Source organism: Gorilla gorilla, chromosome 12 (genome assembly GCF_029281585.2).
Source record: "Gorilla gorilla gorilla isolate KB3781 chromosome 12, NHGRI_mGorGor1-v2.1_pri, whole genome shotgun sequence".
Taxonomy (NCBI): Eukaryota; Metazoa; Chordata; class Mammalia; order Primates; family Hominidae; genus Gorilla; species Gorilla gorilla.
Window position 1 is genome coordinate 47,998,989 of NC_073236.2, and position 144,179 is coordinate 48,143,167.

Consider the following 144,179-nt stretch of genomic DNA (forward strand, 5'->3'; position numbering starts at 1 on the left):
CAGCTCTCAGTCCCCAGCCTCCCCTGGGAGGAGCAGCCCTCCCTTCCAGCTCATGCCCCTGGGACTTGGTGTTTCCTTCTTTTTCTGGATCCCTTTCCATGGTCCTCCACTCCTCTTTTCCTCATGGGGCAGATGAAGGCCCCCCAGTCTCTGGGAGAGGACCACACCAGCAGGCACCAGAGAAGGGCTGGGCTGGCTGGCTGCTGCCTCTAGTGGACAACCTCCTTCCTTCCCTGGCCTTCCTTCCAGCCAGTGCCTTGCCCCTAACTGGGCTTGAGGCCAAGAAGTTTCTTCCTGACTCCTAGGCAAGTAGGGGAGCTGAATGCAGGGCTGTGACCCAGAGGCAAGCAACTCCTTTCACACCAAATACAAGTCCCAAAGGCTGAACCATTTTCCCCTCCACCTTTGAATTGGCGAACCTTCATTTTCCCGACCCGCCCTGGAAGAGTCTGCTCAGGATGCTCCGGGTTAGGGTCCGTTCTTCCTGCCCCCTGCTGCTCCCTGGTGTGGAGAGCATGTGGGGAAGATTGTGTGAGGGCTGGAGTAATTAGAAGAGGCCATGTCTTGATCACATGAGCAGAAACGGTGAATGCCAGGTCCTGCCCTCAGGGCCACAGGTGGGGAGAGCAGCCAGCTTGGCCTTTGCCTGGTCTGGGGAGAGCCAAGGGAGAGAGGAGTTTGGACAAATGAAGCTAAGAGCAAAGGCATTGCAAAGAAAGGCAATGAACCCCTCAGTGGATCTCAAACCAGACTGATCATCCCTTTTTCCCAGGCTATGGAAACTAGGAAGTAAGGGAGACCCTAATCCCACCTGCCAACCCCAGTCTCACCTACACCACCTTGTTTACAGGATTAATCCAAGCAAAGGAGGGATTTCTCCATGAATCCCACATCTTGCCACCTCTCTTAAAGGTTGCAAATAAGCACTGTGCCACTCTTACAGGCTGTAGGATACCACTGACTTGCCCATGGACAACATGGCATAGTAGGAAAAGTTTAAGAAGAAAAACAACCTTCTTAGGCTCATATCTATGAAATGGAGAAAATAATACAACCCATAACCCCTTAGTCTCTTAAGTTGAGAGGCCCTGAGCCACTTCCACCTTCTGAAGCAATTAGTATATTAAGAAATGAAGATATGCCTTGGTCTTCTGGCTAAAGACCAGGGTTTTCATTTTCCTTCTCTGCTGTGCATTTCTTGTGACTGGGTCTATCTTCAGGACCAAAGCAGTGTGTGTGTGTGTGTGTGTGTGTGTGTGTGTGTGAGAGAGAGAGAGAGAGAGGGACAGAGAGAGAAACACAAATGTGAAAATTATTCCCCCCATGCTTTTAGGATCATGGTTCCTCTGGTCAGAGACAAAGGTTCCCCTTTCTCAGAGTTCCAGGTACCTGCCTGGCTGCTACTTCCATTGCCACCACCACTGTCACGAGATTGCACAGGGGCTAAGGAAGGAAAGAATAAACAAACAAACAAACAAAAAACAGAGATTTTCTACACTCTCTCTGACTGTTTGGGGCTCTCTTTCCCATTCCTCAGACCAGAAACATGGATTCTTTTGGAGATGGCTTTGTCTGCATCCTGTGTACGGTTCTGGGTTTCAGGTGGTCTCTGACACTGGCTGACAGGTACCAGAGGAAAGAAAATGGGAAACTCACCAACAGCTTAGTAGTGTTTTGAATTCTGGTTTCCTTCCCAAATATTCCTGCTCCTTTTTTTTTCTAGAATCCTCAGTTAGCTTCTCCATGCATTCTGTCCAGGGCTGTTAATTGCATTTCATGAAAGGAAGAGGAGGAGTATCCTTCTCTACTTGACCAGAGCCCAAATAGCAACATCCTGCTTAACTCTCCAAGCACTTTTCACTACCCAAGATTTCCCTGATTGATTAATTTGCCTATTGTTTGTCTCCCTGCCCCTGTCCCTCTCTAGGATGTGGGCTTAAGGAGAGCCAAAACTTTGTTCATGTGGTGAACCACAGCCATGTCCACCATCTTGAATACTGTCTGATACACAAAAGGTACTCAATAAATGTTTTTAAATGATTGAAACAGTCATGAAAACAGTCATAAAGACTTTGGAGACAACTGCTTATCTCTTTTTTTGACTCCTCTTTATTAAACTCTTTTCCCACTGAGAAATTGCTTTATCTATATTTCAGGAACAATTTACTAGTTGCATGAAAAAGAAGAGACAAGCCAGAAGAAATCCAGAGATACTTGGGGGAAAGAATAGACAGTTGTATCCATTGGGATTCTTTCAATAACAAAAGTTAGAAAAACCCATTCCAACTGGCTTTAGTGATGAAAGGAACATATTACCTTAGGAAGTGAGAAGCTGAGAGGTAATAATGGCTTCGGGTGAGACTTCATCCAGTGACTTGAACAATGCCACTCAAGGTGGAGGTGACGTTACCAAGAGAGAAGTATATGGAGGCTGAGCAGCAGAAACACCAGATGTCCACTATAGTAGCCTCCCACTGTAGAAATAGCAGCAGAGCTCTCCCCTTTTCTGCTGCAAGAACACACATGTCCCACTGGCTCTCGCCTGCTAGACACAACTAGATTGCAACTATTATTTCTACAAATCAAGGTCTCTTTAACTCTCAAATGGGGTAGATAGAATGCACACACTGATAGACTCAGGAAGATGCTGTGATTAATGTTCATAGCCATGAGGCAGAATTGAGTCTGGCTTCTTGTGTCTCTGGAGTTGGGCAAGTACAGAACAGTTGCCAGGAAAGAGGAAGGACTCAATGGGATAATGTCTGGGTCATCCAGAGATTCCTACCTGGAGAAGAGCTCAGAAAGCATGGAGACCTTTTTATTCCCCAAAATGGCCTCTTCAAAAGGACACAGTTCTGCAAAGTTAATCTTTGCTGGCAAAGTCAGATGCAAATGAGCAGGTTAAGGTCCAGTCTGTCTTACAGAGTATCAGAAAAGGGCTAAATGACAGGCACACTATCAAAGTCCCAAATGTGAGCTGTATTCCATTAATGATTTGTTTTCTATTGCTGCACACAGACCTGCACGCCTCATTCAGTATCAATCATCACTGAGCAGAACATCCTCAACCTCCATTTTCCTGCCTATGAGACAGTATAAGCCTACAGCCTTTCACTTGCCATTCACTTACTATTTTTTTGAGACAAGGTTTCCCTGTTGCCCAGGCTGGAGTGCAGTGGCATGATCACAGCTCACTGCAGGCTTAACCTCCTGGGCTCAAGTAATCCTCCAACTCAGCCTCCTGAGTAGCTGGAACTACAGACCTGCACCACCTACCCGGCTAATTTTTGTATAGATGGGGTCTCATCATGTTGCCAGGGCTCAAGCACCCTGCCTGCCTTGGCCTCGGCCTCCCAAAGGTGTGAGCAACTGTGCCTGGCCCATTCACTTATCTTTATACCCATCCCTCTTTATCCAAATTGACTTGGTTACTGCATTCAAATATCAGAATTCAGAGAGCAAGTTTGAGTTTTGAGGGATACCAAATCCATGTGTCCTTGAGTTTCAGATAGTAAATGTGGGAGTTCAAATAGTGAGGGATTCATTTGAAAATGTATTTGAATCTAACCGGTCCCCAACAACAGACAGTGGGGTTGGGAGAGGGAGAGTGAGGATAGGAAGGAATGCCTGTACACTTACCATTGACTTCATGCCTGCCACGGGGCCACTAACAGCCCCAACCATAGTACTGTTGGAATTAATTTTTGTGTTTGGCTGATTACTGTCCACCTCATGCATTGTAAGGACAGAGATCTTGCCAGGACTGTTCTCACTGTATCTTCAAAGCCCAGTGCTGTGCCTCGAACATGGCAGGTGCTCAACACTTGTTGAGTAAATGATGAATGGATAATTTTAACACTTAGATGCAAAGTGCCCTTAGTAAGGTTCTTTCTCTGCCTCTTTGAGGAAACAGATCACAGCAGCTAGGTGACAGCTGTCTTTGATCACCTCCACACCCCAAGAAAGCCTCCCAACTTAGAATGCTTCACGCAAGAGGAAGCTGAGGCAGTTCACAGCAAAGGATATCCTATAATGCTGTAAATTGACAAAGCCCTCAACTGGCAGAGGATACTGCTGGCTTCCTCTGCTAAACTGATAGTTTCCCAACTGCTACTGGGTTGGCAAGTCAAACTTGCTCCATTTGTACACAGGGTTATGTATGTCAACTGGTTTTATGTGAGTTGCTCTGGCCTCGCATATTAGATCACAAACACTGAAGACAGAGACTATACCTGCTCTTTAATATCTGCCTCTGCCCCTAGACTTTCATTCCAAGCACCCAGGCAATTGAGTTGCAACATTTTTCACCTCTGCAGACCTGATGGATATGACAATCAACCAATTAAGAGGTTGGGAGGGTGGGGAGGAGTGGGCCATATAGTTCACAGTTCAGACTCCCCGCCCTGCCCGCCCTCCCACGGTTCGGGTGTGGTGAGTCCCCCTGTCCTTGGAGGTAGGCACCACATGTGTGGTCACTTCGCAAAGGCCTGCTGTTCACCCTGCTGCTGCCCGCCCCCCACCACCATGACTCTTACAATTAATTCAATGAGTTGCTAAAGTCACACTCCTTGAGACAGACCCACGAGGACTCATTTCCAGGATGTTTTTGGCTCCTTGACAACCTTTTCCGTTTGGAAGCCAGTAAGTGGCATTTAAAGTCACAGAGATTTTGTTGTTTGGGAAAAAAAAAAAAAAAAAAAGATTCCACTGATTGAAGAGAAGGTGGAGTCTCTTAATGGCAGAAATGCCCACACCCCTGGGTCTCTCCCTTCCGTATGTACCTCACTTTCTGGCCTAAGCTTCACTTAAGCTTTTTCTCTGGTGTCCCTATGATTTCCTAATGTGTCAGAAACTATGAAGTTGTCCATATTTGTCAGCTCATGACACATTCTCAAATGAACGTGGAAGACAGTCTTGGAAAATGCATTCTAATAAAAAGCCTTCTCTTCCTTCATGTTGTACATGCACTGAAAGAAATTCACTAGCATTTTCTTTCACTCAAAATGCCCCACCCCTGGCTTAATGCTAAGAATAAGCCAAATGATTAAAAAAAATAAATAAAAAGATGGCCAAGCATGGTGGCTCTGAAACCCCAGCACTTTGGGAGACTGAGGCAGGAGAATTGCTTGAGTCCAAGAGTTCGAGACCACCCTGGGCAACATAGTGAGACCCTGTTTCTACAATAAAAAACACAAAAATTAGCCAAGCATGATGGCACGTGTGTGTGCTCTCAGCTACTCAGGAGGCTGAGGTAGGAGATCACCTGAGCCCGGGGAAGTTGAGGCTGTAGTGAACTGTGATTGCACCACTGCACTACAGCCTAGGTGACAGAAATAAATAAATAAAAATAAGTAAATAATAAAAAATAATAAATAAATGCCTCAAAAATAAATAAATAAAAATAAAAAATAAAAAGGTGGAGCTTAGAAATTATAAATCAATAATAAATAAATAAATGCCTCAAAAAATAAATAAAAATAAAAAATAAAAAGGTGGAGCTTAGAAATTAAAAGTCATTTCTACAGAGAAATGACTTTCACAGTGAGGAGTGATATGGGCTCATGTTCTTTCAAAAACAGGACTGCAGGGGACTAAGAGTAAGAGGAGGCAACTCAGTAACAGAGTAGGAAAAAGTCTCTGTGCACACTTACCACCTCCATTTGAAAGGCAAAGCCCTCTCCCTGGGAGCAGGAGCTGGGGAGGGCCGCGGTGCTAGAGAAGTGGGGGCACCACTTTGTAAGTGTGCCCAGGCAGCTGATGGGCAAAAGGAAAGTGTTTGCCACACTCAGCCTTGTATTGTGTGGTTGAGGGCAGAAGGGCACGCACAGGGAGAGATCTCCTGAAATGAGTTCCTGGAGAATGAAATCTCTTTTCCAAGGCCCAGTTCTCACTTGTCACATTTGTGGCTGGGAACACTTTCTTTTTTTTTTTTTTTTTTTTTGAGATGGAGTTTCACTCTTGTTGCCTAGGCTGGAGTGCAATGGCGCGATCTTGGCTCACTGCAACCTCCACCTCCCAGGTTCAAACAATTCTTCTACCTCAGCCTCCCAAGTAGCTGGGATTACAGGCACGCACTACCACGCCCAGCTAATTTTGTGTTTTTAGTAGAGATAGTGTTCGCCAGGCTGGTCTCAAACTCCTGACCTCAGGTGATCCACCCACCTCGGCCTCCCAAAGTGTTGGGATTACAGGCATGAGCCACCGCGCCTGGCCTGGAAACACTTTCATACCATGTTAATTTCTGAGACTGGGGCTCAAGTTAAATTTAGGTTAAGGGTTTAGGATAAGTTAGTTAAGATAGCCCAGAACTTTCATAATATGACAGATCTCTAAAAATAAATGGCTCTTTTAAGGCAGCATGCCATCAAAAAAAAGTACCTCTAATGGGATTCTAATTATTTAGGTTAAACTTTTCCTCATATTTTATTTTCACATGGAATCCTAAAAGGTTCGCACTGATAAGGCAGAACATCTTAGGTTGTAGAAAATTATACATGGTATCTTTACTTGGAATATTAGCTGTGCCACTTATTAGCTGTGACCTTAGGCAAATTACTTCACTTATGTGGCCTGTTTCTTCGGCAGTAATAAAAAAAAAACAGTACCTATCTCCTACAGTAGGTGTAAGGATTAACTGGGCTAATGAGAAATGCTCAGACACACAGTAGGTGCTCAATTAACGCAGGCTGCTACTATTTATCACTAAAAGGAAAGGCTTGGGACATTTTACCAGCAGTCACAAGTTTATCTGAAATGCAACAAAACCTGAAAGGGTGAATCAACTCCACTCTCCAGTGCCTGAAAGTTTCTTTTTGTTCTTTTGACAGAGCACTTATTTTCTTGATTTGAAAAGGCAAAAGCGACTCTGTTTTTGTACTTAATTAGGGGTAAATCACATTCAAGTATCAGACTGAATTAAGTGATACAACTTTCTCAAATGGATCACTTTAACTTCCTCTTCATTGAACAAGATAAATTTTATTAACACTCATAAATTTAAATATTTTGGATACTAGACCTTTATCAGTTAGATGATTTGCAAATATGTTTTCCCATTCTGTAGGTTGTTTTTTTCACTTTCTTGAATAATCATAAATTTAGTTTTTGACAAAATCTTGCTTTTATAGAAATCTATACCATTAAGTAGCTGTTTTTGAAAAAATAAATACTGTTTAAATTTAGATATAACAGTATTCCTTATAAAAATTTATTTTATGGTTTTAAAAAATATTTAAATTATTGTATAAACATTTCTTTAAAAATATGGTCTGTAGAAAGAAAAGAGTAAAACCTAAGTTGTAAAGTGACAGTGATTTTTGGTTCCATCATTTTATTCACGTAATCGTGGAGGATCCATCTGATTCCGTGGGAAGCTGAGGGCTAGAGGCTGCCACTGTCACACTGCATTCTTTCTCATTTCACCCAAGAAGTCATAGGTCTGCTCTGAAAGGTCAAAAGGTTCATGAACTCCGTCTGGTGACAGCAGAGCTTGGAGGGCGCCCTGGTTTTCTTGGTTTTGCTTAAGGAAGTCAGTGATAACTTTCCATCGTGCAGTCTCAGTCTCTTCTTCTGCCCACCTGAATGGGGGTAGGCGTGTGGAGTGGAGAAGTGGGAGCACGCAGTCATGGTAAACCAGGAGAAACGTGGACTTCAGGAACTCTTTGTCTCTCTGGGAAAACACCACCCCCACAAATAACACTGTTATTTTTAAAGTGTTAAATTCTGTGAACTCTATTAACTAAAAGCCACCTAAGAGGTAGGATGGAGGGTGCCATTAGTGCCTGGCAGGTATTGGGTCTGAGCCAGCTGCTCAGGCAGGATATGGCACTTCAGAAGTGGAAGTGAGCAGAGTTACACAGAGTACAGTGGAGCAGTTCTCCCTGAGAGCCTCTACGTGGCTCCGTGAGACCAGGGTGTCTCCTAAGCTCCATGGAGGGTGTCTCACACATTCTGTCAAGGTATTGCAGTCTAATTTTGGTGACACCAGTGTGGTTAGGGGTAAATATAACTAAAACAATGCCAAGTCAGCTGAACCTACTTACTGACAGCATATCAGAGGTAACTGTCATGTTATCTAAGATAATTGTAGCAGGTGTTCTGCATAGGATCCAGAGTTGTTGGCTTATTTCCAGCAATGCCTGGGATGGAGGTCGAGGGGTCCTTTGGTGATGAGGATGTCAGACCCTTCCCAGATAAGAATGGTGCAGTATCAGCTGTACCCATGTCAAGCCCCGATGCCCACAGGCCATGGTGGGAATCTCAGAGAGCACAGCAAGTTGAGGGCAGAGCTGTCCATAGGCAGCAGAGTCTACACAGAGATATCACCCATCCCACCACACATGTCCACACAAGGGCAATGTCTACAGGCCCAAGGCTGCTGTACTAGAATAGCACTAAGCCTGACAGTTTTGGCAAAGTCACATGTATGTAGATGGTACTGATCAAATGGAGGCTGAAATAAGGATACAATGTATAAATTGTTTCCTAATTTTTAGGGTTTTCAGCTCATTTGTTACTTCATTTTCCTTGTAGATAATGAATACTTTAGATCAGGACTGGTAAAGTATGGACTGTGGGCCAAATGTGGACTGCCACCTCTTTTCATAAATAAAGTTTTATAGGAAAACAGTCACATTTGGTCATTTACATATTGTCTGTGGCTGCTTTTGTGTTACAACACCAGAGTTGAGTAGTGTGACAGAGACCATAAGACCTGAAAAGCCAAGAAGATTTTCCATCTAGCCCTTCCCATTTGCCAAATCCTGGATGAGAGCAGTCAAACCACTACTCACTGATTAAAGCAAGTTCGGATTGGTAATTACCATGATTTTATAGCAATGTAAGCAGGAGCAATGCATTGTTTTCAATATATGGTACAACTCAGGCCATTTTTTTTTCCTTCTCTTTATGATACAGGCTTTGAGAGCTAGAGAAGTTTTTTAAAAATCAAAGAAATTTGATACACAACTGAGAGACTTTGGCTTAGAAACTTCCCCTTTATTTAAATAAAACTCAGTAATCTGAAATGGCTGTCTTGAACAAGTGTTCCTTCTCACATTAGCTAACGATCATGCGTAACCCTCTTGGAATGTGTTTTTGCAGCCATAATGAAACAGTTTCCCTGGTTAAGAGGGATTATGACTATGGCTACTTTTGCTAAAAAAGAGACATTATTAGAATAGGCAAGCAAACACCAGGTACTGCAAATATGAAGTTCAGTGTGGAAAATCATATTACCTTCTCTGATCTTTTTAATGTACTTTCTTTTTCAGCCCACGAACTCTAAAGAGCAAACAGAAATATTATGTTAGTCCAAGTAATAACAAGTCCTTGCAACACTTATGCAAATTTACTCTGTAAACAAACTTATGGACAGGGTTAAAAATGCTGTACAGATTCTATACAAGCAAGAAGTGAACCTGTAATTAGGAATCTATTGCAAATGACCCAGCACCAGAATGACCAGGCAGATGTATCTGTGAAAAATGCCGTAGAAGCCCATGATAATTATAAATCAAAACTAACTTAAGAATAGAATCAGTGAAACACTAACACATCCATGCAAACTATACAAACACAGCACCTGAATAATAAAATAGTATTAAGCTTTCCAAGTAAGACAGTAATGAAAATAGAAAACACTGCCAAATACCAAACTTTTCTACAATTCTCTCTGTCATGATGATGACAATGGTCAGAACGAGACAGACTGAAGTACAATTTTGTAAGTAAATATTTCTAATCTGTCCACAAGGCTTCACAGAAATTTCCTCAAATAAATAAAAACCCCAGAGTTCAATTAGTCCCACAGAAGTATGAATTTAAGACTTTCACTGTGCCATTTCCTGGCAAACTGAATGTGTGGGTGGAATATGACCAGTCTCACGGCTGCCTGTTCCAGGGTCTGGGTTCTGTGCATGTCAGTAGATATCCTCCTGTTGGCACCTGATATCATGAGTAACCTGAAAGCATCAGACCTTTCTCAGCAGGGAGGCCCTGGGATGAATATAACATATGGCACCAATAAAGAGATTCTCCATAAAATAAATGATGCATTGATAGAGCGTTTCTCAGCAGGAGATAACAGACTATGCCACTCATGAGAACATTTTGGAATGTTCATACCTATTACCACGTGAGGGGACTATGGTCCTACACCCTATTAACTGCTGTGCTATGGGTCCTTAGGAGTTTGAAGAGGACCCTTACAGAACCAGAGTGTTTTACTAAACAGGCCAAGTGCCATTCTTATTATTAAAATTTCATCCACAAACTGAACTGTGCTAGGTAAGTAAACACTAGGAGGCTCACATGCTGTACATTTAAAATTTTATTCAGTTGGTGCAAAAGTAATTGTGGTTTTTGCTACCACTTTTATGGCAAAAACCACAGTTCTCTTGTACCAACCTAATAATATGGTTTAACGTGAGTATCACTTAGCAAATGTAGACTTAGTGTCTGGTAAAATTTGTCTATTTTTGTTAGTTACATGTCAATGTCCCACCTTATTTTTCATTCAGCCACCAGCAAATAGTAGGATGTTTCACTTAGAGTAACTCATTTGGGAATAGCAAACGTGTTAAAGGTCACTATTACCTCACCAAGATCCACTTCCTTTCTTCTGGAACAAAAAGAAGACTATACCTCCTCTGAAGTTAAATGGACCGTGTGACTGGTTTTGGCCAATGCAATGTGAGCAGAAGTGGCCCAGGCCCCTTTGAAGCAAAGGCAGTGAAAGCCCAAGAACAATTCTCCATTCTCCCTCTTCTGCAGGGAAACTGGCAACAGAGGCAGCTACTTGTTCCAGATGGTGCTGTGAGACAGTGGAGGCTCCACCAGCCTGTACCCTTGGGTGACTGTGGAGCAGCGTCTTCCACTGATCCATGCTGGATACATACCATGGGTAAGAAATAAACCTGTGCTAACCACCACAGCACAGCCAAGCTTCTCCTAAGTAATACACTATGCCACGGAGAGAAGAAGGCTCATGAGTGTAGAAACAACCACCACTTTCTTTTTTAAAATTATCATTACACAAATAATTCAATGTGAAAAAATTAAGAAAATGTAGATAAAATAATCCAAGATCCAGAGATATTCACCAATACCTCTCTGGAATATATTCTTCCAGATCTTTTCACAGGCAGGTATATAAATGTATATATATTTATACTTATTATGGCTCAAATGGAGTCTTTTTGCTAAATAACATATGTGCACAACTTTACCCTCATGCTTTCAAGCAGCCCGTGGCACATTCTGGGTGCACCCAGAGCTGACCCGCAGGGACAGCCCCGGCTGGGCCATGGCTGAGCTCCATGGCCGGCCAGGTCACTGCACATCTCCAAGCTGTCTGCTCATCAGGGAAATGCAGATTTTAGACTAGATTAGGGATCCTAAGTTTCCTCCTAAGAACAAGGTGCAGATTCCTGTTACACACCTAGGGAAATATTCCTGTGGCCAGCACAGTGCCTTATATTAATACATAGTAGGCTCTTGTGAAATCTTTGTTGAAGAATCAGTGTATATATGTTCTGTGTAATGAATAATTATTATGATACTAGTGACTTTATAGGAGAAGAAAGAGAAATTCTGCATTATCTAGCTATAGTGCCAGATGAACTTATCTAAAATTACAGGAGATCATATGCACCATGAACATTTTCTTAAACATCTCTGTTGAAAATGTCATTATTACTGTTGACACCCCCCAACCCAGCCAAGCTAGCATATGAATTGGTTTCAAAGTCTAATAAGAATCTTTGTAGATAACTGAGTCCTCCTTCTGTTTCTGCTGTCAGGTGCATATGGCCTAGTTTTTATCAGCAGGAGTCGCCCCCTAATATGCTCACCTCCCTCCTGCACATGTTCTGCCTCTTTGCACTTGGCAGAGTTTGCCTAAAGAAGAAACCTTCCTGGGTTACTGACCACCTACCACCGCCCTCAGCCCCACACCGAGACTCAGGCTTACCTTGCCCATCTACCAACCACTCCCTTACTTGGATCTGACATGCCAAGCTGGACTGTCAGCTCTATTCCTTCCTGCCTCAAATGTCTGCTCATGCTAACCCTTCTACCTGCAACGTCTTCACCCCCATCTCAGCAGGTCAAAATCCTCTTGGCCCTGGCCTTTATTAGGCTCTCTCATGCAGGACCTCTCTAATGAAACAGAATTTGGATCCCTCTTTGCTGCCTTCTTTAAATCTTCAAGGTCCTGGGTTATACCTCCCCCATGGCACTTGTGATGTTACCTGTGTATCTGCCTTGCATGCATGCAGCTCTTCTACTTATTAACCCTGATGTATTAGGCTAAACCATATGAAACTGCCACTTAGAGAGGCCAAAAATGGCTGAAAATTGGAGATTTCATACAATTTAACGTAATACTCAACAGTTATTTCAGACAGCAAACAGCACACATGGAATTAAAGATGATGTGCATACCCTGATTCTCCCCTGGAAATTCAATTGGTTTATCTTACAGACCATTTTGCATTTTTGCTCTTAGGACACAATCAGTGGCCATCCTAAGTCAAGGAAAAAATGGGCAAAGATTGCAATAGTGTACATAGCAGGCACTCCACCTTCTCCCTGGGTCAGGGAAGGCAGCCCTTGGGAATTCATGCTAAGATGGGAAAGATGAGGACTGAGTTACCTAGACAATGGATAGGGATTGGGAGACATCATCCTAGTAACAAAAAAAAGGGCCTAGACCAGATGACAGAACTCATTAATACAGAGTGTGTAACTGCTTCCATAAGCCAGCAGGTTTCCATTGCAATGCATGCTACCCACCCTGAGGGCATCCATCACATCAGGCTGCTCCAAGAGCATGGGGAAGGTGGCCAGCATGGGATGGCTAATTAAATCTGAAATGCAAAACAACAGAAAGAATTTTATGCAAACTTCACTCAATGGATTTTATTGCAATAGACACAAAAATATTCAGATGAAAATTATTGTGCCAAATGATTTGTTGATAACACATTCTACACACTTTGACTTCTAGGAGAGCTCAAAGCTGTCCCTTCAACCTTCATTTGCCCCTATACCCATATCTTGGTGAGTTCCTGTACCAAATTAATGGAGCTTTTAGAGTAAGGGCAAGGAGGCTCTGAACAGAATAAGACTAGAAAATTTTGTTCTGTGTTTTTCTTCAACTTCTCTTTCTTCCTTATGGCTGTGGCATGGTAAAAGGAATCTTCCCCTTAGAGGTAGCCCTGCTCTTGGGAGACTGAGCAGAAACTAGGAAGCATTGGGGGAAAGGAGGCAGAGGGCCTGCTGCTCAGGTCTGATTCCAGGCCACCAGTGCTCAGGGAAGGACCCAAACTTGTGTCTGGAGCCAGCAGACAGTGGTAGGTGAAACTGGAAGAATTAGGAATTGAGGATTCTGGCCATATGACCAAACACAGTGGGGGAGAATATTGACATTTCACAATAGATAACAGCACATGAAAAATCTGTGAAAAGAAGCACACCAGGAAAGACATGTCTTAGTCTGTTTGTGCTGCTGTAGTGGAATACCTGAGACTGGGTAACATAAACAAAATAAAATTATTTCTCCAAGTTCTGGAGGCTGGGAAATCCAAGATCAAGGTAATGGCATTTAGTGTCTGGTAAGGGCCTTCTTACAACATCCTCCAGAGGGGAGGAACACTGTGCCATCATGTGGCTGAAGGCAAAAGGGTAAGTGAGACAAATTCCCTTGTCAAGCCCTTCTGTAAGAGTCTCTAATCCCATTCATAAGGCAACAGCCCTCATGGCCTAATCACCACTCAAAGGCCCCACTTTTCAATACCATTACGTTGGTAACATATGAATTTTAGATGGGACACACTGAAACCATAGTAGACACTTTTGAAATGGCAAGGGCAAGGTATTCTATAATCTGGTGTCCTCAGTAGAGAAAAATTCATTCTTTAGATATTATTAGGATATTTTATTCTAATGATTAAATTCAAATGAAGTCAACAATTCTGAGTAAACTTCTTACCTACTGGGAAAACTAACAAGCCTTATCCTCTTTAAGAGGTCACATCATTCATGAAGTTTCTCAAGAGTCATGAAAATGAATTCAAAGGCAATGGTGATTAAAAGGCTTACCTGTCCTCCCCCTTAGAGTTATGATTCCTTGAGAACTTTCTGCGCTTCTCTGCCTTTGAGTTCCACTTCTACCTATCTATCCAGGTGATAAGTCCCTGGAAGAGGACTCCTGCCTATGAATGTTATTTGTCCACAAGTGCTAAGCCTCTCACTCACTCTGCTCCATCCATACTGGCCTACCTCAATTTCAAGCCCTCCAACACATGCATGTCTTCTTTCCTTGGGTCTTCAGACATGCTGGCCCCTCTACCCAGAAAGAATCCTTCCCCACACACTTCCCTCATAGGTCTAATTCCTCTCTCACATCTTTTGTTAAATATTACTCACTCAAAGAAGCCTTTCCTTGCCCTACACATTAATCAAGTCTTCCCAGTGCATGTTCTCGTTGTGTATTTTCCTTCACAGCACTTATTTCAAAAGGGTGGAAAGGATTATTCATGAAATTATGTGTTTGAGGCCTGGGACGCCTATGCCTGTCTCATTCATCACTGGGCCTAGCATAATATCTGGCACATACCAGGTACTCAGTACATATCTGGTTACTGATTTATTGAACTGAAAGAAGAGCCAATAAAATTAAACTGCTTTTCTTTTTGAAGGCAATTACTATAACACATGCATTTATCTTTGTAGGTTCAATCATGTATGGTGACTCATTGATTTTTAAACTTATTTTTTAACATTTTACTTGGTAAAAATTTCAAACGTACAAAAAAGTTGCAAGAATAAAGACAGTACATAGGACACCCAAATACTCCATATCTGGATTCACCAATTTAAACTAATCCATTTGATACTTATACTTCATGCACTAAGAACCAGCTATTTTGGTTGATTTTGGTTTCTCTTCAAAATGATTATGTGCATACCAAACAGATGGGAAAAAACAGATTACTCAGAGACATTAAGGGAAAATATGACTATATCTGACTCTTGGGATCTCAAAACTCTAGAATTTGAAATGTGAAAATACATATGTTTGAAAGAACTGAATATGTGTTGAATTCACAAAGCTCAATGCTTTGGATCTGAAGATGTCCCATAAGTAATGTATTAACATCAATGCTGTTCTAACTATTTTATTCCAAAAGTCACAACCAGAAACAGAAGATACAAGATGGTATAGGTTACCTTTACTCAGAGTATGAAGCATTACTGCACATAAGGAAGTGGCAAAGCCCACTTACCAGTACTTTGCAAGCTCATCCTGTCTTTCAGGAGCACATCTCCAAGAATTTGTCGATAAAATATCAATAAGTGAATAGAACACATATTTCCAATTAATGTTTCTGGCAGTAGACTATTAAAGAAGAAAAAAATGTATTCATTAGACAATCCCCTACAATCCAACTTATAATGTTTTGATGTATATTACTTTAATAAACAGTCCCAAATTTTGCTTCATTACTGGAACACATTTTTAACCATTTAAAGAAAAATTTCTACTACAAGTAGGCCACATTAAATTTCAGATAACTTTTTTTATTTGTTTACACTTTCGAATCTCAACCCTGTGTTGCCATTTTTGTGCTTCCATGTTAGCATATATGCCGATGTTAAATGTCAAATAAAAAAGGGAAGCCACTAATTATGTTTTGGAAAGAAGGGGACTAGTCAGCTACAAGCTTTAACAAAGGCATGTGGCTGCCATGCCTGATTTGGTGAATGCAGAAGAAATAATTCAGGCTGTTCACAGTACTGGGTGGAACATGGGAGGGTGTGACAGACCTGGAATAAGTCCTGACTTTGTCACTTCTTAGCTATGTGACTTTAATTAATTCATCTCCTTGTGCTTTGGTTTCCTCATTTATTGGATACCAATAGTAATACTTGCATTTCAGAAGGTTACTAAACGGATTAAAATGAAGTAAGTGTGGGCTGGGCATGGTGGCTCACACCTGTAATCCTAACACTTTGGGAGGCCGAGACAGGTGAATCACTTGAGGTCAGGAGTTTGAGACCAGCCTGGCCAACATGGTGAAACCATATCTCTGCTGAAAATACAAAAATTAGCCAGGTGTGGTGGCGGACACCTGTAATCCCAGCTACTCAGAGGCCAAGGCAGAAGAATCCCTTGAGCCTGGGCGGTGGATGTTGCCATGAGCCGAGATTGTGCCACTGCACTCCAACCTGGGTGACACAGCAAGACTCTGTCTCAAAACAAAACAACAACAACAAATGAAATAAGTATGGAGTGCTTAATGTAGTGTCTGGTATACAGTAAGGGCTAAACAATAGAAAATAATTCAACATCGAAGTTAAATTGGTATCAGTTTAAGATAGACTGCTATAACCTTAGGATGTTGTATGCAATACCAAGTTAAGTTGGTATTAGTTTAAAATAGATTGTTATAACTTTAGGATGTTATATGTAATACCATGGTAACCACAAAGAAAATAACTATAGAATATTTTCGAATGGAAAGTAAAAGGGAATCAAAATTTGTCACTATGAAAAATCAAACACAAAATCAGTGAGGGAGGAAATTAAGAACAAAAAAGCTATAAGATAAGCAGCAAATGAGTAATAAAATGGCAAAAGTAAGTCCTTCTCTATTAGTAATCACTTTAAATGTAAATAAATTAGGCTCCTCAATCAAAAGATACAGATTGGCAGGATGCACTAAAAAAACACGATTTAATTATATGTTACCTATAAGAGGCTCATGGTAGACTTAGGACACTCATGGGTAGAAAGTGAAAGAACAGAAAAAAAATTTCATGCAAATAGCAACTAAAAGAGAACATGTTTAGCCATACTAATATCAGACAAAATAGACTTCAAGCCCCCCAAAAGTTACAAGAGACAAAGGATATTGTACAATCATAAAACAGTCAATTCAGAATATATAACAATTATAAACATATATGCACCAAACATCAGTGCTCCTAAATATATGAAGCAAACACTGACAGAATTGAAGGGAGCAATACATAGATCTATAATAATAGAGAAGATTTCAATATCCTACTTTCGATAAGGTATAGAACAATGAGAACAGAAGATCAATAACACTGTAGACTAATTGGATCTAGCCGACATTTACAAAACACTCTACCCAGCAACAGCAGAATACACATTTTTCTCAAGTGCACATGAGATATTCTCCAGGAAAGACCATATGTTGAGTCACAAAGTAAGTCTTAATAAATTTAAAAAGATTGAAATCATACCAAATATCTTTTTTCAATCATAATGAAATGAAACTAGAAATCAAAAGCAGAAGGAAAACTGGAAAACACATAAATATGTGGAAATTAAACAACACACTCAAACAACCAATGGCTTAAAGAAGAAATCTCAAGAGAAACTAGAAAATATCTTGAGAAATGAAATGAAAACACAACATACCAAAATTTACAAGATACAGTGAAAACAGTCCTAAGAGGGAAATTTATAGCTATAAATACTTAACATTAAAAAAGAAGGAAGAGCTCAAGTCAACAACCTAACTTTACGCCCTAAGGAACTAGAAGAACAAAACTAGCAGAAGGAAGAAATAATAAAGATTAGGTCAGATATAGACAAAATAAAGAATAGAAAAACAATAGAGAAAATCAATGAAAGCAAGACTCTGTTCTTTGAAAAGATGAAAAAAATTGACAAACCTTTAGTGAGAATGACTAAGGAAGACTCAACTAAAATCAGAAATGAAAGAGGGGATATTACTGTTGATTTTACAGAAATAAAAAATGTGTAAGAGAGTACTATAAATAGTTGTATGCCAACAAGTTGGATGACCTAAATGAAACAGGCACATTTCTAGAAATACACAACCTACTAAGGCTGAATCACAAAGAAATAGAAAATCTCAATAACAAGTAAGGAGATTGAATCAGTAATTAAAAAAATCTCCTGATAAAGAAAAGCCCAGCATCAGATGGCTGCACTGGAGAATTCTACCAAACCTTTAAAGAAGAATTAACACCAATTTTCCTCAAACTTTTCCAAAAAATGAAGAGGAAAAAACACTATCAAACTCATTATGAGGTCAGAATTACCCTAGTAAAAAAAGCCAACAATACTACAAGGAAAAAAAAAAAAACAAACTACAGGCCAATATTCCTGAATATTGATGCAAAATCCTCAACAAAATACTAGCAAAGTGAATTCAACAGCACATTAAAAAGCTTGTACACCATGACCAACTCAAATTTATTAATGAAATGCAAGGATGGCTCAACATCCAAAAATCAATCAACATAATGTGCTACATTAACAGAATTAAGGGGAAAAACCCACATTATTTTCTCAATTGATGTTGAAAAAGCATAAAATTTGACACCCTTTCATGATAAAAACACTCAACAAACTAGGAATAGAAAGAAACTACTGCAACATAATAAAGGCCATATATGAAAAGCCCACAGCTAACATCATACTCAATGGTGAAACACTGAAAGCTTTTCCTCTAAGATAAGGAACAAGACAAGGATCCTGCTCCTGCCACTTTTACTCAACACAGTAATGGAAATATTTTTCTAAAAAAAGAAAAGTATCTTTGTTTGCAGACAAAATGATTTAGAAATATGTAGAAAACCCTAAATATTCCATGAAAAATACCTTCAGAATAAATGACTAGCAAAGTTGCAGAATACAAAATCAACACGTAAAAATCGTACTTCTATACACTAACAATGCACAATTTGAGAAGGAAACCAACAAAACAATTTACAATAGCATCAAAAAATAGTCAGAAATTTAAAAATATAAAAAATTTCAATATTTAGATTTCAAAATAATAATCTGTAAACATGAAAAGTGAGTTATTTAAGACCCTCACACATGACATATAGTAAATACTGGGAATGTATCATGCACAAGATTTAACCTTTGAAAGTACTCAAGAAAATATCTTAGATCATTCTAATATATATTTCTAATACTATTTTTAGAAATATATAAACTCTGTCATTAAGCATGAGGAAGGACCATATAGAAAATCTCAAAAACCTTACAAATGATATGCTGTCTTCTATCAAAAGGAAGATGTCTTTGGGCTGAGAAAAATCACCAAAGATTTAAAAAGAGATCTTACTTTTTGTAAATTAATCCTTTATCTTAATTCCTAAGATTAGATTTTTAGAAGGGAAAATTATCACAGAGGTAATATTCAGGCTTCCAACCTGTTGGAAGAGAACAGAATGAATGTGACCACTGTGATGAGGTGACAGCAATGGATTCCACGAGTAATTAAGCTTCATGGAATGCATCAAAAAGCTTATCCACCATGATCAAGTGGGCTTCATCCCTGGGATGCAAGGCTGGTTCAACATATGCAAATCAATAAATGTAATCCAGCATATAAACAGAACCAATGACAAAAACCACATGATTATCTCAATAGATGCAGAAAAGGCCTTTGACAAAATTCAAAATCCCTTCATGCTAAAAACTCTCAATAAATTAGGTATTGATGGGACGTATCTCAAAATAATAAGAGCTATCTATGACAAACCCACAGCCAATATCATAATGAATGGACAAAAACTGGAAGCATTCCCTTTGAAAACTGGCACAAGACAGGGATGTCCTCTCTCACCACTCCTATTCAACATAGTGTTGGAAGTTCTGGCCAGGGCAATCAGGCAGGAGAAGGAAATAAAGGGTATTCAATTAGGAAAAGAGGAAGTCAAATTGTCCCTGTTTGCAGATGACATGATTGTATATCTAGAAAACCCCATTGTCTCAGCCCAAAATCTCCTTAAGCTGATAGGCAACTTCAGCAAAGTCTTAGGGTACAAAATCAACGTGCAAAAAATCACAAGCATTCTTATACACCAATAACAGACAAACAGAGAGCCAAATCATGAGTGAACTCCCGTTCACAATTGCTTCAAAGAGAATAAAATACCTAGGAATCCAACTTACAAGGGATGTGAAGGACCTCTTCAAGGAGAACTACAAACCACTGCTCAATGAAATAAAAGAGGATACAAACAAATGGAAGAACATTCCATACTCATGGGTAGGAAGAATCAATATCGTGAAAATGGCTATACTGCCCAAGGTAATTTATAGATTCAATGCCATCCCCATCAAGCTACCAATGACTTTCTTCACAGAATTGGAAAAAACTACTTTAAAGTTCATATGGAACCAAAAAAGAGCCCGCATTTCCAAGTCAATCCTAAGCCAAAAGAACAAAGCTGGAGGCATCACGCTACCTGACTTCAAACTATACTACAAGGCTACAGTAACCAAAACAGCATGGTACTGGTACCAAAACAGAGATATAGATCAATGGAACAGAACAGAGCCCTCAGAAATAATGCCGCATATCTACAACCATCTGATCTTTGACAAACCTGACAAAAACAAGAAATGGGGAAAGGATTCCCTATTTAATAAATGGTGCTGGGAAAACTGGCTAGCCATATGTAGAAAGCTGAAACTGGATCCCTTCCTTATGCCTTATACAAAAATTAATTCAAGATGGATTAAAGACTTAAATGTTAGACCTGAAACCATAAAAACCGTAGAAGAAAACCTAGGCAATCTCATTCAGGACATAGGCATAGGCAAGGACTTCATGTCTAAAACACCAAAAGCAATGGCAACAAAAGCCAAAATTAACAAATGGGATCTAATTAAACTACAGAGCTCCTGCACAGCAAAAGAAACTACCATCAGAGTGAACAGGCAACCTACAGAATGGGAGAAAATTGTTGCAATCTACTCTGACAAAGGGCTAATATACAGAATCTACAGTGAACTCAAACAAATTTACAAGAAAAAAACAAACAACCCCATCAAAAAGTGGGCGAAGGACATGAACAGACACTTCTCAAAAGAAGACATTTATGCAGCCAAAAGACACATGAAAAAATGCTCATCATCACTGGCCATCAGGGAAATGCAAATCAAAACCACAATGAGATACCATCTCACACCAGTTAGAATGGCGATCATTAAAAAGTCAGGAAACAACAGGTGCTGGAGAGGATGTGGAGAAATAGGAACACTTTTACACTGTTGGTGGGACTGTAAACTAGTTCAACCATTGTGGAAGACAGTGTGGCGATTCCTCAGGGATCTAGAACTAGAAATACCATTTGACCCAGCCATCCCATTACTGGGTATATACCCAAAGGATTATAAATCATGCTACTATAAAGACACATGCACATGTATGTTTATTGAGGCACTATTCACAATAGCAAAGACTTGGAACCAATCCAAATGTCCAACAATGATAGACTGGATTAAGAAAATGTGGCACATATACACCATGGAATACTATGCAGCCATAAAAAATGATGAGTTCATGTCCTTTGTAGGGACATGGATGAAGCTGGAAACCATCATTCTCAGCAAACTATCGCAAGACAAAAAACCAAACACCGCATGTTCTCACTCATAGGTGGGAATTGAACAGTGAGAACACATGGACACAGGAAGGGGAACATCATACACCGGGGCCTGTTGTGGGGTGGGGGGAGGGGGGAGGGATAGCATTAGGAGATATACCTAATGTTAAATGATGAGTTAATGGGTGCAGCACACCAACAAGGCACATGTATACATATGTAACTAACCTGCACGTTCTGCACATGTACCCTAAAACTTATAATAAAAAAAAAAAGAAAAAAAAGTTTCATGGAATTAAAGAAGTATCCTTGACCACTCTTTAAATCCTGAATTTCTAGAAACATCTAAAAATATAATACAGGTTCTCTTAGCACAGTCATCTTGATATACAGCATGTGATACATAAGGTCAGAAACTGTCTTTTTTAAACTGTCTTTTTTCAACCTGGCTAAATTCTGATCTTGTATACATTTGACCTACATTTTAAAGACGGGATGCAGGGGACCATTTCAGCTGCCTCAGCGTCACCACATGCTTTCTCAGGGATCAGGCTCTGATTCTGGGTTGTTCTGGGACCATGGACATGTTCATGAGCAAGGGGCAGAACGACCTGAGTTCGTGAACAACATGCTCATGTTCTGCCCTTTGGTCCACGGTCCCATTGCACAGTGTTTCAGCTGCATGCCCAAACTCAGGGCTCATGATGAAGAACAGCCAAGGTTTTGCCAGGGAAAGGGGTGGGAACTTCCTTCCTTCTGCTTGGCCCTCTCCTTTTCTCGTAGACCTGACTGCTTTGCCTGGCAGGCATTGGTCCACCCAGTGTGGGCACTCCTTTCCTTCTGGCACTTTCTCACAACATGAAGCAATGCTGCTTGCCCTTTATTAGATCTTCTTTAGAGAAAGCATCTGATTTTCCCAAACTTAAGACGAATAGAAAGTTCTGGGCTGCTAAAGGTTAGCTGAATTAAGTAAGTAAAAATATACTTCCTCCTGAATTCACATGTAGACCAGCAAACTCTGGCAATGAACACAATGAATGGGTCTCAAGCATTCAAGCAACTAACATTATTACCTTATTTATTTTTAGCAACGATATAATGAAAGTAAAGGAGAAAAAAGATGGAATGCATCAAAAAAAAGGATAATGAATTTATAGCAAATTTACATACACACAACCTACTTCTCCAGATCAGGGTTTCTTGATATTTAGAACTCATGCACTGAAAATCTGAAGTCAAATTCAGGGCTTTCCCTCCTCAGGGGTTTATACACATGCTTTTGGTCAAATCACATCAAGTTAAACCCTTTTGAAAAACAGCTCCAAAAGACAAATCTTGGTGAAACTGAAGCATCTATTTGCTCTCTTTTTCTTATGTTGACAAGGTCGCCATGATCACAACCTACTCCACAAAAGAAGACTGCCAAGCCCCGTGAGCAGGACTCTGGTGCCAGTGGTCTACACCGAATAATTCACATTTTCACAGGATTCCTGATATCCAAAAGATATACATGTGTAGGACTGCCGGCTGAGTCAGAGAGGGCAGTGTAAAGCCAAACAGCAAGGGCACTGGGTAAAAATGGGCACTAATGCAAACTCTAACTAGGCTTTCTGCCCTTGGCCTTGTCTCCACTGTCTCATGTCCTTTGGCATAATGGAAAGAGCCCCTGTCCTTTCTCCTTTGAGAAGTTTGCATAAACAAAGGTGAAGTTTGTAAAGAAGGGAGGGTGAGGATAGAGGCGGGGCGTGCCTTTGAAGGAGAGGAGGAGAAGGACTATTGGTGTCATTGTCCGACTTGTTCTCCCACCTACCGAAGGTTTCGGGTCAGGGGAGGAGAGAGGATGTTGAAATGGATCAGTCCTGCTTCAGTCTCCACCTCCAGGATGCACAGGCTCAGTGATGTCCCAAAGGGCCCAGGCTGGTGCCTGGTCTCTTACCTTGAAACCACAGCACAGCTCCACCCCGCCCCCTGACTATGGCCCCCAGCCCTGCTGCAAGGCCCAGGGCCTCTGGTCTCACTGCCCATAAGCTGGCTTCTGTGCGAGCCAGCCTGGAGTTGCACCAGCAGTGTGTCCCAACTCACGTTTGAAATTCCCAGGAATGTATATTTTGGGGTCATGCAAAGTGGAGAGGCAATTTCAAGCCAGCACTCAAGTCTCTCTGTGGAAGAGCACACACCAAGACAAGGCAGAGGGAGGCCAGGGACAGGTGGAAGCTGTGCAGAAGTCCTGAGGAGTATACCTTCACACTAGCAGGGAGAGCTCTGCTTTGAAATTATTTCACAAACATTTTTCGGGTGCCTATTCCGTACTGTAATGAAACAAATGACGCAGTCCTGAGGTATGGAGCACAAGGACACAGGACCTTTAAGAACCCAGCATACAGTAGAGCATTCACTGCTTAAGAAGAAGGGGCTGCCTTGCTAACTTCTGCACCACACAGTCCAATTTGATCTTGAGGTCATACAAAGTGTCTGAAAACCAGTATTTGGGGGCCAAAGAAACACTATTAAGAGCTGTACTTGAAATATATACATGGGAGTGCTTCCGGACTCTTAGAAGCTTATCAACAAGATGAGGAGTGGGGAGGCCAAAGATGTAGGAAGAATGAGGCCAAACAAGATTTGGGTTTTCTTTCACAAAGACTACTACTGTGCTGCTTTCTTTCTAATCTTGAAAAATAACAATTTTCCAAGGAAAGGCCGGCCAAAAAAGAGGATTTACAGGCTCTATGGACATCCAAGGGGGAAAAAAGCTAAGAGAGTAAATAATACCCATGAACACATTATTAATGGCTATTGAAAGATTGAACTGTTAACACTATAATTATAAAATAAATTTCAGTAGTAGTGGTAAGAACAAGGGATATTTAAGCTAAGACTATGATCTGGAATGAGAAAAACCATTCACAGGAGCATGCCAAGTCTTCACTGACTTCCCTACTTCTTAATAATCTGTGAGCAATGAGCAGGTCATGGTGGGACAGTTCAGCTGCAACAGTCTCTGTCCCATGCCATGCTCTTCCTTCCCCCTCTTGGCCTCGTGCCTCCTCTGTGGAGCTCCTTTCCTCTGCATCTTCCCAATCCTTCAAAGGTGATTTCAAATGCCCCCTGATTTTACCAGCTACACATCTTCATTTGAACAAATTTTATGATATAGCACCATCTACCTGGCTTTATATTTACATTTATCTATATATAAGATAATTATAGTAGTAAATAATTATAGCTAACACTATTATGTTAGTTACTATGTGCCACACACTGTAAATACTGGCTGTTTTATGTATTTTCTTTCCATTAAACCTCATTACACCTTTATGGGGTTGATTATTATTTTTATGTCCATTTTAAAGATGTAGACATTAAGACCCTGACAGAGATGTTAAATGACTAGTCTAGGAGGGTACTGAGTGAGAAACTGATAGATCTAAGATTTTATTAGTTTACAAACTCCCTGAGGAAAATGTATATTTAAAACACCATGAGAAACCACTATTCTCATTTATTAGAATGGCCAAAACAGAAAAACTGATCATATCAAGTGCTGTCAAGAATATAGAGTAACTGGAACTCTCATACATTGCTAATGAGAGTTCAAAGTGGTACAGTCATTTTGAAAACAGTTTGGTAGGGCCGGGTGCGGTGGCTCAAGCCTGTAATCCTAGCACTTTGGGAGGCCGAGGTGGGCGGATCACGAGGTCAGGAGTTCAAGACCATCCTGGCCAACATGGTGAAACCCTGTCTCTACTAAAAATACAAAAAAATTAGCAGGGCGTGGTGGCAGGCGCCTGTAGTCCCAGCTACTCGGGAGGCTGAGGCAGGAAAATGGCGTGAACCCAGGAGGCGGAACTTGCAGTGAGCCGAGATGGTGCCACTGCACTCCAGCCTGGGGGACAGAGCCAGACTCTGTCTCAAAAAAAAAAAAAAAAGAAAAAGAAAAATGAAAACAGTTTGGTAGTTTCTTATAAAGTTAAACTCCATATGTCCCAGTAATCTCACTCCTAGGTATTTATACCCATGAGAGATGAAGACATATATCCACATGCAGAAAATTTGTACACAAATGTTTAAAGCAGCTTTATTTATAATTGCCCAAACCTAGAAACAACCCAAATGCCCATCAATTTGTGAATGAATAAACACATTGTAGTATATCTGTCAAAGGAAATTCAGATGCTCCTCAACTTATGGTGGGTTATAGCCCCAGAAACCCATCATAAATTGAAAATATCATAAGTTGAAGATAATATCATAAGTTGAAAATGCATTTAATACACCTAGACTTTTTTTTTTTTTTAATCAGGGTCTCACTCTGCTGCCCAGGCTGCGGTGCAGTGGCACCATCACAGCTCACTGCAGCCTCAACCTCTTGGGCTCAAGCAATCCTCAAGCAATCCTCCCACCTAAGCCTCCCAAGTAGCTGGGACTACAGGTGTGTGTCACCATACCCAGCTAATTTTTTTTTTTTGGTAGAGATGGGGTCTTGCCATGTTGCCCAGGCTGGTCTTGAACTCCTGGCCTCAAGCGATTCTACCACCTCCGCCTCCCAAAGTGCTGCAATTATAGGTGTGAGCCACCATGCCCAGCCTACAACTAGTCTACTGAACATCAGAGCTTAGACAGGCCTACCTTAAACATGCTCTTAACACATTAACCTACAGTTGGGCAAAATCATCTAATACAAAGCCTATTTTGTAATAAAGTATAAATATCTCATGTAATTCATTGAATCTGTACTGAAGTATAGTGTCTACTGAATGGGTTTTGCTTTTGCACCATGGTAAAGTTGAAAAACCTTGAGTAAGTCAGGGACAGTCTGTACTATTTAGAACAAAAAGCAACAAATTACCGGCACATGCAATGGCATGGGTAAGTCTCAAATGCACTAGGCTAAGTGAAAGAAGCCAGACTCAAAAGGCTCCCGAGTGTTATGATTCCATTTGTATGACATTTTGGACAAAGCAAAACTGCTGAGAAAGAAAATAGGTGTGACTGCCTGAGGCTGGGGCTACAGAGCTGACTACAAAGGGGCATGAGATAACTTTTTAGAGTGAGGGAAAGTTCTCTATCTTGACTGTAGTGGTAATTACATGACAGTATACATTTGTCAAAACACAAAGAATTATAAACTAAAAAGAGTAAATTTTACTGCATGTAAATTATATCTCAATAAACTTGACATTTAAAAAAGTTCCCTGAGGGTAGAATCATGCATTGGTAAGCCCCATTTGGTCAAGTCTTCTATTTACTAGTTAGCTCAAATAACAGATTTGGTTAGAAGAGCTAACTAGTAAACAGAAGAGTAAGCTAATTTCAGCTTTGTTACCCATTTCCCTACTGACCTTTGGGGGAAGAATTAAAGAGGACAAAAATATTATAACAAAAGATGACTAAATATGAGGAAAAGCCAAAAGCAGAGATGGTCTCCAAGTGCTGAATGATCCCAAATTCACTGGACAGGTAAAAGCAGGTACCAACCTTAGTACATTTCTTGATCTTCTGTTCAAGGATCTCAGTTTCACTAGAAGTTGAGGCTGCCTTCTCATTGTCATCATCTGGTAGAAAACACTGCCGTGTGCTTTTAAGAAAAATCAAAAGTAACTCACGAAACTTTAAGTACTTGAGACAGTGAGTATAATAAAACAAGTATTTCATGAAAATATACCACCCAGTAGTGCTGAATTGAATGAAAGGCAAGAGTCATCCATATACCCTAAATGAGCTGAGAGACCTCCCTAAGGGCACAGGATTGTTTGCTAAATCAGATGAGTTACAGCATTATTGCTGCCAGATTACAAAGGAAAACAGCACGTCTGACTCCAGGTAGAACCAACTGCATCCCAGACCCCAAATGCCTTTCTGTTCCAAGAAGGCAGGACTGGCATTGTGGGGTCAGCAGAGGTGGCATGTCTTGAATCACCAAACAAATAGAGGGGTGGCTGAGGAGTGGAAATGGAATTCCAAATCTGTCAGGCTCTGAGCCCCATGAGGCAATGACCATATCTGTCTTGCTCTTCATTCTCCCATTATCTAGCATAGTGCCTGGTTAATGAACATAGTAAAAGATGCTCAATATTTCTAGAGGGCAATTTGGCATGCATATTACTGTTTCAAATGTCTGCATCCTTTGACCCAGCAATAGGCAGTATCTGTATTAGTCACAAGTATCAGTTCAGTGGTCAATGAAAAGGAACTAATGCATTAGTTCTCATTCTTCATGATTTCATTCTTCATGATTTCTTAGAGTCTCATATGTGTTACCAAGAAAATAAGTACTTAAAAATGATTAAAATTTTTATATCAAATGACATATTTTTAAAAGTGTGAATCCAAGTAAAAAACGCTATGCTTATTAGAATGTAGCTACCTCTCAGATGCTTCTATTTGTTTAATCTTTAAGGAAAGGAAGACAACACATGAGAGCCATACCTCTTCTGGATATCGAAGGGTCCACTTCAATACCTTTTTCATAAGGAGTACCACCATTCAAGAAAAGCTCATAAGTTCTATAAAATAATAACATACAATGACAGATATAAGCTGTGGGCATGTAGAAAACACTGGAGTCAGTAGTTAAATATTTTTTAGCACTAATATACTCAGACATTTCATTTATGCCTTGTTGGTAAATGAAAAGAATAACTGTTGATCCCTCCATGAGGTACTATCTGGGCAAATAAACAGTCTTTCTTTCCTAATTATAAGCTGCAGAAAATTATCTTTCCTAACTATACACTGTAGAAAATACATTTTTCCTTGAAAATGAGAAAAATTAATTCAAGTCATTAACGTGTTCAGACCTTAATGACTTACATTAATGACAAGTGATTGTTTTTTAATGTATTTTTCAAATGTGTTGAATCATTATTTGAAATGAGGCCATTATGAACTTATATTATTTTTAAAACATAAAAGTAACGTGTAGATTATTATAAAAAGTTTGAATGGCAGAAGAATGATAAGTAAAAAGTGAAAAATCCCTCCCCATGCCGCCTTCTCTAGTTTGGTTAATCTCCTGCCCTATCTTTTCTATGCAAATGCAAACAAATGTATAAACATGGTGAATTTCAAAACTAACACACGCTTCAAAACTAACACACTACATGCTTCTCTTTTGAAGTCACATACTAAGTGTAGAAAGAAGAAGGTAAAAGAGCCCTTTAATTGTAATGCACCACCTCCTCAATTCTGCTCCTCAGAGGCAACTTCTGGGAACAGTTTTGCTTTGTTTTGTTTTTGCTTTTTGGAGGCAGAATCTTGCTCTGTCACCCAGGCTAGAGCACAGTGGCATGAAAACTGCTCACTGCAGTCTCGACCTCTCAGCCTCAAGCAATCCTCCCAGCTCAGCCTCCTGAGTAGCTGGGATTACAGGCGTGTGCCACCATGCTTGGCTAATTTTTTTATTTTTGTAGAGACAGGGTCTCACCATGTTGCCCAGGCTGGTCTATAACTCCTAGGCCCAGGTGATCCTCCCGCCAAGGCCTCCCAAAGTGCTGAGATTACAGGCATTGTGAGCCACCTCACCTGGCCCACAAATAGTTTTTAATGAACAAAAGTGGAGTCACAGTATTCAAAATATTCTGCAACTTTTTCCATATACTAATACACTGAAAATGTGTCTATATTAATACACAGAGCTCTACCTCATTTAAAAAAATAGCTGTGACTTCACTTTCAGAAAGATGGAATAGATATACAATTCCTTATTTCTTCCACTAAGCACAACTAAAAACCCTGAGCATATTAAAAGACAAAAACAAAAAAGCAAATAACAATCACAAGAAACCTGGCACCCCAGGTAATGCACCCTCTAGGATGATGTCAAAGGACTTGTAGAGTAGAGTCAGGACTTCTACCTCTGCCAATGTGGCAGGAGGCCACATAAGGTGCATTATCTAAATTAATCCTCACAACAAGCCTTTGGAGTAGGAATTATTACAATCTTCCAGATTAAAGATAGGTGAAATTCAGACTTGGAGATGTTAAGAAATCCACCTACAGTTACATAGGTAGAACTGGGACTGGAGCCCAAAATTTTATAATCCAAATTTGGGATCTTAATCACCATCCTACTGCCTGCCCATTTGTGTCCCTTCTTGAATTTCTTGTTTATATCCTAGATTTAGATCTTTCTTTTCCTCCATTTTAAAATTTAGATGATCTTTTTCTTATTAATTTTTGAGAGTTCCTTTTATATTAGGGATAATGATCTTCTAACTCTTCTGTACATATTGCAGTATTTGCTTCCTGTCTGCCTTTTGATCTTAAAGTTTAAATCATTTACCGTGGTTGCCACTGTGATTTCAATGTCCCACCTACAGAGGAAGGGTAGAGACTCACAGAGGACCTCTGGACTCTGGACTTAACTTTCCCACTCTTTGAAGACAACTAGGCTCTGTTTTCAGCATGGTGAAATGTGTTAATACCACAGGAAATTACTGAAAGAATATTCTCAGCAGACGGCTAGTGCAAACATCTTTTAAAATACCTCTTCTCTAGGCGTCATTTCTTCCTCCTTAGGATGAGACTGTGCATGCTGTTTTCATACACTGCCTAAACAACACTAAAGTCAACATAAAAAGCCCTCTCCCCAAAAGTTATTGGCATGCTTATAGAACAAACCTGAGGTATCAAGAGTCTAAAAAATGAATTTTTACAGAAGTATTCATTCGTTAGGAATATATAGCCAACTTACTTTGCTGGAATAGGAACTCCACTGCCATCAAAAAGTTTAAGAAACACCCAGCCACAGCTTAACTCTCCTCTTTCACCAGTTGACTAGGAAATAAGACAAGTATATGAAACTTAAGGTCTGAACTAGTCAAATTTATAAGCACATACCAAGTCCTTTTAAAGGAACAAAATTAGTATTCACCTTTAGAACTAAAAAGTTCTTCACAAGAAAATAAAATGAAACATAGTAGAGTCTCATTTTGCCTGCGGGTCAGATATTAAAGGTAGTATATCAAGTGATAATCATATTTTGTCAAAATTGCTCTCGAAAATCCCTTAAACCAATGATGTGGCAACTGCTGCCATTGTCTCTTGACTGATATAAGCATTTTGTGGAGTGATCTCAAATCATATCAGTACTACATGGGATGATGAACCTTTGTTTCACTGACAGATAGAATGCAGATATTAATCATTCAAGGGCTTTTCTGCTTGGAATTTTACCCCCACTGTCAGTTGCTAGAGGCCCCTAAGGCTTCCTTTGGGGGGCCTGCTCCTTTCCCCAGTCCTACCCCCTCCACAATACATATGGATCAATTTGCCTTAAACAAATGAATGGACAGTGTAATACCATTAATGTAACATCTCTGTAATGCTCTCTGGGTTACCATGAGGTCAACTATATATACTATACCTATCAAGCTATTATTAGTATGTGGAAACATTTAATTACTAGCATAGAGCCCCACCCACTGGTTCAGTAGTTTATATGACATAAGTTAAACTCACTTTATAAAAGTCACTACTCTGCTAAGTCCCTTAATTAGAAACCTCAGTTACAAGGCTAAGTATACTCTGCCCCTGGAAGACAGAGGTGAACCATGGGGCTGGGATGCCAGTGAGCATCTTTTATCACTTTCTGCAAAGTCCCATCCTTTTTGAATTTTTATTCTTTAAAAGCACTGGAGTTCACTCAAGCTATAAATGTGAATAAGTACTATTATTTTAAATGCTACGAAAACAAATCAGCACACATAAAATTAGAATCACTGGCATTCTCATTCCTCAAGGGATTAAAATTCAATTACACATAAAGACTTCAAGGATCTCCTTGTCAATAGACACATTTTTTAACCTTCCCTTTTAACTGATACATTAGAAAGGCTTATCTTTCAACGGACATACATTGCGAATATAAGAAATTCCAAGTTCAAATAATATTCCAAGATCTGGAGATGCAGAATTAGACCTGATAAAGCAATCACCATCAAGCAAACATGGCAAGATGCGAGTAACCTGAAATGATAAAGAAATTAAAGTTACTGATGAAATTAAAGTTACTGATAAAAATAAAAAATGGGAAGGGGGTTTGATATGGTTTGAATAAATGTCCCCACCAAATTTCACGTTGAATTGTAATCCCAATGTTGAAGGTGAGGCCTGGTGGGAGGTGTTTGGGTCATGGGGGCAGATCCCTCATGGTTTGGTACTGTCCTCACCACAGTGAGTTCGTTCTCAGGAGATCAGTTTTTTTAAAAGTGTGTGGCACCTCCTTCCTCCTTCTTGCTCCTGCACTGTCACGTGAGATGCCTGCTCTCCCTTCACCTTCTGCCATGATTGGAAGCTTCCTGAGGCCTCCCTAGAAGCTGAGCAGATGCCTGTGCCATGCTTCCTGTACAGTCTGCAGAACCAGGGGCCAATTAAACCTCTTTTCTTTATAAATTAACCAGCCTCATGCATTTCTTTATAGCAATGCAAGAATAGCCTAACACAGGGTCTCAGCCCTATTTGTTAGTAAATAGTTTACGCCTTTGCATTATAATAAAAGCCTTTTAAGAAAAACAAAAAGCAGATGGACTGAATTCATCAATGCCAATGATTACAAATTTTAAAAATTTAACTTCGTTTTTAAAGGGAAAATACCTTTACCTTCGCTTATTTTTTGCTTAGAGTAGAGGCTAATAGTACTGTGCCTAGGTCTCCAGAGGTGTTACAAATAATAGTTTATAGACATTATAAGATATTTATATTAACCACTGTTCTTCATAAACAGAACAAAAATTAAAGACTGAATACACATATTTGCTCAACTTTCCTGATGTGTGCCTTGTGAATTTTCATTTCTCTTCTCTTTTGCTCATTCAATTCACTCTCCCTCGACAACTGTATCCCTCCCTTCTTGACTGTAAAATCTATCCAATCTTCAAGATCTAGTTTCTCTTCTAGAAAACTTTCCCTGAGCCAAAGGACTAGAATTAACTTTACCCTCCTGTGTGCTTCCAAAGCACTTGGAGCTCCAAAGCCATTACAATCTGCCTGAGTGGTAGTTACCAACAGTACTTGCCCCACACGGCTACTCTGATTAAATAAGGTAATGTACATAAGAGCCTGGCACAGGCTCAGATCTTAATATCTGAGATAGGTTTGCCAGAAAAGTAATTGAAATTTTAGGTAAAAATGGCCTTTTATTTATTTATTTGTTTAGAGAAGGAGTCTCACTCTGTCGCCCAGGCTGGAATGCAGTGGCATGATCTAGGCTCACTGCAACCTCCGCCTCCCAGGTACAAGTGATTCTCCTGCCTCAGCCTCCCAAGTAGCTGAGATTACAGGTCCCTGTCACCACGCCCAGCTAATTTTTGTATTTTTAGTAGAGACAGGGTTTCACCATGTTGGCCAGGCTGGTCTCGAACTCCTGACCTGAGGTGATCTGCCTGCCTCGGCCTCCCAAAGTGCTGGGATTACAGGTGTGAGCCATCGCACCCAGCAAAAAAATGGTCTTTTAAAAGAAAAGATGTGACCCAGTTGAGCACAGTGGCTCATGACTGTAATCCCAGCACTTTGGGAGGTTGAGGCCTAGCACACAGTTAGGGTTCCATAAGTAGACGATATTGTTATTCTTCATGTATGTATTTTCCCCTACTAATTTTGCTGGAATAGGAACTCCACTGGCATGAAAAAGTTTCCACATGCCTAGGAAAAAATGCTTGCATGTAACTGATGTTTAATTTCATTCAACAGAATAACACATACTCCCAACAGTACTTCCTTCTACCCCAGGAAAAACATTAAAAAATTCTACCCTAAACACTTCACATACACAGAGACACAATAACAGAATTGTGAAGTACTGTGCCAAAAGAGAGGCCGTGCTTCTCACCAGAGGAAGGGTGCTAAGAAGATCATGATGGACTTTCAGGAGGTGTGCTCTCGACAAGTGTGGACAGGCACAGCACACAGTTGAGGTGGCTGGCCTCATCCACACCCTGAGCCCTCTCACTGAACCTCCATCTTGCCTTAAGATCTTTTGATGCAATAAGAGGAAAGGTAACTAAGGGTTTTCAGGATGCAGTTATACAAGGCAGTTAGCTGTGGGAAGGAAGTAAATACTAAATTAATGAGACCTTGGAGGTAGACGAAAGTAATGTAAAATAAAACATAGACAATTGATACTATAAAAACAACACGAAGACATCTTTGTCCTCCCTACGTCTATGCAATGCTAACTCAGTGGTTTAAACCCACCTAATGCCATTCCAGTCTTGACAGTATGTGAGTGTAATGTAGCAGTCCCTTAGGCGTCATCCCTGACTTTATCTGAAGAAAGCACAGCTTTTATTAGCACAGTTGGAAGATTTCATCTTTGAAAAACACCCCACTTCCTAAATGTTATCTTTATGTTTTCATTTTTCATCAAATGAGAATTTTCTAAAAATGAACCCTGAAACTGATTGAATGGGATGATTCACAGGAATTACTAACATTGGTGAGTCAGAAACATGAGTAATTTTTATCAATGTCTTCAAAGAACACCAAAGAATCTAAAGATTTATATCTGTTCCCACATACTCTGTGCTATTTATAGAAATATGAATATGTTGTACTTCGAAATTCACTCACTCCACTCATTCAGCAGATTACTTACCTGGGGAGAAAAGGTCCATGTTTTGGGCTTTTTAGGTTGCCATGTGGCTCTGACTGTATGAATGTTGCTCAGAACCTGAAATGAGATTTTCCCTTTTGAAATCATGTAAAAAGCTCTTTGAAACGTCACCATTTCCATGTCCCAAAGAGTTAACAGTGGCTACACTAAGTGAGGAAGATGGCAAGGGGAGAACTTTCACTTTTTACTTCATGCAATTCTGTAATGTTTTTCTTTTTATATCAGGTATGACATAAATGAATTCAGAGTTGGACTCCTATGCTAGTAATAAATTATATTAAGTGAATTCCTTAATATCTGAGATAGGTTTGCCAGAAAAGTAAGTGAAATTTTAGGTAAAAATGGCCTTTTATTTATTTATTTGTTTAGAGAAGGAGTCTCGCTCTGTCGCCCAGGCTGGAATGCAGTGGCATGATCTAGGCTCACTGCAACCTCCGCCTCCCAGGTACAAGTGATTCTCCTGCCTCAGCCTCCCAAGTAGCTGAGATTACAGGTCCCTGTCACCACGCCCAGCTAATTTTTGTATTTTTAGTAGAGACGGGGTTTCACCATGTTGGCCAGGCTGGTCTCGAACTCCTGACCTGAGGTGATCTGCCTGCCTCGGCCTCCCAGAGTGCTGGGATTACAGGTGTGAGCCATCGCACCCAGCAAAAAAATGGTCTTTTAAAAGAAAAGATGTGACCCAGTTGAGCACAGTGGCTCATGACTGTAATCCCAGCACTTTGGGAGGTTGAGGCAGGTGGATTACATGAATTTGGGAGTTTGAGACCAGCCTGGCCAACATGATGAAACCCTGTCTCTACTAAAAACACAAAAATCAGCTGGGTGTGGTGGTGTGTGCCTGTAATTCCAGCTACTCAGGAGGCTGAGGCAGGAGAATCGCTGGAACCTGGGAGACAGAGGTTGCAGTGAGCTGATACCACACCACTGCACTCCAGCCTGAGCAATGGAGCGAGATTCAGTCTCAAGAAAAAAAAAAAAAGAAAAAAAAGATGTGACCCATACAAGCATTTCACATGCAGTTCATTACTCTGTCACTAAGACACACAGTCCTAATAGTTCAGATACAGTTATATTTTTCCTCAAGATCTCTAGGCCCATAAATTATATTTTTCTTGAAATTCAATCTCTTATAAAATGCTCTATGCAAGAAGTTTATCATAAAACTTACATAAAATAATGAAACACAAAGGGATTTATGGAATGAAGAATTCAAATTCTAAAATGTTATGGCCAAAATCGACATCTTCCAAAGGAATGGATAATAGTTAATTTTTATTTTAGATGAAAATATTTTATTATAACACTTCCAAAACAAAGCTTTAAAATAATAATTTAAAATAATCCCAAATGTGTTATATTAGGTCAAATTCAACTCACTGTATTCCACATCTCTAGTAGTAGGAATATAGGAGTATTTTATGGGCAGCTGGATTGTTTTCCATATTAACAAAATCCCACTTCCTTCGATTACTAATATATATATGTTTAAACTTTTCCTGAAATTATGTATATTTACCACCTGGACTCTTGGAATACAAACTCCTTATAATTACTACCTTGTGATTACTGTAAGACTGCATGTTATTCTAAGGTTCTTCTTTGTTTTTCAAGAAATGTTTTCTACTTCTAATGGCCAAGAAGTCCTTTGCTATAATCAAAATTGAAATCCTATACTACCTCTGCTTTTATCTTTTCAATTTGGAGAATCCTAATTTTGAAGTTTGGAATCAAGAGTAACTTCTTCTGTTTGATAATTTTATATCTTTCTTGACATATTGACTCTAAGAACTAAAAAGGACTTAGTCCAACCATCTCACTATGCATTTTAGAAAACTGCAGCCACAGAGGGTGAATGACTGGCTTAGAATCACACTGCTTTCTGTGCAAAACCAGACCCAAAGAATGAAGAACTGAAGAGTCAAAATAATTTAGAGAGATTTCGTTCAGCAAACTGCATTAAAAACGCAAGAGGGGCTGGGTGCAGTGGCTCGTGGCTGTAGTCTAACTACTTGGGAGGCTACGGCAGGGAGATTGCTTGAGCTCAGGAGTTCGGGACCAGCTTGGGCAGCATAGTGAAACCTTGTCTCTATTTTTTTTTTTTTTTAAGAATGTACAAGAACTTCTCAACCAGTTTATGCTTCAACACGACCATTCTGCTCCATATATGAAGCAATGAAGCAGTGATAGTTAAAAAGACAGAGTAATACCCAAAAGTAAGATAAATATGTCAATGGACCACAAATAGAAGATAGAAGAGTAAAGTGAGACAAAAACTAGAGGTTTCCTGGGCTCTGAGTCCAGAAGGAGCATGGGGTAGCAAGGGGCTGGATTTGTATGCTATATATCACCCCATGATAGAGAAATAAATATTGCTTTATTGTTGCTGGAAGCCAGTAGGGTTAAAAAAAAAAAAAAAAAAAAAAAAAAAAAGGTTGCCCCTGCTTCTCATAAAAAGTAGTGAGCCTAAGCAGGTAGGAGGACAAAGACATAGCCATGACACCAGAATCAGAACCATGTCAACAAGTGGGCCTTTTAATGGATCAGTGACATATCTGACATCATCTTAGATCAAGAACTCTAAACTCTACTTCAAGATCTGGTTCTGAACTGGGGTTGGGAGAGGAGGGTGATGTACTGTTAATAAAAACCACAACACTACTAGATAGAGGGAAACGGCACTGGAAGAAATAATTGGAGTTGCAAAGGTATTTGAGAAAATAATGGCTGAAAAAAATCCCCAAATTTGGTAAAAGACATAAACCTATAGATTGAAGAAGCTGAGCAAACCCCAAGCAGGGTAAACAAAAGAAATTCATGCCAGATACACCATAAACTTCTGAAAACTGAAACACAACGAAAATACCTTGAAAACAGTAAGAAACAGCATTTAGGTTAGCCAACAGGAAAAAAACAATTTGAATGACGATGAATTTCTCATTACAAGCCACGGAGAACAGAAGGAAATGACACAATAGTTTTCAAGTGTCAAACAAAAATAACTGTCAACTCAGAATTCTCTATCTAATTAAAATATCCTTTTGGAATGAAGAGGAAACAGGGACAATCTCAGATAAAGTCTAAAAAATCTGTCACCAGCAGACCTACCCTAAAAGAATGGTTAAAGGAGATTCTCTAAATAGGACATGATAAAAAGAAGACTCTTAGAGCATCAGGAAGAAAGAATAAACAATGGAAATAGTAAAAATATAGGTAAATACTATGGATCTTCTTTCAGGTTTTCCAAATTATGTTTGGTGCTGTGTGATAAGATTCTTAATGTATGTAGAGGAAATATTTAAGACAACTATATTACAAGCTAGGGAAAGTAAAGAACTAAAGGAAGGTAAGGTTTTATACATCACTCCAACTGGAATGTTAACACTAGTAGACTGTGGTAAGTTATGCATGTATAAACTTAATACCTAGAAGCAACCACTAAGGAAACTAGCCAAAAAGATACACTCATCAACACTACAGATAACTCAGAATGGAGTTCTAAAAAATGTTCAAGTGGGGTGGGTGCGGTGGCTCACAACTGTAATCTCAGCACTTTGGGAGGCCAAGGCAGGTGGATCACCTGAGGTCAGTAGTTTGAGACTAGCCTGGCCAACATGGTGAAACCCCATCTCTACCAAAAATACAAAAAATTAGCTGGGTGTGGTAGTGAGCACCTGTAATCTCAGCTACTAGAGAGGGTGAGGCAGGAGAAGTGCTTAAACACAGGAGGCAGAGGTTGCAGTGAACTGAGATTGTGCCATTGCACTCCAGCCTGGGTGACAAAAGCAAAACTCCATCTCAAAAAAAAAAAAAAAACGCTCAAGTGACACACAGGAAGTGATAGGTTTCACTGTATCCCCACCCAAATCTCATCTTGAATTGTAACTCCCACAATTCTCACATGTCATGGGAGAACCCAGTGGGGGGTGATTGAATTATGGGGATGGGTCTTTCCTGCGCTGTTCTCATGATAGTGAATGAGTCTCATGAGATCTGATGATTTTAAAAATGGGAGTTTTCCCTGCACAAGCGCTCTTCTCTCGTCTGCCACCATTTGAGAGGTGCCATTCACCTTCTGCCATGATTGTGAGGCCTCCTCAGACACGTGGAACTGTAAGTCCAGTAAACCTCTTTCTTTTGTAAATTGCCCAGTCTCAGGTATGTCTTTATCAGCAGCATGAGAATGAACTAATACAGTAAATTGGGACCAGGAGTAGGGTGTTGCTGAAAAGATATCCAAAAATATGGAAGCAACTTTGGAACTGGGTAACAGGCAAAGGTTGGAACAGTTTGGAGGGCTCAGAAGAAGATAGGAAAATGTGGGAAAGTTTGGAATCTCCTAGAGACTTGTTGAATGGCTTTTTGACAAAAATGCTGATAGTGATATGAACAATAAGGTCCAGGCTGAGGTAGTCTCTGATGGAGATGAGGAACTTGTTGGGCACTGGAGAAAAGGTGACTCTTGTTATGTTTTAGTGAAGAGACTGGTGGCATTTTGCCCCTGCCCTAGAGATTTGTGGAACTCTGAACTTCAGAGAGATGATTTAGGGTATCTGTTGGAAGAAATTTCTAAGCAGCAAAGCACTCAAGACATGACTTGGGTGCTGTTAAAGGCATTGTTTCATAAGGGAAGTGGAGCATAAAGGTTTGGAAAGTTTGCAACCTGACAATGCGATAGAAAAGAAAATCACATTTTCTGAGGAGAAATTCAAGCCGGCTGCAGAAATTCGCATAGGTAACAAGGAGCCAAATGTTACTCCCCAAGACAATGTGAAAAATGTCTCCAGAGGATGTCAGAGGTCTTCACAGCAGCCCCTCCCATCACAGGCCAGGAGGCCTAGGAGGAAAAAATTGTTTCATGGGTCAGGCCGAGGGTCCCCATGCTGTGTGTAGTCTAGGGACTTGGTGCCCTGTGTCCCAGCCACTCCAGCTGTGACTAAAAGGGGCCAAGATAAGCTCAGGCTGTGGCTTCAGAGGGTGCAAGCCCAAACTCTTGGCAGCTTCCATGTGGTGTTGAGCCTGCAGGTGCCCAGAAGTCAAGAATTGAGGTTTGGGAACCTCTGCCTAGATTTCAAGAGGATGTATGATATGTCTGAATGTCCAGGCATAAGTTTGCTGCAGGGGTGGGGCTCTCATGGAGAATCTCTGCTAGGGAAGTGCGAAAGGGAAATGTGGGGTTGGAGCCCCCTCACACAGAGTCCCTCCTGGGGCACCACCTAGTGGAGCTGTGAGAAGAGGGCCACCATCTTCCAGACCCCGGAACAGTAGCTCCACCAACAGCTTGCACCGTGCTGCTGGAAAAGCTGCAGACACTCAGCGCCAGCCCATGAAAGCAGAAAGGAGTGGAGTTATACCCTGCAAAACAACAGGGGCTGAGCTGCCCAAGACCATGTGAACCTACCTCTTACATCAGGGTGACCTGGATGTGAGACATGGAGTCAAAGGAGATCATTTTGGAGCTTTAAAATTTGACTGTCCGGCTGGATTTTGGACTTGCATGGGGCCTGTAGCCCCTTTGTTTTGGCCAGTTTATCCCATTTGGAATGGCTGCATTTACCCAATGCCTGTACCTCCGTTGTATCTGGAAAATAACTAGCTTGCTTTTGATTTTACAGGCTCATAGGCAGAAGAGACTTGCCTTGTCTTAGATGAGATGTTGGGACTGTGAACTTTGAGTTAATGCTGAAATGAGTTAAGACTTTGGGGGACTGTTGAGAAGGCATGATAGGTTTGGAAATGTGAGGGCATGAGATTTGGGAGGGACTAGGGGAGGAATGATATGGTTTGGCTGTGTCCCCACCCAGATCTCATCTTGACTTGTAACTCCCTCAATTCTCACATGTCGTGGGAGGAAACCAGTAGGAAGTGATTGAATTATGGGGGCAGGTCTTTTTTTTTTTTTTTTTTGAGACAGAGTCTCGGTCTGTAGCCCAGGCTGGAGTGTAGTGACGTGATCTCAGCTCACTGCAACCTCCACCTCCCAGGTCCCAGTTCAAGCAATTCTCCTGCCTCAGCCTCCTGAGTAGCTGGGATTACAGGCACATGCCACCATGGGGGCAGGTCTTTCTTGCACTGTTTTCATGATGGTGAATGATTCTCATGAGATCTGATGGTTTTAAAAATGGGAGTTTTCCCTGCACAAGCTCTGTTCTCTTGTCTGCCACCATGTGAGATGTGCCTTTCACCTTCTGCCATGATTGTGAGGCCTCCTCAGCCACGCGGAACTGTAAGTCCAATAAACCTTTCTTTTGTAAATTGCCCTTTCTTGGGTATGTCTTTATCAGCAGCATGAGAACAAACTAATACAGGAAGATAGGAAAAAGAAAAGAGACAAACAAAAAAGAGAGAAAACAAAGAGAAAAAAATACATCAGTGGACTAAAGGCTTGAGGCTCCTCTCCAGTGTCTGCCTGCTTCTGAATGCTCTGCAGTGCCTTCAGGTAGTTGCTTTTTACTTTGCCCAGAGTTTGCAGTTACCCTCTCTGGGTGGGGTGGTCCAAGAGGAGCTGACTCAAACATTACTGGAAGTTGTGTCTCATTAGTTAGTTTTAGCAACAACGCCTTTGGTTTTGTGTGTGTGTATGTGTTTTTGTTTTTGTTTTTTTTTTTTTGAGACAGAGTCTCGCTCTGTCGCCAGGCTGGAGTGCAGTGGCGCAATCTTGGCTCACTGCAACCTCTGCCTCATGGGTTCAAGTGATTCTCCTGCCTCAGCCTCCCAAGTAGCTGGGACTACAGGCACACGCCACCACGTCCAGCTAATTTTTGTATTTTTAGTAGAGACGCGGTTTCATCATGTTGGCCAGGATGGTCTAGATCTCTTGACCATGTGCTCTGCCCGCCTCAGCCTCCCAAAGTGCGAGCATTACAGGCGTGAGCCACTGCGCCCAGCCCAATGCTTTTTATTCATAACTAGGTTTAGATTTATTAAAGAAGCACTCTTACATAAACAGCACGAGTATCTGTGCAGCTATTAAATATGTTCCATAACTCTCAATTTGGAAATCTCACATAAATTTCTTTCATAAAGTAAATTTCATTATTTTGATATATTATTGAAAATAAAATTCCATTCCTTTTTATGTTCTTATATATGAGAACACAGAGAGGTACAGGAAAAAGTATCAAACCAGATGTATGAAACAGAAACCAATTCAGCTCTTGGTCACTGAGGACACCTACTGGCTCATTTGTGGCAGTGATTTTGTGCAGAATGTATTATGGAAGTGAGGGAGGATTACCATCATAACATAAGTTCATTTCTTTACCCCAAGTTCAGATGAAATAAAGGCACTTTCTTCATGCTGGGGGTTAGCAGTATACTCAGCCTGAGCAAAACCAAGCCCATGTCAACTCCTCCAAACGTGGTCCTCTTCCAGTGTTCCCCATCTCATTGAATGTTGCCACCATCCATCCAGATGCGGAAGTCAGAGACTAGGTGTCATGCCTATACCCCATTCCTCCTCTCTCCTCCATATCCAGTCCATCACCAAGCTTCATTGATTTTTACTCCCAGATATCTCTATCCACATCTCTCATCTCCACCTCCACCTCTCTAAGTTATCATCACCACCTCTCATCCAGACACTCTTTGAAAGAACTTACTATGTTCTTTCCATGTATAACATCATTCTGATAACTTCCCTTACATTAACTCATTTAATTTCACATTGACCGTTATCAGCTCAAGCAGCACTGTTTTCTCAGGAAGGAGCTTTGACTGTAGATTTGAGAATTCTTTTCTAACATAAGCATCTAGTGCTATAAATGTCCCTCTAAGCAATGCTTTAGCTAACATTCCACAAATTATGATATGTTGCATTTTCATTTTTTGTTCAGTTCAAAATATTTTCTAATTTCCCATGAAATTTCCTTTTAACCCTTTGATTATTTAGAAGTAGTTTTTAAATTTCCAAGTATTTAAGTATTTTTCCATTTATCTTCCTGTTACTGATTTCAAATTTAATTCCATGTAATCAAGGACCATATATTATGTGATTCCAATTCTTTTCAATTTGTCTAGGTTTGTTTTCTGACCCAGGACTGTCTATATTGGTGACTATTCCATATGTACTTAAGAGAATGTGTATTTTACTATTTTGAGGTGAAGTGTTATGTGAATATCAATCTAATCCAGTTTGTTGATATGTTATACAGTTCTCTTACATCCTTACTAATTTTCTGTCTGCTTGTCCTATATTACTGAGAGAGAAGTGTTAAACTCCCCAACTATAATAGAGGCCCCAACTATAATTGTGACTTTGCCGGTTTCTCTTTTCAGTTCTAACCATTTTTATTTCTTGTATGTTAAATTTCAGATGTTAGGTATGTACCCACTTAGGATTACTATGTCTTCTTGGTGAACGATCTCTTTTATCACTATGTAGTGCCTGAAGTCTACTTTGAATGGTATATCTTTCCCATCCTTTTTTTCTCTTAAGCTACCTATAGCATAATATTTAAGGTGGGCTTCTTATACATAACACATAGGTCGGTCTCTCTCACTGTGGTTTTCATTTGCATTTCCCTGATGACTTCTTACATGTTGACTATCTTTTTATACTTCTAGTGGTTTTTGATACTTCTTTTTTGAAGAGGCTATTCAAGTCTTTTGTCCCTTTAGAAAACTGAGTTATCTTTTTATTTCTTGGATATCTTTGACTTGTTCCTGGTCTTAGGAAAAAAGTGTTCAGTATTTCACTGTTAAGTAAGATAATGCTAGTTTTAGGTTTTTTCTTGTTGCATTTTGCCAATTTGAGGAATCTCCCTTCTATTCCTAGTTTGTAGATAATTTTTTAAAAATCATAAATGGGTGTTGAAATTTATCAAATGTTTTTTCCTTACCTCTTAAGATGATCATATGATTTTTCTTATGGCAAATTATAATGATTGATTTTCAAATGTTAAATGTGATTACCCAGGAATGTACATTTGAATTCCTGAAATAAACCCCAATTGGTTATGACATAATGTCCTTTTTATATATTGCTAGATTCAATTTAATAATATTATGTTTAGAATTTTACGTTCTATATCTATGAAGGATACTCTCTGGTAATTTTCCTTTCTTGTAATGTCTTGTCATATTCTGGGGTCATGTTTTTTCTGGCCTTATGAAATAAGTTGGGAAGCATTTCTCCTTCATCTGTTCCTTGGAAGAATTTGTATAAGATTGGTATTATTTCTTCTTTAAATGTTTGAAGAAATTCACAGGTGAAGCCACCTAGGCCTGAAGTTTTCTTTGTGGCAAGATTTTTTTTAAATTATAGGTTTAATATCTTTACCAGAGGTTATTCACATTTTCTATTTCTTCTTATGCCAGTTTCAGTAAATTATGGTTCTCCAGGAATTTATCTATTTCATCAATGTTGTCAAATTTACTGGTATAAAGCTGTTTATAATATCTCCTTATTGGCCTCTTGATGTCTGAAGGATCTGTGATAATGTCTCTATTTCCATGTCAGATGTTAATAGTTTGTTTTCTTTTACTTTTTAAAAAAGTCTTAATAGTCTCACTATGCATCTTTCAGTTTTATTAATGTTTTCAAAGAATCAACTTTTGTCTTTTTTTAAATTTTCTCTTTGGTTCATCTGTTTTCTATTTCATTAATTTCTACTCTTATCTGTATTATTTCCCACTTTCTACTTTCTTCAGGTTTAACTCACTCTTCTTTTTCTAGCCTCTTGATTTGCTAGCTTAGATCACTGACTTTAAATCTTTTATCTTTTTTTCTAATATACACAATTAAAACTATAAATTTCCATCTAAGTACTGTTTAACCTGTATCTCATTTAAAAAATGAATTTTTCAAAGAGTCATTCAAACTTTTCTTTGGTACTAGGTAAAAAATACTCTCTTGGGAATTGGGGAGGAGTTGAATGGAAAAGAATCTAAGGGAATATTTCTCCACAATCCTAGTATGAATTGATTTACTTCTCAGTAAGCTTACCTTATTACCATCAAATAGACAGAGGCGTACATGTCTGCTGAGAACCTGTATGCTCATTCCTGGAAGAGGAATCATTTTACAGCTCCATAATGTCAGAATCAATGAAATACGACTTGGTCTCGACCTAATCTGAAAGAAAAATTAGTTATAAAAAAGTTTATTTTTATGATTTCTAACACAAATCTGTCTTTTGTGAATTCGGCTTATGAAAATGTATACAGAATTTTTAAAAAAGAAAAAATTTACACATATACAATAAAAGTTTCAATACTCTGTTCATTGAAAATTAAATCAGTCATTTTAGGTAAATTTTTCATAGAGTTACATTTGAAATATTTGCATTTTTCTTAAATACTTAAAAGCTGTGATGAAAGGAACAATAAATATTGGCAGGCAAAATGTATATGATCTATGACTATAGAATCACTGTATTCCAGTCCCAGTTCGCTCCTACAGAATGTGGGTAAGTGCAGAAGGCTAACGCAGCATAAAACCAATGCCACCTGGCATTAAGATTATCCCACTATTTTTTATTCCAAGCAATTATCTACATAGTTCCTTAGTTTCTTAATAGGTGTTTTAACAGAGAGAATGCACTATCTGATATATATATTCAGATCTGCTTCATAGGTATAATTCAGATTGTGAGTAAATAAATTGGCATTCTGATTTTTTATTTTTTAAGAACAGCTTCAATTCATTAAACTTTACATTCTGCTTCATGGTCATAAGCCTTTTCATTTAAATAACTTATATTAGACTGGGACTGGTGGCTCACACTTGTAATCCTAGCACTTTGGGAGGGATAGGAGGGCAGATTGCTTGAGCTCAGGAGTTTGAGACCAGCCTGGCAACGTGGCAAAACCCCATCTTTACAAAAAATACAAAAATTACCTGGGCATGGTGGTGTAGGCCTGTGGCCCCAGCTACTCAGGAAGCTGAAGTGGGAGGGTCGCTTGAGCCCAGGAATTTGAGGTTACAGTGAGCCATGATCACACCACTGCCCTCTAGCCTGGGTGACAGAGGGAGACCCTGTCTCAAAAATACTACTACTACTACAAATGATAATAATGGCTAACATCTATTGAGTTCTTTTCATATGCCAGGCATTATTCAAAACTCTTCACACACGTAATTATCAAAATAACTTTATGTTGGAAGCATTACTATTACTCCATTTTTACAGATGAAGAAATTGAGACAAAGAATGATTAAGATAGAAACCTAGTATTATTTCCTTTCTAACAATGAAAGAAGAGTGCAATGGAGAAGAGAAACAAGATAAAATCAAGGTAGCAAGTCCAAATTCTGCCTTAGTTATAAAAATATCGCTATTATCATAAACAATTTTTTTGTTTTTTATAATTCATTAGTCAATTAACATGTTGTTTGTCTACTTGCAACTATGACAAAATCTGGAAGAGTTACAGTTTTACTGATAGTAACCATACTTACAGTGCCTTCTGTAGCATCCCACATCAGATCTCTGAAGGCCAGTTGTGAAGGCATGAGCTCTGGTTGTAAGAAGTAATTTGCTCGAAATTGATTCCCTGAAAAAATCATTTTTTCTTCATTTTCTTACAAAGAAAGAAACTCCAAATCAAAAATCCATAATGTTATGCTATGAACTAGAGTACAGGCACTTCCAAAATGCCACGCTGCTTACTAAGAACTTGCTTTCCAAAATAGAAGCACCAATATAGATTTATGGATAAAAACAGCAGTACAAAACTTACAGATACAAACACATAAAAGATCATCTTAAAGCACCTTTAAGAAAGACTTTTAGGCCAGTAATATGCCCCATGATGACAAGGATTCATTCAAATATTTTTGTAAAATGCAGAAATCTATGAGCACTTTTTGGAGACTTCAGAAAAAACACAGTTGTTAGTTTTACTTCTTAACACAAAAGCATTTTATGCTCTTCTTCCATGCTTTAGTCATGAATAATAATTTTAATAACATTATTTATCCATTCAAGAAATAATTTTTGAGTTTCTACTCTTGCCAGATACTACACCAGGTTCTAGAAATACAAAGATAAATCAGAGATATGTCCCCTGCCCTCCATAGTTTACAGTTGAATGGGAGGAAAATTTTTTTAGAAAATAAGTAGACAAGCAAATAAATAAAATAATTATTAGGGGACATAGAGCTATAAAGGGTGTTCACATGAATGGGAGTAAGGCAAACCCACATTACGCAAGGAAGGCATCTCTGGGAAGGCAGAATTTACCCTGAGACCTGAAGGATGAAAAGATGGGAATTTAGGGAGTACTGGGAAGAACCTTCCCAGCAAAGGCATCCTCAAAGCAGCCCTTCCATGACAACTCAACACCTCAGGGTATACAGGACACCCCTTGTCCCCCAGCATGATTCCTCTTTAAAATGAGCTTATAGACAAAAGTTGCCAAATACAGGGAAAGCCAAGAATGAGTAAGGAAAATGAAAATTCCAAATGGAGATAATTCTTTGGAAAAGTCTTGCTTGGAAGAAGATCAGAGAAAACGAGGTTTTGGCTAAAATGGGATAGGATTCAAGGGGCTGACCCTTAAAGGTGGGGGGAATTAGGTGTGCTGATAGCACAGATGAGGGAATGAACCAGTGTGGGGAAGGTGGGCCAGCTAAAGACACAAGAAAGGGCTGAAAATTAAAGGAGTCACATTTTTGAAAAAAAGAAAGGGGCTGGAACCCGGAGCACTGGTAAACAGGCTGGCCTCTGATAGGATCAGGGATCTTTCTTCACTGTCATAGGAAGGATAAGGAAAAGATGAGCACCAAAGAGATGTGAGATTCAACATCTTCTTCAATAATGTGTTTTGCCTGTGATAGAAAAATTAGATGTGGATCTTGACTGCTTTGCTGAAAGAGTGCAGTGGCTGATAGGCACGCATTACCTTCCTCCAGAAGCTGTGAGAGCGTGGAAGGCCTGAACCCTGCAGGAATAGCTCCCATCGTAGTTAACACATCAGCAGTGTTTATCTGCTGAAGACAGTAACATCAAAATGGATTTTTCAGTCATGTTTCTGCATCTCTATAATACTTTATCACTAGAGTAACTATAACCCAAAAAAGAAAAATATAAACATACAGACTTTAGTGGAAGAATAATACGATTTGGCCCCAAATTCCTGAGAGGATGCCATCACAGCACCCTGGCCTCTCCTAAGGACCTAAGCCCCATACAGTGCCCAGCATGCAGAGCTGTGTGTTCCGGAGCAGCTACTTCAAGTATACCCTTATCAAAATGTCCCTGCTCCTGTCCTGCTCCACCCTGCACTTCCATTTCACAGGTAAGTTAATGTCTATTGGCAAATCACATGCACTGAAGAATTAATGGATTTTTTTTGTATACACACACTACTCATAGACACACACCCTCACACATACAAGCATGTACTTATAAGTAATAAATAACGAAAAAGGTCAGGAAGGACACTTACTAAATTGTTAATGGTGATTACTTATGAGTTTGAGGAGGAGAATTTTCATTTGGCTATGTAATTATTTTTTTGTTTTTTGAGATGGAGTCTCACTCTGTCGCCTAGGCTGGAGTACAGTGGAGTATTCTCGGCTCACTGCAACCTCCGCCTCCCAGGTTCAAGCAATTCTCCTGCCTCAGCCTCCCCAGGAGCTGGGACTACAGACATGCGCTACCACGCCCAGCTAATTTTTGTATTTTTAGCCGAGGTGAGGTTTCGCTGTGTTGACTAGGCTGGTCTTGAACTCTTGACCCCAGGTGATCCACCAGCCTTGGCCTCCCAAAGTGCTGGGATTACAGGTGTGAGCCACTGTGCCCAGGAGCCACTGTGCCCGGCCTGTAATTTTTTTTTAATGGCAGAATTATGGATCATTTCTCCTTTAAAAAAAATGTAATTAATTACTTTTTTTTTTAAGACAGGGTCTTGCCCTGTCACTCATGCTCTGGAGCGCAGTGGCACAATCACAGCTCACTACAGCCTTGACTTCCCAAGCTCATGCAATCCTCCCACCTCAGCCTCCCGAGTAGCTGGGACTACAGGCATGAGCCACCACACCTGGCTAATTTTTCTTATTTTTTGTAGGATAGGGTCTCACTATGTTGCTCAAGCTGGTCTTGAATTCCTGGCCTCAAGTGATCCTCCTGCTTCAGCTTCCCAAAATGTTGGGATTACCAGTGTGAATCACCATGCCTGGCCAATTTCTTACTTTTTATTAAAGGCTTTCAGGATTTTTCAAATAGTAAATAAAATTTAACATCTGTTTCCACTCAAATGATAGGAAAGCAGGATCAGTGAGAATGTTTCCAAGCCCTCAAGTGACACCATGAATTATCTATTCTTTTTGTACAAAAAAAAAAAAAAAACTAATGAGAAATGTTACTTGGAGCACAGGCTTAGAAACCAGAAATATACGTCCTCTGCTCTGTACATTCCATGCCCTGAACCCTGTTTCAGATCCATTGCTATCTTCCACAGTCTCCATCCTATTTCGCATCAGAACTATTAGGTAACAAAACAAGACATCATTAATAAGACAGAAGATACCCACCTCTGAGATCGCTTTTTGAACAGCACTCCAGTGGGAATCAGTTCTGGGGAGACAAAATAGCAAAGTGAGTCAGGTCAGGTTATGCCTATTCACTCAATTAGGGAACTTCTTTACTCACAGTTTATAATCATCAGTAAGTTTTGAAAATCTAACAGTTTCCAGATGAAAATAAGGTAGAACTAAATGTATTAAAAATAATTACAAAATTAAAATAGTAATGATCTTTAAGCAGACAATAGTATGAAAAGCTCTCCAGGTACAAGTTGTCTCCATTTCAAGAAAGTATTGAATTAGTTATAATAATAAAAATAAACAAATAAAATGTTTCCTAAACCTACTTTGATATCCTTTCCCACTTTTGTACCTTTGCTTAACTTCTGCTCCATCTGCTGTTTCATCCACCGCCTCTACATCTTCTTCACTGCCCTCTTCACTTGATTCTTGGCCTTCTTCTTCTTCACTATAAGGCTAAAAAACCATTGAAATATGAAGTGCTTTTTAACTAATGCAAAAAACAACCAATAAAAATACCAGTACTGCCACCTAACCCTCCAGTAAAAACAAAAACAAACTTTTCTGTTTAAAAACAAAAAACAAAAGCATCAGTACTTTCAGAAAATCTTGAGCATAGATGGGAATTTAGTATATATGATGAGCATATAAAACTCAGTGGGAAATAAATTTTCAACACATGGTTAATAACTTCGCTATTTGAAAAAATAAGAACTGAGATAGACAGCAAGTTTAATCAAAATAAATTCCAGATGGAATTTACTTAAATAAAAAAGAAAAGACGTAAAGATAAAAATAAAAGAAATATAAAAGCATTAGAAGAAAATAATCTAGAGATGGGGAAGCCCTTTCCAATCATGATACAAAATCAAAAATCATAAGTGGAAACACTGACAGATTTAGCTACATAATAAATAAACATGACCTAAAGTCAACAAAGAAAATATCTAACACATAACTTAAGCATATCCTGAGGGGAAAAAAATAAAATAGCTCACACAAATATCTAAGGATTAATATCCTGATTATTAAAACATTATAAAAGCTCTTAGAAATCAATGAAAGAGTTTTTTAAATCCCTTAAAAAAAATATCCAAAAGAACTGAAAAGGTACCAACACATAAAAATGATAAACACTCAAGGTGATGGAAATCTCAAATACCCTGATTTGTTTATTACACAATCCATACAAGTAAAAAGCACTCACACAAATACATAAAATATTATGTATCAATAAAGAAAACCGAAAGTGCCATTCGCAAAGAAGATATACAAATGATCATAAAGCATATGAGATGATGCTTAACCTCATTAGGAGTACAGTAAATGCACATTAAACCACTAATGACACTTTTTTTGCTAGTCATATTGGCAAAAATTTTAAGGATTGCTAACAGCCATCACTGGCAATTGTGTGAGGAAACAGCACTCACTGATTGTTAGAGGTGGGAGTACAAATTGGCATAACTTTTCTAAAAGGCAAATTGGAAAAATAAATCAAAATATAAAGCTATAAACCTATTGAACCAGTGATGAACATCTAGGAATCTATCTAAGGAGATAATCGGGCAAGTGTGCAAAGATGCACGCAGGCTTGATGACAACACAAGTTGCTGGCTGGCTACCACCTATTCCCCACCTCCTTTTTCAAACAAAATCCCTGATTTAACTATGATCCAGTTAAAAGACTACATTTCCCAAGACTTCCTTGCAGCTAAGTGTTGCCAGAGAACTAAATGCTGGTCAAGGAGCAACAATTGAAAGTTTTTTTGTGTAACTTCCAAGAAACCTTTTTAAAAAGGCAGCAGCTTATGCCTTTTGACTTCTTTCCCCTTTTGCTCCTTGGAATCCTTAAAAGATCCAGCAGCTGACTTAAAACTAAAGAGATAACTCTAGGCAGAGCAGCCTCACATCAGAAACAGGATAAAATACTGGATAGGATCTTAACCAATTATTGATTGCTTTTCTCCACACTTTTATGCTTGAGAGAAGTAGGCTTCTACCTTATTTAAGCTACTTTTTGGGGGGATCTTTTTGCAACTGACAGCAGATGCTAATCCCATGTTCTTTGCAACATAATCGATAGTGATTATAGGTTGGAAACAACTTAAATGACCATCTAAATGAGATTAGAAGACTTGCTGCCATTGAAAAAGATGATCTAGACCTGCCCTATGTAATATAATAGCCCTTTGGCCACATGTAGCTAGTGAGCTGTTGAAATTAATCCAAACTGGGAAGTGCTGTAAATGTAAAACACACATTGGATTTTGAACTTAATGTTAAAAAAGCAAAATGACTCAATATTTTAAAATATTGATATGTCAAAATAGTATTTTTGATATACTGGATAATATAAAATATATTATTAAAAATAATTCTACCTGTTTCTTTTTACTTTTTAAAAATGTGTGTAATGAAAAACATGTATTTGTTCTTTGTCACTGATTCCTGGCACAGAGCTCCTGAAACCCTCGGAATTTCCTGAATGATAGGAGTATGTTTTCTTACTCATCAAGAGTCCCCTTCAGTCACTCCTGAGTTTATGCTAATGAGGTAATTCTAGGTGGGCACCTAAACAGCTTCAGGAAGGGGACAGGTTACCAGAAAAACCAACCCAGGTATTAGAGGTTAGAACTTTCAGCCCCACCCTCCAACCTTCAAAGAGGGTAGAGGAGCTGGAGACTGAGTTAATCACCAATTGCTAATGATTTAGTTAAACACGGCTAATGAAACCTTCAGAAAAACCCCTAAATGATGGGGCTCCAGGAACTTCCAGGACGGTGAACACAGCGAAGTGCTGGGAAGGTGGAAGGCCCAGAGAGTGCATGCCAGCCACCCCCAACCAATACCTCACTCTATGGCTGTTCCTGAGTTGTATCCTTTGTAATAAACTGGTAAATGCAAGGAAAGTGTTTTCCTGAGTTCTGCGAATCATTCTAGTAAATTACTGAACCCCTGAGGTGCTGGTATGGGAACTCGTGAATGTATAGCCAGTCAGTCAGAAGTATGGGTGGCTCTTGGGACTTGTGACTGGCAACGGAAGTGAGCAGCAATCTTGTGGAACTGAGCCTTTAACCTGTGGGGGTCTGTGCTAGCTCCAGGCATTAGCATCAGAATCGAATTGAATTGCTGACACTGGTTGGTGTAGAAGAACTGATGTAATAACACATATTTGGTGTCAGAGAAAAACCACATACTTGGTGTCAGAAGTGGCATCAGCAAAAAGATATCTCAATGTGGCTACTGAAAAATTTAAATTACATGTGTGGTTTGCATCATAGTTCTACTGGACAGTGCTGATCCAGACAGAAATCTATATATCTTGGCACAGAAAATGACCATGTTATTTTATGAAATAAGAAAATACAAGCTACAAACACACATGTATAGTATGTTCACATTTTAGTAAGGGGATCACATATTTGTGGAAGTTAACACAAAGTTAACTGCAGTTATGTTTTACAATAAACAATAGACACCTATTATTTCTTATGATCAGCATTAATCCACAAAGCATCCCCTCACTGTGAGATCACGTTCCAGGGCTCACATGCATAAGAGCACTTCACAGGTCCCCAGGACCATTAATACACAATGTTTTTCCCAGGTCCTGTCCCTCCAAAATTAAAGCAAATTCTATATCTCAAGTCATTCACTAGTCAACTGACAAAAGAACACAGCTAAATGTTTTATTAAAAGCGAAAAAAAAAAAGTCTTAGAAAAGGAAGGCATAAACCAAGACTAACCTCTAGGTAGGTTCTGGGAACAAGACCTTCATTTCCTTTGGCATCCTTAGCTATCCACCAACCATCAGGTTTTTTTTCAATTACAAGGAGAATTTCCCCTTTCTTAAAGCAAAACAAAGTAAACCATTTTAAATAAAATTCAATAATCATGAGTATATATCAATACCAATGATTCAAAATATGTGCTGAAAAAAAGACAAAATCTTTTTTTAATCCAATATTTATCCTAAGGTTTATCAAAAGCTTCCCTATCACCCGACCCCTATGTATTCTGCCTAACTCACCTAAAACCATAAATGTGACATAGTTTAATGAATCATTCCTTTTGGTTACCTAACATACACTTGAGCCATTTATGCAAATGGGAACCATTTTTCACAATCATTTTTAAGGACCCATACTTATTCCAAAAATTCAATTACTGCGTAAAATATTTTTAAATGTTTTAATATCTCTGGAAAAGTGTCTTTCAGAAGCAGCATATAAATTCCCAAAGAATATCAATTCCATTAAAGTTAAACCCTATTTTTGAGCAAAAATAGTATTTACTGAATACAATTACCCACTTAATTCACCAGATATGTTTTGAATAACACTCACTTATTTATAAAAATAAAATTCATCTTTGAAGACAAAAGCATTTCCACCACTAAGGACACTACAAAAGCAAACACTTTATTAAAATATACATTATTGTCTAATATTGATACCATTTCCCAGGAGAATTTGAAAAAAAATCTATAAATTAAACCATATAATTATTTGCATAATATTCTTATGTATTTTATTATTAATCAGTTACTAAACTTTGAAGTTTAATATAAGAACTAAAATTCATATATTCACTTAAATTTCTTTGGCTCATTTCTCTAGCAGAAAACACAGGCTCAAAATCACAACTTTAAAAATCACAACTTTATTGTTCTGTCCCACCTGCCACTTATTTATGCCCAGGCCAAGCAAGCATGGATGTAAGCCCCTCTCACATCTAAGCTAACAGGTAAGACTCCTACAAAATGGCAGGAAGTGCTCCCTTCTACCTCCACCTAATGGACATTGCCTAACTCACTTGAATGAATTTATACATGACATTCAATAACAAATTATAAAATTTTACCCCTAAATTAGGAATTCTCAACATTAAAGCTACTTTCAAAAATCTTTAGAAGAGGTAACTTTAGTAACACAATCTCATATTACTACTGCTTGTAAATCGTAATTATTACTTATTTAAATACATTGTTATAAAACTTCATTTTAAGAATCTGTAATACAGGTGTACAGGCAGAGTTTTCTTATTCTGTTAGGTATGGACATCGACCCTTAGGTTAGGTTTCAGTCTTATTCTACCTACCTTAAATGTAAGATCTCCAACTTGCTGAGCAGTAAAATCTCCAACAGCGATGTATTCTTCACTGGTTGACCGTTTGTGAGATTCATTTTCCTCTTTCTCTTCCTCTTCCTCCTCTGCATCTTCTTCCTCCCCACCACTGTCTTCACTATCTTCACTTTCACTTTCTTCCTCTTCTTCAGTAGGTGCCCCATCTCTACAAAAAGTGTTTCTGAGTAGGACTACTTGAAATAATATACAAGAACAGACCAGCTATGAGTGTAACTTCTATATATACATGAATATCCCATATTTGGAGCTGGCAAATAAAAGAAATAAGGGAAAATACAAAAAACAGTTTCTACCATCTAGCTAAGACGGTGTGCCTGGAGAGACTGAGGCGGAGAGGGAGCTGAGTCATGTATGTGAGATGGCAGAGCATCACTGGACTTGAGGCCAGGAGACTCCGAATTCAAGTCTTGGATTCATCCATTCAGAAAATGCTGTTGAAGCATTATTATGAAGTACTTAGAGCATAGGCTCTGCTAAATTTAAATTCTGGCTCTATTCCCTCTTTGCTGGGTGACCTTGAGTAGGCTTCTTTTAAGCTCTTCATTTCTCATTGGTAAAGTGGAGATAATAATAGAACCTGCCTTCTAAGATTGTCATGAGGATTAAGATGAGTTACTACTTGCAAAGTGTTTAGAACAGTGCTTGCCCATAGCAAGCTTTCCATAAAAGTCAGTTATGATGATGACACTGATGCTGTAGGTCAAGTTCCGTGTCAGAGAGATACACAGTGGACACAAAGGTAAACCAGACATGATTCCCCATCCTCAAGGAGCTTGCAATGAGACAATCTAGAAAATGGAGAATTATAAAATAGTGCAATAGGTACTAGAGTAGACGTATACACAGGATGCTAAGAAATCAATCACACAAGAGGGACACCTAACCCAGGTTGCATGAATGGGAATCATAAAAGGCTATAATTAGGTCTTGAGAGATGATATGGAATTAATCAGGTAAAATGGGAGTAGAAAGGAAGGGCAGGGAGAGGAGAAAGGAGATTTGAGATTAGGAAACATCAAGTAGCTCATGAATGGTAGGGCAAGGCTTGAGGAAAATGAGTGAGAGTTGAGGCTGAAAAGAGGTACGCAGAATGTAGCCCAGGTGAGCTTTACCTTTAAAGTCATCCCTAAAAATGAGTAGGGGAAGGACATGATATGATTCCCACTTTAGAAAGGAGACAAAGGTATAATGTGGGGAACAGATTAGAAGAAAGGCTAAAGGTGAGGGTGGCTGTTGAAAGTGAGAAGTGACAACACTATGAACTAAGAAAACAGCATAGGGATGAAGAGAAAGGAGGTGAATCTGAGGGTGAGGAAGAGAGAAATGCCAAAATAATGTTAGCTTGGGCACGTCACTAAATCTTTCTGAATTTTATTTATTCATTCAACATTCAGCAAAGTTTAAATTTTGGGGGGCACCTACTGTGTGACAGACACTATGTGCTTGGGCTATAACAATGAACAAAACCAAGATCTTTGCCCTCCTAAAGCTTACATGAGAGAAGCTTATCTTTAAAATGGGAAAACAATACTTAGACTAATGCAAATGAACATCATTAACTATAAAACTAGTCAAATATAAGATTTTCTCTGGAATAAAAAGGAATATTAGCTGAACTTTGTTTAAAATAATGGTAGGACACTCTTATACCACAATGATCTAAAACATAAACAGGGATGTAACAACCATTTTTATACCACAAGACTAAAAAATCCATAAAATGTCATAATGATTTTCAACGTGTCTCTTTCCTTCTTTAGGAGATATTTTGCACATATTTTATATGGGTCAATTATTCTAAAATGTTGCCGAAAATAATGTGAACTTGATACGGTTTTTCCCCTTCATTAATGTAGTGAATTTCAATGATTGATTTTTTAATGTTAAGCCAACCTCACACTCTGGAACAAATTCCACCTGGTCATGATGTATTACCCTTTCGAAATGCCTCTAGATTTTACTTGCTAATATTTTATACTGAGTTTGTGCATGTGTTCATGAGGGCCTTGCAATTTTCTTCTAGTGTTCTTGTCATGTTTTGATATCAGTGTTATTGAAAGCTTATAAAATGATTTGAAAGTGTTTCTTCTTTGTTCTCTGGAATGATTTTTTTAATATTGGCACTATTTCTTTCTTAAATGTTTACAATAAATTCACCAGTAAAGCCACCTGAGAGTTTAATTTGTGGAAAGGCTTTTAATTACAGATTCAACTTCTTTAGTAAATATTTTAGTAGAACTTTTAAGATTTTCTATTCATCTTGTGTCAATTTTAGTACATTTTCTTTTTAAAGAAACTAATTTTATCTAAATTTCAAACTTATTCACATAAGTTGTTCATAGTCTTTTCATAGTATCTTTTTAATGCTTGTGGAATCTGTATTGATTTTTTTCTCTCTCTCTTTTCTTGATCAGTAATGCCAGCAGCTTATCCATTTAATTAATTTTCCAAAAACCAGTTGGCTTTGTTGATATTGCCTACTGTATGTCTGTTTATTGTTCACTGTTTTCTGCTTTTATTTTTATTATTTCCTTCCTGCTCTCCTTGGGTTTGTTTTCCTTTTTCTGGCCCCTGAAGTTGGATGTTTTAGTAATTGACTTTCAACTTTTTTTTCAAACTATACATTTAAAGATATAAATTTCTGGCCAGGTGTGGCGGCTCACACCTGTAATCCCAGAACTTTAGGAGGCTGAGGTAGGAGGATTGCATGAGCCCGTGAGTTCAAGACCAGCCCGAGCAATATAGTGAGACCCTGCCTCTACAAAAAATTTAAAAAATTTGCCAAGCGTGGTGGCACACGCCTGTAGTCTCAGCTACTCAGGGAGGCGGAGGTGGAGAGGATCACTAGAGCCTGGGAGGTGGACGTTGCAGTGAGCCAAGATTGCACCACTATACTCCAGTCTGGGTAACGGAGACCCTGTCTCCAAAACAAACAAACAAAAGATAGAAATTTTCCCTTTAAGCACTATGCTGGTTGCAACCCAGTCATTTTATTATCATTCCAAATATTTTCTAATTGCCACTGTTATATTTTCTTTGACTCACGGTTTATATAGAAGTGTGTGACAATTTGCAAACATGTAGTAATTTCTTTTCTTTTTCTTTTTCTTTTTTTTTTTAAGACGGTGTCTCATTCTGTCACCAGGCTGGAGTGCAGTGGTATGATCTTGGCTCACTGCAATCTCCACCTCCCGGGTTCAAGCGATTCTCCTGCCTCCGACTCCGGAGTAGCTGGGACTACAGGCGTGCACCACCATGCCCAGCTCATTTTTGTATTTTTAGTAGAGATGGGGTTTCACCATGTTGGCCAGATGGTCTCTATCTCTTGACCTCGTGATTCGCCCGCCTCAGCACAGGGGTGAGCCACCGCACCTGGCCACATGCAGTGATTTCTAATTATTTTTCTGTCATTGGGTTTTAATGTCATTCCAAGTCATCAAAGAAAATATATATATATTCTACATAATTTCAAACTTTTGAAATTTGGTGACAATTACTTTATGGTCCAATATGGTTCATTTTGGTTAATGTTACAGATGCACTGAAAAGAATATGTATTTACATAATACATACTTAGGTGCTGTGTTCTACACATATATAGTCATGTGCTGCACAACAATGTTTCAGTCAACAATGGGCCACATATACAATGATGGTCCCATACATATAATACCATATTTTTACTGTACATTTCCTATTTTTGGATATGTTTAGATACACAAATACACCATTGTGTTACAATTGTGTACAGTATTCAGCACAGTAACATGCTGTACAGGTTTGTAGCCTAACAGCAACACACTATACTATAACTATATAACCCAAGTGTATGGTAATCTACACCTTCTAGGTTTGTGCAAGTACATTCTATGATGTTTGTACAATGATGAAATCACTTAATGACTCATTTCTCAGAACATATCCCTATCACTAAGAAAGGCTTGACTATACATGTAATTAGATCAAGGTGGTTAAGGATTGTGAATTATCTAGCTGTTTTAGTTCTGGCAACTTTTGCTTTATACATTTGAACCCATGTTATTAAATGCATACTCATTTAGGAAGATTTTTTTTCCTACTGAATCGACCCTTTCTTTTATCATTATGAAATGTCCTTTCTTAAATAGTAAATTACTTTTAGCCTTAAATATCTGATATTATTGTAACCGTATCACCTTTGTTTTGGTTATAAAACAAATAATATCTTTGTTGTAGAACATGGAATACCTTTTTCCAGTTCCTTACTTTCACTCTCTCTATAACTGCATACTAAACTCTATCTCTTCTAAATAGTATATATTTGGGTTAAAAAAATTCAATCTGACAATCTTTGTTGTAATTGGAGTGTTACTCCATTTACATTTAATGTAACTATCCAAATGGCTGCATTGAAACCACATTACTATTTGGTTTCTATTTGTCTCATCTGTTTATTTCTCCTTTCTTGCCTTTTTTGGGTTAATCAAATCACGTTTAGTATTCCATTTTATTGTGTTGTTTCACAAGCTACATTTCTTTGTATTATTTTGTTAGTGATTGTTTTAGGTATTACAATATGCATCCCTAACTTATCATAGTCTAATTTAAATATCACATTTCACCAAAGATAAAATAACTTTAAGATAAATAATTCCACTTACCTGCCAGCCTTTGTGCTATGCTGTGCTATTGTCACATTTTCCTTCTACATATAGTCAGTCCTTGTAACATGCAGATTCTGTATTTATGAATTCATTGGCTCACTAAACTTTATTTGTAACCTCCTAATTAATACTCACAGTGCTTTTGTGGTCATTTGTGGACATACACAAAGCAGCAAAAAATTTGAGTTGTCTGGCATACACATTCCCAACTGAAGTTGAACATGGTGACACCTGCCTTTTTTTTTCAGCTCTCATACAGGAAAGTGTCCCTTTTTTGCAGTCTATTTAGTGCCACAGTTTTTGCATTTTTGTGCTTTTTTTTTTTTTTTTTGGTGATTTTGTTGTTTAAAATGGCTCCCAAACATAGCGCTGAAGAGCCATGTGGTATTCCTAAGCACAAGAAGGCTATAATGTACCTCTGGAGAAAATAAGTGTGTTAGATAAGACTTGTTCATGCATGAGTGATAGTGCTGTTGGTGTGAATTCAATGTTAATGAATCAATAAAATTTATGAAATAAGGTGTCTTTAAACAGTAACACAAGGTTGTATGTTACTCAGTTGACAAAAACATTGTGACCAGAGGCTCACAGGAGTCTTAAGTCTGCATTTCCCCAGGAGCAATGGTTTAGCATTTACTAATCGAGTGTTCCTGGCAACTTTATAGAACATAACTACTGTAAATAATGAGAATCAACTGGATATTATAAATCCCCAAATATATCTTTTGCTTTACATAATTGAGTGTCTTTCAAAGGCATATAGAAAAGAAAAAATAGGCTTTTATATGTACCCACGTACCCATCTTCTTCAATCCTTTTTGAAGATCCAAATTTCAATGTGGGATCATTGTCTGCTAGCCTGAAGAACTTCCTTTAACATTTCTTATACTGCAGATCAGTTGACAAATTTTCTCAGCTTTTGTTTGCCTGAAAATGTCTTTATTTCACTTTAATTTTTTATACTTTTGCTGGATACAGAATTCTGAGTTGATGGTTTCTTCTTTCAATGTTTTCAAGATGTTACTGTTACTGCATTGTCTTCTGACCTGTATTTTTTCTCATAAGATGTCAACTGTAATTCTGTCATTTGTCTCTACATGTTTCCTTTTTTCCCTTGGCAGCTTTTAAGATTTCCTATTTATCTTTGGTTTTCGGTAGTTTGAGGTACCTGTGTGTGGGTTTCTTTATATTGATTCTGTTTGGGGTTCCCTGAGATTCTTGGATCAGTGGATTGATATCTCTCTTAGATCATAATTTTTAAATGTTTTCAGTCACTATCTCTTTAAATATTTCTTGTGCTTCATTCTCTCTCTTATTCTGAGACTTCAATTACAAATCTGTTACAACTTTTAACAGTGTCCCACCTCTCTCTCTCTTACATTCTGTTTTGTTCTTTGCATTTTTTTATTTTTATGTATCAATTTGAAAAACTTTTAAGCTGTCTTTGGGTTCACTGATCCCTTCTTCTGTTGTATCCAATCTTCTATTAAACCACTCAGCAATTTTATTTCATATATTGTATTTTTTTAGTTCCAGAATTTTCATTTTGGTCTTTATTAGTTCCCATTTCTCTGCTTAAGATTTCGCTCTATTCATCTTATCAATCTTTTCCTATAAATTATTTAACATATTAAAAATTGTTGTTTTATGGTTATTTGCTAATTCTCACATCTCCGAGCTACTGATTATTTATTCTCTTGATTTTGATATATTTCCCAGATTTTTGAGTCTACACATTGAATCCGATTTTGGAAGTTCTCAGTCATTACTTTATCAAATATTGTATTTTTTAGTTATAGAATGTTCATTTGATTTTTCTATATTTGAATTAAATACACCCATTTCCCATTTCATTCATCTTTTCTTCTATTTTCTTTACTGTATTAATCATTTTATTTAGAAGTCCTTGTCAGCTAACTCTATATCTGGATCATATCTGGGTCTGTTTTTAGTGACCATCTTGTCACTTATTGATCATGTATTTTCCCCTGCTTTTTTGCATTTCTGATTTTTTTTTATACTGCTTGCTGTGATGGACACATTACACGACTCACTTACAGACTTTGGATTATGTTATATTCCTCTAAGAAATTTTAAATTATTTTAATGTTACACAGTTAAATTATCTTGTTCCTGATAAGGTCTGCTTTTAGGCTCTTTTAGAGAACACCTACTTCAGCTTTGTCTTTATTCCTAGATCATGGTTGTTACTCTCAGGGTGTTTTCTTTACTCCTAGGGCCTGGGCCTTCTGTGTCCTCTACTAAATGCCTGAAACATTTCCCAAGTCTCTTTACTAGAACTAGGTACAAACTCCAGTGTTTTTCCAGGACTATATGATTACCAGAATCCATTAAGCTCTTAGTCTCCCAGCAGGTACTTTCTGCCAGGCCTTGCAGGCATCATGCCCTATACAACCCAGGAGACCTTTCAGATTGCTGGAGTTGTTTCTCTGCAGCTCCCTTCTCTCTATGGCACCTTGCTCCACAACTCTCAGTGAACTGAGCAGCTCCAAAGTGTGATCTCTGTCTCCTCAGTGGAGTAAGACTACTATTCCCTGCTTGGAATCTACCTTCCTCCACCACAGCTCATAAATTATTCCCAGGGAAAAGGTCTAGGTGAATATAGGATTTGCTTCATGTGTCTCCCTATATCAAGAATATCAACCCTGCTTGGTAGATGCTCAATGGCTTCAAACAGATGCTTTGTATATTTTGTCCAGAGTTTATAGTCATTTATGGTGGGAAAGTAAGTCCAATACCAACTACTCTGCCATTCTCAGTACTAACAATCGGTGGAAATTCTAGATCCTTGCATCTACCACCTTCAGCATTTTTTCCCAGGATACAGTATAAAGGTTGGAGAACAACACTGAAATAGTCTGAATAACTGATTTTTTTCTTTTGCTTCCCACAAATTGGGTTTGTTCATACACGTTGGGTATCCCTAATCAGAAAATCCAAAATCCGAAATACTCCTATATCTGAAACTTTTGGAGCATCAAAATAACACTCCAAGGAAATGCTCATTGGAGTCTTTCAAAATGTAGATTTCCAGATTAGGGATGCTCAACAAGTACAATGCAAGTATTCCAAAATCCAAAACAATCCAAAACTGAAGATACTTCTGATCCTAAGCATTTCAGATAAGGAATACTCAACTTGTATATGTAAGTCTTCTTTACAACTTTCAGAAGCTATTATTAACATACACTCTGGCAGACAAACAATGCATGTCCCTGCTTCAATTTTTTTTTTTTTTAATAGAGACAGTGTCTCACTCCGTTGCCCAGGCTGTGCACTGAGGTGATTATAGCTCACTGCAGCCTGGAACTTCTGGGCTCAAGCAATCCTCCTTGCCTCAGCCTCCCAAGTAGCTGGGACTATAGGTACGTGCCACCAAGCCTGACTAGTTTGGGTTTTTTTGTAGAGATGGGGTCCACTGTATTGCCCAGGCTGGTCTTGAACTCCTGGCCTCAAGTGATCCTCCTGCCTCAGCCTTCCAAAATGCTGGGATTACAGGTATGAGCCACCACGCTCAGTCTTTGCTTCAAATTTTTAAAGAATGTTTATGAAAGGGAGAACAATGCAAGTAGACATTCTAAATCATTTCCCTTTTACACATCAACATTGACATTAAATATATCATCTTCATTTTCTAACATTTGTTCATTTAGCTTTTCAGATCTCTGTTTTGTTTCAACTAAATTATAAATTGCCTGAGGGCAGAGACTACGACTTGCACTTCTTTCCATCTCTCATGGGATCTAACACCTTCTATTATACACAATAAATAAATGTTGACTGATTCTATTGTTAGTGTCATTTGTTTATACTGCTATATGTCTTTGAGTTAAACATTAAAGCTATTGGTGATATATCTTTAAAAAAGAAAAAAGAAAGGTAGAAAGGAAGCATACTCAGTTATATTTTCTCTGCTTATTGTCACAGCAAGGCCCTGCAGTTGTTGGGTAAGCTTGTCCAAAAGAGTATGCTCCTCTTCTTTTCTCTGATTGTAGTTTGCAACAGGTGCAGATTCATCAGCCTATGAGAGAATATAGGTCTATTTCACTAAAAAATTAATTTCAGTTTCCTAATTTCAAAAGAACAACAAAAAATTCCAATAAGTGCTATATAACAAAGTAAATATCAGTGTGACATTACACCTATCTTAGGGAAATAAATTAGATTTAAAAGAAACAGGCAATTGTGTTGGAATGCAAACCAAATGAAAAAATAAAATTATACCACTTGTTTTAGGTTTCTCTTTTATTTTCTTGCTAAGTATTATAGACCTTCCATAGTCATTAAGAGATATGTCCTGACAGAAGATCGGCTTTAAAGTCAATGAGACAGGCACCAATCCCAAGTTCTGCCACTTATTGACAGAAGAGGCATGGATGCTTCACCACTGAGAGCTTCAATTTCTCACCTGTGAAACAGGAATAATTAGGTTTTCAAACAGTCTAAGTTGAAAAGTTTTGTGTCACTGGAGAAATTTGGATGAGCTCTTCAGTGACCACATATCTCAGATGCAGTAAAGGGGAGTAATATACAGCTGGAGAGCTGACTTTCAGGTGCCTTCCACTTTAAAGACTCCATGAGTCTCTGGACCTGGACATCTAGCTGTAGCCAAGGCTCATGTGAAAAAAAAAAAAATCCTGAAGGGATTGTCAAGGTTAAATTCCTGTTCCTCCTGTTTCTGCGGAGACATTGATATCAGAGCTGCCATTTGATACAAGAAGCTTCTTTACTACTTACCCTCAGGGCCAGATTATGCATTATTTCCCCACAAAGAAATTAAAATAAAAATAATTCTAAACTGTAAAACAACTCACAAAATGCAAAAATAAAAATAGCTCCTTCCAGGATTGTCTGAATCCTTAATAGCAGGTGAGTTCATCAAAGCTGAACATTTTTCGGTAGTTGGAGCCCTGGATTTTGCTTTGCTCCCAAGCACAGACTTAGCAAGCCTGTTCGGCAAGCCAGCACTGGCTGCAGTTAGACTATATCACTAATGTAAACCCAGGAACTTACCAACTTGAATTAACTTCCACTTAATAAAAATACTTGTATAGGAAGAGATGTTTTAATAATGTGATTAACCTCAATACTTACTTTGCTTAATTTTTGAAGAGCATTTTTATTTTCATCTATTGCCTGCTTTAACTGGATACATCTAAATTAAGAAAAAAAAGAAAATATATTGATTTTTCTATTATCAGAACCAGAAAGCTATTTTATAAAATCATTCAGTCGTTGAGCAGGCAAGGCAATTAGCCACTGTATGAACAATACTAAAAAACTGACATATAAATGCTTTTCCACCTATTAGCTCAGATGATCCTCATAGCCAAGCTGTAAAACACATAGACATGATAACCAAGCCTCAGAAACCTTCAGTGTCTCTGGGCATCAGTTTCCTCTCTCTAAAATAAGGAAGAACGCTGGACTTTAAAATGCTTCTCCAGCTCTACAACTCCATAAACCTAGGAACTAGCCTCAGAGACAAAACTGATAATAGTACCTAAAGTTTACTGTGTGCCAACCATGTTAAGCAGTTTACAAACATTACCTCATTTAAGCCTCATAACAACCCTCACTCCACTTAAAGAAAGAGAAGTTCTACATAGCTTCTCAAGCTATGTGTACCAAGTCCACATAGCTGCTCAATGGTACAGCAACAATATGAAGGCAGTTTAGGATTCCACAGTTGGCCTATTCCCACCACAGCACACTCCTGCTTTGAGCTTGGCTTGTCCAGACAGGTCCAGAGTTTTATTTATTCCACAGATGCCTCAATTCAGCATTAAGTCTTAGATACCCAAATGAGAAGTACAAAAAATGACCAAATATGAGCTATAGCTCATGATGAGATTTTTTTAATTCAAATGCTTTACTAAACAATAACCTACAAAAGTCACTTTTTTATGCCGTTTGAGTCTTTTTTTTTTTTTTTTTTTTTTTTTTTTTTGCTTATAGATGTGAGTGAAATGAAATAAGCAGTGAAAAAGGGAATAACAACGTTGATCCAAGATGGCCAATTAGAAGCAGCTGTGGTCTATGGCACTCACTGAGAGGAATGAAGAAGGGCAAGTGAATTCAGCACTTTAAACTGAAATATCCAGGTTCTCACATTGAGACTGACAAAGCAAACACCTTGACCCATGAGAATGTAGAAAAGCCGGGGAACAAGAGCCAACCTGGGAGTGGCATGCAGCCAAAGGAACCCCCATCCCCAACCAAGAGAAGTGGTGAGTGACCATGCAACCCTGCCCAGAAAACCATGTTTCTCCCATGGATCTCTGCAACCCACAGATCAGGAGATCTCCTGAGTTCATGCCACCAGGGCCTTGGGTCCAATACACAGAACTGTGTGGTGTCTCAGCAGAGCAGCTGCTCAGGCACATACAGTGACCCAGGAATTTTATATACTCTGGCCCCAAGATCCCCAGCAAGGGGGAATATACATCTGTATATATCCCTAGAAAGGGAGCTGAATCCAGGGAGCCAAGCAGCATTGTTCCGTGGGCTCCACTTCCATGGCCCCCACTTCCATGGCAACTCACAAGTTAAGACCCACTGGCTTGGAATTCCAGCAAGCCAACCAAAGCAGTCTGGAATCTTTCTGAGGCAGTTCCAAGTTACCGGGGCAGGGGTGGCTGCTATCTCTGGGGTTCAGTAGACTTAGCCATTCTAGCCTGCTGGCTTTGGAGAATACAAATGGTCCAGAAGAAAGAGTCCCCTCCTAATGCATCATATGTGCTCTACCAAAAAGCAGCCAGACTGCTTCTTTAAGTGGGTCTGTAATCCCATTCCACCTGACTGGGTGAGACCTCCCAAAAGGGGTTTCCAGCCACCTCCTACAAAGTGCGTTTGGGCTGGCAACAAATCAGTACTCTCCTGGGACAGAGCTTCCAGAGGAAGGAGCTGGCTGCCATATTTGCTGTTTTGCAGCCTTCACTGGTGATACTTCCAGGTATGGGAAAAACTGAGGCAATTAGGGTCTGGAGTACAGCAAACCACAGCAACACTACAGTAGAGTGTCCTGACTGTTAAAAGAAAAACAAACAGAAAACAACAACAACAACATCAACAATAAAAACCCAACAAAAATCCTATTTAAAGGTCAGCAACCTCAAAGATCAAAGGCAAATAAGCCCACAAAGATGAGAAATAATCGACACAAAACGCTGAAAACTCAAAAAGCCAGAGTGCCTCTTCTGCTCCACAAGGCCACAACACCACTCCAGCAAGGGCACAGAAGTGGGATGATGCTGAGATGGCTGAACTTACAGAAGGAGGCTTCAGAAAGTGGGTAATAAAAAACTTTGTTGAGTTAAAGGAGTATGTTGAAACCCACTGCAAAGAAGCTAAGAATCATGATAAACCAATACAGGAGCTGATAGCCAGAACAGCCAATTAAGAGAGGAACATAACTGACCTGATGGAGCTGAAAAACACAAGAACTTTATAATGCAATCACAAGTATCAACAGCAGAATAGACAAGGCAGAGGAAAGAATCTCAGAGCTTGAAGATTATGTTTCTGAATTAAGACAGGCAGACAAGAATAGGGAAAAAAGAATGAAAATGAATGAACAAAACCTTAGAGAAATATGGGATTATGTATAGAGACCAAACCTATGACTTATTGGGGTACCTAAAAAAGACAGGAAAAATGGAACCATGTTGAAAAACATACTTTAGAATATCATACAGAAGAACTCCCCCAACCTAGCAAGACAAGCCAACATTCAAATTCAGGAAATCCAGAGAACCCCAGTAAGGTACTCCATGAGAAGATCAACCCCAACACACATAATCATGATTCTTCAAGGTCAAAATGAAAAAAAAAAAAGTTAAAGGCAGCCAGAGAGAAAGGCCAGCTCACCTACAAAAGGAAGCTCATCAGACTAACAGCATACCTTTCAGTGGAAACCCAAACCCTATAAGCCAGCAGAGACTGGGGACCAATATTCATCATTCTTAAAGAAAAGAAATTTCCAACCCAGAATTTCATATCCGGCCAAACTAAGCTTCATACATGAAGGAGAAATAAGATCCTTTTCAGACCAAGCAAATGCTTAGGGAATTTGTCACCACCAGGCCTGCCCTGCAAGAGCTCCTAAAGGAAGGACTAAATATGGAAAGGATAAATTTATACCACCCACTATAAAAACACACTGAAGTACACAGACCAGTGACAGTATGAAGCAACCACATAAACAAATCTGCAAAATAACCAGCTAGAATAATGATGATAGGATCAAATTCACACAAAACAATACTAACCTTAAATGTAAGTGGGTTAAATGCCCCAATTAAAAAGACACAGAATGGCAAGCTGGATAAAGAGTCAAGATCCATCGGTATGCTGTCTTCAAGAGATCCACGTCATTTGCAAAGACACACATAGGTTCAAAATAAAGGGATGGAGGAAAATTTACCAAGCAAATGGAAAACAGAAAAAAGCAGGGGTTGCAATTCTAGCTTCTGACAAAACAGACTTTAAGCCAACAAAGATAAAAAAAAGACAAAGAAGGGCATTACACAATGGTAAAAGGTTCAATTCAACAAGAAGAGCTATCCTAAATACATATGCACCCAAAAAAAGAGCACTCATGTTGGGAAGAGACCCCCAAATCTGGCCATAAACTGGCCCCAAAACTGGCCATAAACAAAATCTCTGCAGCACTGTGACATGTTCATGATGGCCATGATGCCCATGGTGAAGGTTGTGGGTTTACCAGAATGAGGGCAAGGAACACCTGGCCCACCCAGGGCGGAAAACTGCTTAAAGGCGTTCCTGAACCACAAACAATAGCATGAGCAATCTGTGCCTTAAGGACATGTTCCTGTTGCAGATAAGTAGCCAGAACCTCCCCTTTATTTCAGCCCATCCCTTTATTTCCCGTAAGGAATACTTTTAGTAAATCTATAATCTATAGAAACAATGCTTATCACTGGCTTGCTGTCAATAAATATGTGGGTAAATCTCTGTTCAACGCTCTCAGCTCTGAAAGCTGTGAGACCCCTGATTTCCCACTCCACACACTATATTTCTGTGTGTGTGTCTTTAATTCCTCTAGCGCCACTGGGTTAGGGTCTCCATGACCGAGCTGGTCTCGGCAACCCAGATTCATACAGCAAGTTCTTATGATTTTCAAAGTGACTTGGACTCCCATACAATAATAGTGGGAGACTTTAATACCCCACTGACAATATTAGGCAGGTCATCCACACAGAAAATTGATAAAGATATTCAGGACCTGAACTCAGCTCTGGATCAAGTGGACCTAATAGATATCTACAGAACTCTCCACCCAAAAACAACAAAATATGCATTCTACTCATCACCACAGGGCACTTACTCTAAAATTGATCAAGTAATCGGAAATAAAATATTCCTCAGCAAATGAAAAAGAACTGAAATTATAACAAACAGACCAAAATGCAATCAAATTAGAACTCAAGATTAAGAAATTCATGAATGGCACTAGCGGCAGACCCAACTGGTAGTTCCTTCCCCAGGAGAGATTCCTCTGCCGTGGAGTCTTACGATGCAATCACCAACCAGCCTGTCATGATCGACAATGGATCTGGTGTGATTAAAGCTGGTTTTGCTGGTGATCAGATCCACAAATACTGCTTTCCAAAGTATGTGGGCCTACCCATGCATATTCGTATCATGGCAGGAGCCCTCGAAGGTGACATCTTCATTGGCTTCAAAGCCAAGGAGCACCAAGGGCTGCTCTCGATCTGCTATCTCATGGAGCATGGCATTGTCAAGGACTGGAACGACATGGAACACATCTGGCAATATGTCTATTCTAAGGACCAGCTGCAGACTTTCTCAGAGGAGCATCTCGTGCTCCTCACTGAGGCACCTTTAAACCCACAAAGACACCAGGAACGAGCTGCCAACGTTTTCTTCAAGAGCTTCAATGTGCCTGCTATTTTCATCTCCATGTAAGCTGTGCTCAGCCTTTATGCCACAGGCAGGACCACGGGGGTGGTGCTGGATTCTGGGGATGGCATCACCCATGCTGTGCCCATCTATCAGGGCTTTGCCATGCCCCACTCCATCATGCGAATTGACATTGCAAGCCGGAACATCTCTCGCTTCCTGCACCTCTACCTGCATAAGGAGGGCTACGATTTCCACTCATCGTTTGAGATTTCCACTCATCCTTTGAGTTTGAGATTGTCAAGGCCATAAAAGAAAGACCCTCCTACCTATCCATAAACCCCCAGAAGGAAAAGACACTAGAGACAGAGAAGGCTCAGTACTACCTGCCTGATGGCAGCACCATTGAGATTGGTCCTTCCCAATTCCGGGCCCCTGAGCTGCTCTTCAGGCCAGACTTGATCAGGGGGGAGAGTGAAGGCATCCACAAGGTCCTGGTGTTCGCCATCCAGAAGTCAGACATGGACCTGCAGTTCACGCTTTTCTCCAACATTGTCCTCTTGGGAGGCTCTACCTTGTTCAAAGGTTTTGGTGACAGGCTACTGAGTGAAGTGAAGATCAGGATATCTGCACCTCAGGAGAGACTGTATTCCACGTGGATTGGGGGCTCTATCCTTGCCTCCATGGACACCTTTAAGAAGACGTGGGTCTCCAAGAAGGAATATGAGGAAGACGGTGCCTGATCTATCCACAGGAAAACCTTCTAATGTTGGGATATCATCTTCACCTCTCTCTGAAGTTAACTCCACTTTAAAACTCACTTTCTTGAGTCAGAGTGTTTGTGAGGAATTGCCTGTGTGTGTGAGTGCATGTGTGTATACAAGTGTGTGAGCACATGCAAGTGCCATCTGGCCCAGGGACCCCAGGCCCAGAAAGGATGAGGAACTACCCACGATGGTGACGGCCTGAGGCCTGGGGGTGACCATTAACTGGCTCCTGACAGGGAAGAACACTGGCAGAGGCTGCACTCCCTCCTCAGGTGGGCCTCTGACTGGCTGCAGGGAACTCCGTTTACTACCACGGGGAGACAGAGGGAGATAAGCCACCCCCTGGGAGACCTTGCTGCTGCCCATCCTAGGCTGGACTGGCCCCACCCTCACTCCCACCCACCAGGGTGCCCTGAGGCCCCAGGCAGCTGCTGCCTCCCCTTGCTTGTCACTCCGCTATCAATGCCCCCTGACTGGGCACTGAGGACTGGGGCTGGGGTTGAGCTCTGACTGGTTTTGTTGCCATTTTGGTTTGGGAGGCTGGAAAAGCATTCCAAGAGCTAATACAGAGACTGGAAAGTCAGGAGAGAGCAGGAAGCCCTCATGTTCACCAGGGAACAGGACCACACCAGCCACTGGAGGAGGGCAGGAGTAGCCCTCCCCCTGAATGGCTGCAGAGATAATGTTCCCAGCCCATTCCCCTTCCAGGGGCCTTGGGAGAGTTTAAGGTGCCTGCTGATTCCAGGTCCTTGCTTTCCATCCGTTCTTGTTGCAATGCCATCTTCAAACAGTTTTATTTATTGAAGTGTTTGTTCAGTAAGGGGATGGAGAGAGGGAGCTCACTGCCTCCTGCCCTGCCACACTAATGTTTATAGCACCTAAGCTTAGCCTAGCCTCCAGGGCCCTGCCTCTCCCTGCTGATGGTAAGCTGACAGTGTCCACAGGTTGCAGGACCATTTGAAATTGGAAGCTATACTCAAAGACACTCCCACCAGCCTCTTTCTCCCTCTTTCTCTTGCTCACTGCCATAGAATCAACAGGCTGGTTGCTGGTTAGATTTTCTGAAACAGGAGGTAGAATTTTTCTTTGGCAGAGGCCCCTAAACAAGGAAGGGGTGTTGGAGAGCCAGTGTCCTTAGGACTGGAGAAAGCCGCAATTAACCATGTTGCCTTTTGCCACTATAGCTGACCAGGCAACTAAGCTGTAGAGGTGGGATGGCCCCCTCTTGGCTGATCTTGGGCCACTCTTGACCTTGGACCTGCTTGGTTAAGGAGGGAGAGGGCCAGACCAGAGTGCCAGGAGCTAATGGAGCCAGGCCTGACTCCTAGGAGTAGTCCAAAGGCCTTTAGCTCAGGTGGTGCAAAGCTGGGGCCAGCCTGTCTTCACCGGCACCCTCACCTGTGACACCATGACCCACCCCAAACACAGACTCCATGCAGTAGTCTCCCCCATGATGTCCTATGACCAAAGGCCCCTGCCAGGTATGGGCCAAAGCAGCAGGTGTGTGTGAAAGCGATGTAGCACCCCACAGACTGCAATGCACTTAACAACTCACCTCCTTTCTCTTAGCCCAAGCCTGTCCCTCGCACAGCCTTGCACAAACCACACTGCCTGATGGGGCTCAGTGTACTGAAATAAAGTCATTCTGATAGACACATTTAAAAAAAAAAAAAAAGAAAGAAAGAAATTCAGTCAAAATCACACAACTACAAGGAAAATAACCACCTGTCCCTGAATGACTCAGGTAAATAATGAAATTAAAGCAGAAATCAAGAAGTTCTTTGAAACTAATGAGAACAAAGAGACAACGTATCAGAATCTCTGAAATGCAGCTAAAGCAGTGTTGAGGAAAATTTATATCACTAAATGCCCACATCAAAAACCTAGAAAGATCTCAAGTTAACAACCTAACATCTCAACTAAAAGAACTAGAGAACCAAGAGCAAACAAACCCTAAAGCTAGCAGAAGACAAGAAATAACCAAGATCAGAGCTGAACTGAAGGAGATAGAGATATGAAAAACCCTACAAAGAACAAATTAGGGAGCTGGTTTTTTGAAAAAAATTAATAAAATAGATACACCACTAGCTAGACTAATAAAGAAAAGAGAGAAGAATCAAACAAACACAATCAGAAATTATAAGGGGGATATCACCACTGACCCCACAGAAATACAAACAATCAGCAGAGAATACTATAAACACCTCTATGCACATGAACTAGAAAATCTAGAAGAAATGGATGAGTTCTTGGACACATACACCCTCCCAAGACTGAACCAGGAAGAAATTGAATCCCTGAACAGATCCATAATGAGTTCTAAAATTGAGGCAGTTTTACCAAATAGCTTACCAACCAAAACACTCCCAGGACCAGATGAATTCACAGCGGAATTCTACCAAAGGTAAAAAGAAGAGTGGGAACCATTTCTACTGAAATTATTCCAAACAACTGAAAAGGAGGGACTCCTCCCTAACTGATTGTATCCAGCATCCTCCCGATACCAAAACCTGGCAGAGATACAGCAAAAACAGAAAACTTAAAGCCAATATCCTTCATGAACATCGATACAAAAATCTGCAACAAAATACTGGCAAACCGAATCCAGCAGCACATCAAAAAGCTTATCTACCATGATCAAGTTGGCTTCATCCCCAGGATGAAAGTTTGGTTCAACATATACAAATCAATAAATGTGATTCATCACATAAACAGAACTTAAGTCAAAGAAAATATGACTATCTCAATAAATGCAGAAAAGGCTTTCAATAAAATTCAACATCTTTTCATGTTAAGAACTTTCAATAAACTAGATATTGAAGGAATATACCTCAAAATAATCAGAGCCATATATGACAAACCGACAGCCAATATCATACTGAATGGGCAAATGCTTGAAGCATTCCCTTTGAAAACAGGCACAAGACAAGGATGCCCTCCCTCATTGCTCCTATTCAATGCAGTGTTGGAAGTTCTGGCCTGGGAAGTCAGGCAAGAGAAAGAAATAAGGAGTATTCAAATAGGAAGAGAGGAACTCAAATTATCCCTGTTTGCAGATGACATGATCCTATATCTAGAAAACCCATTGTCTTGGCCCAAAAACTTCTTAAGCTGATAAGCAACCTCAGCAAAGTCTCAGGATACAAAATCAATGTGCAAAAATTGCTAGCATTCCTATATACCAACAACAGGCAGGCAGAGAGCTAAATCCTGAACTCACATTCACAACTGCTACAAAAAGAATAAAATACCTAGGAATACAGCTAACAAAGAAAGTGAGAGGGACCTTCTCAAGGATAACTACAAACACTGCTCCAGAAATCAGAGATGACACAAAAAAATAGAGAAACATTCCATGCTTGTGGATAGGAAGAATCATATCGTGAAAATGGACATACTGCCCCAAATAATGTATAGATTCAATGTTATTCCCATTAAACTTCCATTGACATTCTTCACAGAATTAGAAAAAACTATTTTAAAATTTATATGGAACAAAAGAAGAGCCCAAATAGCCAATACAACCCTAAGCAAAAAGAACAAAGCTGGAGGCATCACACCACCTAACTTCAAACTATATTACAAGGCTACAGTAACTAAAACAGCATGGTACTGGTACAAGAACAGACACATAGGCCAATGGAACAGAATAGAGAACTCAGAAATAAGACTTGCACACCTACAACCATCCGATCTTTGACAAACCTGACAAAAACAAGCAATGGGGAAAGGGCCCCCTATTTAATAAATGATGCTGGAAGAGCTGGCTAGCTATACGCAGAAAATTGAAACTAGAACCCCTTCCATACACCATATACAAAAATTAATTCAAGATGGATTAAAGACTTAAATGTAAAACCCAAAACTATAAAAACTCTAGAAGAAAATCCAAGCAATAGCATTCAGGACATAGGCATAGGCAAATATTTCATGACAAAAAGCCAAAAGCAATTGCAACAAAAGCAAAACTTGACAAATAGGATCTCATCAAACTAAAGAACTTTTGCACAGCAAAAGAAACTATTGTGTCCAGAATTGGTGGGTTCTTGGTCTCACTGACTTCAGGAATGAAGCCGCGGACCCTCGCAGTGAGTGTTGTAGTTCTTAAAGGCGGCGTGTCCAGAGTTTGTTCCTTCTGACGTTCGGATGTGTTCGGAGTTTCTTCCTTCTGGTGGGTTCGTGGTCTCGCTGGCTCAGGAGTGAAGCTGCAGACCTTCACGGTGAGTGTTACAGCTCTTAAGGTGGCACGTCTGGAGTTGTTCGTTCCTCCCAGTGGGCTCATGGTCTCGCTGACTTCAGGAGTGAAGCTGCAGACCTTCGCGGTCAGTGTTACAGCTCATAAAGGCAGTGTGGACCCAAAGAGTGAGCAGTAGCAAGATTTATTGCAAACAGCGAAAGAACAAAGCTTCCACAGTGTGGAAGGGGACCCAAGCAGGTTGCCACTGCTGGCTCCGGCAGCCTGCTTTTATTCTCTTATCTGGCCCCACCTACATCCTGCTGATTGGTCCATTTTACAGAGAGCCGAGTGGTCTGTTCTGACAGGGTGCTGACTGGTGCGTTTACAATCCCTGAGCTAGACACAAAGGTTCTCCAGGTCCCCACTAGATTAGCTAGATACAGAGTGTCCACACAAAGGTTCTCCAAGTCCCCACCAGAGTAGCTAGATATAGAGTGTCGATTGGTGCATTCACAAACCCTGAGCTAGACACAGGGTGCTGACTGGTGTGTTTACAAACCTTGAGCTAGATACAGAGTGCCGACTGGTGTGTTTACAATCCCTGAGCTAGACATAAAGGTTCTCCAAGGCTCCACCAGGGTAGCTAGATACAGAGTGTCAATTGGTGCATTCACAAACACTGAGCTAGACACAGGGGGCTGATTGGTGTGTTTACAAACCTTGAGCTAGATACAGAGTGCTGATTGGTGTATTTACAATCCCTTAGCTAGACATAAAGGTTCTCCACATTCCCACCAGACTCAGGAGCCCAGCTGGCTTCACCCAGAGGATCCCGCACCAGGGCTGCAGGTGGAGCTGCCTGCCAGTCCCACACCATGCGCCCGCACTCCTCAGCCCTTGGGTGGTCGATGGGACTGGGCACTGTGGAGCAGGGGGCGTCACTTGTCAGGGAGGCTCGGGCCGCACAGGAGCCCACAGAGGGCAGGGAGGCTCAGGCATGGTGGGCTGAAGGTCCCGAGCCCTGCCCCACGGGAAGGCAGCTAAGGCCCGGTGAGAAATTGAGCACAGCAGCTGCTGGCCCAGGTGCTAAGCCCCTCACTGCCCAGGGCTGGTGGGGCCGGCCGGCTGGCCGCTCCAAGTGCAGGGTCCACGGAGCCCACGCCCACCCGGAACTCAAGCTGGCCCGCAAGCACCGTGTGCAGGCCCGGTTCCCACCCGCGCCTCTCCCTCCACACCTCCTCACAAGCTGAGGGAGCTGGCTCCGGCCTTGGCCAGCCCAGAAAGGGGCTCCCACAGGGCAGCGGCAGGCTGAAGGGCTCCTCAAGTGCTGCCAAAGTGGGAGCCCAGGCAGAGGAGGCGCCAAGAGTGAGTGAGGGCTGTGAGGACTGCCAGCATGCTGTCACCTCTCACTATCATCAGAATGAACAGACAACCTACAGAATGGGGGAAAATGTTTACAATCTATCCATCTGATGAATGTCTAATATCCAGAGTCTAAAAATAAGCAAATTTAAAAGAAAAAAACAACCCCATTAAAAAGTGAGCAAAGGACATGAAGTGACACTTCTCAAAAGACACACATTCAGCCAAGAAACATGAAAAAAAGTTCAACATCACTGATCATTAGAGAAATGCAAATCAAAATCACAGTGAAGTACCATCTCATGCCAGTCAGAATGGTGATTATTAAAAAGTCAAAAAAACAGATGTTGGCAAAATTGCAGAGAAAAAGGAACACTTGGGGTGGTTCCAAGATGGCCGAATACGAACAACTCCAGTCTACAGCTCCCAGAGTGTGCAACGCAGAAGACGAATGATTTCTGCATTTCCAACTGAGGTACTGGGTTCATCTCACTAGGGACTGTCAGACAGTGGGTGCAGGAAAGTGGGTGCAGCACACCGAGCGTGAGCTGAAGCAGGGCGAGGCATTGCCTCACCCGGGAAGCACAAGGGACAAGGGAATTCCCTTTCCTAGCCAAGGAAAGGGATGACAGACAGCACCTGGAAAATCGGGTCACCCCCACCCTAATACTGCGCTTTTCCCACAGTCTTAGCAAACGGCACACCAGGAGATTATATCCTGCACATGGCTCAGAGGGTCCTACGCCCAGAGAGCCTAGCTAATTGCTAGCACAGCAGTCTGAGATCAAACTGTAAGGCAGCAGCGAGGCTGGGGGAGGGGCGCCAGCCATTGCCGAGGCTTGAGTAGGTAAACAAAGCAGCCTGGAAGCTCAAACTGGGTGGAGCCCACCGCAGCTCAAGGAGGCCTGCCTGCCTCTTTAGATTCCACCTCTGGGGACAGGGCATAGCCAAACAAAAGGCAGCAGAAACCTCTGCAGACTTAAATGTCCCTGTCTGACAGCTTGGAAGACAGTAGTGGTTCTACCAGCATGCAGCTTGACATCTGAGAACGGACAGACTGCCTCCTCAAGTGGGTCCCTGACCCCCGAGTAGCCTAACTGGGAGGCACCCCCCAGTAGGGGCAGACTGACACCTCATACAGCCGGGTACTCCTCTGAGACAAAACTTCCAGAGGAATGATCAGGCAGCAACATTTGCTGTTCACCAATATTCACTGTTCTGCAGCCTCTGCTGCTGATACCCAGGCAAACAGCATCTGGAGTGGACCTCTGGCAAACTCCAACAGACCTGCAGCTGAGGGTCCTGACTGTTAGAAGGAAAACTAACAAACAGAAAGGACATCCACACCAAAACTCCATCTGTACATCACCATCATCAAAGACCAAAGGTAGATAAAACCACAAAGATGGGGAAAAAACAGAGCAGAAAAACTGAAAATTCTAAAAATCAGAGTGCCTCTCCTCCTTCAAAGGATTGCAGCTCCTCACCAGCAACAGAACAAAGCTGCACGGAGAATGACTTTCATGAGTTGAGAGAAGAAGGCTTCAGACGATCAAACTTCTCCGAGCTAAAGGAGGAAGCTTGAACCCGTGGAAAACAAGTTAAAAACCTTGAAAAAAGATTAGACGAATGGCTAACTAGAATAACCAATGCAGAGAAGTCCTTAAAGGACCTGATGGAGCTGAAAACCATGGCACAAGAACTACGTGACGAATGCACAAGCTTCAGTAGCTGATTCGATCAACTGGAAGAAAGGGTATCAGTGATGGAAGATCAAATGAATGAAATGAAGCGAGTAGAGAAGTTTAGAGAAAAAAGAATAAAAAGAAACAAACAAAGCCTCCAAGAAATATGGGACTATGTGAAAAGACCAAATCTACATCTGATTGGTGTACCTGAAAGTGATGGGGAGAATGGAACCAAGTTGGAAAACACTCTGCAAGATATTATCCAGGAGAACTTCCCCAATCTAGCAAGGCAGGCCAACATTCAAATTCAGGAAATACAGAAAACGCCACAAAGATACTCCTCGAGAAGAGCAACTCCAAGACACATAATTGTCAGATTCACGAAAGTTGAAATGAAGGAAAAAATGTTAAGGGCAGCCAGAGAGAAAGCTCGGGTTACCCACAAAGGGAAGCCCATCAGACTAACAGCTGACCTCTCAGCAGAAACTCTACAAGCCAGAAGAGAATGGCAGCCAATATTCAACTTCTTAAAGAAAAGAATTTTCAACCCCGAATTTCATATCCAGCCAAACTAAGCTTCATAAGTGAAGGAGAAATAAAATCCTTTACAGACAAGCAGATGCTGAGAGATTTTGTCACCACCAGGCCTGCCCTAAAAGAGCTCCTGAAGGAAGCACTAAACATGGAAAGGAACAACTGGTACCAGCCACTGCAAAAACATGCCAGATTGTAAAGACCATCGAGGCTAGGAAGAAACTGCATCAACTAATGAGCAAAATAACCAGCTAACATCATAATGACAGGATCAAATTCACACATGACAATATTAACCTTAAATGTAAATGGGCTAAATGCTCCAATTAAAAGACACAGATTGGAAAATTGGATAAAGAGTCAAGGCCCATCAGTGTGTTGTATTCAGGAAACCCATCTCATGTACAGAGACACACATAGGCTCAAAATAAAGGGATGGAGGAAGATCTACCAAGCAAATGGAAAACAAAAAAAGGGAGGGGTTGCAATCCCAGTCTCTGATAAAACAGACTTTAAACCAACAGAGATCAAAAGAGACAAAGAAGGCCATTACATAATGGTAAAGGGATCAATTCAACAAGAAGAGGTAACTATCCTAAATATATATGCACCCAATACAGGAGCACCCAGATTCATAAAGCAAGTCCTTAGAGACCTAGAAAGAGACTTAGACTCCCACACAATAATAATGGGAGACTTTAACACCCCACTGTCAACATTAGACAGATCAACGGGACAGAAAGTTAATGAGGATATCCAGGAATTGGACTCAGCTCCGCACCAAGTGGACCTAATAGACATCTACAGAACTCTCCAACCCAAATCAACAGAATATACATTCTTCTCAGCACCACACCACACCTATTCCAAAATTGACCACATAGTTGGAAGTAAAGCACTCCTCAGCAAATGTAAAAGAACAGAAATTATAACAAACTGTCTCTCAGACCACAGTGCAATCAAACTAGAACTCAGGATTAAGAAACTCACTCGAAACCACTAAACCACATGGAAACTGAACAACCTGCTCCGGAATGACTACTGGATACATAACGAAATGAAGGCAGAAATAAAGATGTTCTTTGAAACCAACGAGAACAAAGCCACAACATACCAGAATCTCTGGGACACATTTAAAGCTGTGTGTAGAGGGAAATTTATAGCACTAAATGCCCACAAGAGAAAGCAGGAAAGAAATAAAATTGACACCCTAATATCACAATTAAAAGAACTGGAGAACCAAGAGCAAACACATTCAAAAGCTAGCAGAAGGCAAGAAATAACTAAGATCAGAGCAGAACTGAAGGAGATAGAGACACAAAAAAACCCTTCAAAAAATTAATGAATCCAGGAGCTGGTTTTTTGAAAAGATCAACAAAATTGATAAACAAAATTGATAGCTAGCATGACTAATAAAGAAGAAAAGAGAGAAGAATCAAATAGACGCAATAAAAAATGATAAAGGGGATATCACCACAGATCCCACAGAAATACAAACTACCATCAGAGAATACTATAAACACCTCTATGCAAATAAACTAGAAAATCTAGAAGAAATGGATAAATTTCTCGACAAATACACCCTCCCAAGACTAAACCAGGAAGAAGCTGAATCTCTGAATAGACCAATAACAGGCTCTGAAATTGAGGCAATAATTAATAGCTTACCAACCAAAAAAAGTCCAGGACCAGATGGATTCACAGCCGAATTCTACCAGAGGTACAAGCAGGAGCTGGTACCATTCCTTCTGAAACTATTCCAATCAATAGAAAAAGAGGGAATCCTCCCTAACTCATTTTATGAGGCCAGCATCATCCTGATACCAAAGCCTGGCAGAGACACAACAAAAAAAGAGAATTTTAGACCAGTATCCCTGATGAACCTCGATGCAAAAATCCTCAATAAAATACTGGGAAACCGAATCCAGCAGCACATCAAAAAGCCTATCCACCATGATCAAGTGGGCTTCATCCCTGGGATGCAAGGCTGGTTCAACATACGCAAGTCAATAAACGTAATCCAGCATATCAACAGAACCAACGACAAAAACCACATGATTATCTCCATAGATGCAGAAAAAGCCTTTGACAAAATTTAACAACCCTTCATGCTAAAAACTCTCAAGAAATTAGGTATTGATGGGACGTATCTCAAAATAATAACAGCTATCTAAGACAAACCCACAGCCAATATCATACTGAATGGACAAAAACTGGAAGCATTCCCTTTGAAAACTGGCACAAGACAGGGATGTCCTCTCTCACCACTCCTATTCAACATAGTGTTGGAAGTTCTGGCCAGGTCAATCAGGCAGGAGAAGGAAATAAAGGGTATCCAATTAGGAAAAGAGGAAGTCAAATTGTCCCTGTTTGCAGATGACATGATTGTATATCTAGAAAACCCCATCGTCTCAGCCTATAATCTCCTTAAGCTGATAGGCAACTTCAGCAAAGTCTCAGGATACAAAGTCAATGTGCAAAAATCACAAGCATTCTTATATACCAATAACAGACAGAGAGCCAAATCATGAGTGAACTCCCATTCACAACTGCTACAAAGAGAATAAAATACCTAGGAATCCAACTTACAAGGGATGTGAAGGACCTCTTCAAGGAGAAATACAAACCACTGCTCAATGAAATAAAAGAGGATACAAACAAATGGAAGAACATTCCATGCTCATGGGTAGGAAGTATCAATATCGTGAAAATGACCATACTGCCCAAGGTAATTTATAGATTCAATGCCATCCCCATCAAGCTACCAATGACTTTCTTTACAGAATTGGAAAAAACTACTTTAAGTTCATATTGGAACCAAAAAAGAGCCCACATTACCAAGTCAATCCTAAGCCAAAAGAACAAAGCTGGAGGCATCACGCTACCTAACTTCAAACTGTACTACAAGGCTACAGTAACCAAAACAGCATGGTACTGGTACCAAAACAGAGATATAGACCAATGGAACAGAACAGAGCCCTCAGAAATAATGCCATATATCTGCAACCATCTGATCTTTGACAAACCTGACAAAAACAAGAAATGGGGGAAAGGATTCCCTATTTAATAAATGGTGCTGGGAAAACTGGCTAGCCATATGTAGAAAGTTGAAACTGGATGCCTTCCTTACACCTTATACAAAAATTAATTCAAGATGGATTAAAGACTTAAATGTTAGACCTAAAACCATAAAAACCCTAAAAGAAAACCTAGGCATTACCATTCAGGACATAGGCATGGGCAAGGACTTCATGTCTAAAACACCAAAAGCAATGGCAACAAAAGCCAAAATTGACAAATGGGATCTAATTAAACTAAAGAGCTTCTGCACAGCAAAAGAAACTACCATCAGAGTGAACAGGCAACCTACAGAATGGGAGAAAATTGTTGCAATCTACTCATCTGACAAAGGGCTAATATACAGAATCTACAATGAACTCAAACAAATTTACAAGAAAAAAACAAACAACCCCATCAAAAAGTGGGCGAAGGATATGAACAGACACTTCTCAAAAGAAGACATTTATGCAGCCAAAAAACACATGAAAAAATGCTCATCATCACTGGCCATCAGGGAAATGCAAATCAAAACCACAATGAGATACCATCTCACACCAGTTAGAATGGCGATCATTAAAAAGTCAGGAAACAACAGGTGCTGGAGAGGATGTGGAGAAATAGGAAACTTTTACACTGTTGGTGGGACTGTAAACTAGTTCAACCATTGTGGAAGTCAGTGTGGCCATTCCTCAGGAATCTAGAACTAGAAATACCATTTGACCCAACCATCCCATTACTGGGTATATACCCAAAGGATTATAAATCATGCTGCTATAAAGACCCATGCAGACATATGTTTATTGTGGCACTATTCACAATAGCAAAGACTTGGAACCAACCCAAATGTCCAACAATGATAGACTGGATTAAGAAAATGTGGCACATATACACCATGGAATACTATGCAGCCATAAAAAATGATGAGTTCATGTCCTTTGAAGGGACATGGATGAAGCTGGAAACCATCATTCTGAGCAAATTATCACAAGGACAGAAAACCAAACACTGCATGTTCTCACTCATAGAATACTATGCAGCCATAAAAAGGAACAAAATCATGTCCTTTGGAGGGACATGGTTACAGTTGGAAGTCATTATCCTCAGCAAACTAATGCAGGAACAGAAAACCAAACTCCGCATGTTCTCACTGATAAGTGGGAGCTGAATGATGAGAACACATGGACACAAGGAGGGTAACAACATACACTGGGGCCTGTAGGAAGGAGGTATTAGAGGAGGGAGAGCATCAGGAAGAATAATTAATGGATGCAGGGCTTAATACCTAGGTGATGGGATGATCTGTCCAGTAAACCAGTATGGCACATGTTTACCTATGTAACAAACCTGCACAATGCCATACGTGTATCCCTGAACTTAAAGAAAAAAATAAAAAACAGTAATAAAAAACGTTTTAAAGGGAACAAAAGTCCTTTGTCAAAAGGGTAGCAAAAGAGAAGGGGAAACATCACACTGGGGCTGACCCTACTAGCAACCTCCCCAAAAGCCCCTTTCCCACCCTTCCTCTTTGCTGGCAGTCAGCTTCCCACTGGCACCTATGTTTTCAGCCTCCACTGCAGGCAGGGTGAGCAGGCGGCCCAGGGCTGCCAGTGTAACATAAAACACATATATTGGGATTGCCTCCCATTTTATCCTCCCTTACCAGGCATGAAAAGAATCTCTCCTACATCTGCTCTTAGATACTGAGGGTATGGACTTTGTAACCATGAGGAGAGACTGAGGGTATGGACTTTGTAACCATGAGGAGAGACATCACCAACAAGCAAAGGATGGCAGAGTGGAATGACATCAAAGGCTGGTCTTTGAGGATATCACAAGCCATGAATCCACCCTGAGAGAACCTAGCTGCAGGCTTTTGTCAAATGAGACTGACAGGAAAGCCGCTTATTTTGGCAGGTGTCATGTTACTTGACCAAAAAAATCTCTACGAAACTTAGACTCAGAAATTTCGCTTAAAGCCCAGAGTGGGCTTTAATATAATGTACCAAGAAAATAAATTACTTATTACAATTACCTCCTTTATAACTATGTAATTATTAAAATCCTCAAACAGTTGATATTTTAAGACTCCTGGTTCAGGATAAAAACTAAGCACACATTCATCTTCACTGGCTCCTGAAACCCCACAAAAAATGATTAAAACGTTTGAAAAGGTAACAAACTCTGAACACTGCAAAGAAGGAAAGAGGGACAACTAGCCAGCAAGAGATTTCAACAAATTTCTGCTCCATGGAAAAAGGCTGGAAGCATGTTCTCCTATAAAGGGTGGAAGACGCAACACAAGCATAAGAGGGAGATAATCTGCCAGGCCGAAAACTCCAGGACTTGAGTCAGCAGACATAAAGGACCAAAGGTTAACTAAACTAAATCATAGAGGGACACATTATGAAATTCTGCTGATGAAAAGACATGCACAGTGGCTGGGGTTTACTTTATACATTATCTAATATTATTGTGTTATATTGTGTAAATTAAATCATATGCATACATCTAAGCTTTGAGGAGGGAAATCAATGTTAAAGCAATCTAAGGTCTTTATATTAGTCAAGGGAAGAGTAATGATACTGATTACGTTTAGATTTAGTTGGGGCTCTTTCTTTTAAAAGTCTATTTATAGAAAACCTGAGCCAGTTAGCTCCCTTTTCCCCTCTCTGCTCTCCCTCCTTACCAGGGGATTCTTCCCTAAAAACAAAAAAACAAACAAAAACAATTAACAAATGACCTGAAGAGAATCATGACTGCTAAAGAAGTTTCCCATACACCAGGGTTAGAGCCCGCCCTATTCTGGCACTCGGGGATCCTCAGACTAAAAGCTACTTCCCAGCCTCTGATAAGCCCTATCAACATACAAAATTTCATTCTTATTCAGGGGATGGTACTAGCAGGAAGGACCCCTCTCTATCTAACAGTAGAAAAGCCCATGAGAGCTCTCTGGAATAATCAACCTAGTCCCTCATTGTTCAATAAAAATAGATAAGCCAGACCTAATAAAGAAAACCGGCAACATGAAGATAAAATTTAAGAATAACCAAATATAAATTAATTAATTAACTAATTAAAAGGAATCTGAGCCCAGAGAAAGCAAAGACAATTCAGAGAACAGAAGAGAACTTAAGGAAAAAAAAAAAGCCTCCTAGTCATGGAAGTAGTAAGAAGGCAGTCAATATGAAAACAGGAACATGATGCTATGAAAAAAGAACAATTCGAGAACAAGAGAAAACACTTGTAAATTAACAACATGACTGATGATGGCCAGGTACGGTGGCTCATGTAATCCCAGCACTTTGGGAGGCCATGATGGGTGGATCACCTGAGGTCAGGAGTTTGAGAGCAGCCTGGCCAACATGGTGAAACTCCGTCTCTACTAAAAATACAAAAAATTAGCCGAGTGTGATGGCGTGAGCCTGTAATCCCAGCTACTCAGAAGGCTAAGGCAGGAGAATCGCTTGAACCCAGGAGGCAGAGGTTGCAGTGAGCCAAGATCATGACAGAGTGAGACTCCATCTTAAAAAAACAAAAAACCAATATGACTGCTGAAATAAAACAATATGGCTGTTGAAATAGGTAATAAAGAAAAGCGTTAAAGTCAAGAGAATTGCTAGCATGGTAGCTCATGGCGGGGGAGGGGGGCATCCCTTGAGCCTGGGAGGCAGAAGGTGCAGTGAGCCATGATTGTGCCACTTCATTACAGCCTGGACGACAGAGTGAGACCCCCCACATCCCCCCAAAAAAACATCTCCCATACAAACAGACAAAGAAACAGAAACTATTAACAGGAAGTTATGGGATATAGAGGATCAGTCCAGGATATTCAATACCTGACTCAAAGGTGTTTCAGGAAGAAACAGACAAATGGAATTAACGAAATAATCTTTTTGTAAAATAAAATCTCCCAGAGCTCATGAGACATGAGTTTTCGAACTGAAAAGACTCAGAGCACTGAGCAGATAAAAATGATACCTAAATGACATTTTCAGATATGCAAATGTCAAAGTGAGTTTTTAAATGACAGTAACAATCTTCTTTTCATGCACAGAGAAGACTATGGTTACTTGGGCTTAAAAATAATTATTAGGGGCCGGGCGCGGTGGCTCACGCCTATAATCCCAGCACTTTGGGAGGCCAAAGCAGGGGGCATGAGGTCAGGAGATTGAGACCATCCTGGCTAGCACGGTGAAACTCCGTCTCTACTAAAAATACAAAAAATTAGCCAGGCATGGTGGCACACACCTGTAATCCCAGCTACTCGGGAGGCTGAGGCAGGAGAATCGCTTGAACCTGGGAGGTGGAGCTTGCAGTGAGCTGAGATCACGCCACTGCACTCCAGCCTGGGCGACAGAGAGAGACTCTGTCTCAAAAAAAATAAAACATAACAATTATTAGGCTGGGCACAGTGGCTCACACCTATAATCCCAGCACTTTGGGAGGCCAAGGCTGGGGGATCCCTTGAGGTCAGGAGTTCAAAACCAGCCTGGCCAACGTGATGAAACCCATCTCTACTCAAAATACAAAATCTAGCCAGGTGTGGTGGGGCATGACTGTAATCCCAGCTACTCAAGAGCCTGAGGCAGAAGAATCGCTTGAACCTGGGAGGTGCAGGTTGCAATGAGCCGAGATTGCGCCACTGCACTCCAGCCTGGGCGACAGAGTGAGATTTAGTCTCAAAAAATAAAATAATAATAATTATGATTTTTAGTTTACTAACATAAAATTTAAAAATGTAGTTTTCCCTGGGCCTTCAAATTCAGTCTATTTTTACTCTGTTTTTAAATCTAGTAAAGCAAGAACAATAACCTTTGCTTTTCTTTCATTACTGTTAATCCAACTTGAACTAAATCCCTTAATCAATCCTACTATTATAAATTAAATTCATTTGACATTTCAAAATTCATTTGTTTTGCCTTTAAGCACTCTGAATGCCTGACTTAAGTAAAACTTCTCCAAACAATTACAATTCACTTAAATTAATAGAATGAATCTCATGTTCTTTGGAATGTAATAAAATCCTTAAATATCTCAAAAACAAAGATTATCTTAATGATGTCCTAAACTTAATACAAATGTTATGAATTAATAGTCTAAATTTGATGTAGTTTATCACGTCTATTTAAACTCTCCCAAGGATTTTTTTTTTAAGTAAAAACAAATACAAAACAAAAAACACCCACCTAGAAAACAGTGTTGTCTTCTCATGGGAGTTAAAGTTGACATCCCAATGAAGTACTAATTGCTTATAGACAGAGGTTTCTGACCAGGTCACAGGATCTGGGCTACATAGGCTAAGGATTTAGGGTAACCTGCCCAAGTCACCTATGTTTACATTAAGCAGTTTTTATAGTTGCTGTCACAACAGCAAGTCCAGAACCATCAGGTTTAGGTTGGTTTCTTCTACATTCAACTTATAACACTATGTGATTCTTCCATTTGATTCCAAAGGACCAATCTCTATGCCTTAAATACTATGCATTGAAATGTAAGTGCGGTTCCTGTAAAGCTTATATAATTTAGCATACTTTACCTTTGATAAATATGTTGTCTTTTATTGGGTTCTAGAGCTTCTTTCAGTTGGCTCTCAGAAAGCAAACTATCAACCTATGGAGACCATTTAAAATATCGCATTATTAAATACCATATCGCCTTAGGAAAGAAAACTTCTTTTTTTTATCCAATATTTTATAATGAACACTTTTAAACATACAACAAAGTTTTAAAAATTTTACAGTGAAAACCCATATACCCGCTACCTAGAAAAAACACTAACATTATACTATACTTATTTGATCTATCCATCAACCCACCTTATGCCTTTCAAAGTAAGTTGCAGTTATCAATACATTTCTCCCTAAATAATGGACTATGGATGTCACTAACTAAAGTTCAATAGTTGATGTAAAATATGTATATAGTGAAATGCACAAATACGAGGCATACATTTGCTGAGTTTCGACAAATGCATACATCTGTGTAACCAAAATTCTTATCAAGATGTAGAAAACTACCATCACCCTAGTAAGTTCCCTCATGCCCTTGCCAGTAAATCCCCTCATTCCTCCATAGACAAACCTGTTTTGATATTTTTCCAACATAAATTAGTTTTGCCTGTTCTTGAAATTTTATATAAATGGACTCATACAGTAAGCACTCTTGTGTAACCTTTCCACAAAGCATGTTTTTGAGATACTTCCATATTGTTGTGTGTACCATTAGTTCATTCCTTCTCATTACTGAGTGGTATCCATTGTATTGAATGTATCATGACTTTGTTTCTCTTGACTTAGTAGTTTGTTTACTAACACTATATGTAACTGTCAATATACTCTCCAAAAAGGCACATACTTCTTTGGTCTGTTTTCTATAGATTACGTAGAGAAGATAAAGTGGATGAAAAAAGAGAAAATTCCATTAGTTTCTTCTCTACTCTTGCAATTTGGCATCCATCTGAGTGTTATTTACAAAATTCACACACCTAGTGATAGAGCCAGTCATCACAGGCCTGACTCAGAGGGGCTGTTGATTACTTGTCCTACAGACACCGAATAGAAAATCTGTTCCATATTCGGCTTCAGGTGTCCTCTGTGAAGACAGGGAAGAATTAGCTAATACTATCAAAACAAACTTTCCAGACAGTCAAGGTATCAAAAAGCTCCAGAGCCAATATTTCTCCAGGGAGAATAATCTTTCTAATAGTTTGTTTTAATAATCATTTTTATAGTTTCCTTCTAAAACTTTTCCTGGTTCTCCTAATGTCCCACTAAATTTAAAATTAACTCATCATGACTAATCATCAGAGAAATGCGAATTAAAACTACAGTGAGGTACCATCTCACACTGGTCAAAATGGCTATTATTAAAAAATCAAGAAATGACAGATTCTGGTGAGGCTGACAAGAAAAGAGTACACATATACACTGTTGGTGGGAATGAAAATTAGTTCAGCCACTGTGGAAAGCAGTTTGGAGACTTCCCAAACAACTTAAAACAGAGCTACCATTTGACCCAGAAATCCCATTTCCGTGTATATACCCCCAAAAAAGAAATGACTCTACCAAAATGTCACATGCATGTGTATGTTCCCTACAGCACTATTCACAATAGCAAAGACATGGAATCAACACAGATGCCCACCAATGGTGGACTGGATAAAGAAAATGTGGTACATATACACCATGAAAAAATATGCAACCATAAAAAAGAATGAAATCATGTCCTTTGCAGCAACATGGATGGAGCTGGAGGCCATTGTCCTAAGTGAATTAGCATAGGAACAGAAAACCAAATACCATATGTTCTCACTCGTTGAGTACACATGGACATAAAGATGGGAGCAATGGACACTGGTGACTGCTGGAGTGGGATGGGGGAGGGAAGAGGAATGAAGACTGAAAGACTGCCTATTGGGTGCTATGCTCACTGCTTGTGTGATAGGCTCCTCTGTACCCCAAACCTCAGCATAACACAGTGTTCCCATGTGACAGACCTGCACATGTACCCCCTGAATCTAAGATAAAAGTTTAAATTTAAAAATAAGACATAGAACCATATTAAGATCCACCGAAGTTCAGCATAAGTCAATGCCCCATCAAGTTTTATTTTTTATTTCTACCAGAAGAGTATTTAGCTTTTGTTGCACCACTGTGATTCCAATACACAGCCACCTAAATATTTACCTTCCAAATCCTTTTTACTTTAAACAAGAGAACAAAAATGGATAAAATATGAGCATCAGTGAATCTCTTACCGGCCTCAGATTATAAAATAATTTTACTCAGTGGAAAAATACTTGGTAATAGATCACATGAAAAAAATTAAAGTGAAATTAAAATGTCAGAAAATAAACCCACTGGTTGCTATTTACTTTTTTCTTATTTTTAATAAGAACTCAGTGTATTTTTTAAAAGTTTTTTTTTTTTTTTTGAGACCAAGTCTTGTTATGTTGCCCAGGCTAGTCTCGAACTCCTGGACTCAGGTGATCCTCCTGTCTCAGCCTCCCAAGTAGCTGGTACTACTAGCATGAGCCACCACACCTGGCCTAAAAATTTTTGTAAATATGAAAAAGAATAAAGAAAATCATAATAATCATCAGCATCCTGTCACACAGAAATACCATATTAGCCTGTTCCCTTCTATGCTGTTCTGTGTATATTATATAAGTAACAACGTGATGAATACTTTTATACATCAATCTCTGTCCTACTTTCTAATTATCACACATAGCAGATCCCTGGAAATGTAATTTTTGAGCCTAGGTGCATACACATATGTTACACCTTGTCAAGCTGCTTTCCTGAAATGCTGTACAAGCACCTTATACACAGGAGCAGTGAATGTGCCTGCTTCATCACACCTTCCTCAAGACAGAGTGTTGTGATTTTTAAAATTTTTGTGATACCTTATGTGCTTTGCAATTACTTGAGTATCTTTGAAGTTAACATTCCTCGTATGTTTATGAGTTACTTGTATTTCCTCTCTCGTTCACCTCCTTTGCTCATTTATCAGATCTTAATGTTCTTGCATATTAAGACTATTCCTTGACACCTATTTCGCTTGAGTTCACGGAGGCAATAATAATCTCCACTTGAGGAAGGCTGAAAGGAAATGGGCTTGGAAAGTGGAGGAGAGGAGCTAGGCTCAGAGTTTGGTTGGAAATGGTTACACCACTAAGTTTAGATTGGGAGATGAGGTGGGTTAGTGAGTTGTTAGGGTAGGAGGTTGAGACGTTAGGTGGGAGTGAGGGTCGGAGGAGGGGGCACTTAGTTGATGGTCACGAATTTTGGAAGGTTTCGCCTTTGGCTGGGGGTTGAGTTGGGATCAGGAGGGGTTTGAATCGGGGTTGGGTGCTGGAATGTTATGGGGTAAGGGGGCGTTACAACCTGGGAAGATAAGTAGGTTGGGGGCAAGCTCCCAGGATTAGGTGGGGTCACGGTGGGAAGGCGCAGTGCGCGCAGCTGCGTCCGCCTGTCGCCCGCCCCAGGGCCCTCTGCACAGCCTGACCATACCTGTTGCTTCAGCTCCTGATTGCGGCGCCGCAGGGCCTGGAGAGGATCTCGCTGTCGTCTCGCCAGCATCTCCCTCGCTGCGGTGCTCTGATTGCTCCAGTTGCCAGGGAAACCAAGTGGCGGCGCCAGAAGGTGACGCCATCGATGTGCGCCCGCCTCCCAGCCCCGCCCCGCCCGGGCCGGTCCCGGGAAGGGTCAAAATGTTCTCTTGCGGTGGTCATCCCACGCCACCAGGCAGGTCACAGCCGGGGGAGTCACTTTTCCTCGGCAATTCCTAAGGATAGGGGAACGTCCCCCGGCGTCTGAAACTACATTCCCCACAATACATCAATAATAACACCACCTTCTTGCTGGGATACCTGTTTTATGGCATTTGCTTTCCGATACCAATTTTGTAAGCTAATGTTAAGATACAATTTTAGCATCTTAAACTCTTTCATTAACTCCAAGGATAGCTTTCCTATGGAATATATGGTTCTGTTCCATACTCTCACTTCAAAAGGCAGTTTTTAATTCTTTGCCATTTAGGCTACTGAAGTTTCATTTCATTCTAATATTGCACGTTGTCAATTCTGAATTCTGTAAGGATGGTAATTGTTCTACAGCAAATCTATGAGCAAATTATTAGTTCTCATTATGATTCCCAGTTTACATCAACTCTCAGGAAGGTTGTCATGTTTCCCCCATATGGGACTGCATCCCATGAATCCAATTCCAAAACTCCACTACACCAAAATTGGACTTGAATAAGAATGATGATGCTTGGGGCTCACCTTCCAAATGATGGACCCCATTAATACAAATGAATGTTCTTCAGAACAACCACAGGCCAGGCTGAACCATTATTTATGTACTTTTTTCTTCAAGTATAATACATAGAGAGAAAAGTGTACAGACTTTGTGTGCAGCTCTGAAAACCCTCCACCCCATAACAGCACCCAGATTATGAAACAGAACATTATCTGCCCACTAACACTCTTCCTGTCTTTCTAGTCCCTGCCTACCCCAACCTCTCAACCCTCTCACTTCTCCACCACACACCAAAGGTGAACAATATCCTAACTTATAAGAGCACAAACTTGTGTTGCCTTTTTTTGTACTATACAATGAAATTATGCACTGTGTGGTGGCTTCTCCTGTCCTTTAAATATCACATTTGTGAGATGCATCTATACTGTGTGTGGCTGTAGTCTGTTCATTCTCATTGCTGATATTTCACATGATATACCCTAACATATTCATTGATTCTACTGTTGCTGGGTAAGTGGGCAGTTTCCAGCTTAGGGCTAGTATAAATAGCGCTGCTAAGAACATCCTGGTGCAAGTCTTCTGGCAAACACATAACACTGCTGAGTCACAGGGCATGTTATACGTCAGCTTTAGTAGATACTACTACCTGGTTTCCCAAAATGGTTGTACTAATTTATACCCTATCAGCAGTGTATGAGTTTTTGTTCTTTATGTCCTTGGCAAGATTTGGTATTGTCTGTTTTGTTGTAATTCATGTCTTATTTTGAATTAATTTCTCTATTATGGCTCATGATAATTAGTTCACTTAAATAGCCAAACATAGGATTTCCATTAAAAATCTTTACAACAAATGAGAAAATGCTATAAAATATTTCTAAGTGGATTATTAAATCAATAATTACAGGTGATGAGATGAGCAAAACGAAAAACAATGCTCTAAAATATAGCTATTACTTATGAAATTCTCAGTCTACAAATAAATTAGAAAAAATTATTCTGCATCTACTTATTTATAGGGATTTCCATATTTTAAATGGAAAAGTTAATAGCATCATGGATACAGTTTAATTCTGTTGGTAAAAATAAACTAATAACCCCCCCTAAATATGTGTGAATATATGAATAAGGAAAGGTGCAAAAAAAGTGTATTACTTATTCACCTCAGGTATGAAGATGTTTGACTTTATACATTTTTGCACCATATTGTTTCGGTTACAAGTATTCATTACCTGCAATTCCTAGATCAGCATCAACATCACCTGGGACCTTGTTAGAAATGCACATTTTCACATTTTCAGCCCCACCACAGTCCTAGGAGAATCAGAATCTGTATTTTAACAATACCGCAGTGTTTCATGTGCACATTCAAGTTTGAGAAGTACCACTGAGGTATTCAGTGTGCTATAAATGATATGATTACTCAGCTAATGATTTTTCACTAATAACTGTAATATTCAGGACAGTCACATTAATACTAGTCATTGCTCCTCTGTAGTTATACCTTGATGCCATTATAAAAAACAACATAACCTAAAACAAGAGAGATCTGCAGTGAGGTAGCCAAAAGAAACTAAAGCAAACCATGGCCAATGTTTCTCCTGAGAGCAAGCTACTTCATAAAACTCATCATGATTTCTGTCAGTGTGTTAAAATGAGTAACAATTTTGAATTGCTTCCTCACAGGTCATACTGAAAAAGAATTTAACAGCTTCCAAGAGACTCATAATGTAGACAGAACCAGTGGAACAAGACGACTTGGAATCAATAAAAAGATTATAGCAAAGAGAATAGAGAAAGTGTGCAGTTTTAGGGCCTTAAAAGAAAATTCAGGCTGGGCACGGTGGCTCACGCCTGTAATCCCAACACTTTGGGGAGCCGAGGTGGGTGGATCACCTGAGGTCAGGAGTTTGAGACCAGCCTGGCCAACATGGCGAAACCCTGTCTCTACTAAAAATACAAAAATTAGCCAAGTGTGGTGGCACATGCCTGTAATCCCAGCTACTCAGGAGGCTGAGGCAGGAGAATCACTTGAACCTGGGAGGTGAAGGTTCCAGTGAGCTGAGATCACGCCAGTGCACTCCAGCCTGGGCAACAGAGTGAGACTGTGTCTCAAAAAAAAAAAAAAAAAAAAGAAAGAAAGAAAGAAAAGAAAAGAAAACAATCCACCTCAAATAAAAATGACAAATATATACCTTGGTGCAAGGCACTGTTTAGGCCTGTGGTACAAGATGTTTAATACTGCTCTCAAAGAGCTTCCAAGCTACAGTAATAGACTAGAAACATGAAAATTGTACCAACCACTTACCACAGAAATGCTACCTGGTGTACAGAATTCCCCGCCAAATGAACAGCTTATGATTAAATACACTGAGCTCTACAGTAAGGTCATGCATTGAATATGTCCACTAGACAGCTGAAAGAGTGAAGCTGGAATTGAAGGAAAGGATCAGAGGGAGGGGGCTCTGCTTGGATGTGCTAGTTAAGCCAAGAGAATGGCTAGGATAATCACAGGAGAGGACAGGGCAGAGAACCAAGGCAAGAGTTTGAGGAACTTGAGAAAGGCAGCAATAGTAGCAGTTTGGAAACTCAATAAACTTTTGTATTAGAGAAGCAAGGGAAGGAGAATTTCAAGGGACAAAGTGGCCTCATCAAATACCCTCAAGGTAAAATGTGAGGATTCAGAAGAGCCATAGATATTAATGTTTCTGGAAGGTGCAGAGGGCAGATCACAGCAGACCAATGGGCAAAATATTTGGAAAGAAAATATTGGCAAATGATAACATCAACTAAAATAAATTTTAAGTCAAAATCCATGCATTTGTTAGCCAGGCATGGTGGCAGGCACCTGTAATCCCAGCTACTCGGGGAGGCTGAGGCACAAGAATCGCTTGAATCCGGGAGGCACAGGTTGCAGTGAGCCAACATCACACCACTGCACTCCAGCCTAGGGGACAGAGTGAGACTCCGTCTCAAAAAAAAAAAAAAAAAACAAAAGAAAAAATATGCATTTGTAAATAGAAAGCGGGCAGAGACTGCAGACGCAAGAGAGATGATGTACTGGAGAACAAGGAAGGTCCTGAGGGAGATGCAGAATTCTGCAGAGGCCAAAGAGGAGACAGCCTTGGAAAGGGCCCGTGTGTCTTCTCTCCTGGTAAAGGAAACCTAATGAGACAGAGCTTCAAAAACAGTAGTTTTCAACCTCAGGTGACCATCACAATCACCTGAAGAACTAAAAATTCTAATACCCAGGCCATATTCCAAATGACATGAATCAAAATGTCTGGACAGTGGCATGCAAGAATTAGTATTTTTAAAGCTCCCTAGATGATTATAATCTGTAGCCCTGTTGAAAACTACTGCTCTAGACAAAACTATTGAGAAAGACGAAGGAATTCCCAGCTAACAGCCTTTATCTTCTCATATGGTTGATCTACTAGGAATGAAAGGCATCAAGAAAACTGGGAGTTTCAGGAACTCAGGTGCTAACAAATGAGACAGATGCAGTCACAATAGAACGAATTTGTAGTGAGCCAAGTGAGAAAGGTGAAGTCTTTCTTTCAAGTTCAGTGGCTCAAAAGAGCAAAAGCAGTGGTGAAGGTAAATGTACAAGCAGGGATGGAGTCTAATCTGACCAGGGAGCCCAGGATGATTTATGAGGTTAACTGGAAGGGTGAGACAACTAATAGTCTCCAGAGTGGGCAGTTCTATAGGAGATGTAGAGGATGTAAGCTGTCCTAATGAGGTGGGGTTACCCCGAGACTAAACAGACAAGTACAATATAAAAAAGTCCAAGCCTGTTGATGATAAGGTCCGGAGTATGGCTGAAGCAATGTGGAACAGAACAGGTGGTCTGGGAAGCCCATACTGGGGGAGAAAAGGAGGCAGGGTAGGGTAGTAAAAGTGGGCCAAGACATGTAGATGTCATGACTAAATGGCAGTGAAAAATGGAGGTGGGAGAATATAGATTCAAGGAGTCAACAGTGTGTCATTTCCAAGTTATGACTGGCACTGACTCCTGGCTCCCAACTTTCCATTTCCAGTTTTGGCTAACATAGGAAAAGTACTATCTCCACAGTATTTTGGGGGGGAAAAAACTACCACATTTAAATAGAGCAAAGGTAGAAAAAGTGACAGAGGTAACGTCAAAGGTAACTGCCCACTACAGAACTGGGGAGTACAGTCACAGTGTAAAAAGGTAGTAAGCAGAAAACTAGAAAATTAGGAGCAGCACAGAGTGGCTAAAAATCCCATAAGGATATGGACAGGACTCGGAAGTAGCACATGCCCAGAGGCAGGGATACCTAGAGGAGAGACAGGAGAGGGGCATGACTGTGTCAGGGTGCTGTACATAAGCAATGAGAAAGAAAGAATCAACATTGGAAGGACCAGGTCCACCAGGAACATGGCACAAGAATGGGTCCAAACAGGCAGAACTAGGCCAGTCACAATCCAGATGCTTAACCAGGCACATTCCAACAGTTTGGGGGTAATATGTCCCTCAAGAAACCTACCTTGTCTCAAAGAGTCTCAACTCTTGGAGCCTCAATTAGGGGTGGACACTAGGAAGCTTCAGCAAACTGTGGCCCAGATGGGACTGAGCTCCAAGAACCATTTCAGTCCTTGACTACTACATTTGCAGAATGAAAACAAAGTTGGAGGTAATAAGGCATAATAGCCCCACTAAAATGGGGGGACGGTGGCGGGTGCTTCATGTGGAAACAACTTTCCTATGTTAACATGAGGTTGAGACACGGAATTAATCTTTGTAGGAATGAGCAAGGGTGGTGTTCTAGAAATACTCCTTGCAAATGAAAGGAACCAGGCACTCACTCTTGATTTTTAGATATAGGTAGGATTTATCACTAAGCTCTGTTCAGGAGGGTTTCTCCTTCATGTGTATTCCATAATGACACATAAAAGAGATTTTTGCCAATAAAAACTTATACACTGGCCATGCACAGTGGCTCATGCCTGTAATCCCAGCACTTTCAGAGGCCAAGGCCGGTGGATCACCTGAGGTCAGGAGTTCGAGACCAGCCTGACCAGCATGATGAAACCCCATTTCTACTAAAAACACAAAAATTAGCCAGGCATAGTGGCACATGCCTGTAGTCCCAGCTACTTGGGAGGCTGAGACAGGAGAATTGCCTAAACCGAGGAGGCAGAGGTTGCAGTGAGCCAAGATTGTGCCATTGCACTCCAGCCTGGACAACAAGAGTGAAATTCTGTCTCAAATAAAAAAGAAAAAAGAAAAAACTTATACTCTGTACTTGGAACACACTGTTTCGTTTTGGGTTGAGACAGGGTCTCGCTCTGTCATCCAGGCTGGAGTGCAGTGGTGAGATCACAGCTCACTGCAACCTTAATCTCCTAGGCTCAGGTGATCCTCCTGCCTCAGCCTCTGGTTTACAAATTAGCTGGACTCACAGGTGTGTGCCACCACGGCCAGCTAATTTGTAAGTTATTTGTAAAAACTGGGTCTCCCCATGTTGCCCTGGCTGGTCTCCAACTCCTGGGCTCAAGTGGTCCTCCCACCTCAACCTCCTAAAGTGCTGGGATTATAGGCCTGAGCAGGGCCAAGGAATACACTGTTACTCTTGGAAGTTCAAAGGTCTTACATATAGCACCCTTACCTCAGTTATGTTTACACAGCCCCTTGCTTTCCAACAAGTTCGGTAAAAGAACCCATAATGGTCCCACGGCCAAGTCTGCTTTGTGCCTGTACCAAAGAAGGGGCACGAGTTACATAACACATCTGCTCAAAAACACTAGGAAGTCAGTTTTGAAAATGCAGATCTCTTGATGCAGTAAGCTGCATGAAAAACATGATACTTCCCCTTATGAAAAAATAAAAGGTTCAAAGATGTTTAATTTTTTTTATTTTAAAAATAAAATTGATTCATAAAGTGCAAGAAGAAGTCATTTCTTTCCGGTAGTCTATATGCATCTTCAACAAGCTGTTAGAAACAGAAAAGAGAAAAAAATTAGAAATACACAATCTGAAACTTCAAGCCGTACTGTGGTATTAAACCATGAACCATAAGATCTGGTTTACGACAAGAAAACTGAGGTCCTGAAAATTTATCATGCACAGCTCTTCTGAAGAGCTAAGACTGGATGCAAGGTTCCTGACTTCCAGGCCACTGCTCTTTCCACTTTACCAGGCTGCCAACAACCTAAGAATTCAGTTTGGAGTTTACAATCGCCAAGGCGAAGATGTGCTAACAAGGATGTTACTGAAAAGAATTGCGGGTGGCAAGATCACCTCCCTGGTTCTTTTTTTCTTTTGTTCTTTCCAGTATTTTCTATACTGATGTTTAATGTTGTCAGGATGAACGACGACAAAGCACGTTGGTAAGACATTCTCATTAAACATCCAGTGAACCAAACCAAGATACCGAAGAGCAAGTTATCAGGGAAGACAAAACTTCCACCTTCTGGTGCCTGTGGGAACAAGTCCTGTCTTCTGCAACCTAGCCAGAGTTGATCCTAAGATATCCGCCCGACCCCAAAGTCTCCCTTTGCAATGTCACTATGTGTACTGCTCACCAACACTCCAGGAACAGCCGGCCATGGCAGGCGGGGACTGTGTGGCAAGCCTGGTTCTGGGCGCCGGCGGACCGGGGCTCCGGCGCGGACATGGCAAGGTGGCCATGAGGGGGATAGAATGGGGCGGAAGGCGCAGAGTCTCAGGCCAGGTCCAGCTTCTTCTGCGTCGCCGCCAGCTTGTCCTGCAGCCTCCTTTTCCTCCAGTCCAAGTAGCGCCTCCGCAGTCGGTTCGCCTGCCAGCCCAGGAGTACTCCAGAAGCGAAGGCTACTAGCACGGACAACTGCAGTGTCCTCTCTGACACATCCGCCATGGCTGCCGCCGGCGTGCAGCGCGGTCTACGGCGCGGCAGCGGGGTCAAAAGGCGCCGCGCGTTCAAGGGTGGGGCGTGAGACAAAAATGAAGCGAAGGCGGCGAGGCGTTGGTTCTCTCGAAACTCACTAATAGTCCCATCTGTCTCGCCTTCAACTGAAGACTTTCCCAGCCTTTGGACGACCCCACCTTCCACTTTCCTGAACCCCCACAACATTTCTTGTTGATGCCTTACATCATTAGCTAACACTGGGGGCGTATCTTGCTAACCCAACTGTAAGCTCTTCACCGCTCTGTATTTTCTCTCAGCAATAGACTGGGAGTGACTGGCGTAACTTTAAATTTTCTGGTAACCTGTTTTTTAAAAAATAAAAACAAAAACATGGAATTGTTTTTAATAATATATTTACTTATCCCAACATATAGGGGATGTTATCATTTCAACATGTAACTCGTTTTTAAATTATTAAGGAGATGCTTTATTTTTTTCATACCAAGCCTTTGAAAACTGGTCTGTATTTTACAGCGAAAGGCACATCTCAATTTGAACAGTGAATTTTCAATGGAGATACCTATCAGTGTCTAGATTTCATAAAATGTACAGTTGAAAAAGTAGATTCATATACCCAAGCTGTTCTAAAAACACAAACATTTTTCCAATAACCGAATAGAGTACCAATTTTTAGATTAAATTTAAATTCATTAAAATTTTTTAAAAATTATAAACTCAGTTCTTCAGTCACACTAGCCATATATGGGACCAGTGGCTACCATATTGGACAACCCAGGTCTGGGGGCCATGCTGTACCAGAACTAACGTGGGGTCAAAATTGTTGGGATAGGAAACAAACAAACACATTTCTAATGATGAAAGTCATTTTGACACCCCCCCACCATGACTTCCACCTCCTAGTGTTCAGGCCTTTGTGTAATCCCCTCCCCTTGAGTGTGGGTGTGACCTGTGACTTGCTTCTAACTAATATAATAAAGCAAAGGGGATGAGGATGTCACTCCTGTGATTACTATGTATATTAATCTGTTCTCACACTGCTAATACATACATGAGACTGAGTAATTTATAAAGGAAAGAAGTTTAATTGACTCACAGTTCCACATGGCTGGGGAGGCCTCACAATCATGGCAGTAGGCAAAGGAAGAGCAAAGGCACATCTTACATGGCAGCAGGCAAGAGAGCCTGTGCAGGGGAACTTCCCTTTATAAAACCATCAGATCTCATGGGACATATTCACTACCACGAGAACAGCACAGGAAAGACCCACCCTCGTGATTCAATTACCTCCCACTGGGTCCCTCCCATGACATGTGGGAATTATGGGAGCTACAATTCAAGATTTGGGTGGGCACACAGCCAAAACATGTCACTGTGTATATAACATTTTTTAGCAAGTTAAAGATTCTCCTGTGGCTTGATGAAGTGGACGTGCTGGAGAAGCTCACAGAACAAAGAACTGCAGTGGCCTCTAGGAAAAGCCTCCAGCCAACAGCCAGCAAAAATCTGGAACCCTCAGTCCCAAAACCACAAGGAAATGAACTCTGCCCACAACCTGAATGAGCTTGGAAGCAGATTCTTCCCCATTTGAGCCTCCAGATGAAAACACAGCCTTACACATTGATTGCAGTCTTGTGAGATTATAACAGAGGACCCAGCTTAATTGTGCTTGGATTCCCGATCCATGGAAAATGTGAGATAATAAATGTGTATTGTTTTAAGTGACTACATTTGTGGTAATCTGTTACATGGTGTAAGATATGGGACAAAACAGAGTGTTTTTCCCACTTTAGCTCTCAATACAGACCACCTCTGTTCACCAAACAATACATTCAATACTCTGACACCAGAGTTGGGGTGAGGGAGACCTTTTTCCTATACACCAATGAATTCTGTAGCAGACAACAACTGGGTGTCTTCTAATTCAATTTAATTTTGACACTTACCTACCTGGATGTAGCATCAGCCTCCATAGGTTGAGGGCTCAGTCCCATAAGACTTCTTCCTACTTCCAATGCCAGTCACAAATAGCAGGTTGTCACCTATATCTCTGAAGAACTGGCTATAAATCAGGAATTCCAACAACCCCCTCCTTAGGTTTGATTAATTTTCTAGAACTGCTCAGAGAACTCAGATAAACACTTTACTTACTTTTACCCACTTATTATAAAGGATATTACAAAGGATACAGTTAAACAGCCAGGTGGAATAGATGGATAGTGTAAGGCATATAGGAAAGGGCATGGAGCTTCCATACCCTGTTTAGGACCACCATCCTCCAGGAACTTCCACATGTTTAGCTATCCAGAAGCTCAATCAAACCCAATCCTTTCGGTTTTTAAGGAAGCTTCATTACATAGGCATAACTGATTACATCATTGGCCATTGATGATCAAATTAACCTTCAGGCCCTTTCTCCTCCCTGGAAGCTGGAGAGTAGGGCTGAAAGTCTAATCATGCCCTGGCATTTCCTGTGGCCAGTCCCTGTCCTAGGGACCTGCAGTCATCTCATTAGCATACAAAAGTCATTCTTATCAATCACTTGAGATTCCAAGGATTTTAGGAGCTGTATGCCAGGAAACAAGAATGAAGACCATACACACACACACACACACACACACACACACACACACACACACACACACACACACACACATATATATATTCACAATATCACACACAGTAATAGAAAATGAATAAAGTCCTGAAAGGAAGGTCAGCAAGTGGAGCCTGAACTCAGCCTCTCTGCAGAGATCAGCAAATGGACTTTCATACTTGAGGCAAAATGTATCTTAGGAGGGAGATGATAAGGACAGTGTTGGGTCCAATGTGAATTCACATCTGCCACACTTAATGTTCATTTACTCAACAAATATTTATTGAATGCTGCAGTAGGCATTGGGAATGTAAAGGTGAATACAACACAAGGTCTGCCCTTAGCTTAGCACAAAGTAGAAGAGGTAGAAAAGAAATTTATGACACAGTGTGATGAGTTGGAATATGTGTGTAAGCATGTTGCTTAGACCTAAAAAAAGAAAAAAAAATCCTCATCATTTTAGTTTGTGAAAGCAAAACAAAACAAAACCCTAAGAGACATTCTTTCTCTTAAAATCCATCCAATCTCGCAGCCAATCCTGTTGGTTCTATTTTTAAAACATAGCCAGAATGAAATCGCTTCTTACCACTCTACTGCTACCAACAGGTCCAAGCTGCCATCGCCTCTTTTCTGAGTGATTGCAATAGCCCTATCAGGTTTCCATGCTTCTATATCTGTCCACCACATTCTCTTCTCAATACAGCAGCCAGAATGGGCCTTTGAAATCAGAAAAAGTTGAATCATGTCACTTGTGAAAGTTGATCATACCATTTGGGTCATTCTTGTCATACCCGATTAAAATAGATTTGAGAGGGCAGAGGGTAAGGCACTTAGGACACGAAACATTGCTCGAAGAATGTAAAAATTCTCTGCAAGCCTGGCTGCTGAAACTACCTGCTATAACCTGAAACCAGTCCTATCTATAGCTACTGAAACAATCTCCCGAAACTCTAAGAATAGTTTAACCCATTGCTGTCACTTACCAATCAAAACTTGTCAGCTCCTCAAAACCTTACTAGTGCCAATGAACTTCCTGAGAGCAAAACATAACATTTCTCTTTTTACAATGAAACCTCTAAGCTTCTCTTTGTTCTGCAGACATACTGAAGACCACCCAGTCTGCATGTATGTCCCAAGTTGCAATTCTTTCTTTCCAAATAAGATTTCCAAATTTCAGAGATTTGTCTCCATGTTTTGACTTTGACACACTCTTCTGCTAGAACTCTGCAGTGGCCAAAGCCCCTATGGTCATCCCAAGTGTTCTGCAAGCCTGTTTCCCTTCCACCCCTGAAGCTGTCGCTTGCTCACTGTGTCTTGAACTCCCCAGGCATGGTTCTGCGTAATAGCATTTGCATGTGTGGTCCTCCTGCTTGGCATACTCTTCCCCAGATCCTTGCATGGATAACTTCCTCACCTCCTTTAAGTTTGTGCCAAATGTCACCTTCTCAATGAAGCCTACTCAACTATTTAAAAATCACAAACTCAACCATCTCCCACTCAGGCACTCCTGACCCCCTTGACCCTGTTCTGTTCTCCTCCAGAACTTACTGCCTTCAACATTTATTATACTCACAGTTTACTGCCTGTTTCCCATGCTAGAATGTAAGCTGCTCCAGGGCAGGGATTTTTGTCTCCATTGTATACTGGTGAATCCCAAGTGCCTAGAACAAGGGCTGGCATATAACAGACACTCAGTAAATATTTGGTGTTGATGACAGTGGAGAGTGGTCAGGGAAGGCTTCTGAGTGGATGGCTGAAATGTATCTTGAAAGATAAGTCACAAATTGAGAAAAGACTAAATTTCTCTGTGTCTCACTTGACTCATTTGTAAAATAAGGAGTTTAGTGTTACTCAACAGCTCTAAGACATTTTAAAGAGCCACTTTTGGCAGCCTCAAGATGCATACTTGGGCCACTGGTGTTACTGCAAATTTGAACCTCACTTGGAATTCTGGCCTCATCCCTAAGATGTCTTTAGACTAAAAATAAGCTAGATCATGTATACCAGAGTCTTGAGTATGGGAAAACCTTAGACACACAGAACTGGAAGAGACTACAGACATGACTTTGTTGAAGCAGAAGTAAACTCTGGCCACTGGGGAGAATACAGCTACTGGGGAGAAGGCAGGGACATAAATGTTAAAATCCCTCTTAAAGAGCCACTGTGTCCCCAGCTTGCCACTTTGTGTTTTTCCCCTGAGTGAATTGTTTCAATGGAGCATTTTAGTGGACTTCACAATGGTAAACCAGCTTTGAGGTAATGCTTAAATTTGGATTAACAGGCTGAATAGTCAAGCATAGTAAGTTAATTGATTGCAAGAATGCCTTTTGAAAGATACATTAGCTGCTACTGTTGAGTTTGCTGTTTGAAGGGCTTGCCAAGGGGAAAGATTTTATCATTTATAGTGTTAGATCTTTATTGATTGTAAATAAGTTCATTTAAAGTGTATAAAAGAAATCAGTTTCCTCTGCAACTCCCAGACCATAAACAACAAAATGATCACTTTATATTTTAAATTTAGCCCCCATAAAAGGTATAGCTTTGCCATGACTAAAATGGAGCACTCACTTCAATAAATCCTTGAGTTCTGGCCCTAAAGACTCTCGCTGGGCCTGTTCCACCCAAGACACAAGCAGACAGCCCAGTGTCTTGGGGGTCTAATCACCAGGTCTTTGTCTCCCATTCTCTTCCTCTGAGCTGTTAGGAATGGGAAGGGAAATCCCTGTAGGGTTGGGTGATATGCTCAAGTTCTTCACCTGCCCCCACAAGTACCAGCAAACACACACCCCACTGTCAGGCCTCTGAGCCTAAGCCAAGCCATCGCATCTTTTGTGACTTGCACATATATGCCTACATGACCTGAAGTAACTGAAGAATCACAAAAGAAGTGAAAATACTTTGCCTTGCCTTAACTGATGACATTCTACTACAAAAGAAGTGAAAATGGCTAGTCCTTGTCTTAAGTGATGACATTACTTTGTGAAAGTCTTTTTCCTGGCTTATCCTGGCTTCAAAAGCTCCTCTACTGAGCACCTTGTGACTTTTACTCCTGCCCGCCAGAGAACAACCTCTTTGATTGTAATTTTCCTTTACTTACTTAAATCTTATAAAACTGCCTTACCTTTATCTCTTTTTGCTGACTCTTTTTTCAGACTCAGCCCACCTGCACCTAGGTGATTCAAAGCTTTATTGCTCACACAAAGCCTGTTTACTGGTCTCTTCACACGGACGCACATAAAATTTGGTGCCATGACCTGGATCGAAGGATCTCCCTTAGAAGATCAATCCCCTGTCCTCCTGCTCTTTGCTCCGTGAAAAAGATCCACCTACGACCTCAAGTCCTCAGACCCACCAGCCCAAGGAACATCTCACCAATTTTAAATCAGGTAAGCGGCCTCTTCTTAGTCTCTTCTCCAACCTCTCTCACTATCCCTCAACCTCTTTCTCCTTTCAATCTTAGTGCCACACTTCAATCTCTCCCTTCTCTTAATTTCAGTTCCTTTCATTTTCTAGTAGAGACAAAGGAGACACGTTTTATCCATGGAACCAAAACTCCGGCGCCCGTCACGGACTAGGAAGGCAGCCTTCCCTTGGTATTTAATCATCACAAGGATGCCTCTCTGATTATTCACCCACGTTTCAGAGGTGTCAGACCACACAAGGATGCCTGCCTTAGTCTTTCACCCTTAGCAGCAAGTCCTGCTTTTCTGGGGGAGGGCCAAGTACCCCAAACCCCTTCTCTCCTTGTCTCTACCCCTTCTCTGCTTTTCTAGGAGAGGGGCAAGAACCCCTCAACCCCTTCTCCTTCACCCTTAGTGGCAAGTCCCGCTTTTCTAGAAGGAGGACAAGAACCCCTCAACCCCTTCTCCTTCACCCTTAGCAGCAAGTCCTGCTTTTCTGGGGGAGGGGCAGGAACCCCAACCTCTTATCTCTGTGCCCTGATCCCTTATTTCCACGCCCCGACCTCTTATCTCTGTGCCCTGATCCCTTATTTCCACCCCCTGACCTCTTATCTCTGTGTCCCTATCCCTTATTTCCACCCCACGACCTCTTATCTCTGCACCTCAACCCCTTATTTCTGCACCCCAAACCCTTTCCCGCTGGGCCTGTTCCACCTGAGACACAAGCAGACAGCCCAGTGTCTTGGGGGTCTAATCACCGGGTCCTTTGTCTCCCATTCTCTTCCTCTGAGCTGTTGGGAATGGGAAGGGAAATCCCTGCAGGGTTGGGTGATATGCTCAAGTTCTTCACCTGCCCCCACAAGTACCAGGAAACACACACCCCACAAGGCTGAGACTTAGAGGAAGTAGGCAGGAATACTAAGTAGATGGACTAGGTGTGTGATTTCCAAATCTGGATAACTTTCTCCCAGTGCAGGGCAAGAACACAAAGGGTTCCATAAGGGAAGGCTGAGCCTCGAGGTTTGATCCTTCTTTTTCACAGGAACAAGCACTTCAAGTCTGCCTCTCCATTCTGTAATTCTGAAGACACAGTGTACAATAGCCTTCTATAACCCTTTCAGGAAGAACAGGAAAATCCTTCTAAGTAACACACCCACCAGTCTCATAATTAATTCCAAGGTTAAGTTTTCATCTATGATTCACTGATTATTCCAACATGTATTTCCTCAGTGCATACTGTGTGCCAGATGTTCCATGCTGAGCCAGTCTCAAGGATCTTACTCTCTAGGCAAGAGAATGACAACAATCAAATACTCACACAAATAAACACAGTGGTACAAACACTGAAGAGTGTTCTGATAAAAAGTACTGTGTGCCATGTCTGTGTACCATGAGGGTGCACAGAGGAACCTAACTGAGACTGGGAGGGTGGAAATGGTCAGGGGAGGCCTCCTATAGCTAAGACCTTAAGTGAGAAACAGAAATAGAAATGAGAGGGAAGGGATTTTTGTGGGCTGAGAGAATGCATTTGTGAATATTCTGTGGCTGCAAAAGGCTGAATCAGGCTGGGTGCAGTGGCTTACACTGGTAATCTCAGCACTTTGAGTGGCCCAGGCAGGAAAACCACTTGCCTCCAGGAGTTTGAAACAAGGCTAGACAACATGGTGAGACCCTGTCTCTACAAAAAATAAAAAAATTAGCCAAGTGTGGTGGTGCATGTCTGTATTCCTAGCTATGTGAGAGGCTGAGGTGGGAGGATTGCTTGAGATTGGGAGGTCGAGGCTGCAGTGAGCCATGATCTCATCAGTGCATTCCAGCCTGGGTGACAGTAAAACCCTGTCTCAAACAAAATTATATGTTTAAAAAATGCGGAATCAGCAAAAGTTAGAAGAATAGGAGTGGAAGAAAGGTAGAACAAGTAGACAGAGGCTTGCAGGCCATGTCAATGGCTTTGGATTTTATTCACAGTGAAATCAGCAGCCTTTTTTTTTCTTAAGCAGGAGAATTGTATAATCCTGTTTACATAGTAAAAACATTAATTTGATTTCAGCTGGAGAATGGATTGGAAGTCACCAAGGATGGAAGCAGGGAGGCCAGTTGGGACACCATTCCAGTAGTTCACATAAGAGACAATAGTAGTATAGCCTGTGGTAGGTGATGTTGGGTAGATTTGGTGTTGTTCTGTGTGGGAAACACATGAGGGGAGAAGAAAAGACACATACACAATACCTTTAATGGTAAACAACCTTTATCCCATATAAATGGCAATGCAGATATAATAAGCAAATGATATAATAAGCAAATTGATATAATAAGCAAATTGCAATGGGAAGGGGAGAAGGGAAATGATATATATATATATGTATATATACACTCACCAGACTATGGAGGATTCATTGCCAGACTGAGAAGCAACAGCCTGGGCCCCAGAGTTGGACACTACACTCACCAGACTATGGAGGATTCACCACCAGACCAGGAAGCAACAGCCTGGGCTCCAAAGTCCGCTACTCATCCATGCACAGATGAGGAGAGGTCTCATGAAGCTAAGGCACGGTCTGAGACCCTAGTTCTTTTTGTAACAAGTCACGAGGGCCCTTCATGACTGGGCTCAAGGAACACAAAAAGGTCAACTTGGTTTTACGATTGTCTATTGTTTTTCAATAACTAACGTATAGGAACAGATTGAAATAGATATTTCTCTGAAACAGCACTGGATGAATGCCTCAAGGGGCTCACACAACCTGTTCTAGGACTTGGTGACCATTGTTTGTGTCCATGTTCAATTGAGTTCAAATTTAATATTTAACTTTTCCTCCACAGGTGTAGATGATAAAGCAACTCCATCTTGGACGCTACTCTACCATACTGACTTCTGATTAACCCTTGTTCTGGGAATGCCTCTGAGATTTCTACTTTTTCTACTGTTCATTCTTGCCTCTCTCTGAGGGGTTGATTTCAATTGTTACACATTCCTTCCCTGTGGTATATAATCCCTGGACCCGGGGGATAAGGGCTCAGGGATCCGCTATCCCTTCTCATGGCTGCCAAAGGATATCACTTCTGTTTGTAAGTCCCCCTTAAATATTTCTTTCTGATAAGCCGGATATGTCAGACTTCTTCTTTCACCTCTCAGCTTCCTGGGCTTTGGGGTTAAGTTTGCATAGACTTGCTCACCACGGAACATTTAAGGTTGACGGTTTTTTTCTTTTAGCACTTTAAAGATGTTCCATTGTTCTGGCTTATGTAGTTTTGGAAAAGAAGTCTGTTGAAATTCTTATCTGTATATAATGTATCTTTTTCCCAATAGCTGTTTTTAAGACTTTATAAGGATGTGTGAGCAATTGGTCATGATATATTTTAGTATGGTTTTACGAAGTTTATTCTGTTTCAGATTTGTTGAGTCTCCTATATCCATGGGCTTATAGTTTTTACCAAATTTAGAAAACTTTTGGCCATCATTCCTTCAAATATTTTATGTCTCCCTTTTTTCTCTGACTTCAATTACGTGCATCTTAGACTGATATCCCACAGGTCACTGAGGCATTATTCTCTCTCTGTTCGGCAACTTTATTTCCTATACTTTGCCTTTAAATTCTAGCCACCTGTGCCTCCCAGGGTGCCAATCTCCATCTCCTCAACTCAGTGGGGCTCTGTTTGCTTTTGCCCTCCCCGCACGGTGGCCTGGAAACTCTCTCCAGGCAGTAAACCGTAGCAATCACAAAACAAATTCATTTGTTTTCTTTCCTTTGGGGATCATAGTTCTGTGATATCTGTTGCACCATGTCTGAAATTAGTTGTTCAATGAAGTTTGTGCATTCTTAAATAGTTATTTATGGTTGGCAGGCAGTTCCTATAGCTTATAATCTCTCATGGGTGGACACAGTTATACATTTTATATATTTTGGTATGTCTATTTGATTAATGTCTGCCCTTCTCCACTAGACTGTAAATTTCATGAGAGCAGGGACCATTTTTGTTTCTGTTTAACATGTTTCCTTATAGTATGTGCTCAATAAGTACTTGTACAATAAGACAATTATTTTTAGACCAAAAATACTTATTTAGAATGAGGAATCACAAAAATCATATTTTTAAAAAATTTAACAAATACCATCAATAATACAATGTCCAAACAAATGATATAAAATTGTAATTATGTTGAAGGAAGAAGCCACTTCTTAATATCAGAAATAAAAAAGCTGAATTGATTACTTTGTAAGCAAAGTTAGAGCTGTACCTGTAAAGCACAGTCTCTCTCAGCAATGCAGAGTTGGTCTTGTAATACAGAGTTCAGGGATTGGAGGATTTTCAAAAACAGGAATGTTGGCTGAGTGCGACAGCTCATGCCTGTAATCCCAGCACTTTGGGAGGCCAAGGTAGGCAGATCACTTGAGGTCAGGAATTCAAGACCAGACTGGTTAACATGGTGAAACCCTGTCTCTACAAAAAAAAAAAAATACAAAAATTAGCAGGGCATGGTGGTGCATGCCTGTAACCCCAGCTACTTGGGAGGCTGAGGCATGAGAATCGCTTGAACCTGGGAGGCAGAGGTTGCAGTGAGTTGAGATCCCGCCACTGCACTCCAGCCTGGGTGACGGAGTGAGACGCTGTCTCAAAACAAAAAACAAAAAACCCAGGAGTGTTTAAGGTGTTTTTTGTTGTTGTTGTTTTTTAATGCTTAACTGTGAAAGCAAGTAACACCATTGATGGCTGGCTAACTTTCAGAAGCTTGTTCACTGAATAGAGTGAAAAACTGTTGCTAATTGGCTGATTTCAGGAAGTGTATTTACTGATGTGAAGTTGTCATGATTGATTAGGACGGGTTTAAAACTGGCTTTGGACGTTATTTGTTGCCATGGTCAGATAATAATAATTCCTTTCTAGGAGGATAGAATTTTTTTTTCTCAATCCCCCTTTATAATCCTCCATCAGTCAGAGTTGCAGAAAATAATCTAGGAATTCTCCAGAGCTTTACCACTCTTCCTGATTCTTCTTAAAGATGGTTTTTATTTTCAGTGGTTTGATTTTCTGTTACGTATCAATCGACATATTCATCTTGTTTTGTCTTTGATCAATAAACATTTGTAACACTAGATAACAGACACTGAGCTATGAGAGAGACAAAAATAACTAATAATAAGATGGGACTAGTGGGCACTTAGAAACCAATCACCCAATGTGTTTTCTCAGGCTTGAAGACAAGTCTCAGATTTGTTGAGTCAACAACTTTCTAAGTCTACCTAAGGTGGACAGGTTGCCTTTTCTCTTAGTTGTCCCAGCACCATTTGTTGAAAAGACTATCCTTTCACCATTGGATGGGTTTTGGCAGCCTTGTCAAAAGTAAGTTGACCATTTTGTCTGTCTTTACACCAATAGCATACTGCCCCGATTGGAGCAGCTTTGTAGTAAGTTGAAATTAGATACCATGATTCCTCAACTTCAGTCTTCTTTTCCATAATTGTTTTAGCTACTCTAGATCCTTTGCTTTTATGTATAAGCTTTAGAATTATTTATTAAATCATCAATTTCTATTTCAAAAAGCCTGCTGAGATTTTGATTATAATTGTATTGAATTTACAGATAAATTGGGGGAGAATTGATATCGTAATGATACTGAGTGTTCTGATCCATAAACAAAGTATCTTTCTATATTTATTTACTTATTTTTCTTCATTAATGCTCTGTAGTTTTCTTCATAAAAAATTTTCACTTAGATTTTCTCTAAATATGTAATGATTTTTGATGCCACCATAAATGGTAGTGTTTTTTACATTGTAATTTGTAATTTATAATTTTTATTGCTAGCATATAGAAATACATTTAATTTTTGTATATTGCTTTTATATACTCTGATATTGCTAAACTTCTAGTATTGTTTCTCTAGATTCTTTGGAGCATTCTATGTAGACAATCATGTTGTCTATGAATAAAGACAGTTTTGTTTCTTCCTTTCTAATCTGTAAAATGTTTTCCTCTCTCACCTTATCGCACTTGCTAAGCCTCCAGTACAATGTGGAGTGAGTGGAAATCCTTGCCTTGTTCTCAATCTTAGGTGGAAAGCATTACACTTTTTCCCTTTTTTATCAGAATTAAATTTTATTTCACATTGAAATAAACTGTGAAAAGGATTTACATTTTCCCGCATTACAGCACAACATCTTAATGAACTATTTCTTGCCGTAAATAAGATCTTGTTAGTTTGAATAACTGAAACAACAGTTTATGTTCTTCAAGGTAAAGCAAAATGACTTAGCAAATAATAGTTTAAAAGTTTTAAATCCAGACATAAACATATGGCTTCATTATTAACATCCTTTATAGTCCATTACAAAATTATTCCCATTATCAATTAGCACCCATTTACAAAGTTGCATTCCTAACGTCATTTTGGTCAGTTGGAAAACAGCAGAAAAATTAGCAAAGTTCAGAAATCTCAAGCATACATTTTTGCTGCATAATAAACTGTGCGGTAACTACACCATACAGTCACAGTTCTAGCTAATCTTTATTACCCACAAATTTGTTTTCAAGTAATTTTTACTAATCTGAAAAATTTGACTATTTAGAAGCAAATGATTGTAATTTTGATGGTTGCACAAAATACTACTTTTTAAGTCATTTATGCTAATATTTTAGAAAATAAAGAAAAAAATTAAAAATACGTTCAGAATGTCCATTCTAATATTTAAAAAATAAAAAATAAAGAAAAATTAAAAATTAAATATTATTTATTCAAAAAGTGAAATTTTCAAATAAGTTCATTAGCAAATAAAATAATGAAATTTTCTAATAGATTGCTGATTTTCTACAGTAGTTGGCTTCAAAAATACATACAAAATAAGTAAATGTAAACTTTTACTTATTTAGTAACAAGGAGAATCATCTTAGAAATTAGTTTTGAGATCAGTCTTAAATATTTCAGAAAATACTAGAATATGACCTATTTATTCTTTCAGTTAATTACAGAAAGATAAAACCACAGAATTATTCCTATTAACTGGACTGAAAATTTTAATTACTAAATAGTTCTAAATTTGGACTAAAGTACAGTTTTTTGAAATAAGTAATGTAGAAAGTTTTGAGTAACATCTACTGTCTTTATAAAGTATACATACACTTTAAATACCATGTGTCTGTAATTCAGGATGTCAAATTAGAGCATGCATTGACAGTACATGTCTATGGCAGGGAGATAGTATTTGGTCTGTTAGGGACAGTAAAGGAAGAAAGAATATTTCTTGAGAGAAAAAAAGAATATTAAATAGAAACATCAGGGAAAAGAAAAGCCTGGTCCTCAAAATAAAAGGGCCATTAACTGAAGAGAGCAATATTACTCTTTACTGACACTTAAAAGCATTATCTCTGTTATTAGGAATCATGTAATACTACCTCATTCTTATTACATATTACAATCATGTATATTTGTGCTGTGTGTGTATATATATCTACACACACTCAACATATATATTTATGTATATTTATCTATTTGTACACAAACTACATATAGTATATATATATACTGTGTGTGTATATATGTAGTATAATATATATAGTGTGATTGTGTGTGTGTGTGTATATATTCTGACACTGCATGATGACATGGTGATATTTTAGCAATTTTTTAAAAATCTTTTTATTTTATTTTACTTTAAGTTCCAGATACATGTGCAGAATGTGCAGGTTTGTTACATAGGTATACATATGCCATGGTGGTTTGCTGCACCTATCAACTTGTCATCTAGGTTTTAAGCCGTGCATGCATTATGTATTTGTCCTAATACTTTCCCTCCTCTTGCCCTCCACCCCTCGACAGGCCCTGGTGTGTGATGTTCTCCTCCCTGTGTCCATGTGTTCTCATTGTTCAACTCCCACTTATGAGTGAGAACATGTGGTGTTTGATTTTCCATTCCTGTGTTAGTTTGCTGAGAATGATGGTTTCCAGCTTCATCCATGTCTCTGCAAAAGACAAGAACTCATTCTTTTTATGGCTTCATAGTATTCCATGGTGTATATGTACCATATTTTCTTTGTCCAGTCTATCACTGATGGGCATTTGAGTTGGTTCCATGTCTTTGCTATTGTAAATAATGCTACAATAAACATACGTATGCATGTGTCTCTATAGTAGAATGATTTATATTCCTTTGGGTTTACACCCAGTAATGGGATTGCTGGGTCAAATGGTATTTCTGGTTCTAGATCCTTGAGGAATCATCACAATGTCTTCCACAATGGTTAAACTAATTTACATTTCCACCAACAGTGTAAAAGCATTCCTATTTTTCCACAGCCTCACCAGCATCTATTGTTTCTTGACTTTTTAATAATTGCCATTCTGACTGGCGTGAGATGTTATCTCATTGTGGTTTTGATTTGCATTTCTCTAATGATCAGTGATGACGAGTTTTTTTTTCATATGTTTGTTGGCTGCATAAATGTCTTCTGAGAAGTGTTCACATCCTTTGCCAACTTTCTGATGGGGTTGTTTTTTTCTTGTAAATTTAAGAATGTTTGTAGATTCTGGATATTAGACCTTTGTCAGATGGGTAGATTTCAAAATTTTTCTCCCGTTCTGTAGGTTGCCTGTTCACTCTGATGGTAGTTTCTTTTTTTATGCTGTGCAGAAGCTCTGTAGTTTAATTAGATCCCATTTGTCAATTTAGGCTTTTGTTGCCACTGCTTTTGGTGTTTTCATCATGAAGCCTTTGGCCATGCGTATGTCCTGAATGGTATAGCCTAGGTTTTCTTTAAGGGTTTTTATGGTTGTGGATTTTACATTTAAGTCTTTAATCTATCTTGAGCTAATTTTTGTATAAGTTTAAGGAAGGGATCCAGTTTCAGTTTTCTGCATATGGCTAGCCAGTTTTCCCAGCACCATTTATCAAATAGGGAATCTTTTCCTCATTGATTGTTTTTGTCAGGTTTGTCAAAGATCAGATGGTTGTAGATGCGTGGTGCTACTTCTGAGTTCTCTGTTCTGTTCCATTGGTCTATATGCCTGTTTTGGGTACCAGTATTACGCTGTTTTGGTTACTGCAGCCTTGTAGTATAGTTTGAAGTCAGGTAGCATGATGCCTCCAGCTTTGTTCTTTTTGTTTAGGATTGTCTTGGCTATAAGAGCTCTTTTTTGGTTCCATACGAAATTTAAAGTCGTGTTTTTCTAATTCTGTGAAGAAAGTCAATGGTAGCTTGATGGGAATAGCATTGAATCTATAAATTACTTTGGGCAGTATGGCCATTTTCACAATATTAATTCTTCCTATCCATGAGCGTGAAATGTTTTTCCATTTGTTTGTGTCCTCTCTTATTTCCTTGAGCAGTGGTTTGTATTTCTCCTTGAAAAGGTCCTTCAGGTCCCTTGTAAGCTGTATTCCTAGGTATTTTATTCCCTTTGCAGCAGTTGTTAATGGGAATTCATTCATAATTTGGCTCTCTGCTTGTCTATTGTTGGTGTGTAGGAATGCTTGTGATTTTTGGACATTGATTTTGTATCATCAGACTTTGCTGAACTTGCTTATCAGCTTAAGGAGTTTTGGGGCTGAGACGATGGAGTTTTCTATATATAGAATCATGTCATCTGCAAATGGAGACAATCTGACTTCTCTCTATGTGAATACCCTTTATTTCTTTCTCTTGCCTGATTGACCTGGCCAGAACTTCCAATACTATGTTGAATAGGAGTGGTAAGAGAGGGCATCCTTGCCTTGTGGTGGTTTGTAAAGGGAATGCTTCCAGCTTTTGCCCATTTAGTATAATATTGGCTATGGGTTTGTCATAAATAGCTCTTATTATTTTGAGATATGTTCCATCAATACCTAGTTTATTGAGAGTTTTTAACATGAAGTGATGTTGAATTTTATCAAAGGCCTTTTCTACATCTATTGAGATAATCATGTGGTTTTTGTCATTTATTCTGTTTATGTGATGGATTACATTTATTGATTTACATATGTTGAACCAACCTTGCATCCAACGGATGAAGCCAACTTGATCATAGTGAATAAACTTTTTAATGTGCTACTGGATTCAGTTTGCCAGTATTTTATTGAGGATTTTCACATCAATGTTCATCAGGGATATTGGCTTGAAGTTTTCTTTTTTTGTTGTGTCTCTGCCAGGTTTGGGTATCAGGATGATGCTGGCCTCACAAGACGAGTTAGGGAGGAGTCCCTCCTTTTCAATTGTTTGGAATAGTTACAGGACAAATGGTACCGGCTCCTCTTTGTACCTCTGGTAGAATTTGGCTGTGAATCCGTCTGGTCCTAGGCTTTTTTTGGTTGGTAGGCTATTAATTACTGCCTTAATTTCAGAACTTGTTATTAGTGTATTCAGGGATTCAATTTCTTCCTGATTTAGTCTTGGGAGTGTGTTTGTTTCCAGGAATTTATTCATTTCTTCTAGATTTTCTAGTTTATTTGCATAGAGGTGTTTACAGTATTTTCTGAGAGTAGTTTGTATTTCTGTGGGATCAATGGTGATATCTCCTTCATCATTTTTTATTGTGTCAATTTGGTTATTCTGTCTTTTCTTCCTTATTTGTCTAGCTAGCAGACTATCTATTTTGTTAATTTTTTCAGAAAAACAGCTCCTGGATTCATTGATTTTTTGAACGGTTTTTCATGGTCACTACATGGTGACATTTTAGCAATTTTAGAATAAATCCATAGACTAAATCACAGCATGCATAAATCATTTATATCTTAATGGCTCGTTTAATTATTTTATTTTATTTTACTTTTTTTAGAGGCAGGGTCTTGCTCTGTTGCCCAGGTTGATAGGCAGTGGCAATTATAAGTCACTATAGCCTTGGACTCCTGGGCTCAAGTGACCCTTCTGTCTCAGCCTCTTGGGTAGTTGAGACTACAGGTGTACACCACCACACCCTGCTAAATTTTTAATTTTTTGTAGAGACAGGGTCATACTGTGTTGCCCAGGCTGGTCTTAAACTCCTGGCCTCAAGTGATCCTCCCCCTTTGACCTCTCAAAGCACTGGGATTACAGGCTTGAGCCACCATGCCTGGCCTTAACTGCTCATTTAAACCTGAACAAATCTTCATTAAGCATACTAGTAATTTTTTTTCTTTTTCTGAGCTCTTTCGCCCAGGCTGGAGTGCAGTGGCTCCATCTCAGCTCACTGCAACCTCTGCCTCCCAGGTTCAAGCAATTATCCTGCCTCAGTCTCCCAAAAAGCTGAGACTTAAAATGAATGGTTGGGAAAGAATAAGGCTAAGCAGTATGGATTGAGATGCAGGGTGGGGCCCATAGACATCTTTGAGGGTCTGCACTGTCCCCTAAGATATGCACTATCCCCATGCCAGAGGGAAGAGGGACTGTAACATTAAATAGCAAATAAATAGCAATGTGACAAGGAGAGAGGAAGAGAAAAGGATAAAAGAGAAAAAGGAGAGGGGAGAAGTGGGGAGACTTACCTGAGGAACAACAAAAAAAATTATGCTTTAATGTCACGTTTTGCCTGCTTTTTGGACAGAAGGGCTCACATTTTCACTTTGCACTTGCCCCTCTGAGGGCAGTGTCTCTCCATACTCCCTTCTCCTCCAGGCAGGAGTTGCTCCTCCCCCTTCTCCCTTGGGCCTGAGGACAGGGCTGAGAGGGTGGTGCTAGCTCTGCCTCCCCAGCCCTAGAGATTGTTCTGGACCCGCTACATTTCACCCCCCACCCCCACCTTTGTAAGTAGTCCTTTGATTAAACTCTCCTCATATCCTCCTAATTTGAGTGTCACATGTTTTTACTGCTTGAATGCAGAGCAATACAACCTCCCACCTCCACCCCCAAAGACCTGATTGTTGTCCTGTATTTCATATGAAGTTGAGCTGAATAATTTAGAGCTCTGCGTCGGTTAATTTGGCACATAAAACAACGTTGTATATTGACTGATTGATGAAAATACTGTGACCAGAGACTTGCAGGAACCCAAACCTGTATGTCCTCTAGGAGCAATGGTTCAGTATTTGCTAATTCACTGTTTGTGGTCACTTTATAACCAGAATAATGAGAATCAAATGTACTTCAACTTTTGAGTTTCAATACACTTCTAAAAATCTAATTCCCTGCTCACCAGGGCTTTATTTTTCTAGTCTTTTTTCCCATGCTGAGGTAATGGATTTTGAAAATACCAGGTTTGAAGACTACAGCCACTGTAAGCCCCCCAGAAACCCTGGTGAATTGTTTGTAATTAGCAGTGCAGATCAGTGGCTCCCCCACTCTACCAGGAATGGAAACCACCTGTGGACTTGTTTCAAAATACAGTGCAGGGGACCCAACACCAGACCTAAGTCAGCATTTTCAGAGACAGGATTTGGGCATCTAAACTTTAAACAAGTGCTGCAAATGATTCTACCTGGCAGCCAGGTTTGGGAAACACTGATGTAACTCTTACTTATTATGTATCCATATGTTTATGTTGTTTGTTTCTTTTTGCTCTTCTCCTTTTCTGTCTCCTGACAGCCCCATTATGGTGTCATTGGCTTTATTGTATGTCTCCTATTATTTTACCCCTCTCTCTCCAGTTTCTAGAAAATTTCTCCACAAACTGAGAGCTCCAGAATTGATGACTCAGAGTGAACCGAGGAGATCACTACTGTGCACAAGTTTGCCTCCAAACAACTGGGTGATGCCTCCAAACAGGTCAGATGTTTTTCACCATATTTTAGAGACAGGAACATGTAGCTATTGGGTACCTGATGTGTGACCATGAAAATCCCAGGAATTTTAGGGGATATCTTAAAGTAACTCTCAATATTAATGCTGCTAAATTTAAGGAGTCAAATTGGAAAGAGTTGTACATTTTAAAAATATATTATGGATAATTTAAAATATATACAAAAGTAGAAAGAAAAATATAATAAACTCTCATGCCACTGTCATACAGCTTCACACTGATTAACTCGTAGTCAACCATGTTCCATTTGTATGCCCCCTCACTCCTCATCATTTTATGCATAAACATCTCTAAAAAGATATGATCATCTCTAAAAAGTAAGACTTCTTTATAAAATATAATAACAACATCATTATCACATCTAAAAATGTAATAATCCTTTAAAATTATCAAATATCCAGTTAGTTCAATTTTCTCTGTCACATAATTTTTTTAACAATTTTTTTGTTCAAACTAGGATCCAAATTGAAATCGGCCAATTGGCCAATATGTCTTTTAAGTCTCTTTTGAGGCTGGCTCATGCTTGTAATCCAAGCACTTTGGGAGGCTGAGGCAGGAGGATTACTTGAGGCCAGGAATTCAAGACGAGCCTGGGCAACAGAGTGAAACTCCGTCTCTACAAAAAAAATTTAAAAAACTAGCCGGGCATGGTGGCACATGCCTGTAGTCCCAGCTACTCTGGAGGCTGAGGTGCGAGGATGGCTTGAGCCTAGGAGTTCAAAGTTGCAGTGAGCTATGACTGGACCATTGCACTCCATTCTGGGTGACAGAGTGAGACCCTGTCTCAAAAAAATTTTTAAAAATTTCTTTTGATCTATAGATTTCTCTCCACTCCCCTTTGTTTCTTTGTTTGTTGAAAATAGATGGTTTGTCCTCTAGAGTTTTCTGCAATCTGGATTTTATTAATTACATCCCTCTGGTGTCATTTAGCACATTCCTTGGTTGCCTGTATTCCTCAAAACTCAGCATTAGAACTGGAGACCTGGACAGATTCAAGTTCTAATTTTTGGCAAAAGTGTGTCTTAGGTGTTAGTGTGTTCTCGCATTGGGAGAAAAAGACATTTTTCTTTTTTGTGTGATGTTAGTAGTCACTGATGGTCATTGCCCATATCCACTAACTCATCAGGGATTGCTTGTGGTTATATTTTAATTGTACATTTCTTTTTCATTTCTCAGCTGGAATACTTCAATAAAGAGAAGCTTTCCATTATCTACAGTTTGGTTACCCTGAATATAGTTTGACTCAGAAAAGCAGTATCCCATCTTTCAAGATGCTTGAATCTTCCCCTCTGCTTACCAGTTTTCTAAATAATGAAGTGATTTTCTAAGCATTCTCTAGTTATATATCTGTATCATTAGAAATGCACAGACTTTTAGCATACTTAATATGTTTCAATGTTTTGCCCTTATTATCCTTATTGGTGGAGAAATGGCCTTATTCTGGCTAGCAGAAGCTCTTTAATTTTGTCCCTGAGCCCTTCAGACATGCTGCTAGCAGTCTCAGACAGCCTCCTTGGTTCCTGGTATGACAAGATGTTTTAGGTTTATTTGTGTATTTCCTTCTCCAGACCTGGAATCATCCATTTCTCCAAGGATCTCTGCTTCTTCTTGTAAAATAGGCTATTTAAGGACTACAATCTGAGCATTAAGGGTGAGTCCTTTTCCTCATTCTTCCAAAGATAACTTTGAAAGAAGTTTTTAGTATGTCCTGCCTTTGGTATTTTAATATAAGCAAATGTGTTTATATATTCATATTCTCTCTTAGATGAATAGCAATATGCTATACACATTTATCTCTACCTTGCTTTTTCACTGAATATATCCTGGCCATCACTTCATAGTATCCAGAGACAGACTCCATTTCTTTTTATGGCTGAACAGTACTCCATTATGTGAAGGTTCCACTTTTTCCCACCAGTCCCCTCTTAATGGAAACCATTCCACACCACTTACAGAAAGTCTCATTCAACAAACAGTTTTTGAAAACCTTCTGTTTTCTGGACACTATTTTAGGTGCTTGGGAAATACCTGTGCACAAATTAAAGATCTCCACCCTTGTGGAGATTGTGTTCTATCAGGAGTACACAGATAGTTAAGAATAAATGGAAGATATAAAGAATCATATCGTGTGGCAGAAGGTGATAAGGGCAATGCGAGGAAGTAAAAGATCAAGGGGGAGGGGAGCAGGAGGGCAGCGGTGGGCTGAAGAGTTCAGTAGGGTGGGGATCAGGGTCTGCCTCCCTAAGAAGGTACGATCTGAGCAAACACTTGGGTGTCTGGGGAATGCATCATCCAGGCTAAGGGAATAGCTAGAGCAAAGGCCCTGGGGAATGTTTGAGGAGCATAAAGGAAGCCATTGAGGCTGGAGTGGAGTGGAGTGAGTGAGGGGAAGGGGAAGGAGATGGAGCCAAAGACAGCAGGGCTCCTGCGTGCCCTGCCTTGTGAAGGCATTGGAGAAGGTTTGGCCTCTATTTTCTTTTCTTTTTTTTTTTTTTTTTTTTTTTTTTAGTTTTTTTTTTTTTTTTATTGATCGTTCTTGGGTGTTTCTCGCAGAGGGGGATTTGGCAGGGTCATAGGACAATAGTGGAGGGAAGGTCAGCAGATAAACAAGTGAACAAAGTTCTCTGGTTTTCCTAGGCAGAGGACCCTGCGGCCTTCCGCAGTGTTTGTGTCCCTGGGTACTTAAGATTAGGGAGTGGTGATGACTCTTAACGAGCATGCTGCCTTCAAGCACCTGTTTAACAAAGCACATCTTGCACCGCCCTTAATCCATTCAACCCTGAGTGGATACAGCACATGTTTCAGAGAGCACAGGGTTGGGGGTAAGGTCACAGATCAACAGGATCCCAAGGCAGAAGAATTTTTCTTAGTACAGAACAAAATGAAAAGTCTCCCATGTCTACCTCCTTCTACACAGACACAGCAACCATCCGATTTCTCAATCTTTTCCCCACCTTTCCCCTCCTTCTTTTCCACAAAACCGCCATTGTCTTCATGGCCCGTTCTCAATGAGCTGTTGGGTACACCTCCCAGATGGGGTGGTGGCCGGGCAGAGGGGCTCCTCACTTCCCAGTAGGGGCGGCCGGGCAGAGGCGCCCCTCATCTCCCGGACGGGGCGGCTGGCCGGGCGGGGGGCTGACCCCCCACCTCCCTCCCGGACTCGGCGGCTGGCCGGGTAGTGGGGCTCCTCACTTCCCAGTAGGGGCGGCAGGGCAGAGGCACCCCTCACTTCCCCCACGGGGCGGCTGGCCGGGCGGGGGGCTGACCCCCCCACCTCCCTCCCGGACGGGGCGGCTGGCTGGGCGGTGGGCTGACCCCCTCACCTCCCTCCCGGATGGGGCGGCTGGCCGGGCAGAGGGGCTCCTCACTTCCCAGTAGGGGAGGCCAGGCAGAGGCGCCCCTCACCTCCCGGACTGGGCGGCTGGCCGGGCGGGGGGCTAACCCCCCACCTCCCTCCCGGACGGGGCGGCTGGCCGGGCAGGGGGCTGACCCCCCCACCTCCCTCCCGGACGGGGCGGCTGGCCGGGCAGAGGGGCTCCTCACTTCCCAGTAGGGGCGGCCGGGCAGAGGCGCCCCTCACCTCCCGGACAGGGCGGCCGGCCGGGCGGGGGGCTGATCCCCCCACCTCCCTCCCAGACGGGGCGGCTGGCCGGGTGGGGGGCTGACCCCCCCACCTCCCTCCCGGACGGGGCGGCTGGCCAAGCGGGGGGCTGACCCCCCCACCTCCTTCCCGGACGGAGCGGCTGGCCGGGCAGAGGGGCTCCTCACTTCCCAGTAGGGGTGGCCGGGCAGAGGCGCCCCTCACCTCCCGGACGGGGCGGCTGGCCGGGCGGGGGGCTGACCCCCCCACCTCCCTCCTCGACGGGGCGGCTGGCCGGGCGGGGGGCTGACCCCCCCACCTCCCTCCCGGACGAGATGGCTGCTGGGCGGAGACGCTCCTCACTTCCCAGACGGGGTGGCTGCTGGGCAGAGGGGCTCCTCACTTCTCAGACGGGGCGGTTGCCAGGCAGAGGGTCTCCTCACTTCTCAGACGGGGCGGCCGGGCAGAGACGCTCCTCACATCCCGGACGGGGTGGCAGGGCAGAGGTGCTCCCCACATCTCACACGATGGGCGGCCGGGCAGAGGCGCTCCTCACTTCCCAGATGTGATGGCGGCCGGGAAGAGGCGCTCCTCACTTCCTAGATGGGATGGCGGCCGGGCAGAGACGCTCCTCACTTTCCAGGCTGGGCAGCCAGGCAGAGGGGCTCCTCACATCCCAGACGATGGGCGGCCAGGCGGAGACGCTCCTCACTTCCCAGATGGGGTGGCGGCTGGGCAGAGGCTGCAATCTCAGCACTTTGGGAGGTTTGGCCTCTATTTTCAACCACCACTGTTGACTTTGCCCCTACCTCTTGATTGTCACATTGCAGTGTTTTAAAAAGAATTCCACAAAATCCTGTGGAATCTAGGGGATAACTGGCAAATAGAATTGGGTGGAATTCTCAGGCTGAATATGGACTTTGTTCATTTTCCCAACTGAAACTACCTAGTAGCTGCAGAGTAGAGTGGAGATGCCTCTGTGCTAGTAGGTCTGGGTTTGCAATCCCAGTGCTGCCATTTTCAAGCTGTGTGACCTGAGGCAGTCTGATGCTCCTCTCTGAGCCTGCATTACCTAAGCTCTAATGTGGATGTTGTAATCAGTACTTGTTATGGGCTGAATTGTAACTCCTCAAAATTCTTATGTTGAAGTCCTAACCCCCAGTATCACAGAATATGGTAGGGTCTTTAAAGAGGTAATTCAAGTAAAATGAGGTCCTCAGAGCAGGCCCTGATCCAATAGGACTGTCCTTATTAGAAGAGGAAACTTGGACACAGATACACACAGAGGGAGCACCGTGTGAAGACACAGAGAGGAGATGGCCAGCTACCAGCCAAGCAGAGAGCCCTTACTGTAAACCAACCCTGCCACATCCTGATCTCAGAATTTTGGCTTCCAGAACTGTAAGGAAACACATTTCTACTGTTTAAGCCACTTGGCTGGGAGTACTTGGTTATGGCAGCCTGAGCAGACTAAACCAGCACCTCAAAGAGTTGTTATAGGGTATGCTTAGTGGTAACTGGTTCCTAAAGGCCTTGCTTTCTAAGGCTGACTCCTCACCCTGCAAGGATGCATTCTCCCCACTGGCAGATATGCAACCAGGAACAGGCATTAACACGCTTTATTCCCAGAGTTTTAATATTTTCCATTGCATAAAATATTTGTTCATGAAAATGACAAAATTGCTATTAGATTCTATCACCACATCTCTGTTGATTTTACTTTCTGCAAACGCATAAAAGTAATGTAGGCATACAGTTAAAAATGAAACCTTATCCTGTAGTTCCAGCTACTAGGGAGGCTGAAGCAAGAGAATGGCATGAACCTGGGAGGCGGAGCTTGCCGTGAGCCCAGATCGGGCCACTGCACTCCAGCCGGGGCAACAGAGCGCAACTCCGTCTCAAAAAAAACAAACAAAACAAAACAAAACAAAAAAACTTATAGACAAGTACAAAATGAGAAGAAAAAGTCCCTTTCCCTTCATGCCACTACTTCCTGCTGTATTCTCAAAGGTAAGCACTGATTACAGTTTACTTATGGAACTTTCCAGGAAAATATTTTATGCATTTATCAGAAAATGTAAGTATATGCACCCTTTAAAATTCTGCATAAATCAAACTCTGCAGGGTACTATCTTCCCATCCTCATTTGATATTTTGTAGATCTTTTCCTATTGGCTGTACAGATCACCTCATTCTGTCTCCTGGGCCATACAATATAGCTCACATAATTCTAAGTCTGAAGGTTGGTCCAAATGGTTCCAAGAATGCAGGTACCAAAAAGTAGTCTCTCGAAGACGCCATCAGAGACCTGGCTGTTTGTATCTTCCTCCTCAGCCATCCACAGTGTCATCTTCACCCAAGGTGGCTAGAGAAGCTGTTAGGAATATGTGGTTTTTTAAAAATTACATTCATAGGAAAAGGGGAGGGAAGAGAAGAAGAAAACCTCTCCCCCTAAGCTCATGGCTCTTTTTAGTCAGGCTGAGCCAACTAAAGTCATGTACTTCCCTTAGATAGGTAACTGTTGCCAGGAAAATGCCCTGTGTGGATTGGCCTGGACTAAGCAGGATCCTCCTCTAAAGAGAGAGATGAGATGAATGCCTGACCCAAGTCTGGGATCTTGGGTGGGAAGGGTGTGGATAGTAGGTCAGAGGTCAGCAGTGTCTGTGGTGTAGGATGTAATCCCATCTCCACAGAGCTGCATACAAGTGTGTTTAAGTGTGTGCAAGTGATTAACTTCGATTAGTAGTTTCAACTCTTTACAATGAACACATTTATCTTTTTTTAAAAAATAAAGCCATTTTAAAAGATCTTGCCATAAAACAATCATTCCTTAAGTCACCACTTAGGATAGACCTAGAATATTTGTCCTTTCTCAAGAGCACCAGAGAGTTTTCTGGTAACCCACGCAATAAACAGTTATAAAAGGTAATTGTTGAGATCAGGGGAAGATGGCAGATAGGAGGCAGTGCTAATGTGTAGCTCCCACATGGATGGACAAAACACCATGTGGAGACTCACACTGTGACCCTGTTGTGCTCCAAGAACTATCATAGGAACGTACTGGGAAAACCAAAAGAATTCACGGATCCTTTGAAAGAAGACGCACACCACTGTAAATTCTGTGGAACAGGAGAAAAACTGTGAGTTCCCAAAGTGTAAGAAGGGGGAAACCTACCTTTGAACACACATCCCCACTGGGAATCTAAAAATCCAGATCATAGGAGAAGGATTTAACCTTAACCAGAGATAAAATGAGTTTAGGGAGATGTAAGAAAAATAAAAGTATGAGAGTAGTAGTGGGAAGTGCCTTGAATGGACTCCCAGTCTCCAGCTTGAGCCCTGGGAAGCCATCCCTGACTGTATCTCACACAGCCACTCAGGGAAGGCAGCCAGTGGAACTGGAGAGGAGTTGCAGGGCAAAGGAAGCTCTCAACTGAAATTGGTAGTGGTTTTGACCGGGCACAAACTTTCTCGAGCAGAGTCTGGAGGATGAGCGGGAGCTGCTGTGGATACAAGCAAGCGCGTGCAGGAGTGCAGGAGCTGCTGCTGGCAGAGTGGGCAGACAGGGAGGGGTGAGGTCCTTAAGCCATGCTTGCTTTCTCAGCAGGGTAGCTCACGGCCTGAGCAGGAGCACTGTGGGAGTGAGACCGACCTCGCCAACTGCTTGGGAACTGCGCGAAGCCTCGTATTAAGGGCTATCCAATGCTTTCCTGGCAAACTATATAACACAGCAGAGGGCCAAGATCCACTCTAGAACAGTACTCCATTAGCCTAAGAACCACTCCTTCATTCCCCAGAGTGGCTACTGCAAGCCCTGTCCAAGGAGAGTCTGACCCCAGACCCACCTAACCCTGCCCCCACTTGATGGTATTTCCCTAGCCACCCTGGTAGCCCAGCACAAAACACAGAACCTCTTGGGAGCTTTATGGCCATGCCCATCACCTGAGAAACCAAAATGCTTACCCTGGCCACCTTAGGACAAGCTTAGAGCCCCCTACTACTATGGCAGCTGGTGCTCTCTTGAAAGTGCCACCTCGTCGCTGGAGGCCAACCAACTCAAGCCATTACAGCAACTCATGACAGAATAATGCTGATCTTAGGAAGGAGAAGATGACACCTAATTCTACTGCCTGCAACATCCTGGCTAAACAGAGGTCCTGAAGATGTCCACGTGACAATTTCACTGTTATGACAACCAGCATTCAAGAAAGACAGCACACTAAACCTATCTATAACCAAGGACTCTCACAGAGTCTACTTCACTTCCCTGCCACCTCTACCAGAGCAGGTGCTGGTATCCATGGCTTGGAGGCCTGAAGACAGATCACATCACAGGAATCTTTGCAGACATCCCCCAGGACCAGTTCAGAGCCTGGTATCCTCACTGGTAGCTAGACCCAGAAGAGAAATAACAATAACTGCAGTTCAGCTCTCAGGAAGCCCCACTCCTAGAAGAAAGGGGAGAGCACTACATCAAGGGGTTACCCAGTGGGACAAGAGAATCTGAACAGCAGGCCTTGACTTTCAGATCTCCCCACTGTATTAGTCTACCCAATTGAGAGGGAAGAAAAGTAATTCTGGTAATATGACAAAACAGGGTTCTAGAACACCCTCAAAAGATCATACTAGCTCGCCAGCAATGGATCCAAACCAAGAAGAAATCTTTAAATTGCCAGATAAATAATTCAGAAGGTCAATTATTAAGCTATTCAAAGAGATACTAGAGAAAGGTGAAAACAAACGTAAAGAAATTGAAGGCCAGGTGTGGTGGCTCACGCCTGTAATCCCACCACTTTTGGAGGCCGAGGCAGGTGGATCACAAGATCAGGAGATCAAGACCATCCTGGCTAACACGGTGAAACCCCGTCTCTACTAAAAATACAAAAATTAGCCGGGTGTGGTGGTGGGCACCTGTAATCCCAGCTACTCGAGAGGCTGAGGCAGGAGAATTGCTTGAATCTGGGAGGTGGAGGTTGCAGTGAGCCGAGGTTGCACCACTGCACTCCAGCCTGGGTGACAGAGTGACCCAAAATAAATAAATAAATAAATAAATAAATAAAAGAAATAAAAAAATACAGGATGTGAATGAAAATTTATCCAGAAAAACAGACATCATAAAGAAAAAACAATCACAATTTCTGGAAATGAAAGACACCTAGACAAACACAAAATGCAATGGAACATTTTAACTATAGCCTTGAACAAGTATAAAAAAGAACTTCAGGGCTCAAAGACAAAGCTTTCAAATTAACCCAGTCAGACAAAGACGAAGGAAAAATAATTTTAAAAAATGAACAAAGCCTCCATGAAACTTGGGATTATGTTAAATGGCCAAACCTAAGAACGATTGGTGTTCCTGAGGAAGAAGAGAAATCTAAAATTTTGGAAAACTAATTTGAGGGAATAATTGAGGAAAACTCCCCTAGCATTGACAGAGATCTAGACATCCAAATACAAGAAGCTCAAAGAACACCTGGGAAATTCATTGCAAAAAGACCATAACCTAGGCACATAGTCATCAGGTTATCTAAAGCCAAGACAGAGGAAACAATCTTAAGAGCTGTGAGACAATAGCACCAGATAACCTATAAAGGAAAACCTATCAGATTAACAGAAGACTTCTCAGCAGAAACCTTACAACCCAGAAGAGATTGGGGTCCCACCTTTAGCCTCCTGAAACAAAATAATTGTCAGTCAAGAATTTTGTATCCAGCAAAACTAAACATCATAAATGAAAAAGAGAAAAGTATTTTTCAGCCAAACAAATGCTGAGAGAATTTGCCACTACTAAGCCAGCACTACCAGAAATGCTAAAAGGAGTTCTAAATCTTGAAACAAGACCTTGAAATACATCAAAATAGAACCTCCTTAAAGCATAAATCTCACAGGGCCTATATAACACGATGAAAAAAAATTATTAAGGCAACAACTAGCATGATGAATAGAACAGTACCTCACATCTCAATACTAATGTTGAATGTAAATGGCCTAAATGCTCCACTTAAAAGACACAGAATGGCAGAATGAATAAAAATCCACCAACTAAGCGTGTGCTGTCTTTGAGAGACTCGCTTAAATGTATAAGGACTCACATAAATTTAAGGTAAAGAGGTGGGAAAAGATATTCCATGCAAATGGAAACCAAAAGTGAGCAGGAGTATCTATTCTTATATCAGACAAAACACACTTCGAAGCAACAACAGTAAAAAAAGACAATAGGCACATTATACAATGATAAAAGAAATAGTTAAATGGGAAAATATTACAATCATAAATACATATGCACCGAACACTGAAGCTCCCAAATTTATAAAATAATTACTAGTAGACCTAAGAAATGAAATAGAAGGCAACATAGTAATAGTGGGGGACTTCAATACTCCATTGACAGTGCTAGACAGGTCATCAAGACAGAAAGTCAATAAAGAAACAATGGACTTAAACTAACTCTGGATCAAATGGACTTCACAAATATTTACAGAAGATTCTACCCAACAACTGCAAAATATACACTCTTTTCTTCAGCACATAGAAAATTTTCCAAAATAGACCATATGATAGGTCACAAAGCAAGTCAGTTAACTTAAGGAAATTGAAATTATATAAAGTATTCTCTCAGACCACAGTGGAATAAAACTGGAAACGACTCCAAAAGGAACCCCCTAAAACTATACAAATACATGGAAATTAAATAATTTGCTCTTGAATGATGTTTGGGTCAACAATGAAATCAGGATGGAAATTTAAAAATTTTTTGAGCTGAACAATGACAGTGAAACAACTTATCAAAACCTCTGGGATACAGCAAAAGTGGTGCTAAGAGGAAAGTTTAAAGCATTAAATGCTTACATCAAAAAGTCTGAAAGAGCACAAGTAGGCAATTTAACATCATACTTCAAGGAACTAGAGAAACAAAAACAAACCAAATCCAAACTCAGCAGAAAAAAAGTAAATAACAAAGATCAGAGCAGAACTAAATGAAATTAAAATTAAAAACACAAAACGTAAATGAAACAAAAAGCAGTTTCTTTGAAAAGATAAAACACAATTGATAGACCATTACTGAGATTAACCAAGAAGAGAGAAGATCCAAATAAGCTCAATTAGAAATGAAACTGAAGATATTACAACCAATACCCCAGAAATACAAAAGATCATTCAAGGCTACTATGTACACTTTTATGCACACAAATTAGAAAATCTGGAAGAGATGGATAAATTCCTCCCATATTAAATCACGAAAAAATAGAAACTCTGAACAGACCAATAACTAGCAAGATTGAAACAATAATAAAAAAAATTGCCAACAAAAAAATGTCCAGAACCAGATGGACTCACAGCTGAATTCTATTAGACATTCAAAGAAGAATTGATACCAATCTTACTGAAACTATTCCAAAAGATAGAAAAAGAGGGACTCCTCCATAAATCATTCTATGAAGCCAGTATCATCCTAATTCCAAAACTGGGAAAGGACATAACAATAAAAGAAACTACAGACTAAGATCCCTGATGAACACAGATGCAAAAATACTCAACAAAATACTAGCTAACTGAATCCAACAGCATATCAAAAAGGTAATACAATAGGATCAAGTGGGTTTCATACCAGAAATGCAAGGATGGTTTAACATTCACAAGTCAATAAATGTGACACATCACATCAACAGCATTAAAAACAAAAATCATATGATCATCTTAATCAATGCAGAAAAAGCATTTGATAAAATCCAGCAAAATTGGTATACAAGAGACATACCTCAAGGTAATAAAAGCCATCTATGACAAACCCACAGCCAACATGATACTGAATGGGGAAAAGTTGAAAGCTTTCTTCCTGAGAACTGGAACAAGACAAAGATGCCCACTTTCACAACTTTTATCCAACGTAGTGCTGGAAGTTCTAGCCAGAGCAATCAGACAAGAGAAAGAAATAAAGGGCATCTAAATTAGTAAAGAGGACGTCAAACTGTTGCTGTTCACCGATGATATAATTATATGCCTAGAAAAGCCTAAAGACTCACCCAAAAAGCTCATAGATCTGATAAATGAATTCAATAAAGTTTTAGGATACAAAATTAATGTACACAAATCAGTAGCACTGCTATACACCAACAACAAGACTGAGAAACAAATCAAGAACTCAATCCCTTTTACAACAGCTGCAAAAAATAAAATAAAATACTTTGGAATATACTGAACCAAGGAGGCGAAATATCTCTACAAGGAAAACTGCAAAACTGAAAGAAATCACTGACAACACAAACAAATGGAAGCACATTCCATGCTCATGGATGGGTAGACTCGATACTGTGAAAATGATCATAGTGCCAAAAGCAGTCTATGGATTCGATGCAATTCCCATCAAAATACCATCAGCATTTTTCATGGAGCTTTAAAAAGCAATCCTAAAATTCAAATGGAACCAAAAAAGACCCTACATAGCCAAAGCAAGACTATGCAAAAAGAACACATCTGGAGGCATCACATCACCTGACTTTATACTACAAGGCTGTAGTTACCAAAACAGTATGGTACTGGTATAAAAACAGGCAAGTAGACCGATAGAACAGAATAGAGAACCCAGAAATAAAGCCAAATACTTACAGTTAACTGATCTTTGACAAAGCAAACAAAAACATAAAGTGGGGAAAGGACACCCTATTCAACAAATGGTGCAGGGATAATGGGAAGCCACATGTAGAAGGGTAAAACTGAATCCTCATCTCTCAACTTATACAAAAATCAACTCAAGATGGATCAAAGACTTAAATCTAGACGGAGCATGGGGGATCACAACTGTAATCCCAGCACTTTGGGAGGCCAAGGTGGCCAGATCACATGAGGTCAGGAGTTCAAGACCAGCCTGGCCAACATGGTGAAATCCTGTCTCTACCACAAATACAAAAAATTAGTCAGGCATGGTGATGGGTGCCTGTAATCCCAGCTACTAGGGAGGCTCAGGCATGAGAACCTGAGAGTTGGGAGTTGCAGTGAGCGGAGATTGCTCTACTGCACTCCAGCCTGGGTGACAGAGTGAGATTCTGTCTCAAAAAAAAAAAAGAAAAAAGAAAAGAAAAGAAAAGAAAAGAAAACAAAAAAGACTTAAAATCTAAGACCCAAAATCATAAACATTCCAGAAGATAACATCAGTAAAACTCCCCTAGACATTGGTTTAGGCAAAGAGTTCGTTAACTACCAAGAACCCAAAAGCAAATGCAACAAAAACAAAAAAAAATACATTGGACCTAATTAAGTTACAAGCTTCTGCATAGCAAAAGAAATAATCAGCAGAGTAAACAGACAACCCACAGAGAGGGAGAAAATATTCTCAAACTATGCATCTCACAAAGGACTAATATTTAGAATCTACAAGGAACTCAAATCAGCAAGAAATAAACAAATAATCCCATCAAAAAGTGGGCAAAGGAAATTAATAGACAATTCTCAAAAGAAGATATACAAATGGCCAACACACACATGAAAAAATGCTCAGCATCACTATCAGGGAAATACAAATTACAACCACAATGAGATACCACCTACTCTTGCAAGAATGGCCATAATTTAAAAATCAAAATACAATAGATGTTGGTGTGGATGTGGTGGAAAGGGAACACTTTTACACTGCTGTTGGGAATGTAAACTAGTACAACCACTATAGAAAACACTGTGGAGATTTTTTAAAGAACTAAAAGTACAACTACTGTTTGATCCAGTAATCCCACCACTGGGTATCCATCCAGAAGAAAAGAAGTCATTATATGAAATAGATATTGCACATTCATGTTTATAGCAGCACAACTCACAATTGCAACAATTTGGAACCAGCCTTAATGCCCATCCACCAATGAGTGGAAAAAGAAAACGTGGTGTATATGTGTACATATACATACATATACACCATTGAATACTACTCAGTGATAAGAAAGAATGAAATAATGGCATTCGCAGCAACCTCATGGAGTTCGAAACCATTATTCTAAGCGTAGTAACTCAGGAATGGAAAACCAAATATTGTATATTCTCACTTATAAGTGGAAGCTAAGCTACGAGGATTCAAAGGCATAAAAATTATATATTGGACTTTGGGGACACTGGAGAAATGGGGGAAGGGTGGTTAAGGATAAAGAACTACATATTGGGCACAACGTACACTGCTCGGGTGATGTGTGCACCAAAATCTCAGATATCACCACTAAAGAACTTATCTATGTAACAAAAACCACCAGTTCCCCCAAAACTACTGAATTTCTTTTTTAAAAAAGGTAACTAAGATACCTTGTAGACAAGGACCTTTGATTATACACTGGTAGAAATTTCACTTTACCATTTCAGCCACCATATGCCTGCTGTGTGCCCGGGGCTTGGGATTCAAAGACAAATGTTTCCAATTCCCTTCCTCCAACAGGTGCCTGCGGCCTGGTGGGAAGCAGGCAACATGTGCACATAGATCAAAGGAAGCACCAAGTAGCTGTTTTCATGAAGGGTGTGGTGAGCACAGAAAGGAAGCCACCTGTTGGCCTGGAGAAGTTGAGGAAGGGCTCTCAGGGGATGTTAGAACTGAGTGGTAACAGTCAGAGGAGAGGGGTGAAGTGCCATGCCTGGCATGCCTGCCGAGAAACTGTGGCCACATGCAGTTCTCATTACAGGCCAGCCTCCAGCTAGGACACAATTCTGGTGTTGCAATGCAGGTTAATGTCCTGTATTAGTTTTCTATGCTGCATAACACATTGCCACATGGATTCTCCCTGCTCGGTGTCTCACAAGGTGGGAATAAAGGTGTCCGCAAATTGTGTTCCTTTCCGGAAGACCCTGGGGAAGAATTCACTTTGGAGCTCATTCAAATTGTCAGCAGAACTTAGTTCGTTGCAGTTCCCTTCATTCTCAGGGCAACAGCGTCGCACCCAGGCACAGAGTCTTTCATAAGCTTCAAATGTCTCCTCTCCCCTCTGTCTTGCTCTTTAGGTTTTAAGCGTGATTCCGTCAGGCCAACCCAGATAAATCCAGTATAACCTCCCTATTTTAAAGTCAGCTGATCAGAAACCTGTCCACAACGCTCTTTTGCCTTGTACAGTAACAGATTCATAGTCCCAGAAATTAGAATGTGAATTCTCTTACAGGACTATAATTCTGCGTGCCACTCTCCCTCCTGGAACTTGCCAGAAATCAGCACCTACCACTTAAGGCTTTATTTAATTTTTTATGTTGAGAGAGCAGTATGGCTGTTGCCCAGGCTGGATTGCAGTGGTGCAATCACCACTCACTGCAGCCTCAACCTCCTAACCTCAAGCCATCCTTAATCTCTGCCTAGAGTAGCCAACTATAGGTTTGCCACCATGCCCAGCTCCTTTTTTTTTTTTTTTTTTTAAAAGATCTGCTCTGGATATGCTGCCTAGGCAGGCATCAAACTTTTGGGCTTGAACAATCCGCTTGTGTCTGGAGTTGGTTCCTTCTGGTGGGTTCCTGGTCTTCAAGAATGAAGCCACGGACCTTGCTGGTGAGTGTTACAGCTCTTAAAGATGGCAAGGACCCTGCAGTAGCAAGGTTTATTGTGAAGACAGAAAGAATAAAGCTTCCCCGAGGCGGAACCGGACCCAAGCAGCTCCCGCTGCAGACTGGTGGGGGGGCGCGTGGTGGCCAGCTTTTATTCCCTTATTGGCCCCGCCCATGTTCCGTTTCTGTCCTATCAGAGTGCCCTTTTTTCAATCCTCCCCGCAATTGGCTACTTTTAGAATACCACTGATTGGTGCATTTTACAGAGCACTGATTGGTGCATTTTACAATTTTCTTGTAAGACAGAAAAGTTCCTGATTGGTGCATTTTACAATCCTCTTGTAAGAAAAGTTCCCCAAGTCCCCACTGGACCCAGGAAGTCCAGCTGGCTTCACTTGTCACTCCCGCCTTGGCCTCGCAGAATGCTGGGATTACAGGCATGAGCCACTGGCTTGGCCTAGCACCAAGTCTTGATGAACCACCCAGAAGGACATCACACCTCATGCCAGGTGACAGGGATTGTCACAGTCCCTCCAGGCCTCTCCCTCCTCTGGGAGGAGTCAGTGAAGTTGGTTGGTACAGGAGCCCAGGACCACCTGCTTTGCCCGCCAGGGCTTACCTGACAGTTGGCCGGCAAATACTTACCATTATTGTTTTAACTTCATGATCAACGTTTTAAAAAATCAGGAGCGGTCTCATTAAAACTCAGATTTCCGCTTTCTCTTGAAAATTCAGCAGCTCTGGCAACCCTGAGTTCCAGGTCAGGCTGGAACTGGGGGCGCCCCATGGGAAGACGGGAGGGCGCGCGCCCCCTCTCGGGAAGTATTTGCCCCGAGAGGCCCCACTAGGAGCCCACACTACGCTCTCCTGGGGGCTCCCCTAGGACGGGGAGGGAACTAATAATTACTGGGCCCCCCCGCAGCGGCAGCCGTGGCTCCTACATTAGCTGGTTTAATTCTCCAAACAGGTCTTGGAGGAAGGCATCCTTCTATTCTACTGATCAGAAAGCTGGACACAGTCCCACTGCCAGGCTACACAGTTGGTGCCATTTGCGGAGACGACCTTTGACCTTTAACCCACGCGGCCACCCGCCCGAGCTCTTACCCCCGCTGCCCCTCGCGCGTCCCACTCCCCGTCCCCGCCGGATCCGCTTCCCTGCCCTGGGCCCAGCGCGCCGCCAGGGAAGGGGCCGGAGCCTGGGAGCCCGCCCCGCCGTCGCCCGTCCTCCGCCCGCAGGCCCACCCGCAGCGGTCAGGTGAAGGACCGAGCGCCGCGCGCCCAGGCGGGGCCTCCGGCCTGCACGAGGAGGGCAGAGTCCGTTGCGGCTGCCGCCCCGACGCCAGCGCATCCCCGCTCGCCGCGCCCGCCGCCGCGATGTCCGGGGCCGGCCTAGCCGCGGTGGTGAGCCGCCTGCGCCCGCAGCCCGGCGAGGAGCCGCAGACCCATGAGGTAAGGAGGACTTCCTGGCTGTGCTCGGAGGGCGCCGGGACGGCAGCGCCTCCTGCCCATTCGTTGCCCTCCTGGTGCCGGGCGCCTCCGGGGCTCCCAGGGAGAAAGCGAACCCGTTGGAAGCCACGGCCGGCTGCAGAGAATGAGGGCCCTTGGGGGTCAGCGGGACTAGGAACCCCTCTGCTTTCGGTCTTTCTCGGTTCCCTGCTCATTGGGCTGCTCAGCTGGGAGGCGCACCGCCAGCTAGAGCGCAGCCCGCACGTTGTAGTCAAGCGACCCGACAAGCCTCCCACTCTCCGGGGCTGAGCAGGGATCGGTGCCGGGGCTCCAGATTAGGGGCCATTCTCACTCAGTGAGACGCGCACCCTTGTTTGGTGACCAATGCGCGCCCCCACAGAACTCCAAGGCAGCAGGAAAACAACCAAGGGTCCTGCTGCAGGAAAACGCCCGGAAAGAAGGCTGCAGGATGTGAGCCCCGGGAGTGCTGATGCAGCCCCGGGTCTTCCGATGCCTGCGGGACACAGCAGAAGGGCTGCGCAGCCGCTCGGGGTCTGTTTCGCTGCGATAGCCTGAGCTTCTTCGAAAGAGTTTGAGCTTCCAAGCGACCCTTCTTGATCTATTTTCTTGCACTGGACAAGAACTAAGACAAGTGGAGAGGGAGGCAGGACTTCAGTGGCAGGAGCCCCTGCTCTGATTCAGGAAATCTGAGGCCTGAATTACAATATGATGGGCCGTCAGAAGTCATGAAGACCATGGGTGACAACGTCGGTCAGGCCCTGGCACAGTGCCTGGCACAGTCATGACAGCCAATCTTTAGACCCCTCAGGGTCCATGCTGCATCTCCTTTGCGTTGTGCAAGTGTGTGGGAGGTGGAGAGCGTTTTGGTTCAGTCTCCCTCTTAGTCTTGAACTGGCCTCCTTCAGCTCTGGGCTGCTGCATTATCACCCCTGCCGCTTCCCACTGGGCTCTTGAAGCCTGCTGGAGAGGGTCCACAGGGCAGGCTTGTGTGTGGAGTTGAAAAGCTCTGCCAGGCGGGGTGAGGTGGCTCAAGGCTGTAATCCTAGCTGCTCCACAGACTGAGATGGGAAGATTGCTTGAGGCCAGGAGGTTGAGGTTGCAGTGAGCTATGACTGTGCCACTGCACTCCAGCCTGGGCAAAAGAGCAAGACCCCATCCAAAAAAAAAAAAAAAAAGCTCTGGTGCATACGTCTCCCTCTCTAGCCTGCAGGTCAGAGAAGTTTTGACGGAAAAACCTCCACACCAAAGGGGCTTGACCACATCCAACAGATGCATTCTACCATATGTCCTATCCCTCGAGGGAGCAGGTAAAGGAAAGGAGTGTGAAGTTCCTTTGTCCCCAGCTTTGGCCTTGCTTCTGCCATCTGAGATAACATCATTGATTGAGTCATTAAATCAGAGAAGGCATCTAGATCTTCTTCCCTCCCCAGGTTCTGACCTCGGGCACTCAATGGCCAATATAACTGGGTTAACCTTATTTAAGAATTAGTTTGGATTCATGTAACTAGAACCTGCCTAGTCACCTGAAATGCATTAGCCCCCTCTCCTGTCAAATAGTTATTTTTAAGACTCTTTTGTGATTGGAGTTTCTTTTTTTTTTTTTTTTTTGGCTACTAAGATGGCAATCTACTTCTTTGGGGGAATTTACCAACACTTTCAACTTTGAAATAGAAAGAACCCAATGCTAGTGATCCTCAATTTTGCCATTGGTTAGCATTAGCTAAGGAGCTTTTAGGATTGTATCCAGTTCAGCCTCTACCCCTGAGATTCTGATGTAATTGATATGGATGCGTCCTGGGCAGTAGTAAGTTTCAGGCTACTGAGTGATTCAAAAGTGCCACCAGGGTTGAGAGCCTGTGTCTTATGCCATTCCTTTGTGACAGTTCTATGTTAACCTCTTGATACTTTTATGTGCTTCTTTTTGAATGTTCTTGTTCTTAAACCTGTTCGTGCAGATCCTGCATTACCCTGCTTTGCGGTCTTAATCCACTGGTGCTCCCTTTTAGCAATTTGCAGAGCTGTTTGCAGTAACCAGGAGGGCTTGAGAAAGTGTTCCACTCAGGTGGTCCAAGGAGCAACATAAAGCCAGTGGGCTAGGTAGCAATGATTCAATGAGGGAGAGGAGTGGGGTTTGTGATGACCTGATGGCATGTCCCCTGCCCAAAGAAGACCACAGCTACCCACCTCCAGTTGACCATGGCTATCATAGATTGCAAAACTGGCCAGAAAGTCTTCCCATCCCTGAATACATACCCTTTTTGCAATGTGCCTTTGCAACTCCTTATATCAAGAGGTGGGATCTGTTTCTCCAGCGCTTGAATCTGGGTTTGGCCGTGAGACTTGCTTTGGCTGATGGGACATTAGTAGATGGGATACAGGCAGAGGTGTGAAAGGCACTCAGACATTGGTGCTTGCTCTCCTGATGCACTTGGGAAACTTTGACCACCACCTGTGGAAGAGCTCTGGCTAGCCTGCTGCAGGACGCACATGGCCAAGATATGTGAGCAAGGCTGTTCTAGACCATCCAGTCCCAGATGACCACAGAGATCAGCTAAGTTGGCCCAGACCAGGACTGCCCAGCTGACCCACAGAATTGGGGAAAATAATAAGTGTTTATTCAGGTGACCAAGAATCAGGGTGGGTAGCAAAAACTTATTGAAATACAGCGCAGCATGGCTGAATGTTATAATCTTTTAAAGAAAAGCCAGAAGTTCAAATTTTTGTGTAAGCTCCAGCTTTTAAAAAATTGGAATGAGTAACCAGCATCTGAAAACACTCTCTGGGCCAAACAAAACACAACTTTAGGCTGCACTTGGCCTGTCAGTTGTTGGTTTGCTACTTTCTTTATAGAGGAACATAAGGTCTTTACCCTAACACCTCATTGCCACCTACTCACTCACCCTTCTCCCACAACTGCTGTGCCCTGTCCTATCCCCCGCAGCTGTTTCTTTGTATAAAATGTCCACAATGTGTGTCAAGACCCCAGCTTTTCCAGGCAGTCTTTTTGTATGGAAATAGAAGCTGCTGGGATTGCCAATCTTCATGGAGAAAGTGAAATTTGAGACAGGTGTCCAGTGAAGGAAAGTGGAAAAAATACTCCTGGTTTTAAGTGAGCGTGAGATCAGGCATGGAGGTGGGTTCATAGAGGGACAGTGGACAAGTCCACCAGTTTTGGCCAGAGAAAAGTGTTCCTATAGGGGAAGTGAGGGAGATTAAATTGGAGACAGGAGTAGAGGAGAGATTGTGGAGCCCCCAAATGCTAAGCCAAGGGTTTTGCACTTGATTGGACAAAGAGAAAAATCGCTTTAGGCAGAGAGAAATCACCTGATGCTTTTGAATGGGGGGGTCTCATGAGGAAAGGAGTAATCTATTCTATCAGTATGCAGGAAGAGCTTGTGGGAGGACACGGTGTACTGAGGGAGACACAAGGTACAGTAGCCTCTCTTATCCATGGTTTTTTTGGTTTTGTTTTCTGTGGTTCCAGTTACTCTAGGTCAACTGCAGTCCAAAAATATCCAATAAAAATTTACAGAAATAAACAATTCATAAGTTTTCAATTGTGCACTGTTCTGAGTAGCATGGTCAAATCTCCAGATGTCCTGCTCTGTCCACCTGGGACGTGAATCATCCCCTTGTCCCACATATCTATGCAGTAGACACTACCTGCCCACTAGTCACTTAGTAGCTGTTGGGTTATCAGATTGAAAAGACATAGTATATACAGGGTTTGGTACTATGCTCAGTTTCAGGAACTAACTGGGGGTCTTGGAACCTATTCTTCTCAATTAAGGGGGGACTACTGTGTAGTGTTTTTAGTAAGGAAAGGAGCACTGGAATTGGAAAGAAAAATGGAGAAGTGGAAGAATTTAACTTAAAATTTATGGGAACTTCTCTTTACCTTAAGTTATAGTTAATTATGTTAATGTTCTTACCTGTATAACCAAGACATATTGGCTGTTTTCAAAACACTTTTTTTTTTGTTGTTGTTGTTGTTGTTGTTGTTGTTGTTGTTTTTTGAGATGGAGTCTCGCTCTGTCGCCCAGGCTGGAGGGCAGTGGCGCGATCTCGGCTCACTGCAAGCTCCGCCTCCTGGGTTCACGCCATTCTCCTGCCTCAGCCTCCTGAGTAACTGGGACTACAGGCACCCGCCACCATGCCTGGCTAACTTTTTGTATTTTTAGTAGAGATGGGGTTTCACTGGGTTAGCCAGGATGGTCTCGATCTCCTGACCTCGTGATCTGCCCACTTTGGCCTCCCAAAATGCTAGGATTATAGGCGTGAGCCACCACACCTGACCTCAAAACACTTCTATCAACAACTTTGCATTTTGCCTAGGTTATTTTTGACTGACTTAAAGGTATTTGGGGGCTTACAATGGTTTATTACTACCACAGTTAATACTGAAGGAGGCGTTTGCTGGGTTCATAGAGAAGGAACTTTCTTGCTCTCTCCACTGAGAGCCTCTGGAATCTATCTTTCCCTCCTTCCTGCATTCTTTTCACCCTCTAAGGGATTCCAAGGGATTCATCTTCCCCAGAATGAAGGCTTACTGAGTTGAGGGGCGGGGATGGAAGAGAAAACACAAAATCCTTAACAACATTTTTAAGTCTTGGGAGGAGGAAAATAAATATCACAGCTCTGAGAAGAAGAGAAAGAGAAAATCAAGAGAAGGCAATTATTGTCATGGTGCAATTAAAATAGAAAACAGGAGGGGTGCAGTGGTTGTTACCTGTGATCCCAACACTTGGGGAGGCCAAGCTGGATGGATTGCTTGAGCCCAGGAGATCTTGAACAGACAGGACAACATGGCAAAACCTGTCTCTACAACAAAAATTAGCAGGGCATGGTGGCGTGCACCTGTAGCTCCAGCTACTCAGGAGGCTGAGGCAGGAGAATCGCTTGCGCTTGGAGGTGGAGGCTGCAGTAAGCCATGATCACACCACCGCACTCTAGCCTGGGCAACAGAGCAAGACCCTGCCTCAAAAAAAAAAAAAAAAAAAGAAAGGAAAGGAAAGGAAAATAGAAGAAATACTAGGAAAATGGCTATATTTACATCAGTGGTTTTCAGTCTTGACTGCATGTTCAAATCATTTATGAACTTTAAAAGATTAATCCTGGGAGGGTCCGTTCCAAGATGACCAAATAGGAACAGCTCCAGTCTGCAGCTCCCAGTGTGATCGATGCAGAAGACGGGTGATTTCTGCATTTCCAACTGAGGTACATGGTTCATCTCATTGGGACTGGTTGGACAGTGGGTGCAGCCCATGGAGGGTGAGCTGAAGCAGGGCGGGGCATCACCTCACCTGGGAAGTGCAAGGGGTCAGGGGATTTCCCTTACCTAGCTGAGGGAAGCTGTGAAAACTGTACCTGGAAAAACAGGACATGCCCACCCAAATACTGCGCTTTTCCAATGGTCTTAGCAAATGGCATACCAGGAGATTATATCCCGCCCCTGGCTCAGTGGGTCCCACACCCACGGAGCCTTGCTCACTGCTAGCGCAGCAGTCTGAGATCGAACTGCGAGGCTGCAGCCTGTCTGGGGGACGGGCATTCACCATTGCTGAAGCTTGAGTAGGTAAACAAAGCAGCCAGGAAGCTTGAACTGGGTGGAGCCCACCACAGCTCAACAAGGCCTGCCTGCCTCTGTAGACTCCACCTCTAGGGGAAGGGCATAGCTGAACAAAAGGCAGCAGAAACTTCTGCAGATTTAAAACATCACTGTCTGACAGGTCTGAAGAGAGCAGTGGTTCTCTGAGCACAATGTTTGAGCTCTGAGAATGGACAGACTGCCTCCTCAAGTGGGTCCCTGACCCCCGTGTTGCCTAACTTGGAGACACCTCCCAGTAGGGGCCGACTGACACCTCATACAGCCGGGTGCCCCTCTGAGAGAAAGCTTCTAGAGGAAGGATCAGGCAGCAACATCTGCTGTTTTGCAATATTTGCTGTTCTGCAGCCTCCGCTGGTGATACCCAGGCAAACAGGGTCTGGAGTGGACCTCCAGCAAACTCCAACAGACCTGCAGCTGAGGGACCTGACTGTTAGAAGGAAAACTAACAAACAGAAAGAAATAGCATCAACATCAACAAAAAGGTCATCCACACCAAAAACCCATCTGTAGGTCACCATCATCAAAGACCAAGGGTAGATAAAACCACAAAGATGGGGAGAAACCAGAGCAGAAAATCTGAAAATTGTAAAATCCAGAGCACTTCTTCTCCTCCAAAGGATTGCAGCTCCTCACCAGCAACGGAACAAAGCTGGACAGAGAATGACTTTGACGAGTTGACAGAAATAGGCTTCAGAAGGTCGGTAATAACAAACTTCTCTGAGCTAAAGGAGAATATTTGAACCCATTGCAAGGAAGCTAAAAACCTTGAAAAAAGATTAGACGAATGGCTAACTAGAATAAACAGCATAGAGAAGACCTTAAATGACCTGATGGAGCTGAAAACCGTGGCACGATAACTATGTGACGCATGAAGAAGCTTCAGTAGCCAATTCGATCAAGTGGAAAAAAGGGTATCAGTGATTGAAAATCAAATTAATGAAATGAAGTGAGAAGTTTAGAGAAAAAAGAGTAAAAAGAAATGAACAAAGCCTCCAAGAAATATGGGACTATGTGAAAAGACCAAATCTATGTTTGATTGGTGTACCTGAAAGTGATGGGGAGAATGGAACCAAGCTGGAAAACACTTGTCAGGATGTTATCCAGAAGAACTTCCCCAACCTAGCAAGGCAGGCCAACATTCAAATTCAGGAAATACAGAGAACACCACAAAGTTACTCCTCGAGAAGAGCAACCGCAAGATACATAATTGTCAGATTCACCAAAGTTGAAATGAAGGAAAAAATGTTAAGGGCAGCCAGAGAGAAAGGCCAGGTTACCCACAAAGGGAAGCCCATCAGACTAACAGCGGATCTCTCGGCAGAAACTACAAGCCAGAAGAGAGTGGGGGCCAATATTCAACATTCTTAAAGAAAAGAATTTTCAACCCAGAATTTCATATCCAGCCAAACTAAGCTTCATAAATGAAGGATAAATAAAATCCTTAACAGACAAACAAATGCTGAGAGATTTTGTCACCACCAGGCCTGCCTTACAAGAGCTCCTGAAGGAAGCACTAAACATGGAAAGGAACAACCGGTACCAGCCACTGCAAAAACATGCCAAATTGTAAAGACCGTCGATGCTAGGAAGAAACTGCATCAACTAACAGGCAAAATAACCAGCTAACATCATAATGACAGGATCAAATTCACACATAACAATATTAACCTTAAAGGTAAATGGGCTAAATGCCCCAATTAAAAGACACAGACTGGCAAATTGGATAAAGAGTCAAGACCCATCAGCGTGCTCCTGAATAAGGAGACCCATCTCACGTGCAGAGACACACATAGGCTCAAAATAAAGGGATGGAGGAAGATCTGCCAAGCAAATGGAAAGCAAAAAAAAAAAAAGCAGGGGTTGCAATCCTAGTCTCTGATAAAACAGACTTTAAACCAACAAAGATCAAAAGAGACAAAGAAGGCCATTACATAATGGTAAAGGGATCAATTCAACAAGAAGAGCTAACTATCCTAAATATATATGCACCCAATACAGGAGCATCCAGATTCATAAAGCAAGTCCTTAGAGACCTAGAAAGAGACTTAGACTCCCACACAATAATAATGGGAGACTTTAACAACCCCCTGTCAATTTTAGACAGATCAACGAGACAGAAGGTTAACAAGGATATCCAGGACTTGAACTCAGCTCTGCACCAAGCAGACCTAATAGACATCTACAGAACTCTCCACCCCAAATCAACAGAATCTACATTCTTCTCAGCACCACATCGCACTTATTCCAAAATTGACCACTTAGTTGGAAGTAAAGCACTCCTCAGCAAATGTAAAAGAACAGAAATTACAACAAACTGTCTCACAGACCACAGCGCAATCAAATTAGAACTCATGACTGAGAAACTCACTGAAAACCGCACAACTACATGGAAACCGAACAACCTGCTCCTGAATGACTACTGGGTAAATAACGAAATTAAGGCTGAAACAAAGATGTTCTTTGAAACCAACGAGAACAAAGACACAATGTACCAGAATCTCTGGGACACTTTTTTTTTTTTTTGAGACGGAGTCTTGCTATTTCGCCCAGGCTGGAGTGCAGTGGCCCGATCTCAGCTCACTGCAAGCTCCGCCTCCCGGGTTCACGCCATTCTCCTGCCTCAGCCTCCTGAGTAGCTGGGACTACAGGCGCCCGCCACCACGCCCGGCTAATTTTTTGTATTTTTAGTAGAGGCGGGGTTTCACTGTGTTAGCCAGGATGGTCTCCATCTCCTGACCTCATGATCCGCCCGCCTCTGCCTCCCAAAGTGCTGGGATTACAGGCGTGAGCCACCGCGCCCGGCCTCTGGGACACTTTTAAAGCAGCATGTGAGGGAAATTTATAGCACTAAATGCCCACAAGAGAAAGCAGGGAAGTTCTAAAATCGACAGCCTAACATCACAATTAAAAGAACTAGAGAAGCAAGAGCAAACACATTCAAAAGCTAGCAGAAGACAAGAAATAACTAAGATCAGAGCCGAACTGAAGAAGATAGAGACAGAAAAAAAAACCTTGAAAAAATCATTGAATCCAGGAGCTGGTTTTTTGAAAAGATTAACAAAATTGATAGACCGCTAGCAAGACTAATAAAGAAGAAAAGAGAGAAGAATCAAATAGATGCAATAAAAAATGATAAAGAGGATATCACCACCGATCCCACAGAAATACAAACTGCCATCAGAGAATACTATCAACACTTCTACACAAATAAACTAGAAAATCTAGAAGAAATGGATAAATTCCTGGATGCATACAACCTCCTAAGACTAAACCAGGAAGAAGTCGAATCCCTGAGTAGACCAATAACAGGCTCAGAAATTGAGGCAGTAATTAATAGCTTACCAACCGAAAAAAGTCCAGGACCAGATGGATTCACATCTGAATTCCACCAGAGGTACAAAGAGGAGCTGGTACCATTCCTTCTGAAACGATTCCAATCAATAGAAAAAGAGGCAATCCTCCATAACTCATTTTATGAGGCCAGCATCATCCTGATACCAAAGCCTGGCAGAGACACAACAAAAAAAGACCAATATCTCTGATGAACATCGGTGCGAAAATCCTCAATAAAATACTGGCAAACTGAATCCAGCAGCACATCAAAAAGCTTATCCACCAAGATCAAGTTGGCTTCACCCCTGGGATGCAAGGCTGGTTCAACATACACAAATGAATAAATGTAATCTATCACGTAAACAGAACCAAAGACAAAAAACACATGATTATCTCAATAGATGCAGAAAAGGCCTTTGACAAAATTCAACATCCCTTCATGCTAAAATCTCTCAATAAACTAGGTATTGATGAAATGTATCTCAAAATAATAAGAGCTATTTATGACAAACCCACAGCCAATATCATACTGAATGGGCAAAAACTGGAAGCATTCCCTTTGAAAACTGGCACAAGACAGGGATGTCCTCTCTCGCCACTCCTATTCAACATAGTGTTGGAAGTTCTTACCAGGGCAATCAGGCAAGAGAAAGAAATAAGGGGTATTCAATTAGGAAAAGAGGAAGTCAAATTGTCCCTGTTTGCAGATGACATGATTGTATATTTAGAAAACCCTATCATCTCAGCCCAAAATCTCTTTAAGCTGATAAGCAACTTCAGCAAAGTCTCAGGAGACAAAATCAATGTGCAAAAATCACAAGCATTTCTATACACCAATAACAGACAGAGAGCCAAATCATGAGTGAACTCCCATTCACAATTGGTACAAAGAGAAAAAAAGACCTAGGAATCCAACTTACAAGGGATGTGAAGGACCTCTTCAAGGAGAACAACAAACCACTGCTCAATGAAATAAAAGAGGACACAAACAAATGGAAGAACATTCCATGCTCATGGACAGGAAGAATCAATACTGTGAAAATGGCCGTACTGCCCAAGGTAATTTATAGATTCAATGCCATCCCCATCAAGCTACCAATGACTTTCTTCACAGAATTAGAAAAAAACTACTTTAAAGTTCATATGGAACCAAAAAAGAGCCCTCATTGCCAAGACAATCCCAAGCAAAAAGAACAAAGCTGGAGGCATCACGCTACCTGACTTCAAACTATACTACAAGGCTACAGTAACCAGAACAGCATGGTACTGGTACCAAAACAGAGATATAGACCAATGGAACAGAACAGAGGCCTCAGAAATAACACCACACATCTACAACCATCTGATCTTTGACAAACCTGAGAAAAACAAGAAATGGGGAAAGGATTCCCTATTTAATAAATGGTGCTGGGAAAACTGGCTAGCCATATGTAGAAAGCTGAAACTGGATCCCTTCCTTGTACCTTATACAAAAATTAATTCAAGGTGGATTAAAGGCTTAAATGTTAGATCTAAAACCATAAAAACCCTAGAAGAAAACCTAGGCAATACCATTCAGGACATAGACATGGGCAAGGACTTCATGACTAAAACACCAAAAGCAATGGCAACAAAAGCCGAAAGAGACAAATGGGATCTAATTAAACTAAAGAGCTTCTGCACAACAAAAGAAAATGCCATCAGAGTGAAAAGGCAACCTACAGAATGGGAGAAAATTTTTGCTATCTACCCATCTGACAAAGGGCTAATGTCCAGAATCTACAAATAACTTAAACAAATTTACAAGAAAAAATCAAACAACCCCATCAAAAGGTGGGCAAAGGATATGAACAGACACTTCTCAAAAGAAGACATTTATGCAACCAACAGACACATGAAAAAATGCTCATCATCACTGGTCGTCAGAAAAATGCAAATCCAAACCACAGTGAGATTCCATCTCACACCAGTTAGAATGGCAATCATTAAAAAGTCAGGAAACAACAGGTGCTGGAGAGGATGTGGAGAATAGGAATGCTTTTACACTGTTGGTGGGAGTGTAAATTAGTTCTACCATTGTGGAAGACAGTGTGGTGATTCCTCAAGGATCTAGAACTAGAAATACCATTTGACCCAGCAATCCCATTACTGGGTATATACCCAAAGGATTATAAATCATGCTACTATAAGGACACATGCACACATATGTTTATTGTGGCACTATTCACAATAGCAAAGACTTGGAACCAACCCAAATGTCCATCAGTGATAGACTGGATTAAGAAAATGTGGCACAAATACACAATGGAATACTATGCAGCCATAAAAAAGGATGAGTTCATGTCCTTTGTAGGGACATGGATGAAGCTGGAAACCATCATTCTGAGCAAACTATCGCAAGGACAGAGCACCAAACACCGTATGTTCTCACTCATAGGTGGGAGTTGAACAATGAGAACACTTGGACACAAGACGGAGAACATCACACACTGGGGCCTGTCATGGGTTGGGGGGATGGGGGAGGGATAGCATTAGGAGAAATACCTAATGTAAATGACGAGTTAATGAGTGCAGCAAAACAACATGGCACATGTATACATGTGTAACCTGCACGTTGTGCACATGTACCCTAGAACTTAAAATATAATAATAATAATAATAATAATAATAATAATAATTAAAGATTAATCCTGAGTTCTACCTCCCAGAGGTTCTGATGCAGTTGGGGTCTGCATGTGACCTGGACTTCAGTAGGATCTTTAAAAGCTGTTAAGATGATTGTCATATGCTGTGGGGATTGAGAATCACCACTCCCACAGTTGCCAATGCCTCCCATAGTTGGGATGCTGTTTTGAGGTTTGCAGCCACATTTAAGCTGCATCTGGGGAAACATCTGCTATTTGGTCTTTGCTATTTTCATGGTAGATATGGACAATGGTTCGCACGTAAACTTGAAAAGTATGTGCAGTTGTGGAATGGGGTGTCTAACATAATCCACATTCTTGGATTGGGTAAAAACAGCTTGTTTTATGGGAAAATAGAAATGGCCTTAGTTCAAATAAACATGCTTATTACAGTGAAGTCTGTCTTCTAAGAGTACCGCTTCCCACACGGAACGCAGGACACTTAGAAGTTGCGCACAAATGGGAGGGAGGAGGAGAAGGAAGACAATTAGAACGAAAGCATAAAGGAGATGCGATATTAAAAGAAGATAGATGTCAGAAATGTAATACCAGTTAAGAATGGGAAAGCTTTGAAACGTTAGTGTAAGGGTGAAGTGGCTATTATGATAGAATCAGCAGATTTTAAAACAGCAAGGATGAGTTCAAATGGCAGTTGGTGGGGGTGATGAGGTGCTGGTCATTCAATGTCTGGGGTCTGGGATCTGTCTCATGGAGATGACCCCCAGGGCCTGACTGGCTGAGGCATTGCTGGTGAGTGTTTTTTTCCTTTCTCTACCTGGAGGGCATATGAAGGATGCATCTCAAATCCGTGAGTGTTGAACTGCTTATGTTTGTGGACAAATGGCCTCACTGGGACTGTAAGGATGTTTGTAGCATCACTGGGGACAACAGTGGCCTTAAAAGATCTTTGCCAT

At 41.0% G+C, this 144,179-nt stretch overlaps 2 protein-coding genes, 1 long non-coding RNA gene and 1 pseudogene across 5 annotated transcripts in view; 2 read left to right on the forward strand and 2 right to left on the reverse strand.

Moving 5' to 3' along the window:
- Positions 1 to 6,958: 6,958 nt before the first annotated feature.
- NPHP1 (nephrocystin 1) lies at positions 6,959 to 89,279 on the reverse strand. Of its 3 annotated transcripts, none has more exons than XM_004031592.5 (20): positions 88,821 to 89,279; positions 85,343 to 85,416; positions 63,428 to 63,488; positions 62,230 to 62,354; positions 53,622 to 53,814; positions 52,268 to 52,369; positions 48,871 to 48,974; positions 48,507 to 48,549; positions 46,874 to 46,961; positions 45,429 to 45,523; positions 43,974 to 44,102; positions 34,010 to 34,084; positions 31,273 to 31,383; positions 30,110 to 30,192; positions 27,844 to 27,920; positions 26,893 to 26,992; positions 15,291 to 15,403; positions 12,796 to 12,869; positions 9,238 to 9,282; positions 6,959 to 7,669 (listed from the first exon to the last, which is right to left on the reverse strand). In XM_004031592.5, the coding sequence occupies exons 1-20, from the start codon at positions 88,887 to 88,889 to the stop codon at positions 7,397 to 7,399; spliced, it is 2,034 nt and encodes a 677-aa protein (XP_004031640.4). In that variant the 5' UTR covers positions 88,890 to 89,279; the 3' UTR covers positions 6,959 to 7,396. The 3 variants fall into 3 exon arrangements, with proteins under 3 accessions (XP_004031640.4, XP_018876343.3, XP_018876344.3); XM_019020798.4 differs by having other exon boundaries at positions 46,874 to 46,958; positions 88,821 to 89,012; XM_019020799.4 differs by lacking the exons at positions 45,429 to 45,523; positions 46,874 to 46,961 and having other exon boundaries at positions 88,821 to 89,012.
- Positions 67,865 to 69,051, forward strand: LOC109025709 (alpha-centractin-like; annotated as a pseudogene).
- Positions 89,280 to 95,432: 6,153 nt separating the features above from the next.
- MTLN (mitoregulin) lies at positions 95,433 to 98,733 on the reverse strand. The gene is made up of 3 exons (XM_055377429.2): positions 98,697 to 98,733; positions 96,120 to 96,678; positions 95,433 to 95,527 (listed from the first exon to the last, which is right to left on the reverse strand). The coding sequence occupies exons 1-2, from the start codon at positions 98,731 to 98,733 to the stop codon at positions 96,260 to 96,262; spliced, it is 456 nt and encodes a 151-aa protein (XP_055233404.2). The 3' UTR covers positions 95,433 to 95,527; positions 96,120 to 96,259.
- Positions 98,734 to 131,175: 32,442 nt separating this feature from the next.
- LOC134756769 (uncharacterized) overlaps positions 131,176 to 144,179 on the forward strand; it is a 21,579-nt gene continuing 8,575 nt past the window's right edge. The window contains exon 1 of the long non-coding RNA XR_010129904.1: positions 131,176 to 131,643. This is a non-coding gene — a long non-coding RNA (uncharacterized lncRNA). The remainder of the gene's footprint in view (positions 131,644 to 144,179) is intronic.

Excerpts from the sequence above, each read along its gene's own strand:
- MTLN (XM_055377429.2), bottom strand. The coding sequence starts at position 98,733 with ATGTGGAAGTTCCTGGAGGATGGTGGTCCTAAACAGG. Across the intron at positions 96,679-98,696 it reads GGATGGTGGTCCTAAACAGG|TGTTAGCTAATGATGTAAGG; the intron begins GTATGGAAGCTC and ends ATACGCCCCCAG.
- NPHP1 (XM_004031592.5), bottom strand. The coding sequence starts at position 88,889 with ATGCTGGCGAGACGACAGCGAGATCCTCTCCAGGCCCTGCGGCGCCGC. Across the intron at positions 48,975-52,267 it reads TTCCCAGAACCTACCTAGAG|CCTTATAGTGAAGAAGAAGA; the intron begins GTTAGTCTTGGT and ends ATGGTTTTTTAG. Across the intron at positions 45,524-46,873 it reads CTCACAGCTTCTGGAGGAAG|GGAATCAATTTCGAGCAAAT; the intron begins GTAATGCGTGCC and ends TGATTTTTTCAG.